This window comes from Phacochoerus africanus, chromosome 15 (genome assembly GCF_016906955.1).
Source record: "Phacochoerus africanus isolate WHEZ1 chromosome 15, ROS_Pafr_v1, whole genome shotgun sequence".
Lineage (NCBI taxonomy): Eukaryota > Metazoa > Chordata > Mammalia > Artiodactyla > Suidae > Phacochoerus > Phacochoerus africanus.
This window is the reverse complement of record NC_062558.1, coordinates 38,611,719-38,733,614: the sequence shown is the minus strand read 5'-3', so window position 1 is coordinate 38,733,614 and position 121,896 is coordinate 38,611,719. Positions and strand designations below refer to the sequence as shown.

General features: G+C 52.0%; 4 protein-coding genes across 7 annotated transcripts in view; 2 read left to right on the top strand and 2 right to left on the bottom strand.

The window, feature by feature from the left end:
* The first annotated feature begins 649 nt into the window (after positions 1 to 649).
* On the top strand, positions 650 to 32,700 carry RASAL1 (RAS protein activator like 1). 3 transcript variants are annotated; one of them, XM_047762465.1, is made up of 21 exons: positions 650 to 1,015; positions 5,531 to 5,587; positions 8,124 to 8,237; positions 8,393 to 8,454; positions 13,269 to 13,398; positions 15,444 to 15,525; positions 15,664 to 15,795; positions 17,590 to 17,678; positions 18,224 to 18,341; positions 18,486 to 18,639; positions 19,037 to 19,101; positions 19,382 to 19,494; positions 21,873 to 22,065; positions 25,838 to 25,975; positions 26,664 to 26,808; positions 28,010 to 28,182; positions 29,569 to 29,706; positions 29,789 to 29,924; positions 30,658 to 30,778; positions 31,603 to 31,682; positions 31,946 to 32,700. In XM_047762465.1, exons 1-21 carry the CDS (start codon positions 951 to 953, stop codon positions 32,083 to 32,085), a joined length of 2,445 nt encoding a protein of 814 aa, XP_047618421.1. In that variant the 5' UTR covers positions 650 to 950; the 3' UTR covers positions 32,086 to 32,700. The 3 variants fall into 3 exon arrangements, 2 of the variants coding, with proteins under 2 accessions (XP_047618421.1, XP_047618423.1); XR_007132440.1 differs by lacking the exon at positions 31,946 to 32,700 and having other exon boundaries at positions 29,532 to 29,706; positions 31,603 to 31,677; XM_047762467.1 differs by lacking the exons at positions 31,603 to 31,682; positions 31,946 to 32,700 and having other exon boundaries at positions 29,532 to 29,706; positions 30,658 to 30,830.
* Positions 32,701 to 33,677: 977 nt separating this feature from the next.
* Positions 33,678 to 72,531, bottom strand: DTX1 (deltex E3 ubiquitin ligase 1). The gene is made up of 10 exons (XM_047762468.1): positions 72,289 to 72,531; positions 70,800 to 71,790; positions 51,679 to 52,360; positions 38,126 to 38,187; positions 37,596 to 37,757; positions 37,250 to 37,311; positions 36,368 to 36,526; positions 36,112 to 36,273; positions 35,924 to 36,013; positions 33,678 to 34,971 (listed from the first exon to the last, which is right to left on the bottom strand). The coding sequence occupies exons 2-10, from the start codon at positions 71,056 to 71,058 to the stop codon at positions 34,747 to 34,749; spliced, it is 1,863 nt and encodes a 620-aa protein (XP_047618424.1). The 5' UTR covers positions 71,059 to 71,790; positions 72,289 to 72,531; the 3' UTR covers positions 33,678 to 34,746.
* Positions 72,532 to 88,536: 16,005 nt separating this feature from the next.
* On the top strand, positions 88,537 to 116,269 carry PLBD2 (phospholipase B domain containing 2). 2 transcript variants are annotated; one of them, XM_047760523.1, is made up of 12 exons: positions 88,537 to 88,874; positions 94,823 to 94,916; positions 97,239 to 97,397; positions 99,706 to 99,806; positions 100,018 to 100,232; positions 107,332 to 107,426; positions 111,952 to 112,112; positions 112,686 to 112,781; positions 113,040 to 113,111; positions 114,026 to 114,178; positions 114,784 to 114,946; positions 115,057 to 116,269. In XM_047760523.1, the coding sequence occupies exons 1-12, from the start codon at positions 88,585 to 88,587 to the stop codon at positions 115,222 to 115,224; spliced, it is 1,767 nt and encodes a 588-aa protein (XP_047616479.1). In that variant the 5' UTR covers positions 88,537 to 88,584; the 3' UTR covers positions 115,225 to 116,269. The 2 variants fall into 2 exon arrangements, with proteins under 2 accessions (XP_047616479.1, XP_047616478.1); XM_047760522.1 differs by having other exon boundaries at positions 107,329 to 107,426.
* A 3,068-nt stretch (positions 116,270 to 119,337) lies between these two features.
* The window catches only part of SDS (serine dehydratase), a 9,682-nt gene continuing 7,123 nt past the window's right edge, over positions 119,338 to 121,896 (bottom strand). Inside the window, exons 7-8 of the mRNA XM_047761761.1 lie at positions 120,753 to 120,877; positions 119,338 to 119,894 (exon numbers count right to left, since the gene is read on the bottom strand). Coding sequence (XP_047617717.1) covers positions 119,686 to 119,894; positions 120,753 to 120,877 — 334 coding nt within the window. The 3' untranslated portion in view covers positions 119,338 to 119,685. The remainder of the gene's footprint in view (positions 119,895 to 120,752; positions 120,878 to 121,896) is intronic.

Sequence of the window (121,896 nt, the reverse complement as noted above, 5' to 3'; positions counted from 1 at the left end):
TAAAACGCTTGAAACAGTGTCTGGCACACAGTAAGTGTTCCACACCTCTAGATGACTTTTATCATCGCTGTTGCGGTTATCTTCACGTCTTCCCCGCCCCCTCCGGCCGCGGCTTCCACCCCCGCAGTGCCAGCCCGTGACGTGGGATCTGCCGCTCACACAGTCTGGGTTTAATTGGAAACTCAGAGACGTAAGGGGACATACGAGGCCCCTCCCTTGATTCTGAACGAACCCCCGGGGAAGGTGCGACTCTCTAGTGACGCCACACGCGGACCTCCGATACTCCTCCGGGACAGGGCACTGAGGTCTGACCGAGAAGGCAGTGCCGGGATGGTAGGCAGGGGAGAGCCGGGGAGGTGTGAACAGGTTGGAGGGAGGACAGGCAAGGGACATACTGTGTCTTCTGAGCCCAATGCCAACTCACCAGGAGCCTGTGGCCACGCCCATCATGGCCGTGGGCCGCTCCCCACCTGGTAGTCCCTGCCTCCGCGCGCCGGGGTCTCGGCTGCCTGGGCGCTCTGGCACGCTTGGCTGGGGTGCCGGCAGGGGGCGCGCGAGGGGGCCTGGGAACCGACGAGCGGGGGACCCCGCGGGAGGTGGGATTGAGGGGAGGGCCCTGGGCGGCCCCCTCCCGCCCCCTGCCCCCCGCCCCCCGCCTGCCCACCAAGAGCGTCAATCTAGAAAGCGAGGGCTGGCGGTGTGCCCCCGCGCTCTGCCGGCTCGGTGCCTGACTCCTACCTGTAGAGTCCGGGGGGGCGCCCTTCCGCGGACACCTATTCTTCTCCTTCGGAAACCTCCCGCCCGGCTACCCACGTCTCGGACAGGCGGCCCTGGGACCCCGGGACAGGGTGCCAGGCTCGCCGCTGGTGACATGTAGACGCCCTACCAGCCGCGGTCCAAGCCTCGGATCTTGGGCGTCCTCCCGACCGGAAAGTTTGGGGCTGGGCGCCATGGCCAAGAGCAGCTCCCTGAATGTCCGCGTGGTGGAGGGCCGGGCGCTGCCCGCCAAGGATGTGTGAGTACCCCCGGGGGCAGTCGGAGATGAGGGGCGTGCCGGGCGAGGGTCGCCCATTCTGCGTGCCAGGGAAGGTCGGTGAAGTGGGCGGGAGATTCCTGTCTAGGACCGAATACTGTGGCAGATTCATCTTCATGGGGCACCAGGCCCCATGCCCACCGCTGTCCTGGTGGGAGAGAGTGCCCAGACTTAGCAGATGTCCTGCTCCGCCCCCAGGAAGGGGTGTCTTTGTTCCTCGGATGTATTAATGGGAGTCTTCCAGGGCTTCAGCCCTGGGGATTAGAAGGTGGGATTCTGTCAGAGCTCGGGGGAGGGCTGGGGGGAGGCTCTCTTTCTTAGTCCTGGCAGGTGTTGCAGCTGGGGCTTCTCTAGGCCTGGGTGGGCACCTGTTAAGAGAACCCTGGGGAGGAGCCCCAGAGGGCCTGGAATGCAGGTGGCCACAGCATTCCTTTGTATGCATCTGGTATTTAGTTTTGCAGAGTGTCACCAGGTGGCCCACCAGCCAGGGAGAAACTAACGTCCTCTTGACCCAGAGCCCTAAGCTTCCCAGCCAGCATCTCCCAGCCCAGGGTGGGCCTTCCCTGGATGCTAAGCCGCTTGAGGAGCCAGCTCCCCACTGCAGCCCCCTTCCCAGCAAGGTGCGATGGGGCTGGAGGACCCTCAGACTCTCCTTAGTACTACCATTCCTTGGCTGTGCTTCCCCAGAGCTGAGTCAGCAGTTGCCTAATCAGCAGGATGGAGGGAGGGGTCTCCTTCCTGCTTGGCCTGGAGCCCAGAGGGGCTATGAGGGTGTCAGCACCTGGAACATGTGTGGGATCCTTGGCCAGACATTGTCTATATGACCTTGAACCTGGGCTGGGTCTGGATTTCCAATCCAGGCAATGGGAGCTCTGGACAGGAGTCTCCAAGCTGCATGCAGCTGGGAGGGTGGAGAACCTCTTAGGAATTCTCCATGGCCAGGGTGAGCAGGAATGTGGATACTGAGCCTTTGCACAGGCTGGAGCTTAGCTGTGCCCTACCTAACTCCCAGCGCTGTGGGCTTCCCAGCAAGGAGTATCCCGCCTTTGATTTTATGAACCTCCTCCCTCCCAACTCTGCAGCTGTCAAGGGGGAAGCTGCTTAGAGCAGTTCTAGCTCCCCCCATCCTCATCACCCCCGCTAAACATGCACCTGAGGAAAGCAGAGAGCTTGCCTGCTATGCAAATGCAGCATCTGGACAAGCCCCCTGCCTCCCCCATTCTGAGCACCTGAGAATAAACAATTCTGGAACTGCCAAGGCAATGAGGTTAGGGGATCTGGCAGCCGCTGGGGGGCTGAGGTGGGGAACCTTCCAGAAACCGTGTTTCTATCTCCCGGTGCTCTGGCCCCTCTACCAGCCCTGGGTGAGGGCCACAAGGGAGTGGCAGGTGTTGTTCTTGGACCTGGACACAGCTCTCGGGGCTCCCTCTGTGTCTCCCGGGGAAGGAGTTGATTCATGCCTGGTTCCTGCGTCTCTTGGCCACCCTCCTCCCCCCGGTCCTGGGCCAAGGAGAGCTGTGGGGTGGGCCACACCCCAGAACCATGGTAGGGAGGAATCACTAAGCCCAGTTGGGGATCCAGCCACCCTGCCTCAGTTTCCCTTGCTGTTGGCACCCTTCTTCAGAGGGGCGCTCTAAAGCATACTGGGATCTCCGTGCCCGTGGGGACTCTTGGATGGGTGTCTCCTCTTTCCCTCTCCTAAGGAGACGGCCCAGATTCTTCCTGAAGCCTCCCCAGGTTTGGGGGGGGTCTGACATAGCTGGGGAGGAGGCCTCAGCCAATAATTTTAAAGTTATTATTACTATCATTAGCAATAGCAGCTGTGGTGCAACGGGATCAGCGGTGTTTCTTCAGTGCCAGGACGCAGGTTCAATCCCCAGCCCAGCACATGGGTTAAAGGATCTGGCATTGCCACTGCTGTGGCGTAGGTCTGCAGGATCTGATCCCTGGCCCTGGGAACTCTGTATGCTATGGGGCGGCCAAAAAAGAAAAGACAAAAACAAAAACAACAGCAGCTGTATGTCATTGAGGGTGTCCTATGGGCCAGATCCTCTGCTTAAGATTTCCTATAGTTCTACTAACATTTTCATGTTAGGAATGGGAAAACCAAGGTTCAGAGACGCAAAGTCACTTGCACAAGTTCACACAGCTGAGATTTGAACCCTGACTGCCCCCATTTGACAACCAGACTGGGCAGGCAATAGCCAAGGGGCCTGCTTTCCCACGTTTGAGTTGGAGCGGGGGCCATGGGAGAGGCCAAGGGTCTGGAGAGATCGAGGGTCTGCAGGGGGGTGGCCCCCCCCTCCCACCACCATCACCCCTACCTGATAGGAGCCTGATAAGGCCCTTGTGCGTCAGAGCCCTGGAGCTGACGTGCTTGGCTCCCATGAGGGACCCAGGGGTCAGGCCGGTGAACGGGAGGGGGCGTGGCTCCCAGCCCTTTGCTAGTGGATCCCAGCCCATGTGCCCCACATCTGCAGCTGGGGAAATGGAGGGATGGGAGCCTGCCTAAAAGAAGCTCAGGATAGAGGACCCAGAGAGAGCAATGAGATCGAGGGGGTTACCCAGCCACGAGCATCGGGGTGGGGGTAGAGCCGGATGGGAAAACTGAGACCCCCAGGGTTATTCAGCCCAACGGGTTTGGTAGAGATCCAGGTGGTAAAACTGAGGCCTGGGGAGTTATGCAGAAGGGAGTTCAGAGATGAAACCAGAGAGACACTCGGAGGCCCAGGACACGACCAGTGTAAGGTGTTCAGGGATGGAGAGCAGATGGGGGGGTGGAGGCACCCCCAGGGGAGGGAGCTAAGTGAAGGAGTCCAGAGAGGAAACTGAGGGGAGGGGAGGGCTCAGTCAGCAGACGAGATTGAGCCAGCTCCTGGTGCCCGTGTCCCCCTTCCTGGGAATCCCCAAGGCATTTGCGGATCAGTGACAAACTGAACCCAGAGGGTGGCAGAGAGAGGAGGGGGGCATGGAGGAAGGGACCCAATTGGGAAGGGATCCTGAGCTTGAGTGGAGGCAGCATGGGTTGAGAACATGTTTGCTGAGCTGCACAGACCTGGATTCGAATCCTGGCTCTGCCCAGGGGTGGAGGGATGGGATTGGAGTGGGGATACAGCTCTTCCCCCAAGGAGCTCAGAGTTTGGAAGTTGTAGGGAGCTGGGGAGACAGACACTAAACACAGAGACAAACAAGGGAGCAAGATGATTTCATGGTCAATTTTACACTGTTCACTGTCAGAAGATCAAGTGATGATCAAGGACCGCCTCTCTGAGACAGTGACTCTTGTGCTGAAGTTTGAATGACAGGAAGGAGCCAGCCACGACAGGATCAGGAACAGAGCAGGTGTCTTAGGCAGGTGGAACAGTAAGTGCAAAAAGGCCCTGAGGCTGGCCTGAGCTTGTTGGAAGACAAAGGAAGCCTGTGCAGTGGGCAGGGGGCGGGGGGGTGGGGGTGGGAAGAGATGAGGGCCTCTGGTGGATGGAATAGTAACTCTTATTATGAAGGGGGGATGGAACTGGCTTTGGTTGGCTCTTGGCTACTCAAGGGGCTGCAGCCCATCTCTCCTACTGGTTGAGTTTTGAGGTCTCGGTGTCCTGGGCTGTGTCTGCTGTGAGAGCATCTGCTGAGTCCATCCCCGCTGAAAGCTGAGCTATGGGGAGTCCCCTCCAGGGAAACTCCCAGTGAAATGCAAAGCTGGAGAGGGCAGTGCTTACCCCGAGGGCGGCATTCAGGCACCTGTGGGGAGAGCATCTTACCATGAATTATCGCATTAGCATCTTCAGCTCTCCAACCACCCTAGGAGATGCATGATAATTATCACATCTGACTTACAGAGCAGAGAAACTGAGGCCCACAGAGGGGAGGGGATGCGCCAGGGTTCCACGGTTAGGAAACTTGAAGCCAGGACAGCATGTCCTCTGGACCACAGCTTTGGGCTTCCTCAGACCCGGACTCCAAATTTTTTTGGCTTCATGCCTCTCTCTCTCCCTCTCTCTCTCTCCTCTCTCTCTTGCTCTCTCTTGCTCTTGCTCTGGCTCTGGCTCTGAATCTCTTTTTTTGACTTTTTTTTTTTTTGCTTTTTAGGGCCATACCTGTGGCATATGAAGGTTCCCAGTCTAGGGGTCAAATCAGCTGGCCTACAGCACAGCCACAGCAATGCTGGATCCTTAACCCACTGAGCAAGGCCAGGGATTGAACTCACATCCTCATGGATACTCAATGGGAACTCCTGGCTTCACGTCTCAATGTCCTCTTTCTAAGGTTGGAAGCCCGGGGGCCATTCAGGGAGGTCGGACACACAGTGGGTGGCCTGGGCAGCCATGACATCATCTGCTGGTTCCCCCAGGGTCCTGTCTCACTAGGATTTGCTGTGTGACCCTGGGCAAATCCCTCCCCTCTCTGGGCCTTAGTTGCCCCTATCTGTAAGATGAAGGCAGATTGGGACCTCCACCCAGGGCCACCCTCTCAACCCCACTCCCAAACTTCCTCCCTCCGCAGGTCTGGGAGCAGTGACCCCTACTGCATAGTGAAAGTGGACGACGAGGTGGTGGCCAGGTGAGGAGGGGAAAGGCCAGGCCTGGGGCGAAGGGAGAGGGCAGGAGCTCTTTCTGGACCTGGGCAGTCCAGGCACAAGAATTCAAGCTGAAAAGAGCACCTGGCAGTTCCCTCTGTGGTGCAGGGGGTTAAGAATCTGACTGCAGCAGCTCAGGTTGCTGCAGAGGCGCGGATTCAATCCCTGGCCCAGTAACTTCCACATGCCACAGGTGCAGCCATTAAAAGAAAAAAAGCACCTGGGGGAGGGCAGCGCTTACCCCAAGGGTAGTAGACTCTTGGGCTTCACTGTGTGTGCTTTGTGCCCTGGCCACAGGGGTGGACGGCCCAGTGGGGGCTCCCAGCTCCTCTCTCCCTCAGGCCCTACCAATGGGTCCACACCTTCCCCCTCGTCCTGACGATGTCCAGGCCATTGTCCTGGGGGCTGACTCAGCCACTGCCAGACTGTGTCTTCCACAGTGGCCTCCTGGGGGCGGGCATCTCACGCTTGGCTGGGCTGGCTGGTTCCGGGCCTGCTGGGTGCTGCGGGCACTGGTGTATGTGTGTGTGTGTGCATGTTCACCCATCTGGGTCTGCTTGTGAGTGTGTGTGTGGGGGTGTCGGAGGGCTGGTGTGAATGCCTGTGACCACTGGTGCATGTCCATGTGGGTGTGGAAGCTCACAGGCTCAAGTGTACCCGTGTGTGTGTGTATGTGTGTGTGCACACATGGGCTGCCATGGACACACATGTGTGTACCAGTGCCTGCTTATTTGGGTCCCCAGGTGCCAGTGTGAACACATATGAGAATGTGAAGAGGTTTGGTGTGTGAGTGAGTCTCGGGCGGGGGTGGAGTGGCATCGGGCTGAGCTGTGCTTGGTTGCCACCCCCGCAGGCCGAGGGACAGCGCTCAGCCCCCGCAGGCCTGAGGGGTGTGGGTAGGCGGGGGGCTGAGGCCCCGGTTCCTATGGAGACAGCAGGATTCAAGATCCTCCTGGCGCCAGTACTGGTCCAGATGGGCCAGGAGCTGGGGGCAGGGAGCCTGTATGGAGGAGGGTCAGCCTGCTGCACCCCAGGTGTCCCCCTCCATCACTGTCTCCTTGCTCATACTGACCCCTTACTGCCTTCTGTGACACCGCCCGCAAACACACAGACTGATTTTCTGTGTGACCCCAGGCTGCTGTTACTCCCTCTCTGAGCTCTGAGAAGCCTCTCAGCTCAGGTGCTGGGGCACCTAGGGCACCTTCCAGCTGGGAAGAGGTCGGGGTAGGGGAAGGGTGTTTGGAAAGAAGAATCCATCTGATGATAGGGCCCTGGGCTGGGCTGTGTGTGTGTGTGTGTTTGTGTGTGGGCACACACACGCATCCCAATGTGGGAGAAGAAAGGACTAAGGCAGTGGCAGGTGTGCACCCCAAATTTTGCAGCCATAAATTTGAGTGTGTTTTCACCAGGCAAAGTAGGTTCTTTATTTCCCTGTTGGGTAAAGGGAAGAGCATCTGCAGGGGTGTTCAGGTGAAGATGTGTGTGTCCTTTTCTGAGTCTGTCTTGGTCCCTAGCCTCCCTGGGGCTCCCCCTTGCTTACTGAGTGCTCTTGCCCCTGCTGAGTTCATGGTCTCCTGGCCCCTCATACTCTCCTGCCTCCCACCCATCATCTTCTTGTTCCTCAAACTCACCAGGTTCATGCCTGCCTCAGGGCCTTTGCACAGGCTCTTTCAGCCATCAGGAATAGTTGCCCTCATCCTCTCCCCCAGCTCTGCCTGACTAGCTCCTGCAGGAAGCCTCTCCTGCAGGATAGGATCCCTCCTATTCTTACCCTCAGACCCAAAGGGCACTCCTGAACTAACCAGTCACAGGACATCTCATAAGGGCTTGGGAGGGAGCACCTGTCTGCTGAGGGGGGCTCTGTGGGGGTGGGGACCTTGGCACCTCTTCCTCTAATTCTCCATAGCCTGCAAGGCTTGGCACATAGTCAGGGTAAGTGTTTATGGAGTAAGTGGATGGATGGATGGATGGAATTGTGTGTCTTGTCAGTTACCATGTGTTTGTGTGATTCTCTGTGTGTATGTCTGCTGTGCATCCCTATATGTATTCGAATATGTATCAGTGTGTGCTTCCATGTTCTGGGCATTTCCTTTGTCTGTGTATCTGTGTGCATGTTTCTGTTTTCTCTTTGTGTGTGTCTGCATGTGTCTGTGTAAAAACACATAGGTGTGTTTTTGAGGCTGTGCATGTATATCTGTATATGCGTGAGTGTGTCTCTTTGTGTCTCTGGCTTCTTTGGTATATTCGTGAATGTCTCTGTTGCAGTATGTATCCTTGTGGGAGTGTATGTGTGTGTGTATTGAGGTCTCTGGGTGTGTGTGTCAGGGTTTGTGTATATATTTGTGTGTATCTCAACACCTGGGTTCCTGGGTATATGTGAGTATGTGTGTGTGTGTAGCTGCGTTTGAGGAACTCTGAGTGTGTATGTGTCTGGACACCTGGTTATATGTGCGTGTGTCCCCAGGTATGTTCTGCCTGTGTGGCCCCAAAGCCCCCAGGCCCCTGTGTCCCCTTTTGCAGGACAGCAACCATCTGGCGGAGCCTGAGCCCCTTCTGGGGGGAGGAGTACACAGTGCACCTGCCCCTGGATTTCCACCATCTGGCCTTCTACGTGCTAGACGAGGATACCGTGGGGTATGTGTGCTGGGGACCTAAGCCAGACATCTGTGGGAAGGGGGGACATCCCAAAGCACAATACCTCCCACCCAGCCGTTGATGCCTGTCCCCAGCACTCCATGGGTGCGTTGGGGGTCCCTGACTTGGACCCTCACCTTCCTGCCTTTCTGCAGGCACGATGACGTCATAGGCAAGATCTCACTGAGCAGGGAGGCCATTGCAGCTGACCCCCGAGGTGGGTGAGGGGCTGGAGCCCCCAGCCGGGCAAAGGGAAGAGGGAGTGGCATTTGCAAGGGCAGAAAAAGCAGCACTGGGGAACACAGAGCCTTCGGTACAAAATTATTTTGGTTGTTGCTTTTGTTTCTAATTTAATTTAACTTAATTTTTTTTGGCTGCACCCAGAAGTTCTCGGGCCAGGGATTACAACTTAGTCACAGCAGTGACCAGAGCCACAGCAGTGACGACACTGGATCCTTAACCTGCTGCACCACCAGGGAACTCCGTTTGGTTTTAATTTTAATATGGTTCATTTATTGAGCAATCAACTTATTTACGTAATTCAATATTCCAAAGGTATAGTTAGCCTGTCCTTCTTACGCTAGCTACTCCATTCTCATTCCCAATGTGGTCAGTTTCTTGTATGTCTTTCTAAGGACATTTTAAACATATGTAAGCAAGTAACAATAGTAATAGTGGCAAACACTTATATAGTGCTTACTCTCTGCTGCACTCTTTTAAATGCTTTACCTGTACTGATTCACTTAATTATTGCAATAACCCTAAGAGATAGGTACTCTTGTTCTGTCCACTCTATAGGTGGACAAACTGAGGCAGAGGGGGTTAAATAACTTGCCTAAGAGCACAAAGTTATTAAGTGGGACCGGTGGGATTTGAACCAAGTTGTCTAGTTCCGTCGTCTGTGCTCTTAACACTATACTGTATATGTTTGTTCTCTGTGTATAGGAATGGTAGCCCATTAAACTCACTGTTCTGTGGCCCATCTTTTCTCCTCACCATGTGTCTTGGAGATCTTTCATTATTGGTGCCCCTACAGTTTCCGCATTCGTTGATCTTTGTATGACTTCATGTGCTCCATTGTCTGGATGTGCCATCATTTATTTGGCTAGTTCCATGGTTTTTTATCTTTTTCTTTTTCTTTTTTCCTTTTTAGGGCCACATCCATAGCATGTGGAAGTTCCCAAGTTGGAGCTGTAGCCACTGTCCTATGCCACAGCAACGCCAGATCTGAGCCGGGTCTGAGACCTACACCGTAGCTCATGCAAACACTGAATCATCAACCCACTGAGGGAGGCCAGGGATTGAACCTACGTCCTCATGGATACTAGTTGGATTTGTTACCGCTGAGCTCCCACCTTTCATTTTTTATTTTTTTTTTGATTTATTTATTTATTTTTCTTTTTATGGATGCACCCATGGCATATGGAGGTTCCCAGGCTAGGGGTTGAATTGGAGCTACAGCTGCCGGCCTACACCACAGCCACAGCAGTGCCAGGTCTCAGCCGCATCTGTGATCTACACCACAGCTCATGGCAGTGCTGGATCCTTAACCCACTGAGCAAGGCCAGCAATCGAACCTGTGTCCTCATGGATACTAGTCAGATTCGGTTCTGCTGAGCCACAACAGGAACTCCCACCTTTCATTTTTCAAACATGACCGAAATGTGGGGGTGAAGTTTGTGAGACATCATAGCCATGACAGAGGTCAGTGAGGGCTAGTGTGGTCAAGGAAGGCTTCCTGTAGGAAAGGGATTGAACTGGTTCTTAAAGGTGCTTTGGCAAAGATGCTAAGGCACATCTCTATGGATTTTCTTTTAAGGTCAGGCATAGGCCAGGCCAGATGGAGTATTTGGTGGGGTTGATAGCAGATGGCTCTAGGTACCAGGCCAGAGGCTGAAGTTTCTTCTGGAGGCACTAGGGAGTCACTGATAGTCCTTGAATAAGACAGTAAAGAGATTGGAGCCATATTATCAGAGGATGGAGTGACAGAAGTGATGAGATACATTTTCAGAAGACTTCTGTGCTGCTGTGTGGAAACTGGGTCACAGTGGGACAGAATAGATGTGGGAGGTCGATTCGGTGTCTGTTGCAATAATCAAGTGAGATGACATCCTGGACTTGGGGTTAATGGTGGAGATAGAGAGGTGAGATGGAATTTACAATTCCGCCAGCATGAGGACTAGATCCTCAGAAGCGCCCTCCTGCCATATATCAGTGAGGTCCTGAATTAGAATGGGATTCCTAATACATTGTTGGATGCATGTAAAGAAGGAAGAAACCCTCAGTATTATCCACCCCCCGACCCCTGCCTGCGAGTCATGAGCTAAATCCTAACGGGGAGTTGTGAGCAACAAGCAAGAGAGCAAGGAAGGATTTCCCTGAAAGTAAATGTCAATATCAAATCAACAGTCATCAAACAGACTAAATCTTGGGCTTAGGGGAAGGCAGATGTCACCAAACCTGAGAATTCCCCATTAGACTAAAACCCTTAAAAAAATCCTAGACTAGTCACTTATGATGGATCATGATAATGTGAGGAAAAAGAATGTATATATGTATGTGTGACTGGGTCACCTTGCTATACAGTAGAAAATTGACAGAACATTGTAAACCACCTATAATGGAAAAAATAAAAATCATTAAAAATATATATATATTTTAAAAAGGTCCTAGAATAAGTAACCATCACTCCTTTTCAGGGATAAGCATCCTCATGTCAAATTTCCTGTGGAGCAAGCTCAAACAAACTTGACTTCACAATCAAACATCACCACACACACAAGGAAGTGAGCCACCATGAACAAGAGTCAGCAGAAACAATGACCATATTTAGACCCACAAAGACTTTAGATTTTGTAACTATGATATATAGAATTTTTAAAAATTCAGTAAGTAGAAAAATCCCTTGCTGTGCAGCAGGTTAAGGATCTGGCATTGCTGTAGCTGTGGCGCAAGCCACAACTTTGACATGGGTTTGATCCTTGGCCTGGGAACTTCCACAGGCTGCAGGTGCAACCAAAAAAAAAATTCAGTATATAAAATGCAATCACCAGAAAGAACCATCAATAACCACAATAAATTAATACATTAAAAAAATAGACTGACTTGCACAACATTGTAAATCAACTATACTTTAATAAAAATACATACATAAATAAAAATAGACTGACTTGGAAAAGAACCAAATCAAACTTTTAGAAATAAAAAGTATAACTGTTGGCATTAAAAACTAAATGTCTGGGAGTTCCCTGGTGGCTCAGCAGGTTAAAAGTCAGGCATTGTCACTGCTGTGGCTCAGGTAGTTGTGGTGTCCAGGGTTCAATCCCTGGCCCAGGAGTCTCCTCATGCTGTGGATGTGGCCAAAGAACACACACACACAAAAAACCTAAGTGGCTGAATTTAACAGCAGAGCATTTAGAGCTGAAGTCAGAATTAGTGAACTGAGAGAGAAATAAAGAAATTATTTAAATTTTGACCCAGAGAAATGAAAAGGAAAGAATAAAAGAGAAGTTCAAGACATAGAAAATAATTGAGAAGGTCTAACATCCATTTAATTGGAGTCTGAGAAGAAGAGGGCAGAAAGAGCTGAGAAGAGGAAATGATTTTTAAAAATTGATGGAATTTTCCAGAACTCAAGGAAGGGCGTGGTTCCGTAAGTAGAAGCAGCACAGCTTGTGCTAAGCAGGATTAAAAATAAAATCTTTATCTAGACACATTGTGGGGAAACTGCAGAAAACATCAAAGACACAGTCCTTAAACTTAGAAAAGATAGATCATTCACACGAGATCAATTATTAGGCTGAAATGACTTCCCAGTGACCACGGAGGAAACTGGAAGTCAGTGAACAATATCTTTAAGGTGTTGAGAAAGGAGTTCCCGTTGTGATTCAGTGGAAATGAACCTGACTAGTATCCATGAGGACTCCAGTTTGATCCCTGGCCTCGCTCAGTGGGTTAAGGATATGATGTTGTCAACAGCTGTGGTGTAGGTCTCAGATGTGGCTTGGATCCTGAGTTGCTGTGGCTGTGGCATAGATCGGCAGCTGTTTCTTTTTAGGGCCGCACCTGTGGCATTTGCAGGTTCCCAGGCTAGCGGTCAAATCGGAGCTGTAGCTGCTGGCCTACACCACAGCCACAGCAACGTGAGATCCAAGCCTCATCTTTGACCTACACCACAGCTCACGGCAACGCTGGATCCTTAACCCACTGACCAAGGCCAGGGATCCAACCCCAAACCTCATGGTTCCTAGTCGGATTCATTTTCTCTGTGCCACGATGGGAACTCCCTGATTTGAATTTTTAAGTGAACTTCCATATGCCGGGGGTGTGGCCCTAATAAGCAAAAAATAAAGTAATAATAATAAGTGTTGAGAAAAATGAGAGGGAGAGGAAAAGAGGGAGAGTTTAAGGTTGAGATTGAGATTGATATAATTGATTCAGGCAGAGAGCCTGAATCCTATCGGAGACAAGAATGCCCAAGATTTTCTTTTTCTTTTTCTTTTCTTGGCCACCCTTCGGCATATGGAGTTCCTGGGCCCAGGATCAGATCCAAGCTGCAGTTTCAACCTACACCGTAGCTACAGCAACTCTGGATCTTTTAACCCACTGTGCCAGGCCAGGGATTGAACCTCTATCCTCACATTGCAGAGACACTGCCAACCCCATTGTGCCACAGCGGGAACTCCTGCCCAAGATTTTTTTTTAAAAGGGAGAATCTATTGGGGCTAAATGATGGAGGGCTTCATATACCAGAGTGAAGAGTGTGACAGTACATGGTTTAAGGCATTGGCCCTAGAACTCTACTGCCTGTGTTTAAATCCTAGCTCTGCTGTTTACCAGCTCTGGAGTTGTATTCAAAGCTCTTTCCTCGCTGTGCCTCATTTTCCTTCTCCGGAAGTGGGGATAATTACAGTACCTACATCAGAAGGCTAACAGAAGTCCAGGACTTAATGCTTTTTTAATGGTAATTGAATTTTTAAGTTAACACAATGCTGTCAGTGCTTAATGAATGCTAGTGCCTATGCCCTCCAGGAATTGATAGCTGGATCAACCTGAGCCGCGTGGACCCGGATGCCGAGGTGCAGGGTGAGATCTGCCTGGCTGTGCAGATGCTGGAGGATGTGCGGGGCCGTTGTCTTCGCTGTCATGTGCTCCAGGCCAGGTATGGTCATGATGAGAGGTGGGGTGGATCATGATCTGAGAATGAACAGGAATTCACTGGGTCTTCCCAGCTGCCTTGAGACCACCTCACTCCTGGGACACTTCTGGGCTCACAACCAGGATCCCTTGTAGGTAAACAGTCCGAGCTCACCAGGTTGCAAGTTTCTTGGGTTAAAGCACAAACACAATCTTTCATGGATCCCCAGTGACCAGTAAACAAAGGCCAGATACTCAGGATGACCAGACAGATGAGTATGTAGGTGTATTATCAAATCGTAAGTGATAGACACCCAATTCATACTGGCTTAAACTGATTGGCTCATATGAATGACATGTAGCTTCAGGTATGGCTGGATCCAGGTGCTCAAACAGTGACATCAGGAACTTGTAGACACAGATTCCTTGCCTGTCTTTTGTATTAACTTTATCCTCAGACAGCCTTTCCCCAGGTATGAGCAAAGATGACCCCAGCAGCCCCAGACTGGCATCCTCCCAACTTGGCAGCTCCAGTGGGAAAAGAACTTCTATCTTTCACCATTTCCAACCAGCATCCTGGGATTGATTCTCATTGGTTCAGTCTAGGACACATGCCCATCACCGAACCAATTACACTGACTCTGATTGGTCAGGCCTGAGTTGCAAGCCCATTCCTGAAGAGGGATCAACACACCTAAGTCATGTGGAATGGGAGTTGGGGCGGGGGGGTTAGGTCCTATCCCAAAGAAACATCAGAAGGAAGACAGATGCAGGATCAGCAAGGCCCACAGATGACCCTCCAGAGGCACCAGCTCCTAGGATATCCATCTTCACTTCTCTCTTTCTCAGCTCCCTCATCACTCAGTTTTCTTAAATACTTTCACTCATTTCCCCCCTCCCATCTCCTATCTTGTTTTCTGCCTTTTTTTTTTCACACCTTACCATCTCGACCCTTACTTTTAGGCTAGTCCTCACTTAGGTTGGGGGATCTCTATTTCTAGTTTGCTGTGTGACCTTGAAGCCCTTTCTTGCCCTCTCTGTGCCTCTACCACCACCTCCAGATTTCTATCCCCAGCTGGGACTCCCTGGAGTCTGGGTGGAGTAGCAGGCAGACAGAGAACAGGCAAAAGGACTTGGTATGGGGTAGGGACTCCTCATGTGCTCTGTGCCCATGGCCTCTTCCCCTGCCACAAAGCTGTGCAGGATCCTTGCAAGAGGAGAAGGACAGATTCCTGTCGCTTAGCAACTGGGTTGGCTCCTAGGAAACCAAAGAAGGCTTTGGATGCCGAGCAGGGGTGGGAGAGAAGCAGCAGGAAGAAACAAGCAGTCCCTGTGTGTGCAGGGATAGTGTCCCTGGATTTGGGGGACCTTGGGAAGGAGGGATGGGGGAGGCTACCTGGGGTGAGACTTTGGGTTGTCATGACAATCGGAGGCAGGGGTTCCCTGCCTCGTGCCTTTTCTTGGGTCTTAGGCAGGGAGTGGGCATGAGTGTTTGTTGAGTGAATGAGTGAGCTGAGCACTTACTTCTTGCTGGCTGCTATGCTAAGCCCTTGACACATAGCATCTCATTTAAACCTTGGCCATGTGAGGTTTGTCTGTAATCACCCTGGTATTCCAGATGAGGAAACGGACACTCAGGGAGGTGAAGTGACTTTTCCCAGTGTCACCCAGCCAGTGAATGGGAAAGCCAGGCTTTAAACCCTGGCATCTGGCATCTGGTCTCGTGTCCAGGGGCTCCAGGGAAACCGAGGCTCCCTTTCCTGTCCTCACTGCACCTTCACCTGCTGCTTTGTGATGTTGAACTTGACCTTTCTGTGCCTCAGTTTCCTTAACTAGAAAATAGAGGCATAGTAGTATCCTGGTACGGTAATGTGAGTCAACAATAAGATACCAGGTTTGATGGGCCTGATGAGGAATGCTCCTTCCTGGGTCCCTACAATGGGATAGTTTGTTGCCTTGGGAAACAGCAGCATTTGAATGGTCTACCTTGAACCCTTTTTCCAAGGTCCAGCTTGGGTCTTGGTCCTCAAGGTGCCTGTGTGCCCCATTCCTTACCTCATCTGTCCCCAGGGATCTGGCCCCCCGAGACATCTCCGGCACGTCTGACCCATTTGCACGTGTGTTTTGGGGCAGCCAGAGCTCAGAGACTTCGGTAAGTGGTGGGGAGATTGGGGCATCAGGAGTCTTTGGAACAGCCACTTAACCTCTCTGAACCTCAGTTTTCCCATCTGTAAAATGGGGACAACAATGGTCCCACTTGCTCTCTCTCTCCCACTCCCTCCTCCCCCAGACCATCAAGAAGACGCGCTTCCCACACTGGGACGAGGTGCTGGAGCTGCGGGAGATGCCAGGTCCCCCAGCCCCGCTGCGGGTGGAGCTCTGGGACTGGGACATGGTCGGCAAGAATGACTTCTTGGGCATGGTGAGCACCCCCTCCTGACACCCTTCATGGCTCCCTAATGCCTCCAAGGGGGGTGGGGGGATGGGCTGGGCATCCTGGGGCTTGGAAGGGTAGCTGTTAAGGCTGCCTCTTCAGGTCTCCTGGCCAGGCCTGAGTGATGGAGTCCTATTGTCCCATTGGTGTGGGAAGCTGCCCAAGGTCACAAGGTGGGCCCAGATTCTTATTCTGGGATGAGAGTACCCAGGATGACTATGTGCTAGCCCTGTGCTAAGTGCTTCTCCAGCATCATCTCATTTATGTAACTGACGGGCACTGCAAGAGGCTCATTTATGTAACTCTGATGGCCCCATTTACAGCTGGGAAAACTAAGGTTCAGAGAGCATAGGCGGCTTTCTCAAGGTCATATGACTAAGACATGGCCGAGTCAAGATTTGATTTCAGGTCTCTCTGATGCCAGAATCTAAGTTTAACTTTTACTCCTGGAAGCGCTAGGGCTCAGGGTCTTTCTTTTGGAACTCAGTCTCCCCATCTGTAAAATGGGTGTGATTTTCCTTGCTTCTCAGTAATAGTAGTGGATGTCTTCTCAGGGCTGACAGTTTTTTAAAGGAGGCAAGATTAGAGCAAATAAGAGGGAGACTCAGTTATGCACTTCTGGTGGGACTGTAAAATGGTGCAGCTGCTTTGGAAATCAGTCTGACAGCTCCTCAAATGATTAAATAGAGAATTACCACGTGACCCAGCAATTCCTAGGTGCATATCAAAGAGAAATGAAAACATGTATCCACATAAACATTTTTATGTTAATGTTCATAGCAGCATCATTCATAATAGCCAAAAGTAGAAACAGCCCAGATGTCTATCAACAGATGAATGAATAAACAAAATGTAATGTAGCCACACAATGGAATATTATTCAGCCATAAAAAGGAACAAAGTACTAACACATGCTACAACAGGGATGAATTTTGAAAACCCACAATGTTAGGTGAAAGAAGCCAGTCCAGAAAGCCCTACATATTATAGGATTTAATTTATATGAGATGTCTAATATGAACAAATCTATGAAGACAGAAAGTAGATTAGTGGTTGCCAGAGGCTGGGGGGTGGGGAGCAATTACTAATAGATACAGGGTTTTTTCAGAGGGGGAAGTTGAGAACTGATAGAAAATGGTCTGAAATTAGTGGTGATGGTTGCACAACTCTGAGTATACTAAAAACCATTGAATTACACAGTTTAAATTGGTGAATTGTAGGGGATGTGATTATATCTCTGTAAATTTGCTATCTAAAAAGAGAGGTGGGTGGGGTTTGGGGGCCTCCTGGATTATCTTTAAGCCCTCATTTTTTGGCCACACTCACGGCATGTGAAAGTTCCCCAGGCCAAGGGTACAACCAGTGCCACAGCAGTCATTTGTGCCACTGCAGTGACACCTCTGGATCCTTAATCTGCTCCACCACAAGGGAAATCCTAAGCCTTTTGAGAGATGCAAGTTTTGTCCCTAAACAGAGCTGAAAATACACTCAGCCCAGACATGCTGTCTCTAGCAGCTGCGTGACCCTGGGCAAGTCACTCTGCCTCTCTGAGCCTTAGTTTCCTGAGGTGTAAATTAAGTGTTCCCTGGAGGCCCTCGGTTCCCTGGCAGGAGCTAATAATTTGGGAATGGGCGAGGGTGTGTCACTAGGGTTGTGTTGACAGGATACAGTGGGGGAGGAAGAGTGGCCCTTGGTGGGCCATGCCACCCTTCCTTGGGTGGGAGTTCTTCCAGGACCCAGCAGGGCAGAGCTCTACTTAAGGTCTGTGTGTCCCCCCCACAGGTGGAGTTTCCCCCGCAGGTCCTGCAGCAGAACCCGCCCAATGGCTGGTTCCGCCTCCTGCCCTTTCCCAGAGCAGAGGAGGATTCTGGGTAAACGTGGGTGTGGAGGGAGGAGTCCGGGCTGGGTGCCATCTTCAGCCTGTGGGCCAGTCCTCATGAGTACCCACCTCAGCCCACACACCATCACCATGTCACTTCATTCATTTAACAAATGTTTGTTGAATGTCCCACGAGGTGCGTCTACCTGTGTCCAAATAAGTTCACGTTATTCCCATCCACCTGCGAAGATGCCAGTTCACACTTGATGTGGATGCAGAACTTCGGGGCCTCCATATCTGTCCACCCCTGTTCACACTGTTCCTGTATTCGTTTGTTTACACTGGCCACCTCTTTCTATACCAGCCAGATCTGTTTACACTGCCTGTGCTTGTCCATTCCTACTTATGCCTGTTGTTGCTATCTGTTCATACCTATTTATACTGGCCAAACCTGTTCACACCTGCCCACACCCGTCCACACCTGTCTCGTATTACAGATATCCATGCTTTCCACCTGTGTTCACACCTGCTTGTCTTGGCTATCTGCACCTGCCCATACATACTTATGTTTCTTCTCTGTGATCTGGCCCTGGCCAGGGGGAACCTGGGTGCTCTGCGGCTGAAGGTACGCCTGACCGAGGACCGTGTCCTACCCTCCCAGTACTACCAGCCACTCAGGGAGCTTCTCTTGGAGTCTGTGCTGGGGCCAGCAGAGGTGGGTGCGTGGTGGACAATTCCACAGAGGGTGTGTAGGGATCTGGATCATGGGCTCCCCCTGCCTTGAGATCTCTAGCTGAGCTCTTCTGCTTTGGAGTCCCAGGGCCCCAGGCCACTTCTCTTGCCTCTCATCTTTGCCTAGGAGGATGCCGCTAGCCCCCTGGCTGTCCTGGAGGAGCTGACCTTGGGGGACTGCCGCCAGGAGCTTGCCACCAAGCTGGTGAAGCTCTTTCTCGGCCAGGGTCTGGCTGGACCCTTTCTGGACTACCTCACACGGCGTGAGGTGGCACGGACCAGTGCGTTTACTGTGTGACCCCCAGGTGGCACTTCTCAAGGATGGGTCTGCTGAGGGTCTCTGGGAGAGAAATTGCGGGGGGGGAGGGTACTCAGGCAGAGGGCAGGGCCCACTGTATCTCTGTGTGTAGGGGGCAAGTGTCCCTGTGCTGGGTACCCCTAGCCAGCTGGAAGCATGGTCTTGGGTTCTGGCCCTGGTTTTGCTGCTCATCAGCTGTGTGACCTTAGGCCGCTCACATAACCACTCTGGGCCTTTGCACTTTGAATGGAGTTGATGTTGCAGGGCTCCTCGAAGTCTGAAGCTGGAAGAATTATGACTCCCCCACCTTGGGTGGGCAGATGAGGTGAGATGGATCCAGCACCCCAAATCTCAGCAAACACTTCCCTCTGTCCTCCCAGCCGACCCCAACACCCTCTTCCGTTCCAACTCTCTGGCATCAAAGTCAATGGAGCAGTTTATGAAGGTGAGTAGGTTGAAGGCCTGGCGGGGCCCAGCAGCAGCTTCCTCAAGGGAACTCCCCTCCCAGTGCTTCCTTGGACCCCAGAGCTTGGCTGGCCTCAGGTGGCCCTGGGTAGCCGAGCTGGGGTGCTGCTGGCTGGTGCCTGCCTCGCCCTGAGTGGCACCGCCATCCCGCCTCCCTCTGAACCTCTCCCTGCATGGTCCCCCTCCCCCCGCCCCCAGCTCATGGGCACGCCCCGGCCTGGCCCTCAGCCCCGTCCCGTGTGGTACCCTCCTGCCCCCAGCTCGTGGGCATGCCCTACCTGCATGAGCTCCTGAAGCCCGTGATTAACCGCGTCTTCGAGGAGAAGAAGTACATGGAGCTGGACCCGTGCAAGATGGACCTGGGCCGCACCAGGTGAGCAAGCCTGAGGGATGAACCTTCCACAGCCCCTTCACCTGGAGCCGTGCCAGGCTGGATCTGGGCCACTGCCACCCAACCCCTCCCTCCAGCACGGAGCCCTGCGTTGTACCTCAAAGCCTCTCCTACGAGCATCCAGCTCTTAGGCTGTGGGGTCACAGTGATTATGGGCTGGACTCTGAGACATGAGCTCCCTGTGTTCAAATCCCAGCTTTGCTATTGCTGGTGGGCAAGTTATTTCAACCCCATGAATATCTACCTGATAGATTGTCTTGAGAATTAACTGAGTTATACACACAAAGCCCAGCATTAACTAATACTCCACAAGTAATAATTCTTTCTATTATTATTATTATTATTATTATTATTATTATTTTCATTTTTGGCCTCCCCACAGCACATGGAGCTCCTGGGCCAGGGATCAGATCTGAGCTGCAGTCTTGACCTAAGCTAAAGCTGTGGCAATGCCAGAGCCCCAGGCCACTGCTGGGGCCAGGGAGAGAGCCTGCATCCCTGTGCTCCCAATATGCTACCAATCCCATTGAGCCACAGCGGGAGCTCCTAGTTATTTCTGTTATTGTTGTGGTGGTGGCTGAGACCCTTAGGGAAGGGCCTTGTATGGGTCTGTGAGCAGAGGTGGCATCTTGGTGACATGGGTTCAGGGAGCGGGGCAGCGACAGGAGTAGAGGGGCCATTTCATGCTTCCGTGGGTTCTTCCTTTCTTTCGAGGACTGTCCCTTCCAGCTGAGGTAGGCAAGCTTGTTCCTGCCCAGCCATCAGAGCTGGTTTCTGGGCAGTCTACTGGGGACCATGGTGGAGGCAGGAGAGGATCTTTCCTTTGCTCCAGGCCCTGCCTAGCATATGCAGCCAACACCTTCCAACCACCAGTGTTCCAGGCAGGCATCAAGACCCTTTTTAAAAATGAGAAAACTGGAGCTCCCATCGTGGCTCAGTGGTAATGAACCCGACTATCCATAAGGATTTGGATTTGATCCCTGGCCTCATTCAGTGGGTTAAGGATGGAGCATTGCTTGGAGCTGTGGTGTAGATCACAGATGCAGCTTGGATCTGGCATTGCTGTGACTGTGGTGAAGGCCGGCAGCTGTAGCTCCGATTCGATCCCTAGCCTGGGAACTTTCATATGCTGCTGGTGCAGCCCTAAAAAGATAAAAAAACAAACAAAACAAAATGAAAAACAACGATGAAACTGAGCCCCAGAGAGGGGAGGTCACCTGCCGGAGATTGCACAGCTGGGAAGTTGCAAAGTGGGGATTTGAACCCAGGCCCTGAGCAGAAGGGCAGAGTTCATCTGTGAAACCCCAAGGGCCGGGTTTTTCCCAGCACCCCTGCCAAGTGGGTGCCCACAGGGAGCAGGGGCTTCCAGGGATGTGGGCAGAGCAGGGTTGCAGGCAGGCTCTGGAATTGGTAGTCCTGAGTTCTAATCTCTGTTCTTCCACCTTTTTGCAAGGAGACCTCTCTGAGCCTCAGTTTCCTCCTCTGTTAAATGGGAACAATCAGGCTACTCAATTTAACATTGGGTTGCCATCAGGATTAAATGATTTAATGCCAGAGACAATTAGTTCAGGGCTTAGCTTGTTGGGTCCAAGGCACAGTGGGGCCATGAACCCCAGCCTGGCTTCCATAGAATTTGCAGTAATTCCTGTATGGGGACAGGAAGGAAGGGAACAGGATTATTGCAGATTGAAAAGTGCTATTCCATCATCCACTCAATGAAGCAATTGTTAAGCACCTACTATGTGCCAGCCCACGGGGCTGAATGAACACTGAGTTCATAGCAGGGGACAAATAGACACAAATCTCTCTTCTAGGAGGAGACAGATAATAAGCTGAAGAAAAAGGCTTATTGTAGGCAATCAGTGGAATGGAGGGAGATAAAGTGAGGGAGGGACATGGGAAGTGCCAGGAGCAGGGGAGGGGGCTTGTAATATTCCAGAGGGTGGTTACAGGCAGGGACAGCCTCACAGGGGACATGGAAGCAAAGACTTGGAGGAGTTGAGGGAGTTGTGCACAGATCTGCTGGAAGAGTGTTCCAGGTGGCGGGGGTATGGCAAGTGCAAAGGCCCTGGGGTAGGAATGTCTGGCAGGTCCAGGCTGAAAATGCACTGAACCAGGGTCCATGATGCTGAGCAGTGGGGGAGGATGGCCTCTTTAAGGGGGTGACTCCCAGCAAAGGGAACAGCAGGTACAAAATATCCAAGATGGAAATGCTTTGAGTATTTAAGTGGCTGTGAAGGAGTGGTAGGAGGGGAGGCCAGGGAGATGGGATGGGAAGGTGGGTGCTCAGTGGGGGCTGATCGGGGGTTTTGAGCAAGCAGGTGCCCAGCTCTGAGGTAGAGCCCTCTGCTTGCCCCCAGGAGAATCTCCTTCAAGGGTGCACCTTCCGAGGAGCACGTGCGGGAGGCCAGCCTGGGGCTGCTGACGGGCTACCTGGGGCCCATCGTGGATGCTATTGTGGGCTCCGTGGGGCGCTGCCCACCCACCATGCGCCTCGCCTTCAAGCAGCTGCACCAGCGTGTGGAGGAGCGTTTTCCCCAGGCAGAGCACGAGGTGGGCCAGGCGCTCCCATTGGGCAGATGGGGACACTGAGGTTGGGGCAGGGCAGTAGCTTGTCCAGAGTCATATGGACAGGCAGGGCGGAGGCAGGACAGAACCTGGGCTGCCCACGCTGAAGTACTGTGTGTCTTGACAGAAGTGGGGACAGCATTCTGGCAGGAACTGGGACCCAGGGTGATAATAATAACAACAGCTTGGAGTTCCCGCTGTAGCACAGTGGGTTAAGGATGCAGTTTGCTGTAGCCGTGGTGTAGGTTGCAGCCCTGGCTCAGATTCGATCCCTGGCCCTGGAACTTCCATATGCCATGGGTGTAGCCATAAAAAAAATTAGCAAGTAACACTATATATAGCCCTTTCTAGGGGTCAGACCTTGTTTTACATATTTATTACCTCATCTAGTCTTCATATCCACCCTGTGAGGTGGGTGCCAGTATATTATTCCATTTTATAGAGGAGGAAACTGAGGCCCAGAAAGCTGAAGTTGCAGAGCTAGAAGTGGGTGGTGAGGGGGTAGGCACCCAACCAGGCCGACTGCTGAATATATTCTCATAACCACCAAATAATAAGGTCTTGCACAAAGTGAGTACCTCTTAAATTCCAGCTCTTAGAGACAGAGAGGGAGAGAGATGCACAGCATTCAGTGGCAGACACTTAGAGTCTAAAAATTAATCTCTCATGTGCTTTTCCAACATGGATACAAAAGTTGAAAATCCAGGTGCTGTAGGGTTCAGGCAGGTGAGGTAAATGAACAAAGTAGTCAAGGCGTGGGGCAGTAGGGAGTGGTAGGGACTGTGGCCAAGTGGAGCTTCCACAGCTTGTCTTAAAGGGGCATCTCCAGACCGTCAATTATTGCCATGCAGGAATGGGAACCCAATATTGCCAGAGCTTTAGAGATTTTTGTTGTTGTTGAGCCAGCAGTCAGATTTTATGTGAGATGTCTCATTTTGATTTTGATTTTAATTTTGCTTTTTTTAGGGCCACACCCACGGCATGTGGAGGTTCCCAGGCTAGGGGGCTAATCGGAGCTACAGCTGCCGGCCTTTGCCACAGCCACAGCCATGCCAGATCCGAGCTGTGTCTGCGACCTACACCACAGCTCATGGCAATGCCGGATCCTTGATCCACTGAGTGAGGCTAGGGATCGAACCCGCAACCTCATGGTTCTAGTCGGATTCATTTCCACTGCTCCATGACGGGAACTCCGAGATGTCTCATTTTTAAAATTTCGATACTGGAGCTCCCGTCATGGCTCAGCGGTAATGAACTAGACTAGTATCTGTGAGCACGTGGATTCGATCCCTGGCCTCACTCAGTGGGTTAAGGATCTGCATTGCTGCAAGCTGTGGTGTAGGTCGCAGATGTGACTTGGATCTGGCATTGCTGGGGCTGGGGCTGGGGCTTGGGCTAGGGCTGGCAGCTGCAGCTCTGATTCAACCCTTAGCCTGGGAACTTTCATATGCTGCGAGTGCAGCCCTAAAAGACCAAAAAAAAAAAAAAAGGCACTAATTCACCTAACAACAAGGCAATATTTTGAGCCAATCATTGTCTGTTTGCAGCTGGACTGGCCCATGGGTTACCAGTTTGAGACCTCCTGGTTTAATGCTCAGTATGCCTTCTGACGTGGCTGTCATTGTCCTTGCTTACAAAGACATCACGTGAGGCTAGCTCTCATATAGTGGTGACATAATAGAAGTGCAGACTGGGGGTTCACATTGCAGGAAGATCTATAAACCTGCTAAAGGTTGGAGATGTAACAGCCCAACCCCTAGAGCTTGGGTTAGGAGGTCTTAATTATGCCCCACCTCTTCCCACTTCCTGTTGATAGACGGGGAAAGCCAAGGCCCAGAGAGGTGAGGCCCCTCGGCCAAGAGTTATGGGCTTGAGGCTAGGCCTCCCGACTCCCAGTGGGAATCTGTCTCTTCTCCCCTCACCCTTGCTGAGGAGTGAGCGCCAGGCCTCCAAACTGGGACATGGCTGACTGCCGCCCCGCTCTGCCTGGCTCTTGCCTGGGCTGTGGAAGGAGGTGCTAAGTGGGACACAGCCACGTGGCAGGGAGGAGGGGAGGGAAGAGGAGGCCAGCTCCCCAGGCAGCCTGGCTCTTGTGGGAGGAGCCAAAATCAGTGACATGCAAGTGTCCCCCAGTTCTTTGCCCCCACAGTGGGCAGAGGCCACAGGCAGGGAGAAGAGACTTCCTGGGGCCCATGAGGGTGGATGGGGTCAGGGGAGCCCAAGGGAGCCCCTTTCTCTGCCACTCTGACACCTGTTCCTCCTTCTCAAGAAAGGAGGAAGTTGGAGTTCCCATTGTGGCTCATTGGGTTAAGAATCCATCTAGTATCCATGAGGATGTGGGTTTGATTCCTGGCCTTGCTCAGTGGGTTATAGGATCCAGCGTTGCCGCAAGCCGAGGTAGAGATCACAGAGGCGGCTTGGATCCAGTGTTGCTGTGGCTGTGGTGTAGCCTGGCAGCTGCAGCTCCGATTCGACCCCTAGCTTGGGAACCTCCACATGCCGCAGGTGCGGCCCTAAAAAGACAAAAAGGAGAAGAAGAAAGAAAGGAGGAAGTTAATGAGCTGATGTCAACGGCTAAAATTACCCTGAAACTTGGCGGCCAGGGGGTGGCAATCTGGGGGGCAGTTCCAGGTTCCAGATAAGTGGAACCTCTGCCCCCACCTCTGGGCAGCTCCAGGAACCTGGGTTCCAGCAGGCCTCACTGTCAAGGCAGCAGTGCCCCAGGAAGTTGGCACGAACCCAGAGAGGGTATTGTCTTATGTGTGAATACAGCCCCTAAATAAATGCTGCAGCACATCTCTGGCTAAATACAGCTGGTGAGTGTAAGGGGTAGGTGAGGAGCCATTTGGGGGGAGCCAGCACCTGAGATAGAGACACACCCTCTCCCTGAGTCCCCTCTGCTGGAGCCAGGGGGAACCAGCCTTACTTGAAGGTGGGCCAGGCCTGGGACTCCTAGGGACAGGCACCCTACTTTACAGTTTGTAGAGGGCAGAGGCTGAGGCTGGGGCCCAGCTGAACTGGGTTCATTACCGAGCCTCAGTTTCTTCATCCAGAAGATGGGGATAATCGTATATCCTCACGTTTGAGGAGTAAATGTGATAGCTCAGGCTTAGTTTCTGATATTCAGTAGCTAGTGTCGAGTGCAGGAGAGCGTGGAGAAGAGCAGAGTTCAAATCCTGCCTGGGTTCAAATCCCAACTACCACTTAGAGCTGTGTGACCTTGGGCAAGTGACCTTCCCTCTCTGGGTCTCAGTTGCTTCCTCTGTAAAACAGAGATATAGCACCTCCTGGGGTGAGTATTAAATAAGCAAATGTATGGAGAAGTATTTGGCTTGTTGCTGTCGATTATCTGAAATCACAGATCTGGGTTTGAATCCTGCTCCCTCTACTCCTCAGCTTTGTGACTTTGGGCAAGTCACTTGACATCTTTGAGCTTCTGCTTCCTCAACTGTAAAATGGGAATTATGATGATGCCTTCTTTATAGGGCTGTGCCCTTAGCACAGTGCTTGGCCCAAAGCAGACTCTGAGGATGTTTGGCTAAGTCTCACTGAGCAGCATGGGTGTTATTGCTCCAATTTTCAGGTGGGAAAACTGAGGCCGAGAGAGGAAGAGCCTCCTTGGCAGACCAGGATGGCCTCCTGATCTGTCTCCCATTCTACTTCCCCTTGTGCCACCAAACTAGTCCTTGCTGCCTCACTTTCCCCAGCTGGGAAGTGGATTTTGAGGACCCCTCTTACCTGCTGCTCCTCTCGGCAGGATGTGAAGTACCTGGCCATAAGTGGCTTTCTCTTCCTGCGATTCTTCGCACCTGCCATCCTCACCCCGAAGCTGTTCGACCTCCGGGACCAGCACGCAGATCCCCAGACCAGCCGCTCACTGCTGCTCCTTGCCAAGGTGCTGGCAGTGGGCCCCCATTCCTGGGTGCCCTTAGCCAGAGAGAAGCATGGGGAGAAGAGCTGGGAGGCCAGACCCATGGAAAACCCAAATGAGACCCAGAGAAATCTTTTGAAATGTCGCCATTGGCTTTCCATCCTGAACGTGAAGGCATTCATTTCACTAACTTCCTCTTTGGAACAAAAACCTTCCTCTTCCAGGGAGAGGTGGGAAGCAGGCTGGTAGTCATTTATACCTTAGTATATATAAATCAGACAATCCTTTGCAAAGGGGCCATATGCTGAGATTCTGATGGGCTTGAGTATGCATGATGGGATGAAGCAGTCCTGGGTGGGATGATCTGGGTTCAGGAGAGGACAGAATAAAAGCATTAGGGGAGTTCCCTGATGGCTCAGCAGGTTGAGGACCTGGCAGTGCCACTAATGTGTCTTGGGCTGCTGCTGTGGCTTGGGTTCAGTCCCTGGCCTGGGAACTTCTGCATGCTGTGGGCGTGGCCAAAAAAAAAGCACTGGGGATCTGTGCACAGAGAGGGATAGATATTGTCCAAAGCAGGTGCGGCTATGAGTTCTCGCCTTTCGTCGAGCACTGATTTTGGAGCCAGTACACCGGGGCCCTATTTGGGGTCTGCAGAGGGCCTTTCCCCCCTGCAGTGACCCTGGCCCTGACATCCCCTGCTCCTTTGCTCCAGGCTGTGCAGAGCATCGGAAACCTGGGCCAGCAGCTGGGCCAGGGCAAGGAGCTCTGGATAGCCCCCCTTCATCCCTTCCTGCTGCAGAGTATTGCACGTGTGAGAGACTTCCTGGACCAGCTGGTGAACGTGGATGGGAAGGAGGGTGAGTTCCTGGGGCCCTGCCATGGCTGGCTTGTCCCTCCACTGGACCTTCAGCACCTGCCTTTCTTACCACCCCTCCCCCATCCCTTGCACTGAGGCTGTTGCCCTGTAAGTCAGCTAGTCAGTCAACTAACATTTCCTGTCACATACTGTGCTGGATCCCAGAGATGAACAGACTCAGATCATTCCAGCCCATGTGGAGTTGTCAACGGGGATTGTGAAATGGCATTCCCGCAATCGACAAAGACCTATGAAGTGCCTATTATGTAATAGATGCTAATCCAGGGGCTGGTGAAACAGGAGTGAACGAGATAGAAGAAACTCCTGCTGTCATGGAAGTTTTATTCTAGTGGAGACAACAGGCTGTAAACAAGACGAATTAGCAAATCATATGGTGTGTTAGGGAGTGATATATGCTAAAGAGAAAAAATAAAGGAGGGAAGGGAACATTGGGCTGAAGGCGACAGGTCAGACTTTTAGAGAGGGTGGCTAGGAATGGCCTCCCTAGGGTGATATTAAAGACCTGAAAGGGGGCAGAGAGAAAGCCGTGAGGATCCTGGGGACGTGTTCCAGGCTGGGAACAGTATGTGCAAAGGCCCTGCAATGGCGACAAAGAGTGACAGTGAGGGGGCCACTGAAGAAAAATGAATGACAGGCGGTGAAGGAGCGGTGAGAGGAGCAGATCATGTGGGGTTGCTGGAAGGATTTTGGCTTCTACTCAGAGTGAATTGGAACCACAGGGTAATTTGAAGCAGAGGATGCGGGGGGGGGGCTCAGGTCAAGAGAGAGTTGGGTCTGAGTCACAAAGGAGCAACCTGTTGAATGTGGAGCCCTGGTTGTGGCCTAGTGGAGTCTCTGTGGTGCTGGGGGAGGGGGCTGTATCTGGACTCCTGTAAGAGTTGGAAGATCCAGGACACTCCCTGGATGGACTCCGTCAGGGGTGGCTGCCTCTGCTGGCTGCCTGCAGCTCCCTCAAGTTGGAAAGCGATCGCCAAGGCCAACTTCGGGCCCCCTACTCCCTGCTGCCCCCACCCCTCACCCCAGGCCTCAGGAATACCATTCCCTATGGAGGGAGCAAGGTCCAAAATCATCTTGTCCATCCCCTGCCTCTAGAGGAGCTGAGAACCATGCTCTACCCTGAGGCCCTTGGCAGGTTGAGCCTGGGCGGGAAGGGTTCACAGCGCCCCTTCTCCATTTCCCAGAGGCTGGGGGCCCAGCCAGGGCCTTGGTCCCACCCTCAGTGACCGTTCGAGAAGGCTACCTGCTGAAGCGCAAGGACGAGCCCACCAGCCTGGCCACGCGCTTTGCCTTCAAGAAACGCTACTTCCGACTCAGTGGGGAGATGCTGTCCTACTCCAAGAGTCCTGAGTGGCAGGTGCGGCTCCCGGCCTCCGTGGAGGGGTTCCCAGGGGTAACCTCCTCCAAAGAGCTGACTCTCTGTACCCAGGGGGATACTGAGGTCTGGGGGGTGGGTAAGGACTTGCCCAAGGCCTCGTGGCAGCTTAACAAGTCCCACCTCTAAGGCCGACTCTGCTCATACCTTTGGGGCAGTGTGGGCACAGGACAGGGACAGGCAAATACCTACACAGGCCATCAAATGCCCTTCAGAACGTACACCTGTGGTGGCCCAGATGTGGATGCACATAGGGCAGGGACAATGCTTAACCCCCTTAGGTGTGCCCACCCGGATCTCTGCCCATATACTATAGAGACTCATGTAAAATTGGATCTGCTTACCCAGAGGTTCATGACTGGGAGTTCCCATTGTGGCTCAGTGGGTTAACAACCAGACATAGTGTCCATGAAGATGCGGGTTTGATCCCTGGCCTTGCTCAGTGAGTTAAGGATTTGGCGTTGACATATGGTGCAGCGTAAGTTGCAGATGCAGCTCGGATCCTGTGTTGCTGTTGCTGTGGCTGTGACGTAGGCTGGCGGCTGTGGCTCCGATTCGACCCCTGGCCTGGGAACTTCCATATGCCATAGATGCAGCCCTAAAAAGAAAAAGAAAAAACAAACAAAAAAAGAGGTACATGCCTGGCTGTATAGGTGCACATATCCAGGCATTTGTTCAGTCATTCATTCATCCATCAAGCATTTACTGCGCATCTACTAGGTACCATGCAGTGTTCTAGGCACTGGAGACACAGCAGTAAACAAGACATAAAATCCCTGCTCTCTTGGGGCTGCCATTGGGGTCCAACACAAACTGAGACACACACAAGGATCTACTCATTTCTGTGTCTGCACATCCACAAATCATAATAGCTAACATTGGAGAGGGTGCCCACGCTTATTCTTTCAATTTTATCAGCAGAGTATAGATTCTAAAGTGTAGAACTCCCTGAGTTCCAATTCTGGCTCCACCAGCTAAGTGACCTTGGGAGAGTCCTTTAGCCTCTTGTGCCTCAGTTTCCTCATCTGTAAATTGGGAGGAATAATAGACCCAGCCTCAGAAACTTGTTGTAATGATGAAATAAACTGATAACTGTATAGTGCTTAGAACCACATCCCAAATACCCTATGAGGGGTTGCTATGATGAGGATGAGGATAATGATGATGATGATGGAAACTGATGCTCAGAGAAGTTGTCACTTAGTGATGGGGCAGGAGCCTAAGTGGACACGTGCATAGCACAGATGCACAGCGTTGACCATCCCCACGCGGGTGGGCAGGGCTCGGGGTGGGGGAGGACACTCCCACAGGAAAGCTGTCCCCGGCTCCAGCCTCCAGCCACCCTGCATCGAGGGTCCTCTCTCACAGACGTGCTCCTCTATCCCTGTGTCGCACATCCGCGCGGTGGAGCGCGTGGACGAGGGCGCCTTCCAGTTGCCGCACGTGATGCAGGTGGTGACGCAGGACGGCGCGGGGGCGCTGCACACCACCTACCTCCAGTGCAAGGTGAGGCCCCGCGAGAATAGGGGAGGAGCAGAGGGATCCCTTAGGTCCTATCCCACCTCTGACCGCCCTCAACTCCCTCCAGAATGTGAACGACCTCAACCAATGGCTGTCGGCCCTGCGCAAGGCCAGCGCCCCCAACCCAGACAAGCTGGCCGCTTGCCACCCCGGTGCCTTCCGCAGCGCGCACTGGACCTGCTGCCTCCAGGCAGAGCGCTCAGGTAAGGGGGTAGGGCAGACTGAGGCTCCACCCTCTACACCTGTCAATCAGAGGGTTCCCACCCCCGCCAGGGCTGGCCCGGCAACCTCTCGCAAGTTACTCCTCTTCGCCTTAGTCTCTTAGAGTGCGAAATGGTGTTGATAATAGTGTCTGCCTTGCTGTGAGGTTTAAATGAGTTGATATATGCAAAGCAATTAGAACATTACTTGGCACGCACATATCCTTTAAGCACCCATCAAATGCCAGGTGTCTAGTGGGACACACATCAGGCTTGCTCTCAAGGAAGACAAGCCCATAAGCAGACAAGTGTAATACAGTGTTACAGGTGCCAAGATGAGGTTTTTGAGTCTCCAGAGAAGGCCTCTGACCCAGCCCCAGGGTAGGAGAGCAAGGGGGGTTTCCTGGACGAGGTGCTGCTTACATGTGACCTGAGAAGACTAAGAGTTAAGTAGTGAGGTTGGAGAAAGGGATGGAGGAAGGAAGAGTGTTTCAGACAGAACACACGTGCTGAAGGGTGGAAAAAGCCCTGTGCGGTCGGAGCCCAGAATGCGGGAAGGGTATGGGGAAGTGATGCTGCTGGTCTGTTGGACGCAGGTGGAGGCGGCGGGGCTTGAAGGAAGTACCAGGTTTGAAGAGTGATTTCAGAGGCAGGAGGGGCGGGGCTTGGCCACTGCCTGGTAATGGGGCTTCTGGACGGGGAATGGGAAGTTACTGATGATGCCATGTCCCCTCAGCTGCTGGCTGCAGTCGCACACACTCAGCGGTCACCCTGGGGGACTGGAGTGACCCCCTAGATCCCGATGCTGAAACCCAGATGGTATATCGGCAGCTGCTCCTAGGGCGGGACCGGCTCAGGTGGGTCCCTGCCCCCAGCCCACTTCACTCTGACAGCTGGGGCAGCCTCCCCCTGTGCCCTCCCCACGCTCATGTGTTCCTTCTGTGGCGTCTGATGAGCTTCCTGGGGGCCCAGGCTCCAGGGGAGGACTGGGAAGCATCCTTGGGTGGATGTTAATGAAGAACTGGATCTTGGGATCTTTTGATACCCAGGACTCCAGGGACACAGGCACAGACCTTGGATGTGTCCTTCCCCCTTCCTGGCTGGCCCCAGGGTCACTGGAACTAAGTGATGGAGATTTGTTCCAGTTCATAATGTGGGTTCTGAAGCTGGCCTCCCTAGCTTCAAATCCTGGATTGGCTGCTCACTGGCTGTGTGATCACGGGCGAGTTGCTTACCTTCTCTGTACCTCAGTTTCCTCATCTGGGGAATAAGGTTAACAATAGTATCTACCTCATGGGGTTGTCCTGAGGACCAAATGAACTATTACAGATAAAGAACTTTGTAAGTGCCTGGCCCCATAGTTAGCTTTCAGTAAAGGGTAACAGTTATTGTTATGCTGTGTAACCTTAGGCAAGTTACTTTACCTCTCTGTGTCTCAGTGATCGCGTATATAATGGAACCAACAGTAAGTACCACCTAAGTGTTTTGTGCTAATTAAATGTGTTCATATACGTAAAGGGCTTAGAATAGCATCTGCCTCTGTAAGTGTTTGCTGTGATGATGATAATAGTAGTGATTTAGTGGAAACCTGTAATGTCTCCTGCAACCGGCAGATTCTCTGGGTTAGAGAGCAGCATTGGCACTCAGGGTCCAGCCTGGGTTTTTCCCTCTTAACTTCCAGGATGACATTCCTGGAGGATTCCAACATGGATCCAGCTCCAGAGGCAGACACAGAGAAGGGCTCCTGCAGTGCCATGGAAGGTAGGGGATAAGGAGGTCCCTTTTCTTTGCCCTCTCTGATACCTCACACACCTGGCCAAGAACCCCATCCCCATCCCCCCCCCCCAACTCTCCTGTTTCCAGTCCACCAGCAGGCCAGAGGGCTGTGTGTGTGGCTCTGGTACATTTTAGGATTCTTAGGGCACTAGGCATATCTGGAGACTGAGAAAACCATAGGATCCAAATTACAGCATCCTTCCCTGGCCTGGCTGAGCCCCCTGGTAGTCCCCTTTTCTTTCTCCCAGGGGCCTGTCCTGATGCCCCAGCTCAGCAGAGAGAGGCAGCTGCCCGCCTGCTGAAGGTGCTTGCAGACCTGGATCAAGCCCACGAGGAATTCCAGCAGCAGGAGCAGGGGAAGGTGGCCCCAGGCTCCTTCAGCCCCTGAGGAGGTGCCAGAGCCAGCCTGGAAGGAGGAGGAAGGAGCCAGTGTCCTCATGGTTGTCCTGTACCTCGTTGATGCTGTGGCTTGCAGTCTCCTGGAGATATCTTAGTCTTATGTGTCCTAAGCCCAGACCCCAGGGTATGGAAGCCCTTTGGCAGGGGACCAGCCTTGCACTGAATGAATCTCACCCTCTGGGTTGAGGCAAATTGGAGTGGATGGAATGAGGAACCTGACTCACTTGGCTCAGCCTGAGGTCTCTGCTTCACCAGACTGGCTTCTACCCACACCAATAAGGCCAGCCTGGCCCTGCACTGCTGAATACAGCTGTACCTGAATTCCTCACGTCCATGTGGCCTTGTTGCCCCCTGACAGGTGCTCGGCCCTTCCTGTTTTCATGTCTGCCAATCCCTGTAAACTCACTGATCCTCCTGAACCCTGTCCTTGGCCGAGAGTCCTAACCACAAGCTTCCAGAATCAGGTGCCTTCAGGAATAACTGAAGCCGAGAGCCTGATGTACCTGATTTAGACCCTTGGAGCCTGGGAGACCTTGGCCAGCCTCTTTCCCTCTCTTTGAGCCTCAGTTTACTCTGTATAAAATGAAGAGGGAGTGAGTATAAATGTGTGGTTTTCAAAGTGGGTTCCATGGAGATAGTTCGGGAGCCAGGGAGGGGTTTCTCAGACTGTGGTCTAAGCCCACCCACAGGTTGTCTGCTAAAAATTCAGATTCCTGGGACCCATCCAGATCTCCTGAATCAGAATCTGAGGCAGTGTGGGGGCAGGAATTGAGGTTTTAAACAAGTTCCACAGATGATGTGAATGTATGTGAGATTTGAGGATCACAGGGCTGGGTGATTTTACATATTAGGGTTTGAGGTGATATTTTGTTGCAGAGTGAATCACAGAAGGTAATTTGTTTGGGAACACCCAACTGGCAGATTGGAAGGGGCTCCAAAGACTCATTTCCGCTTTTGTGTGACAAAGGGGTAGGACAGAAATGTAAGCCTGAGCAGAGAGGTGACATGGACCAGGGAAGATGCAGTGCAATCCTGAGGATGGCCAGTAGGGGTCGCCTGGAGCCCCAGCATCCACCCCACCCAGCATCCTGGGATGTTGTAGAGGCTGATTGGAGATTGGCGGCAGGTTCTGTGATATGCCGCTGTCTGTTCCTAGACTGAACATGGTCCTCCTCCCTGAGGGCAGAGGCTGGGGCTCTGACGTTCCGATGGGCCGATCACAGTGTCTTCTAGCTCCTCCGTATTTTCCTGGAGGCTCTCAGCTCCCGGCTTGAGTTCCTCAATCCTACTAATTGTACCAGGGAGCAGCTGTGTACATTGCCTGTGCCTGCACTTGAGAATAGAAGTTTCACCTCTGCCCTCTTGGGGACTAGGACTGGAAGGGTCTGCCTCTGCCACCATCACACCCTCTGCCTGCCCCAGGTCTAGAGAAATATGAGGATCCTCCATCTCCAGCTGCCCAAGGCTGACAGGGGCAGTGGTCCTGGGTCATCATTTTGTTGTAAGCTCCCCTATGGGATGGATGGAAAGTCCCCAGAAACAGAGCCACCCACACCCCTTCTTAACAGGAAAAGACCCAGCTGAGGAGGAGAAAGACCATTTATTTCTCCACCTACAATGGGACTGGTAGATTTTCAAAAGAGCAATCACTGGCGTCCCTTTAAATCTTGGCTGACTTCCACCATGGCAGCCAATCAACAGAGGCGGAGCTGGTGAGTTGCCTGGGCAACAGGCCCCTGGTTGGCCAAGACTGTCAGCTACCCCACTGCCCACTCCCAAGGAAAGGGAAATGGACTCTTTCTTGTCTGGTCTGCTCTTTAAACCTGCTGGCCTAAGCTAGGCCTCCTCATCTTGCTCCTGAAGCCAGAAGCTCCAGCCTTTGGATCTTGACATTGGGAACAATTTGGTGGAGAGGATAGGGTGGGGAGGAAAGGAAAACAATGCCTTTATCAGGGACAGACATAAGGACCAGGATAGGAGGGAACAAGAAGGAGGTGAAGGTCCCAGAAGGATGAAGAGACACAAGCACAAAGGAAGATTCTCCTAGTCTGTCTCCCTGGCCTGCCCCTTTGCAGAACCTGTGAATAATCTGAGGGCTTCCATTCCATGGGCCCACGGTTGCCCATCAATGGGTGGCAGAGATGGGGGGGAGGCTGAGCTTCCCCAGTGCCCCCTTTTATCCCCAGAGCCCCACAAGCCCCCAAGTGCTTGACCTGAGTCCTCCTGCTTGCAGACAAGCCTGTACAGATGCGATAGCCACATATAGGAATCCACGTGGAGTATCGCTGGGGGCTCTCTGTCTCTTCTCCCCCAGTCTGGGGGGTAAGTAGAGGCACGTGGGTGTGCGTGCATGTGTTGAACAGGACATGTGTGTTTGTGTGAGGGGGTGGGGCTCTGTCTTTTTGGTAGGGAGGTTGCTGTGTTTTCCGGTACACCCTTGCGACCCTCTCAGGGAGCTACAGGTTGAAGCCGGCTGGCCTGCCATCCTCCCATCATCCCAGCTGCAACCAGCCAAATCCCCAGAACGCTTCTGGCTCCCCCTGCAGGCCACTCCCCAGCCCTGATCCTAGGCCGCCAGGACACACCTGGCAGAGGGAGGCATGTGCCGGACCAGGGGCAAAGCAGGAGGGAAGGTGGGCAGCCTAGGGCCTCAGGCCTTGGCTACAGCCTCGGACACACCCTGGGCTGTGAGCTCCGCCAGCACATTGTCTAGGTAGCTAGCGTCCGGGTAGCCATGGCCCGTCAGGTTGGATCCAAACTCTGTCTTGTGGTGGATCTCGTTCCATACCACGGTGTCCGACTCGCCTGTGGTGTTGGACGTGCCGATGGTGAAGATGAGTCTCCGCTCCCAGGCGGTGATGAGCAGCCTCAGCACCTGGAAGGTGGGGTGTGGAGGGGGCGGGGCCGGCAAGGGTCACTCACAGGCAGCCCCGCCCACGACAGGAGTCCCTCCAGCCCAGCCTCCCTCTCTCCCTGAGCACACAGTGGTCCTCCCACCTCCACCCGCCCCCCCCACAGCATTCCCTGTGGCTGCCAGGCTTGGCCAGTTCCTTCCCTAGACTGACTCCCACTCTGAGCTCCCCCAGTAAAAGCACTTTCCATGTTATCGGTCTGTATTTTTGGGATGAAGGGGCTCAGCTGTGTTTGGTTTGGACCTCATGACTTTTTTTTTTTTTTTTGTCTTTTTAGGGCCGCACGCACTGCATATGGAAGTTCCCATGCTAGGGGGCTAATTGGAGCTACAGTCGCCAGGCCTACATCATAGCAACGCAGGATCCAAGCCACGTCTGTGACCTACACCACTGCTCACAGCAACGTCGGATCCTTAACCCACTGAGCGAGGTCAGGGATTGAACCCGAAACCTCATGGTTCCTAGTCGGATTCGTTTCCGCTAAGCCACGACGGGAACTCTCTCATGATGTATTAAATAGTCACTTTGTTTGGCAATATCCAAAAACCTGGCTATTTCACACGAAAATCAGAATTTCCGGCTTCTCTTGAAAAACAAAAAGTAAAAGCAGACAATCTCTAGTGTGGTGGTGAAGAGCCTAGACTGCTTGGGTTCAAATCCAGGCTCTACCATTTACTAGCTGTGTGACTTTGGGCAAGTTACTTGCCCTCTCTGAGGCTTCATTTCTTTTTCTCTGAAATGGGGTCAAGACCTTGACCTCAGCAGACTGGTAAATGAGATGAGGTGTGTGAGGTGACTGGCAAGGCTAGGCACACACACACACTGGTGGTTAGGGTCAAATGCTGGTCCGGGGACTGGGGAGAATGGGAACTACAGGCATAGCTGATGCTGGTGACGCCCCCCCCCTGTACCCACCTTCCGGCCCTTCTCGTTGTTGGGCAGATAGCAGTGGCGCGGGAAGCCTCTTGCCGTGAACTTCTTGCCTGGGTTGGGGTGCTCAGGGCCCTGTGGGGAGAGTCAGTCAGCAGAGGCTTGAACCACAGACAGTGGCGGGGGCCCCTGGAGGGTTCAGAGGAGTTGGAGTCAGGGGGCTGCAGGCTCACCTGGATGCCTGTGGGGATGTCGTAGACGATGCGGATGGTCTGGGTGTCAGCAAAGCCGGGCAGCGAGTGAGGGATGAGGTGAAACTCCATCTTCCCAGGCGGCTGAGTGCCTGTCTTCTCCCCATAGATGGCCTTGCAGGTGGGGCACTGCAGGCTGCCATCCTGAGGTGGGGGAGGGTGGCCGTGAGGTCCTCTTATGTTCTGACCTCACCTGGCCCTCCTGCTTACTCCCCATCCACTGCCCCACCTGGCCCACCTTGTTGCCATTGGAGTACATGGCCACGAGGCACAGCAGGTGGTACATGTGGCCACAGCGACCCAGGCGGCCGACGAGCTCAGGTCGCACACCCTTGTGCCGAAGCACGCCCTCGTAGCCGGAGGCCGTGACCAGCCGCTCCATGCAGATGGTGCAGTCCTAAGGCAGAGGGCATGGAGCAGAGACTGAGGGCAGGACACCCTGGGGCCAGACCCACAATCCCTCAAGGGCAGTGGACTACCCCCTCTCTGGCAGCTGTCTATCAAAAGGAGCAGACACTCTTAGGTACTGAATTCAGATATGCGACCCAGGAAGAGAAGGTGCCTCACAGTCCCCTCCAGAGGGATTAAAGGCTTACCTGTTGAAAGCAAAACTTAAACATATTTGGTGAAAAGTATGGGTAAAAACAAGATGCCAAGGAGTTCCCGTTGTGATTCAGCACATTAAGAGCCCGACTAGTATCCATGAGGATGTGGGTTCAATCCCTGGCCTCACTCAGTGGGTTGGGGATCTGGGCTTGCCGTGAGCTGTGGTGTAGGTCACAGACACAGCTTGGATCCCACGTTGCTGTGGCTGTGCTGTAGGCCGGCAACTGTAGCTCTGATTCGGTCCTTAGCTTGGGAACTTCCATATGCCCCAGGTGTGGCCCTAAAAGGAAAAAAAAAAAAAAAAAAAAAAGCCAAAACTGTTGATCATCAAAAGGTTGATACATGTGATTGTTAAAAGCATTTCTGTTTATCAAAAGACGCTGTAAAGAAATCGAGACGGCAAGCCCACAAACTGGGAGAAGAAACTGTTAACGCACAGAAGGATGAGGAATTCCTGTCCCAGGATAGGTGAGGCTGCCTGCCCTCTGCTCAGGTACCTCCCCTTGGGGCTCACCTCATCAGGTGGGTTCTTCACCTTCTGCATGTACCTTCGAACCACATCCTCAGGGTTCTTACCTGCAAGGACAGAGTGGGGGCAGGCTTGAAGGTACCCAGAGTCTAGGGTCAGGGCCAGGACAGGGTCAGGGGTCAGAGGGGTGAAGGGTTGGGGCAGCAGCTGTAAGGGCTGGCAGGAGTCACATGTCAGAGGTTGCTTGAGGTTTGATGTAATCGGAGTTTGTGGCGGATGGGGTCACAAGTCCTGAGATCATATTGGAGCTGAGTAGCCTGAGGGTTTGCAGTCAGGGGTTTAGTAGGGTTAAGTTCAGGGGTCTGGTGAGGATGGAGGGCAGGAGACGTACTCTTTTTGAGGTGCTTCTTCTTGGTCTTGCGGCACACCCCGGGCACGCCTGGCACAGGCTTAACGTCGCTCTTGCTCACGGGCGGCGGGTGCAGGATGGGCTTGGGGGCCCGTGTCAGGCAGACTGGCAGCCCGGCCGCGCAGAGCAGGATCCCGGTCATCCCTGGGGGCGCGGAGGCGGGGGACAGTTAGGGGGTGGGGTACTAATTCCAGCCTCACCTATTCTGCTCTTTTGTCATTGCGTGGACTTATGGGGTCTCTTTGCAGACTCCGTGCACCTAGTGTGCCCAGGAATCCTTAGACGGGTGGGTAGGGTGCCCTACAGGCCCCACATATTCAGCCCCACCAAAGGCTGAAGTCAAGTGGAGTGCGTTCCATGGGCCGCGCCCACCGCAGTGTTATGGCCCAATGGTAGGAGGCATGTCCTATGGGCCACGCCCACCAGTGTCGTTAGGGCGGAGTCAAGGGGCAGACAGGTGGGACTGCCACCTGTGGGCCCCGCCCCCTTTCATGCCCTGGACTGGACCTCACCTGCCAGGGCCGGGTGGACTGGCCCCGTGCCATTCAAGTTCTTCACCGGAAGCGCGGGGACCCTGAGGGGAGAAGAGAAGAGGCTGCAGAGCTCCCAAACCAGATCAGGGGATCTTAGTTTACTTTCTGGCTCTGACTCGTAGACATACTCTTAGCCCTTTGAGCCTGTCCCAGTTATCTAAAACGAGCACCAGGGAACTCCATTCCTGCTCTGATATCCTTCTAGTACGAGATGGGGTGTGACCAGGACCTCTGCCCCGGTGATAATGGAATGAACCCCTAGACAGTACTTTCCCTCCCCAACTCCACAGCCAGCCTCCTCCCAGGTGAGTGCACTTGGCTTCCAATTGCTCCTTTTTATTGGCTACTGTGCCTAAAAACCCAACCATGCCTGATTTAGCCATTCTTGCTTCTCTCAAAGTTTGTTATATGAAGCACTGATCCCCATAAAAGGTTCTGGGAAAGAAGGATTTTAGGATCAGCTAGGAAACACTTAACTGTCTCCCACTTGGAAGTTCACAACACACATAGGCATATCAAAGGTTCTGATAAGTCCTGCATAAGGAAATAGGTTTGTGATGGTAAATCCAAATTTTCCAAAGACATTTGATGATGAACATTTTCTGCCTTTGGAATGTTTACTGATACCAGTTCCTGTGACTAAAGTATTGTCCCCTCTTCAAATCAAAAGGCCCTAGGAAAATGTAGCCTGCTTCCCCTCTATGCCCTTCCCTCCAAAGAGGCCTGGCTTTTGGAATCATCCAGAGTTGCTTTCATATTTCAGCTCAACCACTAAACAGCAGTGTGACACCTGGTACTTCATTGCATCTCTCATAACCCTGTTTCCCTGTCAATAAAATGGGGATAATCTGGCACCTTCCTTATGTTTGCTGTGAAGAGTTAATGAAATTCTACATGTCAAGGGCAGAGCACAATACCTGGTACCCAATAAAGACTCCAGTACCTTTAACCATCATCACCACTTTAACCATCATTACCATCACTCTATAATCCTGGCTAATTTCACCTCTCGCACCTCAGCCCACTAAGTCACGGGGAGAGGAAACCACGTAGTGAGAAGAAGCTTGGAAGAGTCACTTAATCTTTGTGATCCTCAGTTTCCTTATTGTAAAATGGGAGTGATAATAATACCTCACCTATAAGGTTGGCGGGAGGGATGAAGAAAGCCTGCTGTGATCTGTACAGTGTGCCCGCCTGAATCTTCAGGACTTTGGGGCTTAGTTTTGTGGGTGAACTGGTGTCTTGCAGTTGATGAGCATGGAACCCCAGAAGAGAAGGCATGTCATGAAAGCCAGGGGGCTGCCTGAGGGGCCTGGGGATGTGCCAGGAGGAGGTGCAGGAAGGGATGAGGGCGGTGGCAGCTGGTCACCTGCCCCGACTGGCACACTCGGCACCAGGGAGCTGGCTGGAAAGCATCTTGAAGCAAATGGTACACTTGGCAGGCTTGCATCCTGCTGCAGTGGGTCCATACACACACACACACACACACCCCTGGGGAACACAGGCTATACATACATGCACATGTATACTTGAGAAACACACAAGGACACAAATACACATATATACATGTACATGGAGAATGCTGCAAAAACAGGGCCACACCCCTGAAAACATGCCCCCCCCCACATACACACACAGACATACACACTCCAGGGAACACATGACAGATACACACACTTACAGGCACACACACACAATCCAGGAAGCCCCCTCCCCATACACAGATACAGACCCAAACACACATACACTTGGGGAATGTGCCACATGCACACAAACACACACACACATCAGGGAATACACATGTATACAAAGATACAGACACACCTCAGCGAACACACCCCACGAACACACACAGGTTTGGAAGGATCCACGCATCTCTGTGTGGAGAACACCACACAGACATGTGCACGCACACTCCAGGGAACATGGCACACACAGATACCCACGTGCCCACACTGCGAGGACACTCACGTGGACAGGAGAAGCCCCTCCTGCAGATCGGTACCCCTCCCCCCACAGCCGCCCCTCTCCCCAGTTCTAGGTCCTCACCAGCACCCAGCAGTCTGCAGCCGGCAAAGGGACCCTCCACCTGCACGTGGAAACACAGACACACTGTGACCCACACTCCCCCACAATGACACGTAGACACTTGGCTGGAGACTTGCTCTGCACAGAGTCACATGCATGATAACACATACACATGCATGGCACACAGCCCTCTACCCTGGGCTGCCCAGCACCACAGGCTTACACCAGGTCAGCTGGAGCCCTCCTCCCAGACCCCTTGAGGGGGTGGGAGCGTCTGGAGCAGACATTGGGGTCACCAAAGTGTTCAGAGTCACTGAACATGGCACCTGAGGAGATGCAGCGCAGGGCAGGTACCATGGGGCCCCCAGGATCTGGGCAGCTGAGGTGGGGGAGAGGGGGCCGTGCCTCAGTTTTCCTATCTGCAATGGGGCTGGAGTTTTTTGAAGGTTCAATGGGTTAAAACATGTGGAGCTCACGTGTTTGGTGTATCGTTTGGCACAGGGGTGAGAGTGGAGGTGTCCTGATTTTCTCCTTCTCGTGGCTTGCCGGGACCCAAGGGGTGGGGCTGAGTATCCATCTGCCCCTTCTTGGGGTCTGTCATAATCCTCCAGGACCTTGCTGGGGGGTAGCACCCTTCCAATCTCATCCCTCCCCATCCTCTTATAGGAAAGCATGGAGGCACCTCCAGCTTCTTTTCCTGCCCTGTCCTTTGAAACACTTCTAGTGTAGACACACTGTTTAAGGTCCTCCTCATACCCAGGTCTCCCCCATCCCCCTTCCTTCCTTCCCATCTAGCTCATGAGAAAACATCCTTCCTTCTCTCCAGGGCTATCTGTAAGAAGGGTGAAAGAAAAGTATCTGGCATGTGTACCACCATTTCTTGTCTCTTCTCTGTGGCAGACATCACTAATCCAGCACAGCACTCTCTTGAGCCAAGCAGAGTCATCAGCACGGCTCTCCAGGCAGCCTCTACCAATCAACAAGGACAGCTGGATACCCTCAATCCATATAATGCCCAAAGTCTGGTCCAGCTCATGTCCCTGGTCTTGCTGAGCCTTTGGCCAGAGAGTTAGGTTGGGGGAGGGACCCCAGAGAGGGAATATTTTAGATCTCAGCAGCCCTACAATCTCTAACACCCTTTGAAAACCACAGAGCCCTGGGTTACAAAAGTCAGCCTTGCTCCTGAGATGAGGGTTGTGAATGGGCCACAGTGGTGGGGCCGTTTTTTAAGTTACCCATCAGCAAACTGGGGGACAGCCCCCAGGTGGCCCCCAGCCTCTCTCAATGTGCAGGCCCCTCGCGAGAACCCAGGGTAGCAGGGTTCCCACGATGCCGGAGCGTGGGAGCCACGCAGGCCCCCTTTTGATGTGGGATGCACTGTTTCCTCCGACTCAGCGAGAACATCCTCCTGCCCTGGACAGGAGACCGCTGCCCGCAGGCCTCCCGGAAGGGGGGCCGGCCTTCACTCTCTGCCCCACCCTCCTGGGCCCCCGCCTGGCAAAGGGTCAGAGGAATCCTTCAGGCCTTGAAACCTGCTCTGACCAGAAGCCAGGCCTGGCTGTCCCAGGACAGGGGTGGGTCCCACTGCCTTGCCCACCCCCATATCAGATTCCCTTCCTCCTCTGCCCTCAATCCCCCATGGCTCCTACCTTGCTCAGAACAAAGTCCAACCTCTTTACCCTGAGATCCATCCACCACCTATCCCTCTTGAACTCTGTTTACCCTGTGCTCACCCTCACATACTCCACCCCAGCCTCCCTGGTCTCCCTGCCGTTCTGTAAACATACCAGGCACATCCTTACCCCAGGGCCTTTGCACTGCCAATTCCCCAGATAGCCTCATGCTCTGCTCCCTCACTTAACACAGGTTTCTGCTCAAATGTCACCCTATTAGAGACCTTCCCTGCCATTTTACTCTGGAGAAGCCTCTGCCTTGGCCCTTCCCTTATTTAGTTTTTTGATCAAAGCACTAATCACAACTTGATATCAAAGTCTTTGGGGAGTTCCCTGGTGGCTTAGCGGGTTAAGGATCAGTGTTGTTGCCACTGTGGCTCGAGTCACTGCCGCGGCAGGGGTTTGATCCCTGGCCCTGGAATGTCTGCGTGCCATGGGCGTGGCCAAAAACAATGTCTTTGGCATGCCCAGGCCCTCCCTGCGTCTGAGACCTCATCTCCTACCCCCTCCATCTCTCTACTCCGCACATCTCTGCTGTGGCTCTAAATGCCGAGCCTTTTCAAGGCCTTTGTACTCGCTGTGGCCCCCCCCCACCCCCGCCAGAAGGCTTTTTCCTGAGGTCTGCAGCAATGCTGCCTAGTCAGAGAGATCTGCCTTCCCACCTCCCATCAACACCAGTCATGGCTTGTAGTAGATGTTCAAGAAACGTGTTGCATGGAGGAAGGAAGGAAGAGTGGATTTTGTGGGAACCTTCCCAGCCAATGACTCCCACACGTGGGCTTGGGCACAGCCCCCACCCCCATGCATTTCTTTTTGCCCACACCAGAAGTGAGCCTTGAAGCTGACACCCCAAAGAAGACCCTCTGCTGCCTCTGACCCCTCAGAGACTCTCTGCCAACATTCATCCTAAAGTGGGCACAGCAAGTGGGCATCCAGGGCAACAGCCCAAGCAAGCTTTCTCTAAGAAATTCCCAGAAACGCTCCACATCCAACTCAAGGCAGAGATTCCTCGGCAAGTTGGGGAACCCAAACATTTCCTGGAAACTGTCCCACTGAACGTGCCACACGGAGACGGGCCAAGATCCATAATTCCAAAAACTCTCTATGTCCCAGACTGTTCTAAAGCCTCCTTCCCTCAGCCTAACGAGTCTCTGACATCCCATCCCACAGAGAGAGAATCCGAGGTGCAGAAAGTGAAGTAACCTGTCAGTAAGCGGTAGAGCCCACCCCTGAGCCCAGGATGTCAGACTCCTGAGCCTGTGCTCTTAGCCACGCGACCCCAAACCAAGTTTGTGACTCAGAGACTGAGACAGGAGGCTGTATCTGAGAAAAAAATCTCCCCTGGATGAGTCTGGGAAAGAAGGATGGGGTGTTTGGCCCCCTTCTCTTTCCTTTGCCAAATAAGAGCAAATGGAGATGCCCTGTACCTGCTCTGGCTGGGAGGCAACGTTCAAAGGCAGGATGAGATAACGTGGGGAGATTTTCCAGGTTGCTGTTCCTCACACCATTCCCTGCCCTTTCCTGTCTGGGTATCTTTGCCACACTGTTCCCCCTGCCTGTCCCTACTGTCTATTCCCAACTCACATCTTTGCTTTGAAGACAGGTTCAAAAGTCTGTCTTCCTGACCTCTTCATGAGGCTTTTTCTGATCCACCTCAAGCAAAGACATAACCATGCCTTCTTTTAATTCACAGGGGACAGTGTTTATCTATTTTTGAGGACACAGACATTTCCTGTCTTTCCTTTGCTTTCTAGTTGTGTAGTTCCACTCCTATCTCTTCCACCAGACTGTGAGCTTCTGGAAATGTGTCTGTGCCAGCTCTGTGACCCCAGGATTGAGGATGGAACTTGGTGCAAGTGGGTTCTCAGTTAAGTACTGAATAGAGGAATTGAGCCAAATGTGAAATTGGTCTATAGCTCTCTAGTCTCTTCAAAGGGGGTCTGGTGTCCTTAGAACTGGCAGTTCTCATACCAAATGTGCTCCCCAGAGACAAAGCTGGAGCAGGGATGGCAAATACATGACACATGTACGGTTACTGCCTATGTAGCACCCACAGCAGACATCACCAATCAATCCCAGGACTCCTTTCCACTAAGCTAAAATGCAACTTGAGAATCCTCCTTAAGAGCACTCCAGGAAGTCACTTCCATGCAAACAGAGATGGCACACAAACCGAAGTCTGTTTGTCACTTATCTTGCAGAGGATGGCACTGAGGCCCCGAGAGAGGATATCACTAAGGTCACCCAGCTGGTTGGGGATCCTGGAGTTTCTGAGTCAGAGGCCAGGGCTGAGCCCACCAGGCTGATCTGTGGAGTCATCTGGAGCTGAGCCAGCCTCCTGAGCCCTCTGTGCCCGACCCTCTGTGCCCGAGAAATGGACCCTGGAGCTGGCTCAGGGGTCAGCCTGGGAGGGCTGCATCAGGGGCTGCACAAGTGGAGACTTTTGCCTGCTCCGGCCACTCCTCTTTGTCCCAGGCAACAAGGGGTGTCAGGACCACAGGGACACAGGAAGCCACACTGACACCCCCTTTAGGGCAGCTGAGTTTCCATCTGTCTACCTAGGCAGGCCTTCCTGGCCTCCTGGCCTCTCCCTCCCCTCCATGTCCCTAGCAGTCCCCAGACATGTCATATTCAGGTCCCCTGACTGGCCTCAGGCAGCCTCTTGACACCTGGCACTTACCCACGGCCTCTTGGGGAATCTCAGAAGGCTCAGGCCTCCATCATTTGGGTCCAAATGGGTGACAAGGGGGCAGAAGCGAGAGTGCCATGTCACAGAGAGAAGGAAGTTGAACAGTACTTGGGGTTCCCCCATTCCCTGGGCCTGTTCCTATCACCTGTCCCCATCCAGGACCCACTCCTCCTGTTCCTGACCCCCTGACTCCCACACAGTCCTGGGGCCAACCATATCCCCGCCCCCACCCCCACTGCAGAGCCCCAGGGCTGAGACCATCACAGCGAGCTCCAGGGGGACAGGGTGCCCCATGGGTCCAGCCGAAGCCACAAACCATCAGCCATCAACGGCTGCCACCCGGGGGCCTTGCTCACTTCCCCTTTCCTTGCTCCAGCACCCCCTGGGCCACCTGGACAAGCCACTAAGCTTCTATGGGCCTCAGTTCCCCTCAGTCAGGTGGGACCTATCACCCCGGCTGACCCCATCTACTTCTAGGGATTCAAGGGTACAAAAGTCCCCTAGAGAGAGATTTTGAGAGGTGGCTGTTATTTAGGGCCCAGGTCTATCCAGAGGCCTGGGCGCTCCATGCCTCCCTCCGCCACCCTCCTGGTTTCCCAGCTCAGTCACTGCTGGAGGGGCAGCCCAGGCAGGGCGGGGAGGGGGGGAAGGGAGGCCTGGCGGTTCCCACGGCCTGGGGCTGCCGTGTACAGACAGGAGTGTGTGGTTTGGCCTCCCAGGGAGCAGGGCAGGAAGTGCTTCAGGTCTGGGGGTTGGAAGGATGGGGGTGTTTGGTTTGACCTTGTGGTGAGGCACTGGGGGAGCCCAGCAAGGGAGGGGCGAGGCAGAGTTTCAGCCACTGCACTCCAGCCAGGCCAGGAAAAGGGGGGGAGGGGGGCAGGCCAGGGGCCCTGCGGGGACATGGTGAGGGCAAGACTTTTTATGTTGTGCTTTCAGGACTTTGCTATTTTTGAAGCATTTAAATGTAATACCTATTAAAGAGCTGGAGGAACAAAAAGGGGGATTCTTTAAAACATAAACGTAAAATCACTGCAGGAAATAAAAAGAAGAAGGAAACCACCCAGTCACACCCACCACATCAAAGCCCACCTCCCCACCTATTCTCCAGACCCAGAGTGAACCTGTGACAACAAGGTCACACCCGTCCTTATCCAGCTCACAGGCCTGCTGGCTCCCAACCATGCACAACAAAGGCCAAAGTCCTCACCTCCAGGACTGGCCCCCATCTCATCTCTGTCCCCTGCTCTCCCCATGTTCCCTGGAGCCGCTCCAGCCACACTGGCCTCCTTGAACATACCAGGCCTGCTCCTGCCTCAGGGCCTTTGCACAAGCCTTTGCACTGTCTGCAATGCTCTCCCCTCAGTTCTCCACAGGTTTTGCTTCTCAACCTCCTTCAGTCCTTGATCAAACATTATACTCTCAGCGAGGCCATTTCTGACCACATTATTCACTGCTACCACTCCCGACACTCCCTTCTTTCCTTGTTTTTCCTCTACCACAGACTTACTACTCTCTACCATATTCTAGAATTTACTTCTTTTGTTTACTGCTTATCTCTCACAAGAATGAGAGCTCCAGGGGGGCAGCAGTTGTCTTTTTTTTTTTTTTCTGTCTTTTTGCCTTTTCTAGGGCTGCTCCTGCGGCATATGGAGGTTCCCAGGCTAGGGGTCTAATCAGAGCTGTAGCCGCCAGCCTACGCCACCGCCACAGCCATGTGGGATCCAAGCCGCGTCTGTGACCCACACCCTGCTCACGGCAACGCCGGATCCTTAACCCACATACAAGGCCAGGGATCGAACCCGCAACCTCATGGTTCCTAGTCGGATTCATTAACCACTGAGCCATGACAGGAACTCTAGCAATTGTTTGTTTTGTTCACTGCTGTATCTCCAGGGCCCCAAACAGTGCCTGGTAGAGAGTTGTTGCTCAATGTATATAGATTAATTAAAAAACAAACATAGGGGAGTTCCCATTGTGGCGCAGTTGTTAACGAATCTGACTAGGAACCATGAGGTTGCGGGTTCGATCCCTGGCCTTGCTCAGTGGGTTGAGGATCCGGCATTGCCGTGAGCTGTGGTGTAGGTTGCAAATGCAGCTCGGATCCCGAGTTGCTGTGGCTCTGGTGTAGGCCAGCGGCTACAGCTCCGACTGGACCCCTAGCCTGGGAACCTCCATATGCCACGGGAGCGGCCCTAGAAAAGGCAAAAAAAGACAAAAAAAACCCCCAAAAAAACCAAAAAAACATAAGCTATAAAGAATGTAAAAAGAAGCAGCAAACTGGGGAAAGATAGTTAAAGGGTTAATACCCTATGCAGAAGGAGTGCTTGCAAATCAACGAGGAATCAATAAACAGCCGGAGAGATGGATAAACAATAGAAATAAACAAGTGACTGGGAAAGGAAGGAACCACTGATGGCCAAGAAACAGGAAGGGGTTCTCCAGCTAAGACTCAGAGGTCTGAGAACTCACCTGGCATCTCTATGGCCCTGATGAGGTTGGCAACTAGTCTGCCAGGGATGTGCAGGGAGGGGTGGGAACAAGCCCCCTCTCCCACCTCTGCGGGTAGATGTGTATGGGTGTAGACTTGAAAATGCAGGCACTTTGATATCTGGCCCCGTGTTGGCAAGGCCAGGGATCGAACCCGCAACCTCATGGTTCCTAGTCAGATTTGTTAACCACTGAGCCACGATGGGAACTCCGCAGAACCTCAGTTTCTTCATCTGAAGAATGGGAATAATAGGACCTGCCACCTTGGATTTCTGTGCGCATCAAGGGGCGATGTGTGTAAAAGCCATGAGAATGGGGCCTGGGACACTGTGGGCGCTCAGTGAATGGAAATAGTTGTCCCCTCCCTCTCCCCTCCACCACGTGGGGTGGAAACTCTGAGTCTGCCCCACAGCTGTGTTCCAAAGTGCTGGATGCTGCCCTCTCAGGAGACAGGGCGGATCTTCCCCACCCCTGTGTGTCTGTTCCCCAGGCCCCAGCTGCCAGCTGGCTTTCCACCTCATCATTGTCACAAGGGGAGTGGAAAAAAACCCTGGCCAGGGGGCACTCAGGCTCCACCTGCTGTGTGCCCTGGGGGCAAGTCAGTGCCCCTGTCTGGGCCTCTGTCCTGAGATGAGGGTGGGAGGTGAGCAGGATGACAAAGAACGAAGTCCTCCTAGTCACCCCTCCCTGGCGCACCAATCATGTATGTTGAGTTTAAATGCATGCTGAGCGGCACGCGTGAACAGGGTGATTTTAGCTCTGGCGGATGGGAAACCGAGGTGAGGGTGGGGACACTGTGGGCCTCTCTCTGCAGGGGAGAGGGAGAGTGGAGAGACGGGAGCAGGGGAGGGAGAGAGTTGCTGAGAGAGAAAGAAGAAGGCAGGAGGGTAGGAGTGAGAGATGGACAGACGGAAACATGGAAACACAGTCACAGGGAGGCAGAGAGAGACAGAGAGGCTGAGATGCAGAAAGCTGTGACAGGAGAGTCACAGGGACACTGCTCTGGCTTGAAATGTGTCCCCCTGCCCAGAACTCAAGTGTTGGAGTTCTAACCTCCCCCCTCCCCCACGCCAAGCCCCCAGACACTTTGAAGACAGGATCTTTGCAGAGATGATCAAGTTATAAACGAGGTCATGGTGGGGGAGCTAATCAGTACGGCTGGTGTCCTTGTAAAGAGGAAATTTGGACCCAGAGGTACAGAGGGTGGATGATGTGAAGACACCGGCAGAAGGTACCCACCCGTAAGCCAAGGAGAGGCCTCACAAGAAATCTGCCCTGCCCACACCTTGATCTTGGACTTCCAGCCTGCAGAGCTATGAGACCATAAATTTCTGTTTGGGCCGCCCCTGCAGCCTGTGGCACTTAGTTATGGCAGCCCAGGCACACTGCCAGACATGAACACAGAGGCAGAGAGACAGTGGGAAGGGCCATGGGGGGACTCTGATGTGGGTATATGGGGACCAGGGTGGAGATGAGGGCCCTGGCTGCCTAACTCTTCAGAGACCCCATCCCTTTTCTCTCATAGGCTGCACCGGGGCCTCGGTTGCCTTGGCAATGGGAAGCTTCAGTCTGGAGGACCAGGGTCAGCCATCCCCATGCCTCCCTCCTCCCACTCCCCTCACTCAGCAGCAGACGCCATGTGTCCTGTGCCCACCCCCCATTCTGGTTAAATTTTTTTTTTTTTTTTTGCTTTTTTAGGGCCACAGGTGTGGCATATAGAAGTTCCCAGGCTAGGAGTCCAATCAGAGCTACAGCCACAGCAATGTGCTATCCGAGCCGTGTCTGTGATCTATACCACAGCTCATGGCAATGCCAGATCCTTAACCCACTGAGTGAGGCCAGGGATTAAACCTGTGTCCTTATGGATAATAGTCAGGTTCATTACTGCTAAGCCATAACAGGAACTCCCCCTTGCCAACTCTGAACCAGGGTATTTTTACCTGGAGTTCCTTGGAGATGGGGGCTGCTGGGGGGGGCGGGGGTTGGCACATGCTTGTCTGGCTAGGGAGGGTCTGTTAGAAGGGCAGGGGTGAGACTGGGCAGGGTCTGCACGGCTGGGGAGGTTCAAGGGAGGCCTGTCAGTCACCCATGTCCCTGTTCCAGGCCAATGTCTGGTCTTGGAGAGGGTAAGAAAGAGCTCCCAGGCAGCGGAGGGGGAGTGGCATTGACTGGGGAGGGGACACATGGCTGGGGAACACAGGGTTTGGCAGGTCAGAGAAGGACATGTTGCATGATCGGCACCCCCAGGGATAACTCATTCTTCTTCCCGCGACCCTCTTGAGCTCAAGCACACTCTATAGCTCCCTATTGCTGGCGGCACCAAGCCAGGCTCCCCTCAGGCTCTGCAATCTGACTTGGGACCCCCAACATGGAAAAAATCTCGGCTCCTACTCGTGCCACCAGGGAACCTCCATCCCTGCGTGGTCTCCGGAACTTGCTGGATTCATGCCCACCTCCACCCATTTGCACTACAGCCTGGGATGTTCTTTCCTGTTCTCTCCGACACCTCCTACTCCAGCCCTCCTCACACCTCTAGCCCTTCCCTGTGCCATGTCCTTCAAGCTCCAATGAAGTGGCACATGCTGTTCCCTCTGCCTGGAACAGCCTTTCTCCGGGTCTGCTATCTACCTCCTCATCCGGGTCTGCCCAGACGACCCATTCCCTCTCAACCCTGCCACCCTGTCCCACCACCTGGCCAGCACTTCACTCTCTAGCAATTGCGTTCACTTCCAATTGCGTTCTCTAGCAATTGCTGTAGGCTGGCAGTTTGGATCCTGTCTGGTCCGGCTTTGTGCACATGCTCCCATGGTACATATTTGGAGAATTGATACTAAGCAATAAAAACTGAGTAATTCTCAGCTTGCCCTTATAACAGTGGCTTTTAAGAATTTCATCAGTGACCATTTCACCTGCCAACCCATTAAACACACATAGAAATTATGCAAAAGGTTCATGGAACAATCCTTACTGTTACTATATATAACACATGACAACTTTTTCTTTTTTTTCTTTTCTTTTTAATGCCACACCTGCAGCATATGGAAGTTTCCAGGCTAGGGGTCGAATCTGAGCTGCAGAAGCCATCCTCACCACAGGCACTGCAACACCAGATCCTAGCCGCATCTGTGACCTACACTGCAGCTTGCAGCAATGCCAGATCCTTAACCCAATGAGCGAGGATGGGGATTGAACCTGCATCCTCAAGGATACTAGTCAGGTTCTTAACCCACTGAGCCATAATGGGAACTCCTGACACATGCCAACTTATTCTGTTCTAGTCAAGCCTGTCCTATTCTATTCCATTTTGTTCCCTTTGTTCCGTTCCATTCCATTCCCAGAAAATTCTGGTTATAACCTTCTGATTTCATAATCAGCTAGTGAATTACAGCAATACAGCTCTGGAGAGAAGGTCTTCAAATTCTTACTGCAAAAGACCCTGGGACTTTCCTGCTTCTGCCCCCTCCCGCCTCTAGTCCAGCTTGCAGCTGCACGCTTCGTGTCACTCTGGGCTCCAGGGTGGGCAGCTGACAGGCTCAGTAGGTCCCTATCCTGGGGCCTGCATGCCTTCATCCAGGAGTTTCCAAAGTTGGAATGACTGGGGTTCCTTTCCTCAGGGAAATCCTGCTGGGAATGCCAATTCATAAAAGAGATTCCCCAAAGGGCTGCTCTCATTAAAATGAGAGCAGAGAGGCTGGCCCCTTGTGTGCCTGACTTTTTAGCCACCACCCTCTCCTGCCACTATCAGGTCACGCCAAGAGTCCCTGAAGCCCAGCTTGAAAATTAGAGTATTAGCCCCAAGTAATTAATGATGATCTTTCAGATGAGGAAGTATTTTGGATAAGGGGCTAATGCTTGCTTGAGCCTCCACAAAAGATGGGTATGGCCTGGGGCTGGGGTGGAAACCCTCTAACAATTCTAAGGCAACACCTCACAGACTCCTAGAATCCTACAGATCTGAATTTCAATCCCTACTCTCCACCTGGCTGGTCCTGGAAGGTACCACACCTCTCCCAGCCTCAGCATCCCCAAGGTAATAGGGGCATGGTGGTATCTGGGGGAGAGGTAACAAATGAGTTGATGCAGATCAAGGGTTTAGTAAATAATAAACATGGAGTTCCCCTTGTGGGCTCAGCAGAAGCGAACAAACTAGTATCTATGAGGATGACGATTTGATCCCTGCCGCCCCCCCTCCCCCGACCCGCCTTGACCCCCAGAGGGTTAAGGATACTGCGTTGCCGTGAGCTGTGGTGTGGGTCGCAGATGCGACTCAGATCCCTCGTTGCTGTGGCTGTGGCGTAGGCCGTCGACTACAGCTCCGAATAGACCCTTAGCCTGGGAACCTCCACATGCCACGAATGCAGCCCTAAAATAAAATAAAATAAACACGGACTATACGCCACTACAGTTGATCTTGGATGTGTTATTAACTCTCCCCCTGCTTGTTTCCCCTTCTGTGCAGTGGGGATGATGATGCTCCCCACCTCACAGGGTCCTTACACGCCTGGAGATAAGTGAGCATTAAGGTGCTAAGTTAATGTTGGCACAAAGTGAGTACTTAAGAGACGCTAGATATTACTTATGATTATTATAATTATTGTAATTCCTTCTTCCCAGCCCCGGTGGGTAGCCACCCCAGCGCCCAGGGCCCGGCTTACCCTGGCGGGATGGAGGTGCGTGCGCTCACGCTGGTGGCGCGCTGCGGCCCCGGCCGGTTGAGGTTGTTCTGCCCCGGGGTGGGCGCGCCGCTGGGGGCGCTGGGGCTCCGCGGGGGCGCGCCAGGGGGCTGCGAGGGCTCGGCGGAGCCGGCAGTGGGCGCAGCCCAGAGTGCGGCGCCGGCGAAGGTGGCGCTGGGGCGCACGGCGAGCGTGCCCACCGGCCCTCCAGGCGGCGGCGGTGCCGGCGGCGGGGGCGCCGGGGGCGCCTTGCGGCGCTGCGAGGCCAGAATGGCGTTGGAAGCGGCGCGTGTGCTGTTGACCAGCAGGCACTGCTGGCATGAGCAGGGCTGGCCCGAGCTGGCGCCCACGGGCCACGACTGCGACTTGGGGATGGACCCGACGGTGAGCGGGTAGGCGAGGTCCAGGCGGCGGCGCAGGCGGCGGCGCCGGCGCGTCTGGCGGTTCATCTGCGACATGCTGTTGAAGTAGATGAGGTAGCAGAAGCCGAGCGACGAGAGGTCGAGCCACGGGTGCTGCTTCTCGTAGGCGTTCTGGATGGTGATACAGATGTCCATGTCGTAGGCAGTCCACGCGCCGCCGTCGTTCTCCCACTCCCACACGATGCCCTTGCCAGGCGCCGACGACGGGTCGTAGAAATTGCGCCGCACGGGTCGCATGGTACCTGTGCTCACAAGGAGGGCGGGAGTCAGGACAGGAGGGCGGTTAACATCCGTGGCGAGTGCGGCACTGGGCGGGGCGGGGGGGGTGGCGCACAGGATGGAGGGGCAAGGGGCGACACAGAGGGTCAGCACAAACTGGAGGGTCAGTGTGAGCAGGGGCGAGGTTGAGGGCCAGACTCTGAGCTGGGGAGAGAGGGTGGGAGGGGAAGGCAAGGTAGCGGGGTGTCAAGACAGCACCGAGGAGTTCCCCTTGTGGCCCAGTGGGAAACGAATCCGACTAGGAACCATGAGGTTGTGGGTTCAATCCCTAGCCTTGCTCAGTGGGTTAAAGATCTGGCATTGCCGTGAGCTGTGGTGTAGGTCACAGACGTGGCTTGGATCCTAGCTGGATCCATAGGCCAGTGGCTGTAGCTCCAATTCGACTGCTAGCCTGGGAACTTTCCCATGGGTGTGGACCTAAAAAGCAAAAAAAAAAAAAAAAGAGATACCAATCAGCAAGGGGGGGCAGGGGGCTTCACAGGCCCTGAAGCAGTGGCAATCACAGGCCCTGGAGGAGGAAAAGGGCAAAGGGAACATGGGGGCTGTTCAAACAAGGGGGTGTAAGCAGAGTCAGCACCTGGGGAGCGCTGGCAGGGATCTACACAGGCCAAGATCATGCAGACACTGATGGCCTGCAGTTCTTCTTTCCTTCATTCAGTAATTCACTCATTCAATAATTCCTTCATCAATCCATCCATTCCTTGATTACTTCAAGCACAAGTTCACTTATGCATTCAGTAGGTCTTTCATTAGTTCATTCATTTATTCACACATTCATGTATTCCTCAGTTCATTCATTCAGCGATTCTTTCACTAGCTCTTTCACCCATGCCTGCTATCCATCATTTGTACCTGCATTTATTCTCCCTCAGCTCCTTTATCCACGAGTTCAACCACTGCTTCCTTGACGACCATCCTGTGTAAAAATGTGCACCCTCCCCCAACATCTCCTTACCCCCTCTCCTTCCCTGCTCCGTTTTCTCCATCTGGTATACTTTATATTTTACATATTTATCTCGTTTTCTGGTCTGTCTCCTCCCACTAGGATGTCACCGCCATAAGGCAGGACTTTGTTTTATTCACTGCCATATCCCCAGCACTTGCCCACAGTAGGTGCTCACTAGTTGTTTGCTGATTGGGTGAATGAATTCATTAGTTCAAACATTGATCCAATTGGGCTTCGGTTATTTTATTCTTTCATGCCTTTTGCTATCTTTGGATCAGTTCATTCCTTTATCCACTTATTAATTCCTTTTTTCATGCATCTGTTTATTTGTTCCTTCTTTTAACAAGCATGCGGCCTGTGTGCTTGGGAGGGGGGGCAGCTTTGTGCTGAGCAGTCATTCGAAATTAAATAACTACATCATAACCACAGCCAGGTGGGTATTTACTTGAAAAACAGGGGCTCCGAGGTTTTGCTCACAGCCTCTGCTCCATGTGTCCCACCCCTGGATGCTTCTTGACAAGAAGGCTCCGTAGACACTGGCTTTAACAGAGAAGACCAAGGTCTAGGCTACAGGACTTCTCAGTGCCTTTAGCCTGTTCTGTTCCTTGGGGCCAATATGGAGAGATTCTTTTCCAGAGTTCAGTTGGCACATTTCAGGAAGGCTGCACTCTTGACTGTTCCTCAACTGTGGAGAAGTCCTTTAAGTCTCCCTAAGTCTTAGCGGTCCCATCTCTAAAATGTAGGTGATGGTAATCTGTGAGCCACCCCACCCCTCTCACCTGGGACTGCTGGGAGGACTTGGTGAGAAGAGCCACAGAGCCCAAGGTCTGGGTAGGGCCCCAGGGCTGGGAAGCAGATAGACCTCATTTCAAGTCCTGACTGCCTGACTTTCCAGCTCTGTGTCTGTGGTCGGGTGACTCAACACTCTAAGCCTCAGTTTTCTTATCTCTGAAATGGGCACAAGTGCACCTTCCTTATGAAATTGTTAAAAAGACCCAGCAAGACAAATTCTGTCTTTACTCTGATGATTCTAATATCGTCTCCTCTGAGGGCCAGCCCTGTGTATCTGGCCGCTTCCCCAGCACCTTCCTATGCAGGTCTGACAGAATTCTCAAACTCATCTCTGCCAAAGCACAGCTGTGGTCTTCCTCTGCTCTAAACCTTCTCCTCTTAAAGGCTCCCTTGTTGCAGTTACTGGCAGCTCCATCCTTCCAGCTGCTCAAGCCCCAAGGCCCCAATCTGGGACTCATCACTGACTTCTTACCTCATGTCCCATGTCTTCAAATACATCCCACAATCCGACCACTTCTCTCTCTCCCCACCATCCTGAATCTACCTGGTCCAAGCCACTGTGTCTCTCCTGCCTGGACAATTGCAGTAGACTGGTCTTCACTCTATCCTTGCGTTCTGTAGACTGTTTCCCACATGGCAGCAGAGGGATCTCACTCCATGCAAGTCAGAGATCACATTCTTCTTCGGCTCAAAAGTCTCCCATGGTTCCCTGCTTACTTGGAGTCAAAGTCCCGGCCATGACCTACCAAGCACCACACTGTCTATAAAGCCTCTACAAAGTCTCACAGTTCTACAAAGCCCTGTCTCAATCACTCCACTCCAGCCACCCTGGCCCCTTTGCCGTTCCTCAAACATCCCAAGCAATGTCCTGCCTCAGGGCCTTTGCATTTGCTGTTCCTTCTGCCTGGAATATGACACCCAGCCACTCCCAGACGTTCTCACAGTTTCCTCCCTCATTTCTTCTAGGTCTCTATTCAAAGGCCACCTCTTTGGAAAGACCTTCCCAGACCACCCCTTCCTTTGCCCTCCCGTGGTCATCCTCTCACCGGCGCTCAGCACCCCCTGCCTGATTCATTCTTCTGCAGACCTCCTTATCACAGCAGCCCCCACGAGGTCGGGGATCTCATGCGTTTACTCACTGCTGTACCTGCCCTGCCACCGCCGCCTCCCCGCACCTAACACAGTGCCTGGCACGCAGTGGGCCCTCCCTACATGGAGGATATTTCTACTGTTAACTGGCGCAACCCCAGGGAGCCTGGTCCACCCGCCATAGTCCATCCCCCACTTTCCCCTGCCTTGCTGAGGCTGCCCGCTCCCTAGCACAGATTCTATCTGACCTTCACTCAGTTCCCCGCCCAGGGCTGAAACAGCTTGTCTCTGCTCTCTCCTCTGTTTGAACCCCAAGGGTTACAGATTACCCCGGCTCCCTTTCAACCACCCAGACCCTGAGAGCTGGGGAAGTCGGGGCATGGAGCTGTAGCTCTTAGGAGAGAGGCACAATGGGTGTGCCCCCCCATCCCCCGGGCTCCTATAAGGTTCCAGTCAATCATAGGAAAACTTCCCCTGGGCCTCCAGGGCAGCCTCATTCTCCGGTCTGCTTTATCATTTTAATTGAGTGTGCATGCATTGATTTTTTTTTTCCCCCTGACAGTACTGTTCTTCCTGGGCAGATCTGAGAGATTAGTTAGAGGGAAAATCTGAGATCCTGTTCCCTGGCTCTGTTCCTGAGTCCTGGTCTTCCCCTTTTCAGAGCCTCAGTTTCCCCACCTGTAAAAAGGGCTTGTGACAGATGAGCCTCAGGTCCTGTTTGTCTGAAGTACCGCCATTAGTCTCCCGGCAAACCTGGAAGATGTAACCCTTGGATGGGAAGGATGGGGGTGGGATCTTGCTATGTTTAACCACCTTTGGGTGCCAAGTCTTGAGCTAGGCAAGCAGGGTCATGGGTGGGGGGTGCAGAGCGAAGTGGTTGGGAGCAACAACTCAGAAGTCTCACAGGCCATGGGCAAATCCTGACTCCACATATAGCCTCACTGTCCTCACCTGTCAAAAGCGGGTATTAAGACCTACCCCAAAGAATTACCTTGGGGCAAAGTAAGATGCACACCATAGGTGCTTGGCTGGATGCTTGGCCAGAGCAAGTGCCTGAAGAATGTTAGCTAAGACACTGTTATTATATACATTACCCACATTCACCCTTTCCTAGCCCTTGGTCACCTGGAGAACTCCAATTCACTCAATAAAACCCTCTACATGCCCACCTCCTCTAGGAAGTACTCATCCATTCTGCTGCAATAGCTAAAGCACATGAAGCTTGTTATTGCATGTCTGTCCTTGCACTGTCATTCAGTTATTCATTTAGTTCTTAATCTTCCTCATCAGTTAATGACTTCAGGACAAGGACCAGGTCAGATCTATAGTTTTTGTTCCCTACATAAGGGGCAACTGAAACAGGCCACCTACTTGGCATAAGTCAGGGCTGGGAGGGAGTGGGGAAGAGAAAGGGTTGGTCTCGATGGAGAGGGAGTGCAGAATGGAGCTGGGCCCAGAGCACACAGAGGGTCCCCAGGGAAGGCTGGAGTTGGGGGACAGAGTTCCAGAGGTCAGGGTTTTGGCTGGCTCTGCAACAAAGGACTCTGGGAGCTCCTCCCAGCCAGGTCAGGGCCAGCCAGCCCAGGCATCCCTCTCTCCAGGGCTCTATTTACCAGATATCGATTTTCCTGCCTGTTTACTGGTAGTCATTAAAGGCTGTGTCCCTGGAGTCTTTTCAAATGAGATCTGAACCTGGCGAGCTGGAGTAATTAGGGCAGCTGCTGGCCTCCCTGCTGGGCCCCTCACCCTGCAGCGCCCAGTGCAGCCTGTCTGCCTGTCCGTCCACCTCCCCAGCTCACACTGGCCATGGACCAGGCTGAAGGGGGCCAGCTGGTTCCCTGGTGACCTGTCTGGGCTACGATCTTGAGATTTCCAAGGGAGCAGTGACAGAAACACTCTTTCTCCTCCCCAGTGGCCTTGGCCTAGATTTTTAGCCAGAACAATGGGTCTAAGATGGAGCTGGAGGTTCTTAAGCCCAGGAAACAGGAAGGGCCTCAGACGGGTGGCCTGGATGCACAGCCGAGCTTTCTAACAGCGACCGGCTCCGCTGGCTCCACTCCCTTTCTCCGGCCTCACGGGCACCCAGCTGCGCTGGCCACCAGGGTCCACGTCCCCATGGCAGTTAGCAACCTGTGTCAAGCACGTACTATTTCTGGGCCTGTTTCTGTGTCTGCTTTTGTTCCCTTCTCCCCCCGCCCGCCCTTGTTTCTTAGGAATGTTTGGTTGAAAAATTCCAGTCTTGTTCCAGCTGGACTGAGGGGAAAGGGGCTTTGGCCAAATGTCAGCTGGAGGATTGCAGGAGCTGGGCCCCCAGAGAGTGGGGGTGCGGGCGGCCATGGCTACTGCAGCCAGGAACCAGTTCATGCCTGGGGCAGAGACAACCAAAAAGAGATGGAGACGTGGGGGGGAGCAAGAGATAGGGAGAGAGAGGCACAGAGACAGAGAGACACACAGGCACAGAGAGACCAGGATCAAAAAGGGAAATGCTACGGCAGACACCAGAGAGTGGGGGGCAGAGAGACATAAAAAAAACCAAAATTCTGGAACCTAGAGATGGAGAATATCACAGACAGTCAGAGAGAACAAGAGAGCTGGGCCAAGTGACGGGGGGAGTAGAGAGGAGAGACAGTGGGGGTAGATGGCAGTGACAGCAATAACAAGAAAGCTAACGTTTACTGGAGTTCCCCTTGTGGCATAGAGAAAACAAATCTGACTGGGAACCATGAGGTTGCAGGTTCGATCCCTGGCCTTGCTCAGTGGGTTAAGGATCCGGCATTACCATGAGCTGTGGTGTAGGTCTCAGTCTTGGCTTGGATCTGGCATTGCTGTGGCTCTGGCGTAGGCCGGTGGCTATGGCTCTGATTAGATCCCTAGGCTGGGAACCTCCATGTGCCGCAGTGGGGCCTAAAAAGACAAAAAGACCAAAAAAAAAAAAACTAACATTTACTGAGTACCCACTATGTGCCAGAGGCTGTGTTTAGCACTGTCCTTCCAGGGAGGGATAGAATTATTCACATTTTACAGAAGACAGCTGAGGTCCCAGAGAAGTGAAATCTTTTTTTTTTTTTTTTTTGGCTTTTTAGGGCCATACCCACGGCATATGGAAGTTCCCAGGCTAGGGGGTGAATTGGAGCTATAGCCGCCGGCCTACACGACAGCCACAGAAATGCCAGAGCCACGCTGAGTCTGCAACCTACACCACAGCTCATGGCAAAGCCAGATCCTTAACTCACTGAGCGAGGCCAGGGATGGAACCCACATCCTCATGGATACCAGGTGGGGTTTGTAACCCACTGAGTCACAATGGGAACTCCCGAAGGAAGTGAAATCTTGAGAGGGTTGGGGATGGTGCTTTATTCATGGAGTAAAGGAAAGGAAAGCTTAAACTGGTTCTAAGGGGTTTTTTTTGTTTGTTTGTTTTTTGTCTTTTCTAGGGCCACTCCTGAGACATGTGGAGGTTCCCAGGCTAGGGGTCTAACTGGAGCTGTAGCCACTGGCCTACACCAGAGCCACAGCAATGCTGGATCCGAGCCGCATCTGCAACCTACACCACAGCTCATGGCGGCGCCAGATCCTTAACCCACTGAGTGAGGCCAGGGATCGAACCTGCAACCTCATGGTTCCTAGTTGGATTCGTTAACCACTCAGCCATGATGGGAACTCCCGATTCTAAGGGGTTTAACTCAGACAAGTGGTAGCCCAGCCTAGGATACCCCCAGCGATGGGGAACTCACTACCTCAGCTGTTTAGCCATGAAGAGGTTTCTGCCTGGAGAACTTGGTCCTGATTTGACCCCTCTGCTTGTGTGTGGGTGTCTCTGCCCCCAGCTCTCAGCCTTGAGGAGAAGCAGACTCTATAGAGACGGGGAAGGCTCTGAGCCCTTCTGTCTGCCCCTCTAGTCTCCAAAGGGCTCCTTTCTGGACTGGGCCAGCCCTAAATCCCGACAATGAACTGCTCCCTCTGGGGGTGGCTTCCTGGAGGGAAGTGACCTCAGTTTGGGGGCACCCAGATCCTCCCGGGAAGGGGGGCCTGTGGGAGGCAGTCATGGGATGTCCTGTCAGGTTGCGGGAGTCCCGCTATAGGCTGAGGCCGGTGACCGGAGCTCGGGCAATGGGTGAAGCCTGATTTGAACACCGACTGGATGCCAGGCCTGCTGAGGTAGTTTACTGACTCCTCTCCACCAACCTAGAAGCCTTTAGAACCATCATTCACACTCAGAGAACACATTTTGTGGCCCAAGCTCACGTTAACTCATTTAATCCTCACGTGGCCGTGTGAGGTATGGATATTATTTTATTATTTTATTTTTTTAGGGCTGCACCCGTGGCATATGGAGGTTCCCAGGCTAGGGGTCGACTCAGAGCTCCAGCTGCTAGCCTACGCCACAGCCACGCCAGGTCCTTGACCCACTGAGAGAGGCCAGTGAGACCCTGAATTCTCATGGACAGTATGTAGGTTTCTTAACCCACTGAGCCACAACAGGAACTCCCTTGTGCACTACTATTTGGCAGATGGGGAAACCGAGGCTCTTTGGGAAGACTTGGAGGTCCACCTGGGGGCGGTGGCCTGGCTGGGATTCACACTGCAGTCTGTGAGCCCAGAGTGCCCCCCTCAACACTTCCCTGTGATCAATAATCCCGCAGTGTTGTTTCCCTCCAAATGCTCCCAGGGGACTTGTCAACTGAGCTGCGGCCCATTAGCGGTTTCTGCACGTTTGAATCTGGCCCAGGGTCCCCAGGGTCGGCTGGCAGCCAGGCAGGGGAGGGGAGGGGGTCTCCAGCCTGGCCTGGGGAAGGCTGAAGGGCTGCATGGCACTCGAAGAGGCTGCCACTTTCAAATCAGTTGCAAAATGTCCCTGCTCTGGAGGCTGCCAGCACCTGCAAGCTGGCTATCCCTACATGATGGGCTGTGGGTGTGGCTTCTGGGTCATCTGGCTTTCAACACACTTGGTTTCAGACCCTCTGGCACAGCAGCAGGAGCTGAGAGAGGGAAATGCAGTGGGTAGGAAGGAGTGAGAGCCCTCTCCTGGAGCCCTGAGTGGTGCTGGGCAACGGCCTCTGACCCAAACCTCTGCTTCCTCGTTTGTGAAACAGACATCATCATCATATCATCATGGTAAACACCCACAGAGTGCCTCCTATGTGCCAGGTACTGTTCTAAGTGTTTCACATGTTCATTCTTTTTTTTTTTTCTTTGTTAGGGCCGCACCCATGGCATATGGAAGTTCCTAGGCTAGGGGTCGAATCGGAGCTACAGCTGCTGGCTTATGCCACAGCCACAGCAATGCCAGATCCGAGCCACACCTGCAACCGACATCACAGCTCATGGCAATGTTGGATCCTTAACCCACTGAGTGAGGCATCCTCAAGGACACTATGTCAGGTCCTTAACCCACTAAGCCACAACAGCAACTCCACACATGTTAATTCTTAATCTACACAACATTCTATAGAACAGGTACCATTATTATTGTTGCCTTGTACAAATACCAAAGAGAGAGTGAAGTGACTTACCCCAGATCACATAGCTACTAAGTTAAGCCGGGATTCAGTCCAGCCAGATTTGAACTTCTCTCCACTTCCGCTGCCACCACCCCTACTGCAGCAACCTCTGTCCTGTGTCCCAGTTTCCACCCTTCGACCCTGTCATGCATTCTCACAGACTCAAGTCTGACCACATCCCTCCTCCGCTCAACACCCCTCAATGGCTCCCTAGTGCCCTTAGGAATGAACGGTCTAAGTGCGTTAACTCATCTTCCAGGCCCATCACAAGCCTCACACTCCTACGGCACCAAACTTCTAGCTATTCTCTGAACATGTCACATGTGCTTATGCCTCTGCATATTTGCACAGGCTGTTCCCTCTGGCATGTCCTTCCACCCACACCACCCCATTTTCCTCCCTGCTGAAGTCCTACACACTTATGGTTCAGCTCAAGCACTGTCCCCTGAAAATCTCTGCTGTCTTCAGGGAGAATCACTCCCTCCTTGGGACTCACATAGCACACCTTGCACTTGCAGGAGTGCCGGTAAAGCACGTAGCTCACTAAAGGTTGAGGCATCTGTTTCTTCTAGCCCGGAAGCCTCTCAAAGGCTGGACTGGCTTCAGCCACCTTAGCATCTCTCCACTGCCAGGAGCACAGGGAGGTAGGCACTTGGAAAATGCCAGCTGAATGGATGAATGAATGAATGAACCTACCCGAATACTGCAAATGACGAGGCTGGAGAATGCAAGTTGAGAGTAACTGATTTTGTTTGGGTCCCCATGACGTTTATAATTGTCATGACCAGGCATTTAATAATGAGGTGGACCCTCTCAAGACTGGATTTTGAAAATCCCTAAATAGGAGTTCCTGTTGTGGCTCAGTGGATTAAGCATCTGATTAGTATCCATGAGGACGTGGGTTCAATCCCTGGCCTTGCTTAGCAGGTTAAAGGATCTGGCGTTGCCATGAGCTGTGGTGTAGGTCGCAGAGGTGACTCAGATCCTGCACTGCTGTGGCTGTGGGGTAGCCCAGCGGCTACAGCTCCGATTCGATCTCTAGCCTGGGAACTTCCATATGCCTCAGGTGTGGCCTTAAAAAAAAAAAAAAAATCCCCAAATATCCAAGATGCAGCCACCAGGATTGGCGCTCTTGGCAACAGTTGGCAAAAGCTGAGTCACGGTCACCTTGTTCGTGTTTTCAAGTATTTATTGAGCACCTACCATGTACTAGAGAACAACAGCCGAAAACCGTCACCTTCCCAGGCACTGCATACCTTTCTCTTGGCTGCCCAGGCCCTGTAAATATCTGAATTTCCAGCATGTTTCTGGAGGGGGATATTGAACCCCGGAAGGAGAAAGGGACTTGGCCCAAATCACCTGCACTTAGAGGGAGATCTTGACCCCAGGCCCCAACACTTATTTTCACAGTACCAGGTGACTAACAACTTAGCGTGAATGAACCTTTGTTCCCTGGAAGAGAGGAACCGGAGAGGGCTCCATAATGGTGCAAATTCGGCTGAACTCTATGCTTCCCCTGGCATGCTCTGCTTGCAGTCGAAGGGACAGGGGACAAAAGCTCCATGACGATGGGGCCCAGCCTGTCATCGGCAGAAGAGGTGGCTACGCTGCAGCTGCTGGCAAGACTGTCCTGGCCGCCAGCACTGCCTCCTTTGATTGCCTCCTCCTTTGTTCTGCACTTCAGGGCGTTCAGCGCCAGGGCCTGGCGCCAGACTCCCTCCCATAGCCCATCACCCGCCTGCCACGACTGCACGGGGAAGGTGGAGGTGGCAGCCTGGAGCAGCTCCAGAGGGATGCTGGGAGGAGCCCAGAGAGGGAGAGGCACTTAGCCAGGGTGGCAGAGCAAAGATGCAGCTACACAGGGCCCAGGGGAGACTCAGCCTCCAGCCTGGCTGCTCCTGTGGCGCCAAGATCAGGAACAGCCCTACATCCTGGACCTCCTCAGTGTCTGGGCTCCTGTACCATGCCCATCAGCCCTACCAGCATGGAACAGCCTTGAGAGTAGCGGTTTGTATCTGTCCTGCTCATCGCTGCATCCCTAGTGTCTAAGACAGTGTATGGCACGTAGTAGGTGCTCATTAAATTCCTGCTGAATGAACAAAGTAATACTGACCACAGTCCCAAGAGGCATGTTATTATAGAGGATGAAACTGAGGCTCATGGAGGGAGCATGGTTCACCCAAAGTCACAAGCCAGCACCGCCTCCCCCCCCCCCGCCCCCGCCACGGTGACCAGAGAGCTGCGAGGAAGAGAATCTGGAGACTGGGCCTCACCAACCAGGGTCCCTGAGGCAGCCTGTTCCAGATTTGGGGCCCCATGTTCTCAGGTGAGATCAGCCAAGGGCAGCTGGGGGCTGGCGGGGGTGCCTGTGTTAACTGTGAGGCTGGGGGGTCTCACGGGGGGTGGTGACTATCTTGGGACCTGGAGGCAGTCCTGGTGGTTGGCTGCCACTGGGTGTGATGCAGGAATGAGAGGAAGGAGGGAGGCCCAGGGGGACAAAGATGTGGGGGGAGGGAGGCCTGGAGGGGCCCTGGGCACCCTCTATACCCTGAGAACTTCACACTCAAGAGGGTCCTAGGGATCCCATAGCCTACAGCCTGAATAGGCAGCTCCACTGTGACCAGTCCTGCCCCATCACCTCCCCATCCTGGGCCTTCCTCATTACCCTCCCATCGCCTCCTCTTTAGAACCCCCTCATGCCACCCCCTTCACTCCTTTTCACCTTCTTCCCCACTCTCCATCGCAGCCCCCACCGTGCCCCCATTGCTCCCCCATGACAGCTGCTGTTATCCTCCCCGTCACGGTCCCCTTTATCACACCCCCCACTCCACCTCTACCACGAAGAGCTCTAATCACAGCCCTTATCACCTCTCTGTCCTCTCCCCCACCATGGCTCTCATCACCTTCCCTATCACCTCCCCAACTCCAACACCCATCACAGCTTCCATCACCTCCCTCATCTTTAGGTCAGAATCTACAGCTCCCTTGGACCAGTGACGATGGGGGTTTGGGAGAGAGCAGGAAAGGATGGAGAGAGGAGCAGGTAGGGGCAGGGTACAGGAGAGGAGAGAGAAGAGGCCATGAGGAGGATTTGACCGAGGATTCCCCCCACCCCACCCCTGTCCTCCCTGCAGGCATGAGTGGTCCAGCCGTGGGTGTCGCTGTCCAAGGTGCTGGGGCAGCCGGGCCTTGCGCAGGTGCTGCAGACCACCTGGATCTGAATCTCTGATCCATCTCTTCCTAGCTTGGGCAGAGGTCCCCCTCCCCCGCCCTGAGCCTCAGCTTTGCTATGTATTAAATGGGCTGATGCCTGCTGGCTAGGACGACGGAGCCCAGACAGATTGTCAGGAAGTGCCTGCGTCAGCCTCTGCCCAGCCTGCTCCAGCTCTGGCCTCTGAGGGCCCATGATTAACGAGGCTGGTCCTGCAGTGTGGCTCTGGGTCCTCTGGGGCCTAGCCGCTAAAGGGTGACAGCTGGCAGCCCAGCCATGGCCGGTGAGACTCAAGAGGCCTCCCTTCCTCTCTTACTTCCCCTTCTAGCGCTGCCTCCCTTTTTCACTCTAGCCTGTAGCCTCCTCTGGGACCTTGCTGGTGCTATTTCTTCCAGCCAGAAGTGTTTCTCAAACCATATAGGCTCTTGAAGGACTCCTCTTCTAGGAAGTCCTCCCTCTCAGAGGCTCCAGGCACACACTACCCACCTTAGCTGGCTGAGGGCAACCTGAACCTCTCCTATAAGATCTTTAAATGTTTTTCCTACTTGAACATGAGTACTATGTGCAAAATAATATTCTCCATGCTTTTAACTACATTATCTCATTCAGTCAATCCTCACGATAACCATCTCAGGTAGGGACTATTCTTTTCTTTTCTTTCTTTCTTCCTTCCTTCCTTCCTTCCTTCCTTTCTTTCTTTCTTTTTTTTTTTTGCTTTTTAGGGCCACACCCACAGCATATGGAGGTTCGCAGGCTAGGCGTCCAATCAGAGCTGTAGCCGCTGGCCTATACCGCAACCACAGCAACATGGGATCTGAGTTGTGTCTGCAACCTACACCACAGCTCACGGCAATGCCAGATCCTTAACCCACTAAGCAAGGCAGGGATTGAACCCGCAACCTCATGATTACTAGTCAGATTCATTTCCTCTGAGCCACAATGGGAACTCCAGGTAGGGACTATTCTTATTCCCATTTTACAGAGCAGGAATCTGAGACTCAGAAAGGTTAACGGGCTTGCCCTTGGTCACACAACGAACAAAGGGCCAAGCTGGAATTTAGATCTGTATCTGTGCCAGACCGTTTGCCATTCCCATGATATGCATCTGCCTTGGCCCCCACTAGATCCTGAAATCCATTTGGTAGGGGTCCTGTCCTTCTTTCCCAGTTTTTAGGGAACAAGCCCAGGGCCTGGTACTGAGAGCACCAATGACTGTCAAATAAAAGTAATGAATTTATGGCACCAGAAGAGGCTTCAGGTACCAGACAAGCAGCCAGAGGCTCAAAGATGGATCTGTAAGGGTGGGGATGCAGGTGGTGACAGATGGTTGGGGGGACACCCATGGATGGATTAGTTGGACCTGCCGCCACCAGGGAACGAACCCCTCTGGTCCCAAATACACATCATCCTTCTTGCCCCTGGTGTCAAGTTCAGCCCCAGGGGCCCTCCAGGTTGTCTGGGAGAGGGCCCCAAGGGGTCCCTTAATCAGGGAGCTGGGCCCTGGAGGCCTCCGGTGGGGGGTGGGCGGAGACTGTACTTGCTTTGGTACAGAACCTGGCAACAAGCCCCAGGAGAGCTTTCAAGGGAGAGGGGGAGGGGACTTTCTCAGCTGGCATGTTGAACGTCACCTTATTTTCTATCCTTAGATGCCTGGGGTCCAGAGGACTGATGGGCTATGTGACCTTGAGCAAGTCACTCACTCTCTCTGGGCCTCTGTCTCTCCATCGATACAATGAGCTGCCTAGGAGTCTCAGTTCTGGCAGTGTTTTCACTGGCGATGGCTGCTCCGCCCTCTGGGTGGCCCCACCTGCTCTCCAACAGCCTAAGTGTGTCTTCAGCTGAAGGGAAGGGGAGCCCCAGCTACCCAGAGAAGGGATGCTGTAGGCTTGGAAGATCTGAAACCAGTCACCACTTGTCCCTCCAGCCTGACAGCTTGGAAGTGCCAGGCACAGGACTCTGTGGGGACAGTAGTTGGGGATAATTCCCAGCTGGGCCTCTCTAAGCCTTAATTGTCCCATCAACAGAATGGGCATATGGCTGCCATAAATGGCCCCAGCAGCAGAGGGAGAAGAGAATGGGCATCACCAGTCAGTCTGAAAGGTGGCCTTCCCCCCGCCCCACCCCCAGCCACGTGAGCTCAGGAAGGAATCTGGAAATTGCCTGGGTCACATCTCTATCCAGCTGTTGGCACTGGGTGGAAAATCCAGGGTCCGCGTGAGGCCCTCAGTGGCTGCCATCCCAACAGCAGGGGGGGAACGACTCTCCTGGAACCGTGACCTCTCACGGGGGCAGGAAACAGCTCCCAAATCTTTCTCCCACTGCTAGTGGGAGCCAACACCCTCTTCCAAGACCCCTGGGTCCAACTTCACCACTAGCTGCTCTGCCCATCTGGGCAAACACCTAAGGCTTGGTTTTCCGGTGTATGAAATCCTGGGTTGGTTGGCTCAAGACAAAGGAAGACCAGGCAAGCTTTAGGGCAACAGCACCGTGTGTTCCACCAGGTGGAAAGAATAACACCCATAGGGCAGCACGCGTGCCTGTGAAGGAAGCCCCCACCTGACTTCTTGCCCACCTCTGGCTCTCCCCTCCAGTCCTCTGCCTGGGACACCCCTGCGAGTGATCTAACATCACGTGGCCCAGGGTCACAGCATTCCCCTCCACGTGGGCTCCAGTCCTGTAGGGCTTCAAAGGGAACCTCACCCCCTGTCGAGAGTGATGAAAACAGCCCAGCAGGGGAGAGGTGAGGGGGCCACCGGCTGAACAAACAGCAGCCCCCGGGGGGGACCAGGCCTGGCCCTTCCCTTGTGGTCCAAGCCTGACACCTGGGTTTTCTTCCGCTGGCTGCGTGACAGGCATGTAGACAGGCCCTTTGTGTGTCAGCGGTGTACATGCAGGCTGCTGCTGTGTGCACTTTGGCACACACAACAAGGCGAGTATTTGAGTAGCCCCCAGGCTGTGAGTGTGGTGTGGCACCAGTGCTGTCCTACCCCGTGGGTAGGTTAAGAACATGTTAAGGCCCAGGGTGGTGAACTGCAGCCCGCAGGTCAAATCCACCCACTGTCTGCTTTTGCACAGCTCATGAGCTGAGTGGTTTTTACATTCTCAAAGAGCTGGGGCAAAAAAAAAAAAAAAAAAAAGACGATTTCATGACCTGTGAAAATATGAAATTCAAATTTCAGTGGCTAGAACTAGTTCTGTTAGAACACACACACATTTGCATACTGTCTATGGCTGCTTTCAACCTACAGCAGCAGAGTCAAGCTATAGTGGCAGTTAGAGGAGAGACTGTAGGGCCCACAAAGGCTAAAATATTTACTGTCTGCCCTTATCAGGGAGCCTGTGCCTTCAATGTCAGGGTGCTGGTGTGTGCTGCTACCTCTTGCAAAAACTTAAAGTTCTGGAGTTTCCGTTGTGGTGCAGCAGAAACGAATCCAACTAGGAACCATGAGGTTGCAGGTTTGATCCTTGGCCTTGCTCAGTGGGTTAGGGATCTGGCATTGCTGTGAGCTGCGGGGTAGGCTGGCAGCTGTAGCTCCGATTAGACCCCTAGCCTGGGAACTTCCATATGCCATGAGTATGGCCCTAAAAAGAAAAATAAAAGACAAAAAAAACCCTTAAAGCTCAGCTTCAATGAACTTTTCAAGAATTTTATAATTAGAAACTTTAAGGAGAGGCTGTGTTTATTTCGGTACAAATATGTGAGCTTTGGGTTTTGCAACTTTATATTGTGTGCGTGTGTGTGTGTGTGTGTGTGTGTGTGTGTGTGTGTGTACCACAATCTTCTACTCACCTCTCACACATCTGTAGTGTTCAGCACATGCTAGGCAAATGGTGGGTACTTAGTTAAGATCTGTGGGATAAAATCACATGTGTGGTTCTTTCCATCATCTCAACAATTCTGTTAGCAAAGCAATACTCTTGCCCATTTCATAAATGTGGAAACTGAAGCCCGGATAGGTGTGTCCAACAATACCTGCTCGAGGCTCTTGCCTGGACCATTCACAGTGAGGACAAGATTGACACTGTTTTGCCCGTGGGAAACGTGGGCAAGCATATTATAACATGTCTGCTGGGAGACATCATGCCCCCGCCAGCAGTTTTCTGGGCATCCTAGGTCCCCTGCTGGCTCCACAGGTTTCCCGGCCTTCCTCCCTCGCTAGGGGTCTTGGCAGGCTCCCAAGAGCCTGTGGAAGGATGAGTGGATTTTTCCTTTTTCCGGCAAACTGGGGGCAGGTGTGGAGTGAGCGGCTCCCGGAGGGGGCGGCCAGAAAATGACTGAAACTGAACTGGGGGATCCAGTGAGGCTGAACCTTAAAAGGGGGTGCCATGGAGAGTAAGGGGCCTGCTGAAAGGGGGGAAAGGAGGGAGTTTGGGGAGTTAAGAATGCAAGCGAAGGTGCTGGGAATAGAAAAGGAGCCTTGAGCCGGGGTGGGGGGATCAAAGGCCAAGTGGCCAAGTTGGCAGCCTTGGGTGGGCCTATCCTTGCTTCTCAGGACCACGAGTCAGGTCCTGGACAATGTCCCCACCCAGCACTAGCCCGAACCTACATAATGCCAAACATGAAGCCATGGAAAAAAACCAGCTCCTGCTGCCACACCCCTGCCCTCCACCAGAGGCGGTCCTGGGATAAACTGGAGAGAATGGGGCAGGGGACACCTGGTGATTCTCCACTGGGGACTCTGCCTCTTCTGGAAGAATGGGCACTAGGACTCAACAGTCACTTCTACTCTCAGGATAAAATTCAAAGCCCTCCTCACAGCTGCCCAGGGCTGTACATCTTGTCCCCGCTCCAACCTCATCTTGTACCAGCTTCTCTGCATCCCCTGCACTCCAAATGCAACAGATCTGAATGTACTCTGCTCTTCCCACCACAGGGCCTTTGCACTGGCTGTATCCACTGCTGGGAACACTGCTACCCTCACTCATTCTTCAGATTTCTATTCAAACCTGACTTCCTCAGATTAGCCTTTTGTGACCACCCCCAGATCAGGTTTATTTCATGTTCTCAGACCTGCAACTTATTATCTGTGTAATTAATTAGGTGTTTGCTTGCTCTCTGACTACCCTGGAATCTCCAGCATAGGTCCTCCACCAAAAGACCTCTACTGAGGACCCTGGCTGTCTTGCTTCTTGCAGTATTCTAGTGCTTAGCACAGGAGCTGACACGCAGCAGGAGATCTGTAAATCCATGATGGCATCAATGAATGATTGGCATCACTAGTGACTGTCGCCATTACTTGGAGTTTTGGAACCAGATGTACTGAAAAGTAACATTGATGCACCACTTGTTATGAATGCACCTGTGGTTCCATGCTTGGTGACCACTCTGTAGGCACCAGGCAATGTTCTAGAGCAGAGCTGGAAGCTAGAACTTTCTGCAACAATGGCAGTGTTCTGGATCCATGCTGTCCCATACAGTAGCCATGAGATGCATGGACCTACCAAGCACTTGAAATGTGGCTAGTGAGACCAAGGCACTATATTTAATTTTATTTAACTTTAATTAATGTAAATTTAAATAGCACCATGGCTACCATATCGGACAACACAGCTCTACAGAGAAGGAAAGTGTCCTACTGTCCCCAGGGTTGTTACATGCAGTTCTGTCATCTAGAGAGTCACAATAACTTCCTCAAACCTCAATCAGCTGGTCCTTGGGAGTGAACATGCCAAGGATTCTCTGGCAGATCCCATGAGGCAAGACCTTGTCCTCCCCCACTGTCCACCAAGCTTGTCATAGACCACCAGGCAACAATGACTCAGGGAGCACTCCACGGTGATGGCGAACAAGAATGCTGAGAGTGGGACCTGACCATTTTGATCACCATCATCACCTATCACCCGACACCAGGACTGCCACCAACCTCATTCTCTCCATTGTTACCAGCCCATCACCAACACCCCCGAGAACACCACCAACACAACCATCAACACCACTCCCACCAGTTCCACAATCAGTGCTACCACTGACATTGCCACCAACGCTTTCTCCTCCATCATTACCACCGCCGCCAGCACCAACACCACCAACCCCCTCCCCCCATCATTAGAACCACCATCGCATCACCCCAACACTACCAACACTTAGAACCAGAATAAGATACCAGTCAAGAGTTTCAGCTCTGGAAATCAATTGTCTGGGCTTAAATCCCAGCTCTGATTTTTCTTTTTTTTTTTAGGGCTGCAGGTGTGGCATATGAAAGAGGTCAGATTGGACCTGCATCTGTGAACTATGCCACAGCTCACAGCAATCCCGGATCTTTAAACTACCGAGCAAGGCCAGGGATCGAACCTGCATCCTCATGGATACCAGTCGGGTTAGTAACTAGCTGAGCCACAAAGGGAACTCCTCCTTCAGCCTCTTTGAGATTCAGTTTCTTCATCTGTAAAATGGGTCGACAACCACAACTACCACCACTACTATGAACAGTAAGACTGGCTGTAATGATGGGAAAAAATCAAATGGGGAAGTGCATGGAGAGCCCTTTCACTGTGATGATTTGAGTGCTAATGCTCTTCTAGGCTCTGTGCTCAGTGAGCACAATTTTATTCAATCTTCACACAGCTGTGAGAGTCATCAACCCATCCATTTTGCAGATGAGGAAACTGAGACTCAGAGAGGTGATATAACTTTCCAAGAGCCCTATACCTAATATAAGAGGCTGGATCAGAACACAAGTCTTAAATTGGACTAAGCCAGACTGTCCCTTTTTCTGGGGGTTGGGGGCAGACCAGCAGATTGGCTTTCTGCAGATCTGGGCTCCCTCCTCAGGGATGCTGGGGGCATTTCAGCATCCCACTGAAAGGTGGTGTGGTGATAGTGATGGTGGTAGTGGGGTGGGGAGGGTAGCGAGTCCACTCACCTGTGTCCTGGCGAAACTGGTGCATGGACTGCAGGTCGATGATGTAGGGCACCAGCTGGGCGTCCACCTGCCCCAGGACCACGGAACCCCGGGCATCCTCCTTAAGCACGTTCTCGATGTGGTGGCACACAGTGGCAGTGTAGGGCCGCCAGCGGCTGTGCTCATTCAGCCACTCCCACACCACCACCCGGGCCACATTCTGCGGTGGGAAGCCCAGCCCGTTCACCGGCACCATCACGCCCTGGCCTGGCCGTGACATGGCCGCTGTTGCCTCAGGGGCCAGGACCCTGCTATATTCCTGGCCCAGCTCCTTTTGGGCCTGGGAGCCGGTGGGGAAGTTCCTCTCTCCCCAGGGAGGGCAGCAAGGACTGTCTGGCCTCCTTTCTAACTCCTGGCCCTCTCTGAGGCCCAGAGGCCTCAGTTAAAGGCGTGTGGGATGGTGTTCCAGGCTCCAAGGACCCCTTGGCAGCAGAGCTGTCTCAGATAAAGGTGCTTCTCTGGATGAGCAAGTGTCTTTCTTCTGATGGGGAAAACGGCGCTCTCAATTCCTTGGTGTCCCCAGCTCAGATCAGGGAGTGAGGCAGACGCCACTACTTTAGGTCCGGGCTCTCTCCTGCTGGTCTCCCGTTCTTCCTGGCCGCGCAGGGCCTGTCACCCAGGAGGCCCGGCCCCAGCCTGCTGTTCTCTGCAGCGCCCGGCCAGCCCTCTGCGCTCCCAACTGCGTCCCAGACCCCGAGCCTGGCTCCAGTTGGGCTGCTTGCCTTGCCTCGGGTCCGCCCCCCCCGACGGCTTCTGTTGAAGGGGGGCGTCCCCGTCCCCCTTGTTCCGGATCCACAGCGTCCTGGAAGGCCTGAGTGGCTGAAGAACGCACGGGAGAGGGGGGAGGCGCGTATCCCCAGCCTGGCGGCCCGGGCAGCGGCTCCGGAGCTGGGCTAGGGGACGAGGGGGGCGGGGGCCCGTGGGCACGCCCCACCCCACTCGTGCTCGCGACCTGCCAGGAGACAAGAAGGGGAGAGGGCCCTTTAAGAATAGAGCGCGGCACCCCCTCCCCCCTTCCTGGGAGAGCAATCGGCTGAGAACAATGGGGAACCGATGGGGGGGTGAGCAAGGGGGGCTAAAGGGGGTCGCGTGGTCTCGGTCCCTAAGGGCAGGCCTGAAGGGAGGGATGGGGCTGCGGGCGAAATTTTCCGAGCTTCCTCGCCTGCGGCGCCCCCTCCTCAGCTCCCTGAGCGCTCCCCTCCCCCGGGGCCCGCACACCCAGCAGAGGGATGCAGGGTGCGCGGGGATATGCGAGGATGCGCGGCGCTGCAGGCGCGGCCCAGGGCCCCTCGGGGGTCGCGTCACCGAGGAGGCGAAGCCGGGAGCTGGATGGTCAATGCCTTCCACCCTGGGGGTAACAGTCCCCCTTCTCCAGCCCAGACCTCCCCAAAGCGCGCGCGGGCCTCCCAAAGGAGCGGGGGTGGGGTCCCCAAGCACCCCGCGCTCTCACCGCTTCTCCTCTGCTCTGCCTTCTTCTCCGGCTCAAGCTCCAGCCCGGCCGCCTCCTGGGCTCCCCCCGGAGTGGGAGGGAGCCGCGGTCCCGCCTCCGCGCCCTTTCTCTCCCAGGCCGCGCACCAGGGCGCTGGGCTTTCGGCGGCGTGCGGACCTACTACCCTGCCGACCGACGGACGCGTGTGCCTGCTGCCGGACGCCACGCCGGGATCCCGCGGGTGGGAGGCGGCCGCGGCCGCGCTCAGGGGAGGGAAGGGGGAGGGGGCGGAGAAGGAGGAAGGGGAGGAGACAGACCGCGGCCTTAAACGCTGACACGCGAGTCCCCAGGGCGCCCCATATCCTGGGCTAGGCCCCCCTGGGACCCCAGGAGGCCTCCTGACCCCAGCATGGTGCGAAGTATGGACTGGGGTGTCCATGGAGTGCCAGCTTGAATCTTAGTCATGGGTTACATTCCAGTTGTCCAGTCCAGGGCCTGTACACAATAGATGCTCAATAAATGCTTGAACAAATGACTAAGATCCAGAGATTGTTTAAAGAAAGATTTTGGAGGAGGGTAAGGGTAGGCCCACCGCCATATCATTCAGGGATGCTGCAAACAACAGGTGCTCAATAAATGCCAGAAGGGGTTTGGCTGGATGAAAAGGGAGGCAGGTGGTGGCAGTAGCTCAAGTGTTAATGGGATGGCCAGCCCTCCTGTCCCTGGCAAGCTGGATGCAACCGAGAACCACATAACATCTGGCAAGGAGATGGACCACCCGGAGCCTGTGGGTGTTTAGATTAGGGAGGATGAAGGATGTGTCCGGGAACTCCAGCCTGGGCGGCAGATGGGGGTCAGCGGCCTGTTGGGAGCCTGTCCAGCACGGCCCACGCTCCTCTTCCTCTCCAGGGCAGATGGTGATGAACTGGACAAAGTCAGGGCAGACTGCTCAGGGGAGATTTCCCAGAACCTAACTCAATTCCCCAGCTAACTGGAGTGACTGCCTCTTCTCCAGGCCCCTGTTTTCTCCTGCAGCCCAGTGCCCAAGGGCCTCTCCAGATTGGGCTGTGATTCTGTTTGCTTGTGCCTGCTGCAGACTAAAGAGAGCGGCTCTGTCGGAGGGCAGGGCCAGCTCTGCAGTGCTATTGCTCCAACAGGATGGTTGAGCTCTGGGCATTTAGCCTAGGATTTCCAGGGGTCCATGAAGCCCCGCCCTCCCCTTACAGACAAACTTACATGTGTGTACTTTTTTTTTTTAGCAGGGCTCTGGCTTTCAGCAGATTCTTCTCCATGGAGGTTGTGACCCCAAAGATTCAGAGTTGATGCTGTAACACCCTTATGTTACAGACAAGGATCTGAGGATTCCGGGATGGAGAAGAAACTGGCTCAAAGTTACATGGAAATTTAGCAGCGAGTTGGAAAGAACCCATGACTCCAGACTGTAGAATGCTATTTAAGGTCTGACTAAATGTCACCTCCTCCAGGAAGCCTTCCCTGAACTTGTCCCATCTTCCTCTGTGTTCCTTTGCACATACCTTGATGTGACACCCTATATCACAATGAGCCACTTCAGTGGAATTTGTCCCTGCTAGAATGAGCCATCCATGAGATCGGAGACTGTGTCTTACTCATCTTTGTGTGGTGTGGCTGGTGTTTATTACATAATCGCTATCGTTTATTGAGTGCCTATTATGTGCCAAGGCACTTTTGTAATGCTCACTCCATTTCACAGTTGTCCCACAAGGTAGGTAATATTGTCCTCATTTTACATATGGAAAAAAATCTCCTGGAACTCAAAGAGGCTTGCCCAAGTTCCCACAGAGAGTGAGTGGTAGTGCTGAGATTTGAATCCCAAACCCTTTTGCACCTCCCACTTTACCAGTGGTGTTTGTTCAGTCGTTAATGAATAGCATCCCGCTGAGGATCTGGAGCAGCAGGGCCCTAATGGCCCCCTCTCCACTGGGCTCTGGAGCATCTGGAAGTACAAAGCCCTGCTCCCAGGGCTTCCTGGGAGAAAAGGATTCTAAGGAGGTGAAAGGAATCTTTGAGGAGCTCCCAAACCCCTGGGGAAATGGCTCAGACACCAGTAGAGAAGCCAGTAGAACAAAAGCAATCCATCATGAACTCTTTTTAAAATTTACTGTATGCCTGCATGACATGCCTAGCAGAGGAATCCCAGGATTTTCTCTTCTGTGTGTTTCTGTCTTGCTTCCTTGCGGCCATGATACCAGCTGAGGTCGTCAGTACAATTACTTCCAACTGATGAGATGGGAGAAGACGATTCTGCTACTTTTCTAGATCTTTGAGTTACACATCCAACCTGGGCCTGACTATGCTTCTTTAACCTGTATATGAGGGAACTTCCATATGTGTGGGTGCAGCCCTAAAAAGCAAAAACAAAGAAACATTGTTGGTGGGCATGTGAATTGGTGCAACCATGTTGGGAAATAGTCTGGCTTTATCTCCTAAAGCTGAGCAGATACATATCCTATGACTCAGCAATTTTCTCTTTTTTTTGCTTTTTTTTTTTTTTTTTTTGCTTTTTTAGGGCCACACCTGTGGCATATGGATGTCCCCAAGCTAGGGGTCTAATTGGAGCTACAGCTCCCAGCCTACACCACAGCCATAGCAACACGCTGGATCCGAGCCGCATCTGCGACCTACACCACAGCTCATGACAATGCCAGATCCTTAACCCACTGAGCAAGGTCAGGGATTGAACCCTCAACCTCGTGGTTCCTAGTTGGATTCACTTCCATTGTGCCACGATGGGAACTCCTAACCTAGAAATTCAAATCCAAAGTACCCACTGTGGAAAAATTCTTGCCCATTTACACCAAGAACTACATGGAAGACTATTCACGGGGGTGCTGGCCACAGTAGCCCAAATTGGGAAACACCCACGTCCCCATCTATGGGAGAGCAGATGAATAAATTCCCATGATAAAATATTACTTGGCAGTCAACATAAAGGAACTATGGCCACATGTTGCAATGTGGGTGGATCTCAGAGAGAGAATATCCAATGAAATATGTTCCATTACATGCACACAATATCCTTTCGATTAAGTTCAAAGCAACTAGGGAGTTCTCTTGTGGCACAGCAGGTTAAGGATCTGTGGCATTGTCACTGCAGCGGCTTGGTTCACTGCTGTGGTGTGGGTTCAATCCCTGGCCCAGAACTTCTGCATGCTGCAGGTGTGGCCAAAAAATAAAAACAACTAAAAGTATACACGCATATGCAGTAATAAACTATAAAAAGCAAACAAGGAGGAATAAATTTAGGATTCAAGACGAGGATTAAGTGAGGACATCATGCTGGGGCAGAGGGAACTATGTGGTTAGAGGTGGATTATTGTCAAGGCTGTAGCTTTTGTTTTGAGTAGTGGTTTCACAGGTGTTTATTGCATTACTAAATTTAATAATTAAATGCTGATGAGTAGGGCTATGGATTAAGGATTATGATTAACGCTCCCCCCTTATTTTTTGTGAACCCAGTTTAAAGGAAAAAAGCAAGCAAGTAGGGGAGGGGCTAGAGCATGCTGCTGATGGGGCAGGGGCAGGGTTTAAATTTTCGATCTGTCAAGGAAGGCGTCACTGGGGTGACATCTGAGCCAAGACTTGAAAGAGGGAGGTAGTGAACCACAGGTTAGATCTAGGGAAGGGCGGTGTCCTTGGCAGAGGGCAAAGCAAGTGCAAAGGCCCTGAGGTGGGAGTGTGTTTGGCATGCTCCAGGAATGACAGCGGGGTCCATGGGCTGGAGGGAGGGAATGTGGGCACATGTTGTGCATGGAGTGGGGAATAAAGCAGGCTTTGGGGAGAGGGCAGAGAAAATGGTCCAGGGTTGCCCAAAGAGCCCAGATCCTGGATCTGCTCTTCTCAGCTGTTCAATTTTTTTTTTTTTCTGGGATTTCACAAGACACATGTTTCCTTAAGGTAGTCTAACTGGCTTCTTCCTTGAGGTGATTTAACTGGGTTTCTATTACTTTCTCACTCTTTAACCAGTGAGTCCTACTTGGTTAAAACACTGAGCCAGTCTGGCCCAGAAAATCCTGGTGTGGGTTTCTTCAGGAGAGGTTCTTTCTTTTCTTTTCTTTTTTTGGTGGTGCCCACACATGTGAAAGTTCCCAGGCCAAGGACTGAACCTGCACCACAGCAGTGACCTGAGCCACAGCAGTAGCAACGCCAGGTCCTTAACCTGCTGTGCTACAGGGGAACTTCAGGAGAGGTTTCTTAAGAGATCAGGGTAAATGGGATTTCTTCTGCAATGCAGTAGAAAAACCACTCAGAGGGACATATGTGAAGACCCAGACCAGCATCAGACATGTGGCATGGAATGGTCATTAGTCCATTCATCGAGTGCTTTCTAAGCATCAGAGTTTATTAAAACTTTTTCCATCCTCTGGGTATTACTACAGACCTTAGAGATGGAGTGACTGGGCCCCCGGGGAGGTTATGACACACACAGCTGGCAGCTGAGTGGGAAAATCCTGTGGATAGGAGGCCTCTGACCCAATTCCATTGCTTTGTCCTCTTCTTTGGGTAACCCGGGGGCGGGTGAGTTCTTGCCACTTCTTCCTCTTCTCCAGCCCCAGGGCAATCTGGAGGCCAGCAGGCAGCCAGGTGGGGTGGGCGCACCCCATCCGGGACTCGCGAAGTCTCCAGCACAGAGGGAAGGGACCCAGAGATAGAATGGGGCTCAGAGTTGGATGTGGCGGGCACGTGGCAGGGGTGCGGTGCAGCTCTGGAAATTAGGCAGAGCTGGTCCGTCTGGGGAAGGCGAGGCGGAGAGAGGAGCTCCAACTTTCTCCAGGATCCTAGGGCATTTTTTTTCCTCCTCTGGAAACCGCCAACTCGATCCCCAAAGGGAAACGGCGGGGAGGGCTGCGAAATGAAATTGGAGTGGGTGCATAGCTCCCCCTGGTGGCCTATGTTGGGACCAGCGCTCTAATACTGGAGGGATTGCCAGGTAATACATTTAAATTTTTTTTTTTTTATTGTGGTCAAAACGCCTAACTTAAAGTTTATCATTTTAACCACTTCTAAGCGGACAGCTCGGTCGTGCTAAGCATATTCAAACTGTCGTGCAGCCGATCTCCAGAACGTTTTCGTCTCGTAGAACTGCAGTCCTGTGAAACTCCCCATTCCTCCCGTTCCTCCCCTTCCCCCAGAGCCCCTGGCAACGTCAGCATTCTACTATCTCTACGAATTTGGCTATGCTAGATACGCATAACAATGGACTTCTGCAGTATTTGTCTTTCTGTGACTGGCTTATTTTACTGAGGCATAATTACCTCAGGTTTCTTTCATGTTGTAGCACGAGTCAGTCGCCTTCCTTTTTAAGGCTGAGTCATATTCCATTGTTCCCAAAGGCCACATTTTGTTTGCTTGCACCTCTTGGCTATTATGAATAGTGCCTCTATGAAGATGGATGTACAAATAACTGAAATCTAGCTTCCAGTTCTTTCCAGAAGTGGAACCGCTGGATTATATGTGCTGCTTTGAGTGTCCTTCCCACCCCACCCCCCATTCATGTGTGGAATCCTGAAGCCCACATTGTGACTCTGTTTGGAGAAACGGCTTTTAGGAGGTCTTATAAAAAGAGGAAGAGACAGTTCTCTCTCTTTTCCCCATCTTCATTCAGAGGTCATGTGGGGGCACAATGAGAAAATGGTCCTCCACAAACCAGGAGAACTCTCACTGGAACCTGACCAAACTGGGACCGTGATCTTGGACTTCTGGCCTCTAGAACTGTGGGAAAATACATTTCTATCGTTTTGAGCCCCCCAGTCTATGGTATTTTGTTATGACAGCCAAAGGAGCCTAGGCTGACTGGTACAGTTTGGTAAATCTACTTTCAGTTTTTGAGATACCACCTAATTGTTTTCTCCCACAGCTACATCATTTTACACTCCCACCAACAGGGTAAAAATGTTCTAAATTCTCTGCATCTTCACCAATATTTGTTATTTACTTTTTTTTTTCTTTTGGCTTTTTAGGGCTGCACCTGTGTCATATGGAGGTTCCCAGGCTAGGGGCCGAATCAGAGCTACAGCTGCCAGCCTACACCACAGGCACAGCAATGCGGGATCTGAGCCACATCTATAACCTACATCACAGCTCACGGCAATGCTAGATCCTTAATCCACTGAGTGAGGTCTGGGATTGAACCCGAATCCTCTTGGATACAAGTCAGGTTCTTAACCGGCTGAGCCACAATGGGAACTCCTCGATTTTTTTTTTTTTTTGATAGTAGCTTTCCTCATGGATGTTTCAGGTAATTTTTCTCTCAAACATTCAGTGACGGCTTACTGTATATCCAGCCCTGAGCTAAGCAGGTCACATGTTTGCTGTCATTTAATCCCCATGTTAGCAAATAAAAGTGTTGCATCATCCACATTTGCAGATAAGGAAACCGAGGCACAGAGGCCAGAGGATACAAGTAACTAACTTGTCAGTAATACATCAAAGGGCTCCAACTTGGGTGGGTGTCTCTTTACAGCCCAGGATCTTGATAGAAATCCTATTAGTCTTGGTGATGATGGTGGTGGTGATGACAGTTAGTGGTCACAGAACAATATCCCGCACCAGGCTTTTACTTATATATTTAACCTTCACCTTTACATTTATATTTAACCCTTTTACATATATATTCCTTCACCTTTTACATACATATTTAACCCATTTAAGCTTTATAGCAAAGCTATGAGATATAATATTACTATCCCCATTTAACAGATGAGGAAACTAAGGCACAGAACACTCAAGTTGCAGGCTCAAGGTCAAATGGCCACGAGCAACAGGCAGGATTTGAAGCCAGTGTCCTATTCTGCCTTTCTATGGGCACACACAGCTTCAAGCAAATCCTGTTTATGAAAATCCAAATCCTGGAGTTCCTGCTGTGGCACAACAGGATTGGCAGCAGCTTGGGACAGTTGGGACAGAGGTTCGATCCCTGGCCAGCACAGTGGGTTAAGGATCTGGCCTTGCTGCAGATCTGGGGCTTGGATCTGATCCCTGGCCCGAGAACTCCACAGGCCTTGGGGCAGCCAAAAAAGGAAAATAAATAAATAAAATAAAAACAAATCCTTACAAAGTAAAAGTGAGGGAGAGACTATTTGCTGTTTGCTGGAGTAAAAGCATCCCCACTGTAACTCTCCGTGGTGTGTATGTGATGCTGTTCAGATTGCAAAGGATTCTCACAGCTCAGTGGAATTAATTGTTTTGTTTTGTTTTTTGTCTTTTTGCCATTTCTTGGGCTGCTCCTGCGGCATATGGAGGTTCCCAGGCTAGGGCTCTAATTGGAGCTGTAGCCGCTGGCCTACACCAGAGCCGCGTCTGTGACCTACACCACAGCTCATGGCAACACTGGATCCTTAACCCTCAGTGGGATTAATCTTCATGCCACCTTTGTTGAAAAGGGATTGGTTTGGAGTAGGAGAGGGCCCAAGACTGACATGATATCATCTCCAGTTTCTGGGAGCTGGTACTCCAACCCTGGGCTCCCAAGAAAAGCTCAGGCATTTGTATCAAAAAAGCCAAATTTGACTCTGGCTTCCTTTTTTTTTGTTTGTTTGTTTAAGCTTAAATTTTAAAATCATTTTGGGCCTATACAGAAGTTGCAAAGAATGCAATGAATTCTTGTATAGCCTTCACCCAGATTCTTCAAATGTTAACATTTTACCATATTTGCTTTCTCTTGCTCCCCACACCTCTCTCTCTTCAACTGATTGGATGAGGCCCACCGTCACTAGGGAAAGTCTTTGCTTTACTCAAAGTCTACTAATTTAAATGCTAATCACATGGAGTTCCTGTCATGGCTCAGAGGTTAACGAATCTGACTAGGAACCATGAGGTTGTGGGTTCGATCCCTGGCCTCGCTCAGTGGGTTAAGGATCCAGCATTGCTCTGAGCTGTGTTGTAGGTTAGCTGTGGTGTAGGTTGAAGATGTGGCTCAGATCCCGAGTTGCTGTTGCTGTGGCTGTGGTTGTGGCATAGGCCAGCGGCTACAGCTCCAATTAGACCCCTGGTCTGGGAACCTCCATATGCCATGGGTGTGGCCCTAGAAAAGGCAAAAAGACAACAAATAAATAAAGAAACAAATGCTAATCACATCTAAAAAACCTTCACAACAACATCTTGACTGGTTTATGACAAACATCTGGGCACTATAGCCTAGCCAAGGGAACACATAAAATTACCCAACCTAGGAGTTCCCATTGTGACTCAGCAGGTGAATAAACTGACATAGTGTCTGTGAGGATATGGATTCAGTCCCTGGCCTCACTCAGTGGGTAAAGGATCCGACATTGCAGCAAGTTGTGGTGTATGTCACTGACGTGGCTTGGATCCTGCATTGCTGTGGCTGTGGTATAGGATGGCAGCTGCAGCTCCCATTAGACCCCTAGCCCAGGAACTTCCATAACTTCCATGCTGTAAAAAGAAAAAAAAAATTACCCAACCCAGTTATCAAGGCTATTTCATGCTTCTGCTTTTCTGTCCTAGACATGTTGATATTTCAGCCTTAGCACTGTCACCTCAAGGTTACAAAATGGCTGCTGAAGCTCCAGAAATCACAATCTCAGACACAATAGTGTCAGAGCAGGAGGGGAGAGATAAGATTAGAAAAGTCTTTCCCTTGCCCACCTCTCTCTTAATGGACAGTCTGGGAATAGACTGGAAGACAGTCTTCCCAGAATCCCTTAGCAGACTTTCCTCTATGTTTAATTGGCCAGAATGAGGTCACATGTCCATCTCTAGACCAAATACTGACAAGGGAGGCACGGGATGCCAGAACTGGCTCAGACCAATCAAGACTCATCTCCTCGATTGTGGAAGATTTGGGGGAGCAAGGAAAAATGGAGAAATGACTGCTGGATAGGCAACCAAGAGCACTGCCGCAGACTTGATGCAGCTTAAATGTGGAGGAATCAACCAATGGATGACTGACACTTTTTTTTTTTTTTTTTGTCTGTTTAGGGCTGGACCCAAGGAATATGAAGGTTTCCAGGCAAGGGGTCGAATCGGAGCTGTAGTTGTCAGCCTACACCACAGCCACAGCAATGTAGGATCTGAGCCATGTCTGCAACCTACACCACAGCTCAAGGCAACATGGGATTTTTTTTTTTTTTGTCTTTTTGCTATTTCTTTGGGCCGCTCCTGCGGCATATGGAGGTTCCCAGGCTAGGGGTCGAATCGGAGCTGTAGCCCTCGGCCTACGCCAGAGCCACAGCAACGCGGGATCCAAGCCATGTCTACACCACAGCTCACGGCAACGCCGGATCGTTAACCCACTGAGCAAGGGCAGGGACCGAACCCGCAACCTCATGGTTCCTAGTCGGATTCGTTAACCACTGCGCCACGACGGGAACTCCAACATGGGATCCTTAGCCCACTGAGTGAGGCTAGGGATTGAACCTGCATCCTCATGATTACTGGTGAGCCACAACGGGAACTCCATGGATGGTGGACACTTGGTAGAGGCAAGAGTCCCAGAAAGGAAGGTAAGTGTGTAGAGAGTTGGCTTGGGTCTCCTTTGCAGGTTAGCTCTCCGGGCTTGCCCGGTGCCATGGACATTTCACAGACCACCTGGGGGACCCCACCAGGTCAGGTAGAAAGGGCAGCCCTGATGCAGAGGAAGAAGTGACCACCACCAACCATTGTCCTCTTGGCTATGACAATCTGGCTCTGTCCCATGGCCTCCCAGCCTGGGCTCTGGCCAACCCTCTGACACCTGGACAGCCATCTGCTGTTCTAGAAGCTGAGTCTGCAGGGGGAGACTGGAGATTTCTCCAGCAAGGAGGAGGCGGAGGGAGAGATTGGGGAGGAGGAGCTCTTGACCCCAGTGCTAACAGCCAGAAAGAGAGGTCAAGGGCATGCTGAAATGGGCTGGAAAATTCAATCCTCATAGGACACTTTCCAAGCCTTTTCATGTTTATTATCTTGTTTAAGTATCCCCACAGGCAAGGGAGAATGGGATTTTTCTCAGGGTAGGGATGGGGCTCTGGAGGGCCAGAAAGTCCAAAAGCCTTGCCCAGGGCCACAAGATGAGCTTTCCTAGTACTGCTGTAAGGAATTACCCCAAACATGGTGGCTTTAAACAATACCCCTGGAGTTCCCGCTGTGGTGTAGTGGTTGACGAATCCTACTAGGAACCATGAGGTTGCGGGTTCGATCCCTGTCTCACTCAGTGGGTTAAGGATACAGCGTTGCCATGAGCTGTGGTGTAGGTTGCAGACATGGCTCAGATCCCACGTTGCTGTGGCTCTGAAATAGGCCGGTGGTTCAGCTCCGATTCAACCCCTAGCTTGGGAACCCCCGTATGCCATGGGAGTGGCCCTAGAAAAGGCAAAAAGACAAACAAAACAAAATGAAACAAACAAACAAACAAAAACAATACACCTTTATTATCTTACAGTTCTGAGGTCAGAAATCCTGAAGTCAAGGTCGGCAAGGCCTGCATTCATTTTGGAGGCTCCTGGGGACAGTCTGTTTCTTTGCCTTTCCAGCTGCTAGAGGCCACCTGCACCCTTGGCTCATGGTCCCTTCTTCCATCTTCAAAGCCAGCAGCGCAGCATCTTCCAATCACACTGCCTTCCCTCAGTGTGAGCTCCGGCCTCCCTCTTCTCAGGATCTCTGTGATTACGCTGGGCCCACCCCCTGGAGAATCCAGGACACTCTTCCCATGTTAAGATTCAATGTGATCACGTCTGCTGGGGCCCCCAAACTGCTGCCACTGGGGCGTGCAAGGCACAGGCAGGATCTGTCTGGGACAGCAGCCACAGTGAAACTGCTGAGAAGGGCAAAGGGACAAGGTAGGGGCTCTGAAGGTCTCAGCTGGATAGCTGTGAGAGGCTGAATCAGAGGCATCCACGTCCTGATCCCCACACCTGACAAACAAGTTATCCCCATGGCCAAAGGGTCTGTTATGTTACTTTTCTGTGCCTCTGTTTTTCTCATCTGTAAAATGGGAGTGATGATAATAGACACCTGTCCCCTAGGTTGTGGAGTACAAGGATTCAATGATTTAATGAATGCTGAGTTCTCAGAACAATATCTGGTTATGGTAACTTCAAAACATGTTAGCTTGCTTTTTTTTTTTTCTTTCATTCATTTTTCTTTTTTTTGGCTGTACCCACGGTATGTGGAAGTTCCCGGGCCAGGGATCAAATGCATACCACAGCAGGGACTTGAGCCACAGCAGTGACAATGCCAGATCCTTAACCAGCTGAGCCACCAGGGAATTCCTGCTTTGTTTGTTTGTTTGTCTGTTTGCTTTTGTCTTTTTAGGGTCCCACCCTCGGCATATGGAGGTTCGCAGGAGAGGGGTCTAATCAGAGCTGTAGCCACCGGCCTACACCACAGCCACAGCAACACCAGATCCGAGCTGCAACTGTGACCTACACCACAGCTCATGGCAACGCTGGATCCTTAACCCACTGAGTGAGTCAGGGATCGAACCCTCAACCTCACGGTTCCTGGTCAGATTTGTTTCCACTGCGCCACAACAGGAACTCCTGTTTGTTTGTTTTTAATGGAAGGCATGATAGCCCATCATTTACTCTCTACTGGTTTGCTTTGCTGTCTCCTAACCTTGGGGTCTGATGGTGTCAGGGTTTTTGACACGAGCCACCGCAACAGACAAGCTTGGAATTGCAGTGGCTAAACGCAATGACCTCCTCATTCATTTGAAGGCTGAAGAGGGTGGGTAGCCCTCCTCCACTCAGAGCTTGTGGCCTCCAGGGTCCAGGCGGTGGGGGAGAGATGAACCGCTCTTCTCATCTTTTGACAACAGCCCTCAACTGCTCAACCCGGAAGACACATGTCAGTTTCACCCCAGTCCTTTGGCTGGAACGAGGCAGGCACAGTCACAAATGGGATGGTCAGTGCCACCTGGGGGAAGATGGCATCTCGAGAGGGACAGAGGAGGCACCTGATGCAGCCTGAGGGTCAGGGAGCCTTCAGCGAGGGAGAAACCACCAACCCTGCAACAGAAGCCTGTCTATGATAATAATCCTGGGTATGGCCCTAGGATTAATCTCGCAGGAGACACAGGTTTCAACACTCAGGGTGGGAAACTGTCTGGGTTTAGTCTGGAGAAAGAAGGATGGGTAAAAGTGGGGTGATTCATTGAGGATCTGGAAGAGACCCCCTAAACCAAGGTTCTTAACCAGGGGCTGACCGACCCTTTGAACTTGGATGGAAAAAAACCCAATATCTTTATTCTCATTAACCCTTAACCAAAATATAACACCTCCTTCCACTATGAATGTAGGCAACAACCCCCAGTGGTACTGGTAGTGGTACTGGTAGTGGGTGAGGCTGTGCCAGTCAGTAGAAATTGTTCAGTGTTATGTTTAGCCTGTTGGAGCCATCTCAAAAAATGGGTCACCTTGACTTATCAGTACTTGGAAATCATGGCCCTAATTAGACTGGAGTCTTCATTTTAATCTGTGACCAGGGGCTGGGCTAATTGGTGGGGGCCCTGGAAGCTGTAGCTGAGAGGTTTCTGTATCTGCCAGGCTCTCAGGTGGCACTGCAATGCCTCAAGTTGAGGGTCTTTCTCAGGGGCTCAAATCATTATATCTGGAGGGAGGATCACCTGGCCCAGGTTGGGGTTGGGGAGCTGCAGCTCGGGTTCAGGGCTCAGCTGAGAGTATCCTGGAGGTTTCTTATCACTTGAGGGAAATCTTTTTGTTTTTGATGATCTGTGGTCGTTGGAATTTTTCCTCCATGCCAGCTGAGATCCACAATCTAGCTCCCAAAGCTGGATTTTCAGGAGTCCATATAGTTAAGGAGTTAAACACTTAGAATTTGGAGGCAGAGAGGCCTACTTACGTGTTGCTGGCCCTTTGGCCAGGGATCTGACTTCCCTGGGCCTCAGTTTCCTTATTTGTAAAATGAGGAAAATGGTACCAACCCAGAAGGCAGTTTGTTTGTTTGTTTTTCTTTTTAGTGCCACACCTGTGACATATGGAAGTCCCAGGCTAGGGGTTGAATCGGAGCTGCAGCTGCCAATCTATGCCACAGCTTGCGATGACAACAGATTCTTAACCCACTGAGTGAGGCCAGGGATCGAACATGCATCCTCATGGATATTAGTCAAGTTCTTAACCCACTGAGCCACAATGGGAACTCCCAGTTTTTTTCTTTTCTGGTTTTTGGCCACACCTGTGGCATGCCGAAGTTCCCCAAGGTCAGGGAATAAACCCATGCCACAGTAGTGACAATGCCAGATACTCAACCTCCTGAACCACCAGGGAACTCCCAGAAGGCAATTTTGAACCTTGAAGGCAACAAGGCATATTTGCCTCCTTTCTTGGACAGAGGTTAAGTAGTTGCTGAGTACATAGAGGCCACTCTCACCTGGGCCAGCAGGTTCCTCCTCTCCCCTCCTCCCTGGGCTTTTATACTGCGACACTGGTGGGTCCTGTCCTTCCAGCCATCCAGCCTTTTTGTTGTTGTTGTTGTTGTTGTTGCTATTTCTTGGGCCGCTCCCGTGGCATATGGAGGTTCCCAGGCTAGGGGTCTAATCGGAGCTGCAGCCACCGGCCTACGCCAGAGCCACAGCAATGCGGGATCCGAGCCGCGTCTGCAACCTACACCACAGCTCACGGCACTGCCGGATCGTTAACCCACTGAGCAAGGTCAGGGACCGAACCCGCAACTTCATGGTTCCTAGTCAGATTCGTTAACCACTGCACCAGGACGGGAACTCCCAGCCTTTTTTTTGTTTTTTGTCTTTTGTCTTTTGAGGGCTGCACTAGCGGCATATGGAGGTTCCCAGGCTAGGGGTCTAATCAGAGCTACAGCTGCCAGCCTACACCACAGCCACAGCAATGCCAGATCTGAGCCGCATCTGCAACCTACACCACAGCTCATGGCAATGCCAGATCCTTAACTCACAGAGCAAGGCCAGGGATCAAACCCGCAACCTCATGGTTCCGGAACTCCTCATCCAGCCTTTTAAATCAAGATGAGCAGTGAGGCATGCACTGCCCATTCTTGGGGACATTTTTGACTCCATGTCATTCTGAAATAGCAGGCTGGGCAGTGCCCGGAGAATAAGCTTCGCTAATGGAGTTTCTGTCTTGGCGTTGGGCCTGTCTGGACTGTTCACTGCAGGAGACTTGGAGGACACAGATCAGGGAAGGGGAAGAAAGACTTGGAGCCTCTAGTTGCTGCAGGAGCCCTGCAAAGGCAGGTGGAAGAGAGTGAGACTCTCTGGCATAGTGCAGAATCTCCTCCCAGGGGCTCCTGGGGTGTGAACTTGGGGATGAATCCTGGCCAAGACCCAAGACCTGGCAGTGACCTCAGCCGAGAGAGGAGCTCAACTTTCCCCTCTGTCAGAGGGAGATGAAACTCTGTGGGCAAGAATCAAAGGAGATGATCTGAAGGAGGCACTCCATGCCAGGCACTGGGGACACGGAAATGATCAGGATGCTCAGAGCTGAGCCCAGCTTGTCCTTTGCAGAGTAAAGAATGAAGTGGGATGGGGTACAGTATTTAGTCTAGCACCATTTCCCAGGAGCCCTTGAGAAAAAGTACAAGGAGTTCCCGCTGTGGCTGAGGATGCCACAGTGAGGAGGCAGGTTTGATCCCTGGTCTTGCTTAGTGGGTTAAGGATCCAGTGTTGCTGCAAGCTGGGCACAGCCCCCCAAAATGCTGCAGTGAATACACTTATGCATAGATATTTTTTCTGCATAAATGTTTAGAAGTGGGATTGCTGGGTCAGAAGGGAAATGCATATGATTTTTTTTTAAGATATTGCCCATTTTCTCTAAGTTTTGCATGCCTAGCAGCCATGTATGTGTTCCCGTTTCTCCAGGCTCATCAAAAAATATGTTGTTCAGGAGTTTCCTAGTGGCTCAGTGGGTTAAGGATCTGGCATTGTCACTGTAGCGGCTCAGGTCACCATTGTGACAAGGGCTTAATCCCTGGTCCAGGAACTTCCACATGCTGCAGTTGGAGCCAAACAAACAAACAAAAAATTGCCCAGCTTTTTATTTTTTCTAATTTGGTAGGCGAGAAATGATATTTCAGTGTAGTTTTCTTTCAACTTTTTTTTGAGAAACAGTACAATTTCCGTGCAGCCTTACCTAGTTTCTCTCAGTGATAAAACCATATGTAACCAGAGTACAATTATCGAAATCAGGAAATTAATACTTTAAGCTAAATTATAGACCTTTTTTAGATCTCACCAGTTTTTCCATGAACTCATTGTTTTCAGTGTATATTTCTGTGATACTTTATCTTCAATATAGCTATAATTTGCATTTCTCTTGTGATGAATGAAGTGAGCATTTTCCATGTTTAAAGATCATTTTAATATCTTTTTTTCATGAATTGTCAGTTCATATATTTTCTTCCATTTTTGTATTGGTTTTCACATTTTCCCCTCAAATTTAAAGTTATTCATATATTAGTAAGACTACTTCTTTATTCACCATACATGTTATAAATATTTTCTCCCAGGTTGTCAGTAGGTTTTTTGACTTGGCTTATGGTGTTTACAACATGCAAGAGTTAAAGAAAATTTTATGTAGTCAAATGTACTCATCTTTCCTTACCTCTGAATTTTGAGTCATATAGAGGCCCTTTTTCCACACACAAGCTAGGGAGGAATTCACCCATTTTTTAATACACCTCTAGTAATTACTGTTTCACTTTTTACATTTAGACACGCATTATTTAGGAATTTATTCTTGGGTGTTGTGTGATGAACGGATCCTGTTCAAAAGAAGAGAAAAACAGAAGAAGCATTTGGGGGACTTTCGGAAAAATTTGAATAAAGATCCTGTTTTAGGCAAGTAAATGGCAAATTTCCTGAGCATTATAGTGGTATTGTGGTTATGAAGGATAATATCTTTTCTTTTATGAGATCATCTGCAGTATTTAGGATTGATACATCACAGTGTCTACAATTAACTCTCAAATAGTTGAGCAAAATTTTATATATGTATGTATGTACAAAGAGAAAATAAAATGTGACAACATATTAGCAATTGATGGTAGGCATGTGAATATTTACTAGACTACTGGCAATTGATGGCAGGAAAATGGGTATTTACTATTCTTGCAACTTTTCTTGAAGTTCAAAAATTTGAAAAAAGTGTTGGAATGAAGCGTGCTACCGCCAAGGTTTGAGCAGGTGGGCCAGGGCACCCGGCCCCTTTAAGATGCCCCGCCCCTTAAGTCCCGCCCGGGCCCCGCCCCGCCGGAAAGGCTCTTCCCAAAACACGCCCCGCCCTGCCGCCCGCCCTCCGCAGCGGAGGGCAGTCACGTGAGTCAGGCTGTGGCGCCCAGCTCCGCGCTGTCATGGTGGCACCGACGTATGGCTCCCCGGGCGGCCGCCTGGCCCGGGCGCTGACGCGGGCGCTGGCGCTGGCCCTGGTGCTGGCCCTACTGGTCGGGCTGTTCCTGAGCGGCCTGACCAGCGCGATCCCGACCCCAAAGGGCTACCGGGGAAGCGGCAGTCCGGTCCCACCCGCCTCCCGCAGCCGCTCGGTGCTCCTGGACACTGAGACGGGCCAGCTGCGCCTGGTGGATGGCCGCCACCCTGACGCCGTGGCCTGGGCCAACCTTACCAACGCCATCCACGAGAACGGGTAAGAGTTGGCCCGACCTCGCGCGGCCCAGCGTGGGGAGGGAGTTGTGTGGGCTCTGGGCCTCTTGCAGGTGACAGTGTCCCAACCTGGTCTCCCAGGGGGTCAGTTTCCCGCCTCTGAGGCTGCAGCACCGTGCTTGGGTGAGGCTGTTGCAGCATCCCTCAACTCCTGAGGACCCGTCCTTTGCCATCAGCCAGGAATGACAATATCTCAGTTTCCTTAGTGATACAGTAACTCCTATCCCCGCGGAGGCCAGCACTCTCAACCCCTGCCTCATCCCCACAGACCAGAAGGGTGGTAATAGCTCTCCAGGAGAAACTCACACTTCCTTGGTTGTAGCTTACCCCATAGGTGCCAGCCACCCTGCCTCCTTTGCAGAATCAGAGCAAGAGGACTGAACTTGGATTCCAGGCCAGTCTAAAAACAGAGGGCCCCTAAATTCACAGAGCCTTGGTCCAGGGGAAAATTGTCTGGCCAGACAGATACTTCGTATGGAGCCAAGTACTCCATCCTTGGCAGTCACGATCACTATCCTGATCACTGGGGTCCAGGCTGTCATTCTGATGTATGATTCTTACCGAACTCCTCTGTTTGCCTGGGCTTTCATTTGCCTATCTATGGCTTGGATGTTGAGGATGTGCTCTGGCTGGGAGCTTGGGTGGTGCCCTCTCAGGCCTTGTACCAGGACTTGTGCCCATTCACTCACCTGGTGTGCTTGGCCATGGGTACACAGACCTGACAGGGGTCCCCATTCAGTGGGGGAGACGGTGCCAGGGGGGAAAATCGTGGGAGTGGGGAAAAATCTTAGAGCCTTGTCAGTAAGACCCAGGTCCTGGATCCAGGTTGTGTTGGGGATCTTAGGGAGCCCTGTGCTCCCCCACCCCTCCATCTTAGGCTCATCTCAGTGCTTAGAACATACTGCCTCCTCCAGCAGGCATAGCTCCTCCCGCTGCTTCCTCATCCATTTTGCCAGCATCATTAATTCCGGCAGGTGTTGGGGAGACACAAGACACTGAGGACACTCCATTCTGGTGCTTTGTGGTACTTGGGAGGGTATTAGGGAGATGTATAGACTAGAGATTGTGGGGAAAGGACTTGCTGCAGACACAGGAGCTAGGTGGGGCTAATCTGGGAGGGCTCCCAGGGAGAGAAAGCCACAAAGTGGGCTGATGTCTATGGAGTGAACTAAAACTCTGTGGCGATGTGACTCTGGAATCTGATGACCCAGTTTCTGCTGACTCATTTATGGTTTTGGCCCCGTTTAGGAGAGCCATGACCGTCTCTGCCTGGATGCCAGTCAGGGAAGGAGGCACAGCAGGAAGGCCCAGCATGGGGAAGGGGCTTTGGCCCCAGCAGGCCCTGAGTGGGCTGCATTGCTCTCAATTATGGCAAACCGAGAAGTGGGGGGAAGGCTCCCTTGATTGTGCTGGATGGAAAGTTCTTCCAGGCCCCAGTCTGGTGCTGTGTGACCCTGGGCAAATCACTTCACCTCTCTGAGCCTGTTTCCTCCCTGGAAGGTGGGGCTCAATGGGAAATTCAGGGGGATCACAGGAAACACCTCCGTTTATTTATTAAAAGGTGGAGGGAATGAAAGAAAGGAGCGGGTGTCCTCTGCCTCCATTTCGCAGTTGGGGAAACAGGCCTGAGATGTGAACCCTGGTCTCTTCCACACTTCTTTCTCTCACCTCACCGTTCTGGCATCTTCTCTGTCCAGTCTGCCCCTTTCCTTCAGTGTTGGACAGTGCTTGAGTCAATGATGTAGGGAAACCTGTGTGGGAAACCCCCATTTTATAAGCAGGGAAACCGAGGTCCTTAACGATACCCTCTTGAGAAGTGAGATGTAAGAGAGGCATCTGGGGAGTCCCCATTGTGTCTCAGTACGTTAAGTACCCGACTAGGATACAGGTTCGATCTCTGGCCTCGACTGGTGGGTTAAGGATCTGACATTGCCATGAGCTGTGGTGTAGGTTGCAGACGCGGCTCGGATCTGGTGTTGCTGTGGCTGTGGTGTAGGCTGGCAGCTGTAGCTCTGATTCAACCCCTAGCCTGGGAAGGGATCAAATGCCGCATGTGTGGCCCGAAAATGGAAGAAAATGAAACAGGAAAACAAAAGAGAACAGCATCTGGGTTGTTCTGGCCCCCAAGCAGCAGAACCTCTGATCTGCAGGTGACTGTCTCATTTTTTGGAGGGTGGAAATCATGGTTTGACTCTTTTGTTCTATTCACCTAGAATTGGGATCCCTCCTCCTCTCTGACCCCAGGATGTCACCAGATCCTGGGACTGGCAGGATAACTTCCATGTCCCTTTCCCCCAATCTCTCTTCTTTCATTTGTGTTGTATTTGACTCTGGACTGACGCTCCCCATGTAGCCTGAAACATGAAGGGTTTGACGCTTGGGAATCAGAGATGCCCCCAGAGCAGTGCCTCTGCTGGCCTGGCTCTGACTGTGGTCCTGGGGATGCCGAACCCTCCAACCTTACCTTCTCCTCCTTCTCTGACCTGATCCCCCTGCCCTACAACCAGCTGTGTGACCTAAATTGCCTTCCAGCGGGGAGAGGAAATAAATACCAATAAGAGGGAATTAACCTATTAGGAAGCTGGGAAACAACCCCAGTCTAGCACCCAACAAGCAGAAACCTAGCGCAGTAAAATGGATTAATACCACCCAGCTGTTTCTTTGAAAAGTCACAGAAAATAAACTTGTACCATCACGTATGGGAAAGGAGTGATAGCCGCAGATAAGGTGGTACAGCCCACATGATAGAGGGTGTCCAGGGTTCACTGCACACTGAAGGGGCAATGGGGACAAAGGGAGGTTTGTGACCCCCCTGCTCATCTCACATGAATGGTTCGCCTTTTCATTAGACCCTGAAGTCACCTCAGAGGAATTAGCTGCCCCTGACATAAAATCCCAGTGTGGCCCCTAGACTGACCAGAAAAAAGAAAAAAAAAAGAAAGAAGACTGGACAAACAAGATTCAGTGCAGCTGACTTTTTATTTTTGTCAAGCAAGTGCATTAAAAACAAACCAGAACAATATTTATCGATCTCTGCCCATTTTATCTAATAGATGATCAGCTATTTTAAAACCAAACAAGCCAGAAGGACATGATCTCTAAATCAAGAACAGTCTAATGGAGGCATTTTGCTTTAGAAACACTCTTCTCAGTGATTTTTGTTTGTTTGTTTGTTTTTTAGAGTCGCACCCCTGGTATATGGAAGTTCCCAGGCCAGCGGGTCAAATCAGAGGTGTAGCTGCCGGCCTACGCCACAGCCACAGCAACAGAGGATCTGAGCCCTGTCTGCGACCTACACCACAGTTCATGGCAACACTGGATCCTTAACCCAATGAGCGAGGGCAGGGATTGAATCTGCGCCCTCATGGATACTAGTCAGATTTGTTTCCTCCAAGCCACGACAGGAACTCCCACTCAGTGATGTTTTTGTTTGTTTGTATGTGTTGTTGTTGTTTCATTTTGGCCAGGGAGTAGGGTAGAGTTTCTCAGAGTTGCCAGCCAGCACAGCAGTAAGGGATTCCCAAAGCCATTGGCTGATGTCCAGGTCTTCCCATTTCACAGGTGGGGCAGCTGAGGCTGGAAGAGTAAGGAGGTGTGGTATGAGGCAAGGTTTCTGGCTTCTTATCAGGGAGATCTAGGTTCAGATCTCTGTCTGGACACTTACTACAGGTGGCCATTGGCAGCTGCCTCATCTCTGTGACAGCTTTGCAGAGTCCTTGAAAAAACTTTGATTAGGGCTCAGGGCCCGAGGCAGCAGAGGGAGCCCTGGAGAGCAGCCTCAGGGGCTCCAGCACTGAAATCCCCTCATGAATGGGAAGGGTAGGCAGAAACCCACCTAGGACTTAGGCCAAGTGAATAAACCCCATCCAAACCGAATCATCCCATGGAGTTCCCTGGTGGCCTAGCAGTTAAGGATCTGGCATTTTATCACTGCTGTGGCTTGAGTCACTGCTGTGGCTCAGGTTCGATCTCTGGCCTGGGAACTTCCTCATGTTGCTGGCATGGCAAAAAAAAAAAAAAAGTGGGCGAATCACCTCAGCTGCCCTTTAGAATTGCAGGAGACTTTCTCTTGGACAAGGGCAGTGAGTGACTAATCCTGTATCTGCGGTACTGCGGCCTGGCTGGGGATGGGGTGTATGTGGGGGGGGAATTGTCACTCTCACATGTCCTTTTCATTTCTGTCCAGCTTGAAGGAGTCATGTGGCTCTTTTACATTTTTGGAATTATTATACAAGTACTTTAATTTTTCATGGAAAAATTGGAGCAGTTTGGAAAGGTGAGAAGGGATATGGAAGATAAACGGAGCCCCCATTCTTTCTTTCCATATATAACCACTGTTAGCTCTTTTTTTTTTTTTTTTTCCTTTTCTTTTCTTTTCTGCCACCGAGGCTGAAGTAAGGGACCCATCCTGTGACTGGTGCTCATAGCACCCTCTGCACATGCGGGTGAAGGTCCTTGTTCACAGCAGCATTTCTGACCAGAGCTGAGGAAAATCGGGCCCTCCTGAGACATCCAGAAGGGCCTGACAGTAATCTGCCCGTATATGCAGTGGGTTTCTAGAACCATATGGCTGACTGCCATGTGCTAATGAGATGTCAGACCCAGACGGCATGTGGAGGTTCCGAGGCTAGGGGTCTTATTGGAGCTGTAGCCGCTGGCCTATGCCGGAGCCACAGCAACTCAGGATCTGAGCCGCATCTGTGGCCTACACCACGGCTTGGGGCAACGCTGGATCCTTGGCCCGCTGGACGAGGCCGGGGATCGAACCAGCAACCTCATGGTTACTGGTCAGATTCATTAACCGCTGCGCCACAGTGGGAACTCCAACCCAGTTTTAGAAAGAACAGCGTTATTACAAAAATTCCCATTTTCCTCAAATTTCCATTTTCTTCTCCCAAAACACTGAATGATTTTCTCCCTACCTGTGAATTTCAATTCTGTTCTCCTTTTGTGGCTAACTTACATACCTTATTATCGGGGGAGAAAACAGAATCTTAAGGTTGGAGTTTTAATGAAATCCAACAAAATGAAGCCTACGTGACCCACCTAGCACAAAAGGAGGTAAGGCAAGGAACTGGGGTGAGGGAGATCATATACCATACACAGTGAGGTGGAAAAGCCAGGTAAATTCTAGTCCTCCAGTGCAGCTCCCTCAAGCCCTGTACGACCCACTGTCCTCAGAGGTTAGGTTCTCAATCTCCAGGGATGTCATGTTGGGCACATGGGCCCTCTACTGGTACCTGTCCTGGAGGCTGACCCAGGAGGGAGCTTTCCCAGGATGAACTCACAGCCAAAGCCCCATGTGACCTCCTCCAGCTCAGCTTCTTGCTTCTCGAGCACATGAAACAGCACAGAACCTCCTCGGATCCCCTGTGGATGAATTCCAGAAGCATGAACTTCAGCACTATGGACTCCAGGACTCTTGGCCCCCATGCTGCAGACATCTAGGGCATTGGAAACAGGAAACATGTTATTTTATCAAGGATAAAGACAAGAACCACAGAAACCTCTTCCTAATGAAATCCATCAAATATAATCCCTTGATCTAGACAGAGAGCCTGGTACAATACATTCGAAGTGGTTTCTGGGATTAAGTCCTGGTTCTAGTGGAATATAACCTTGAACAGGGACTAAACTTGCCAATCTGTTGTTTTTTACCTGCCTGATAATGACAGTGAAATTAAATGAGATCAAAGGCAAAAAAAAAAAAAAAAAAAAAAAGAGTTCCCGTCGTGGCTCGGTGGTTAACGAATCTGACTAGGAACCATGAGGTTGCGTGTTCGATCCCTGGCCTTGCTCAGTGTGTGAAGGATCCGGCGTTGCCGGGTGGTTTTCTGTGGTTTAAAACTGCAGATGGTTGCCTGCTCAGCTGAGGATCCATTTCATGCTTGGCCCCTCACTGACCAGGTGTGCCCTCTCCTCCCTCCTCAGGTGGGCCTTTCTGGAGCTGCACACGAATGGCCACTACAATGACAGCCTGCAGGCCTACGCAGCAGGCGTGGCGGAGGCCGCCGTGTCCGAGGAGGTAAGGCCAGATGGGGAAACCTGGGGTGCCCTGTGCCCATCAAGTGTGCTCCCCAGGGAACTTTGGAGGGTTCTGAGATATGTGAAGAGTGGGCTCACATGTATCTGTTAAAAATTTATAGTCTTATTTGATATATAGGAAAAATATGACACATTCCAAGTTATGAAGCATAAGAATACAATGAACACCCAAACTAAACGCTAGCTTGTTGCTAATACCATTGAAGCCCCCATTCTCAACTCCATGCCCTTACCTCCCCTACCCTAGAGACCCCCACCCCCTCTATGTGGTGTCTGTCATTCCCTGTCATTCATTCATTCATTTATGTTGAGATAGAATTCACAAGCCAGAGAGTTCCCTGGTGGTTCAGTGGGTTAAGGATCTGGCATTGTCACTGTTGTGGCACGGATTTGATCCCTGACCTGGAAACTTCTGCATGCTGCAGACATAGCCAATATGTGTGTGTGTGTGTGTGTGTGTGTGTGTGTGTGTGTATTTGAAATTCATATATATATATTTGAAATTCAGTGCTTCTTAGTATAGTCATAAGGTTACACAACCATCACTACCATCTAATTCCAGAACATTCCAGAACATTCTTACCACCCTGGAAAGAAACCCCATACCTACTAGCAAACTTTCCTTTGCCCTCCTTCTACCCAGCCCCTGGCAACTGCTAATCTACTTTCTGTCTCTACGGATTTGCTTATTCTGGACATTTCCTATAAAAGGAATCATACAGTATGTGGCTTCTTTAGCTTAACATGTTTTTAGGGTCCCTCCATGTTTTATTTTTAATTTATTTTTTGCTTTTTAGGACTGCACCCGCGGCACATGGAGGTTCCCAGGCTAGGGGCTGAATAGGAGCTACAGCTGCCGGCCTACACCACAGCCACAGCAACTCTGAATCTGAGTGATGTCTGCAACTTACACCATGGTAACACCGAATCCTTAACCCACTGATTGAGGCCAGGGATCGAACCCACAACCTCCTAGTTAGATTTGTTTCCCCTGCACCACAACAGGAGCTCTTCCCTCTATGGTTTAGCGTGTGGTAGTTCTTTATTCCTTTTTATGGCTAAATTGTATTGCATTGTAGGAATAGACTATTTTATTTCATCAGTGGGTAGATTTTGAGTTACTTCCACTCCCTTCCTTTGGTTGAAGTAGTAAAACTACATAGGATGAAGCCTTAAGCAGCATATCATTTTGCTTTACCTTCTTTGGGGCTTTTTAAAAGTGGCCCTCACCAATTGCAGAAGGCAGACAGCATCAGGAGTTGGGGAGGCTGTGGTTGTGCCAGCCATGCTCCCATGCCATGGTGCAGGTGTGACATCCACATTGGAAAATAATTTGGTGTTAACTTGCAGAGTTGAACACACACATGCCCTGGGACCCAGCAGCCCCACTTCTTAGGTGTGTCCCTTAGAGGTGACCCGAGGACGTGCATGGAGGGTTCAAAGCAGCCCTGAGGTGGGAACACTGCAAACACCACCAGCAGATGTACCAGTAGCCTGCACAGCGCAGGACTGTAGAGCAGTGACTGTGAACAAGCAGTGTGGTGGGTCTGAGATGTGTGACACTGAGGGGGAAGAGCATGTCACAGGAGACAGCATACAGTGTGACAGCCTTTTATAAACTCACTCTCCTCCTTTGTCCACCCAGTTGAGACTCCCCCCGGGACCTTGATGTTTGGGGTCAGACAGGGCGTCAGGCTGGCACCGTTTTGGGTGCTGGGTAGGACCCTGAGGCAAGTCCAGAAGTGACTGTTCTGTGAGGAGCCCCAGATGTGGGCAGGGTGCTTTGCTGGTGTTATCTCACTGAGCTTGCACAACAGCCCCCAGGGGAGGCTGTCTGTCAGCTGGGTGATGGGATGACTGGACTCAAGTGGCCCCCCTCCCCCGCACCCCCAGCAGATCGGCCCAGGCTTGTTCATGTGACATTGATGGAGGTGGGGGCTGGGGGGTGGTGGGAAGGCTCTTGAGGGCTGCTGGAACTCACTCAGGATTCTCTTATCAAGGTCACTCAGTTTAGGACATAACAGGTGCTCAAAAAACCCTGGTAGTTTGAAAACATATATAGATTGGGGGGGGGGGTCCCTCCAGTAATAGACAAGGTGTGATCTAGGACAGACTTTGAATGCCAAAGACTTTCAGAGGAAGGAGGCATCCAGAAGTGTGGCTTCACCAGGGCCCCTGGGCTCTTTGGAGACCTGGGTGGGAGTGATTTCTCTGAGCCTGAATGGGGAGCCCATGGGGTCCTCAGGGATGAGAGCAGCCCCGCTGCCCCACCCCTGTCCTCGCCTACCTCGCCCCCCTGCAGCTCATCTACATGCACTGGATGAACACGGTGGTTAATTACTGCGGCCCCTTCGAGTATGAAGTCAGTTACTGCGAGAGGCTCAAGAACTTCCTGGAGGCCAACCTGGAGTGGATGCAGGAGGAGATGGAGTTGAACAAGGACTCTGCTTATTGGCACCAGGTGGGTGTGGCCCCCATGCCCAGAGGGGTGGGGTGGCAGCTTGGGTCAGCTTCGGGGACCCGCCACCACTGTGACTGCTACTGTTTCCAGCTGGCCCATCTATCTGCCTCTTGATCCTTCTAGCCAGTCCTTTGTCTCTCCCTCCCTCCATTCACCCATCTACCTACCCCTCCTATCATCCATCTACCCATCCATCCAACCTTCCCTCCCTCCCTCTCTCCCTCTGTGTCCATCCTTCCCTTTCTCCCTTCCACCCATCCACTCACCCACCCATCCACCCATCCATCCATCCATCCATCCATCCATCCATCCATCCATCCATCCACCTCTCCATCCATCCCTCCATCCACTCATCCATCCATCCATCTATCCATCCACCTATCCCTCCATCCCTCCATCCATCCATCTATCCATCCATCCATCCATCCATCCATCCATCCATCCATCCATCCATCCATCTATCCACCTATCCATCCACTCATCCATCCATCCATCCATCCATCTATCCACCTATCCATCCACTCATCCATCCATCCATCCATCCATCCACCTATCCATCCACCTATCCATTCATCCATCCATCCATCCATCCATGCGTCTAGTTTGTCAGCTTATTCATCCACCTACCCACAAGCCTATACATCTTTCATGCTCTTCCTCTCATTTATCCATCTGTCACCTACCTGCTCATCTTAGCCCAGTTGTCAGATCTTCTATCCACCCACCCTGTTGATACACCTTATTTGGTTGCCTATCTCTCTGTTCATCATCTCCCTGTCTGTCCATCTACCCTCCATCCACATGCCCAGCCATCTCTCAGAGACCACCTTCCCTGCTTCATTCCTCATCTTCCTTCTGGCCAGAATCTAGGCACCTCTCAGTCAGCGTGTCCCTCTGTTGGTCCATCTCCTCTGCTCTGTCTCTGCTCTCATAAATCTCCCAAGGGGCTCTCCAGCTCTCTGGGGATAATGGCTGTACTCCTTACTGTGGCCTCAACACCCTCCTGCATCTTCTCCTTCCCCTGCCTCACTCCTACTGACTTTGATCTGTGCTTTAGCCTCCCTGGCCTCCTCCCCCTTCCTTGAACAAGATGTGTCACCTCTGGCCTCAGGGCTTTTGAATGTGCTGTTCCTTCTGCCATCTTCCCTCACCTCCCAGGCCCTTCCCTGCACTTCTTCTTCTTCTTTTTTTTTGTCTTTTTGTCTTTTTATATTTTTCTAGGGCTGCACCTGCAGCATATGGAAGTTCCCAGGCTAGGGGTCTAATTGGAGCTGTAGCTGCAGGCCTACACCACAGCCACAGCAACTTGGGATCCAAGCCGCATCTGCAACCTACACCACAGCTCTCAGCAACGCCAGGTCCTTAACCCACTGAGCAAGGCCAGGGATCGAACCTGCAACCTCATGGTTCCTAATCGGATTCGTTAACCACTAAGCCACGACTGTAACTTCCCCTGCACTTCTTTATAGCACATGTGAGGCATTCAGAGACTATCTTCAACTGGACTCGGGCCTCATGAGGCCAGAGCAGGGACCGCATCTTCTTTGTCTGCTGCAATGTCCCCAGTGTCTAGCCCAGGGACTGGCATATAGTAGATGCTTCGTAAGTAGAATTTTGTTGAGTGCTTACAGATGAAGGAATGAATCCATTTTGAACCGTCCATCTACTCATGCACCTGCCTGAATGCATCCTTCCTTCCATCCTCCCATCTAAAGAGATGATGCCTTTCTCTCCGTCCGTCTCTTGTTTCACTCTGTGGCCCCATCGTTTATCACTCCTGCCTGTCCATCCATCCACCACCTATCCTTTTGTCTATCCATCTTACAGATGCTCACTAAGTACCTGGTGTATGCCCAGCACAGGCCAAGGCTTTGTGTGGGACACAGTGGTATATACATGTGTATGTTACAGAACAGTGACAGTGGGGAGAAGTCAGCTGCTTGAGACAGATGCCCTGAGCCAGCAGCATAGCCAGGAACTAAGCTCAGAACAGGGAGTAGTCAACAGTGGGCCAGGGCAGGCTGGGAGGCTTCCTGGAAGAGGTGGCTTTGAGCTGGGCAATTAAGTGGGGATGATCAGGGGTTGGTACAGGGTGGAGACATATAGTTAAGTGATGGCAGGAAGGTGCTTGGCATAGAGGGCTGGGTGGTGGTTGGCGGGGGGGTCAGGGCTATCTGGAGCCTGGAGGGTGCACCTGAGCCTCTCTTGCTGGAACCCCTCCCATTGCAGGAGAAGGTGTGAGCCTAGGGGAGAGGCCTTACCCTCCCTCTGCCCCCTGCCCTCTGCCTCCTCCCCTTCCCCTCCCTAGGTGCGGCTGACCCTCCTGCAGCTGAAAGGCCTAGAGGACAGCTATGGAGGCAGTGTGACCTTTCCAACTGGGAAGTTCACCATCAAACCCTTGGGGTTCCTGTAAGTGCCGCCCCCAGTGTGGACAGGGTAGGGGAAAGGCCTTATAGTCAGACAGACCTGGGTTCCAGTACCAGCTCTGCCCCTTCCTGGCTCCATGGCCTTGGACTGGTCACCTGACTTCCCAGTGCCTCGGCTTCCTCCTCTGTGAAATGGGTAGGTAACAGCACTCCCAGCGGGCGTGGTAACCCTTTGGCACCCTGGCCCTCCTCAGCCTGTTGCAGATCTCTGGGGACCTCGAAGACTTAGAGCTGGCCCTGAATAAAACCAAGACCAAGCATGCCATGGGCTCTGGCTCCTGCTCTGCCCTCATCAAGCTGCTGCCTGGCCACAGTGACCTCCTGGTTGCCCACAACACCTGGCACTCCTACCAGTACATGCTGCGCATCATAAAGAAGTACTGGTTCCAGTTCAGAGAAGGGCCTCACGGTGGGTAGGTGTGAATGGATCTGTGTGTGTTCATGTGTGTGTGGGTACACGGTAGGGGCAGTACGAGGAGGTGTGGGTCTTGGCCCTGTACACACTGGGGTCACCATAAGGCCCCTCAAAGAGCTCATCTTATTTTCTTTTGGCCACATCTTGGCATATGGCAGTTCCCAGGCCAGGGATTGAACCCATGATGCAGCCACAACCAGAGCTACAGCAGTGACAACACCAGCTCCTTAACCTTCTAAGCTGTGCGGAAGCACTGAGCTCATCTTATTTTTAACATGTTTACTTCCTTTTAATTTTTATCTTACAAGGTGTATCAGTAAGCTACTGCTGCATAACAAATCACCCCACGTTTGAAACGGCAAAGGCTTGAAACACAGCCGTTTATTTTTGCTCTGTGGTTGTTTTGTTATTCTGGGTTAAGCCTGCTGATCTTGACCAGGATCAATGATGCTTCTTTAGTCAGCTGCTGTGAGCTGGCTGACGCAGGATGGCCTCATCTGCAAATCTGGGGGTTGGCTGTCAGCTGGAATGATGCGACCTCTGGCCTCCACGGTCTTTCAGCTTCCCACAGGCTAGCTCAAGCTTGTTTATGTGACATCTGGCCAGGGAAGCATGGAAGCCTTCAACCTCTTGAGGGCTGGTTGAAACTGGCACAACATTCTGTTGCTCAAGCAAGTCAAGTGACCAGTTCAGATTCAAGAGGTGGGGAAACAGACCCCACCATATGACGTGAGGAACAGCAGAGCCACATGGTGGATGTTGTGGACACAAGCATGGGGAGAATTACAGCCATTCTTGCAGACAATCAGCTACACAGGAATGCACAAATACATTCTTCCTGTCAAATGGGAAGACTTTGCCACTGAGGCCAAAGTCCCCCATCATGCCCCGCCCCCTGTCATTCCTGGCCCCAGTGTCAGCCCCAGAGGTAGCCACTGCCAGATGTTTGCAGTGCCTCCTCAGCCAAAATGAAAAACTTAATGTTGCCAGGAGGTGATAAGAGAGTAGGGAAATGTGTACCCTCACTCACTGCTAATGGGGTACAAGCTGGCATGGGGCCTAAAGAGGAGCCTAGCCAGCGTCTAACAAAATTTAAAATCTGTCATGCCTGTGATCCAGCAACCCTCTGGCCCATATCTGTCCCTAGAGAAACATTTCTCTTTCTGCACAAGGATGTCAACTGCAGTAGTGGTTTGGCCACAACCTGGTGCCCATTAATTTAAAGCAGAGAGTTCCCTGGTGACGTAGTGGTTAAAGACCTGGTGTTGTCACTGCTGTGTCTTGGGAAAACTCCTGTGTCTTGGGTTCAGTCCCTGGCCTGGGAATTTCCACATGCCGTGAGTGTGGCAAAGAAAGAAAGTGAACTTTGAAATTGACATTGATACGGAAAAGTATGCACATCGTAAGCGTACAGATGAATTTTTTGCATTGAACGCATACCAATGTATAGCACCCAGACTGAGAAACAGTATTCCCAGCCCCCAGAAGCTTCCCTCTTATCCCTTCACAGGCGTTATCCCCATCCCATAGTGACTTCTCATGACTTAGACTAGATTTACTGGATTTGAAATGCTTTACAGATGGAATCGGGCTTCTTTCACTCAGTCTCACGTCTGTGGGTTTTACCCATGTTGTCATCAGTAGCTGTGGTGCTCTCATTCCCATTGCTATATAGCCACTAGCATCTTAATATCTTTTAAATACCTATATAAATCAGGAGTGCTCTTGTGGTGCAAAGTGTTAAGGATTTGATATTTTCACTACAGTGGCTAGGGTCGTGCTGTGGCATGGGTTTGCTCCCTGGCCCAAAGCCTACATAAGTCATATGCATGTGTTATGGAAAATTGGAAAACACAGCAACACACACACACACACAGGAAAGTCGCTGGAAAATCCCACAACACACACGCGTTCATTTCTGTAAACATTTGGGTTTTTTTTTTCCCCTAGACTTTAAAAAATATACCTCAATTTTCCATTGGTTTTAACTTACTTACTTACTTATTTGTTTATTTATTTTCTTTTTGCCTTTTTCCAGGGCCGCACCCATGGCATATGGAGGTTCCCAGCCTAGGGGTCTAATTGGAGCTGTAGCCACCGGCCTACGCCACAGCCACAGCAACGCAGGATCCAAGCCACATCTGTGACCTACACCACAGCTCACTGCAACACCGGATCCTTAACCCATTGAGCAAGGCCAGGGATCGAACCTGCAACCTCATGGTTCCTAGTCAGATTCATTAACCACTGAGCCACGACGGGAACTCCTGGTTTTAACTTATTTTTTACTACATTAGTAATGCATGGATACATTCTCCCTGTCACAAATTCCAGCAATAGAGAGGAAGAAATACATCTCCTTTGATCCCCTCCTCCCAAGTACCAGACCTCTCCTAAGAGGAGAGCACTGATGCCATTTTGGTTTGGATCCATCTAGATATTTTTATTTATTTTATTTTTATTTATTTATTTATTTTTTTGTCTTTTTAGGGCCACACCCGTGGCATATGGAGGTTCCCAGGCTAGGAGTCCAATTGGAACTACAGCTGCCAGCCTATACCACAGCCACAGCAACATGGGATCTGAGCTGCGTCTGCGACCTACACCACAGCTCAGGGCAACGCCGGATCATTAACCCACCGAGCAAGGCCAGGGATCGAACCCGCAACCTCATGATTCCTAGTCGGATTCGTTTCCGCTGCACCACGACGGGAACTCTTAGATGTTTTTAGATGTATTTATACATCTGTATATATGGACCTTTTTAAAATTAATAGACTTTGTTTCTTAGAAAAATCCTAGGTTCACGAATAGAATACGCAGTGCAGAGAGTTCCCGTATATCTCCCCCTGCCCACTTCCCCCTGTTATTAACATCTTGCGTTAGTGTGGTTCATTAGTTACAATTCATCAACCAATATGGATTCGTTATTAACTGAAGTCCATGGTTTACATTCAAGTTCACTGTTTGTATGGTAGAGGCTTATGGATTTTTGACAAATGCACAGTGACATATATTCACCTTTGCAGTAGTCTCCAGAATAATTGCACAGCCCTGAAAAGTTTGCTTTCTGGGTTTTTGAAAAAACATGAGATCATAGTTCCTTGCTCATGATTGTTTGCAACTTGCTCCTTTTGCCCCACAGCTGGCCTTGAAGAATTTTCGATATTGCCATGTTCAGTCCATCTTTTAACAGCTGGATATTAAATTTTAACTAGTCCCCAGTTGAGGATTTGGGCCATTTCCAGATCTTTGCTGTTTCGAATGGTGCTACGGCAATCAGGTGGGCCACCAGAGGTGTTTCCTGGTGGAAACACTGGGTTAAAAGATGAGTGGGGAGCTTCCGTTGTGGCTCAGTGGTAATGAACCTGACTAGTACACATGAGGATACGAGTTCAATCCCTGGCCTTGTTCAGTAGGTTAAGGATCTGGCATTGCCATGAGTTGTGGTGTAGGTCACAGATGTGGCTCGGATCTTGCTGTTGCTGTGACTGTGGCAGAGGCTGGCAGTTGCAGCTCTGATTTGACCCCTAGGCTGGGAACTTCCATATGCTGCATGTGTGGCCCTAAAAAATCAATTAAAAAAAAAGAAAGAAAGAAAGAAAGAGAGAGATGAGCACAATTACAGTTTTGTCAAATTGCCTCTAAAAATGGTTGAGCCAGTTTATACTTCCACCACCATTCTGCGGATGTGTTGACTTTCCCCACAGCCTTGTCAGCACTGGGTATTATGGTTCATTTCAATTTTTTTGCCATTCTGCTGGGTGATAAGTGATGGCCCAGATGAAGTTCGAAGTTCATTCTGGTTGTTTTTTTTTTTTTTTTTTGGTATTAACTTTATTGGTGAATAGGTTAAGTACACATTTAGAGTATATCATTTGATGGGTTTGGACAAACAAATGTAGTCATGTGAACACCATTCAGTAAAGATATAGAACATTTCCATCACTCTAGAAAGCTCCCTGTGACCTATGCAGTTTGTCTCCACCCCTCTCCCCAGCCAGTACTCATCTGATTTTTTTTTTCCCATTAGGTTAGTTTTGCCTGTTCTAGAGCTTTATATAAACTTACACTAATTTTTTTAAATTTATACTTGTAGCTTCCTTTTTTTTTTTTTTTCGTTCTTGGCTGTGCCTGCACCATGTATGAGTTCCCAGGTCAAGGACCCAACCCATGCCACAGCAGCAACCTGAGCCACTGCAGTGACAAGGTCGGATCCTTTAACTCACTGCACCACAAAGGAACTGCTACCTTCTGTAGTTTTATTTTTATTTCATTAAGGTGAAATTCACATGACACCTCGTATGAATTCCCATTGTGGCTCAGCAGGCTAAGAACCTGACATAGTGTCCGTGAGGATGCACGTTTGATCCCTGGCCTTGCTCAGTGGATTAAGGATCTGGTGTTGCCACGTGCTGCAGTGTAGGCTGCAGATGTGTCTCAGATCCCACCTTGCTGTGGCTGTGGTGTAGGCCAACAGCTGCAGCTCTGATTTGACACCTAGCCTGGGACCTTCCATATGGCAATGGTGCAGCCATAAAAAGGAAACAAAACAAAACAAAATTATTTTAATGTGCACAATTCAGTGGCATTTAGAACATTCACAGTGTTGTACAGAGTTCTCTTGTGGTGCAGTGAGTTAAGGATCTGGCCTTGTGACTGCAGCAGCTTTGGTTGCTGTTGTGGCGCAGGTTTAATCCCTGGCCTGGGAACTAATTCATGCCTTGGCTGTGGCCAAAAACAAAACAAAACAACACCAAACAAAAAATACAGTGTTGTGCAGCTGTCACCTGTCTACTTATAAATCATTTTCATCACAAAAACAGGAAACTGTACCCATGGAGCAATCACTTCTCTTTCTTCCCCCTTCCCAGCCCCTGGCAACCACTAATCTACTTTCTGTTTCTGTGGAGTTTCCTGTTCTGGACATCCCATAACAATGGAGGCATTCAATAATAGGTTTCTTCTAACTGGCTTCTTTCACTCAGCATTGTGTTTTAGGGTTACTCTATGCTGTAGCAGGTGTCATCACCTCATCCCTTTTTATGGCTGCCTAATATTCCACTGTATTGAGCTACTCCAGTTTGTTTATCCGTTCACCTATTGATGGATTTTTGGATTATTTCTTTTTGTCTACTGCACAAACTCTTAGTGATTCAAACAAATTGCTTAAGTAATACACGTTCACTGAGAAATTTAGAAAACACAGTGGAGCACAAAGAAGGAATAAAAATCACTTGTAACCCGCCCTGCCCCCAGCCCCTGCAGAACCACCACTGGTGTTGGTTATTTTCCCTTCCAGTTTTGGCTGTTCAGTTATGACTTTGCCCCTTTTATCTAGTCATTAGTTATTCAGAAATAGCTTCTTTGGCCCATCCCCTCCAGGGGCCCGCATCCCTACCCTAGAACCCTTTGTACCTAAAGCCCATCCCATGACAAGTGCTGGTCTGGTACATGGTACCCTTGATTGTAGGCCTGCTAGGTACCCACTGTTGTACTAGAAAGTCTGTCCTCCATGATCTTGTAAATGAAATCCTTATAACTGCCCCGTGCAGGGTGAAGGATTATTATTCCCAGTTTCAAAAAGGCTAAGTAACTTGCCATAAACCAAGTAGTTGATAAGGGGCTAACCTGAGATTCTGCGCAGGTCTCCTCCCTCCAGAGCCCGCACTCTCGTCTGGTCCAGCCATCTTGCTTCTAGGTATGCACCCAAAGGAAATGCAATCTCGAGGAGGTGTCTGCCCTCCTGTGTTCACGGTAGTATTTTCAGACCTGAGATAGGGAAACAACTAAGTATCCATTGACAGATGAATGGATGAAGAAAATGTGGTACACACACACACACACACACACACACATATTCACACAATGAAATATTACTTAGCTGGAAAAAAAAGATCCTGCCACTGACAACAACATGGATGAACCTGAGGACATTATGCTAAGTGAAATAAGTCAGAGAAAGACAAATACTGATCTCACTTATATGTGGAATGGAAAAAAGTTGAATTCAATATAAGCAGAGAAGTAGAATGGTGGTTGCCAGGGGCTGAGGGGAGGTGGGAAATGGGGAGATGTTGGTGGGAGTACAAACTTCCAATTAGAAGACGAATAAGTTCTAGAGTCTAGAGCACAGCATGATGGAGTTCCCGTCGTGACGCAGTGGTTAACGAATCCAACTAGGAACCATGAGGTTGCAGGTTCGATCCCTGGCCTTGCTCAGTGGGTTAAGGATCAGGTGTTACCATGAGCTGTGGCGTAGGTCGCAGACTCTGCTCGGATCTGGCGTTCCTGTGGCTGTGGCATAGGCCAGCGGCTATAGCTCCAATTAGACCCCTAGCCTGAAAACCTCCATATGCCACGAGTGCGGCCCTGGAAAAAGACAAAAAGACTAAAAACAAACAAACAAACGAACAAAAAAAACAAAGCACAGCATGATGGCGGTTCCCCAGTGGCCTAGCAGTTAAGTATCTGGCATTATCACTGCTGGGGTGCATGTTTGATTCCTGGCCTGGGAACTTCCACATACTGTGGGTGTGGCCAAAAATAAAATAAGGTAAATAAATAAAGGAGGAGTTCCCATTATGGCTCAGCAGGTTAAGAACCCGACTAGTATCCATGAGGACACAGGTTCCATCCTTGTCCTCGATTAGTGGGTTAAATAAAGATCTGGTGTTGCTGCAAGCTGGAGTGGCTCATTTCTGGCGTTGCCGTGGCTGGGGTGTAGGCCTGAAGCTGTAGCTCTGATTGCCCCTGAGCCTGGGAATTTCCATATGCCATAGGTGGAGCCCTAAAAAGAAAAGAAAAAATAATAATAAAAAAATAAAGGACAGCCAAAAAAGGACTAGTAAACAAAGAAAACTCATGGGTACTAGTTGGGTTCATATTTTCCTACTAGGTTTTTTTTTAACACACACACCCCCATCAGATGGCCTGGTTTCTAACTCAGAAAGTGGTGTCGAGGCTTCTTCTGAAACCTGCTGCTCCACCTGGAGCATCCCAAGCCTCATTGGGTGGGGGTGCAGAGGCCCCCATACGGGCTTGTCTGACCAGCCCCCCGCCCCACACTGGGCTCATTCTCCCCCGACAGAAGACCCCATCCCGGCTCCTGGCAACAGAGTGATCTTCTCTTCCTACCCTGGTACCATTTTCTCCTGTGATGACTTCTACATCCTGGGCAGCGGACTGGTGAGTCATCCTCTGCTGTCACCTTTCTCCCTGGGGTAGCTTCTCAGCCAGCAGCTCAGGACCAGCAGGGAGACACAGCCCTCACCACCACCCCGGGGCAAGGCCATCTGCCAGCAGGGGGCGCCTGTAAAATGGAGTCCCCGGCCCCTCGGCCTCCAAACCTGCAGCCAGCCTGGGACTCTGATAACGCAACTCCTTAGAAATTGCTTGCTGGTTTTGGGGCCCTTTGAAAATACCCTTGACCTCAGTGACCTCGTCTTGTGTTTATGTATTTAGGACAAGCCGTCCCTCTCCCCACCATGACTTGCTCATTCTTCTGCTTTTCCTTTTGCTTGCCACAAAACCCCTCTAAACCTGGCCAGGTTTTCTGAATAAATGTTGTTTACAATGTGTTGTTTTTATCGGTTTTCCTGGCTGAGCTCCAAACTCGTTTAGAAATCTGTTCCTGGCACCCGCTCACCAGGGCGGCAGGCCTCGCAGTCGCCAGGGCAACACTGGAGAGGAGAAAAAAGCATCACTTAAAAAAAAAATCCTAGATACAGAAGATGCCAGTTCCTGGGGAGGGGAAAGGAGGGGCCCTTTTTTTTCTACGACTTTTTGAAAGGAGCGTGGGATTTAGTCCCTTAAATGTGGGCAGAAGCATGAGGGGCCAGGCGGTGGGTGAGGGGACCCCCTTGCTGCTGTCTGGTGTGGGGAAAGCAGGAGTGAAGCCCGGAGATAGACAGTCTAAATGGTTTCATCCAGTTACCTGGAAAGTGTTTCATCAGGAAATTTACCTTCCATTCGAGTTCTTCTTTTTCTTTTTTTTTCCTTTTTTTTTTGCTTTTTAGGGCTGCTCCTGCAGCATATGGAAGTTCCCAGGCCAGGGGTCGAATTGGAGCTGTAGCTGCTGGCCTGTGCCACAGCCACCTTAACCCACTGAGTGAGGCCTGGGATCCACGTCCTCGTGGGTACTAGTTGGGTTCATAATTGCTGAGCCACAACGAGAACTCCCATCGAGGTTATTCTTAATTGTTTTTGTGCTCTAGATTCCTTTGGCAGTCAAGGGAGCTTCAGACCCCTTCTCAAAATAATGCTTTTATATGCATAAGCCAGCATCTGTTGGATTATAAAGGAAACCAGTTACATTGACATGACTTTATCAAAATATTAGATAAGTAAACCTTTTAATATAACATACAAGCATACCTTGTTTCATTGCACTTTGTGGATATTGTGATTTTTTACAAATTGAAAGTTTATAGCAATCCTGCATCAGGCAAGTCTTTCAGTGCCATTTAATTAATTAATTAATTAATCTGGGCCACACCTGCAGCATATGGCAGTTCCCAGGCTAGGGTTCGAATTGGAGCTGCAGCTGCCAGCCTATGCCACAGCCACAGCAATGCCAGATCTAAGCCATGTCTGTCACCTACACCACAGCTCGAGGCAATGCCAGATTCTTAACCCACTGGGCGAGGCCAGGGATCGAACCCACGTCCTCATGGATACTAGTTGGGTTCATTACCACTGAGCTACCACGGGAACTCCTTAGCACTGCTTTTCCAACAGCATTTTCTCATTTCAGGTCTCTGCGTCACATTTTGGTAATTCTTGTGGTATTTTAAACTTTTTCACTATTATATTCTTTACGGTGATCTGTGACTAGTAGTGATCTTTGATGTGATGATTGTAATCAGTTTTTTGTTTCTTTCTTTTTCTTTTTTGTCTTTTTAGGGCCACACCCGCAGCATATGGAAGCTCCCAAGCTAGGGGTTGATTTGGAGCTGCAGCTGCCGTCCTACGCCACAGCCACAGCAACCTGGGATTCCCGACCTACTGAGCGAGGCCAGGGATCGAACTTGCATCCTCATGGATACTAGTTGGATTCATTTTCACTGAGCCACAACGGGACCTCCCTGTTTTTTTTTTTTTTTTTTTTGTCTTTTTGCTATTTCTTGGGCCGCTCCCGCGGCATATGGAGGTTCCCAGGCTAGGGGTCGAATCAGAGCTGTAGCCACTGGCCTACGCCAGAGCCACAGCAACGTGGGATCCGAGCCGCGTCTGCAACCTACACCACAGCTCACAGCAACGCCGGATCGTTAACCCACTGAGCAAGGGCAGGGACCGAACCTGCAACCTCATGGTTCCTAGTCAGATTCGTTAACCACTTCGCCACGATGGGAACTCCCCCTGTTTTGTATTTTTAAATTAAGCTAGGTACATTTTTTCTTGACATAATGCTATTGCACACTTAATAGCCTACAGTATAGTGGAAACAACTTTCATGTGCACTGGGAAACCAGAAAATCAATGTGACTGCCTTTCTTGAGATACCTGCTTTATCGTGGTGGTCTGGAATGGAACCTGTGTTATCTCTGGGGTCTGCCTGTATGTGCTGCTTATTAGCACGTTAAATAACAAACTCTGTTCACAGGTAGGCTGCCTGCCGTAATTTAGAAGTATGAGGAGGGAGTTCCCATTGTGGTGCAGTGGTTAACGAATGAGGATGTGGGTTCGATCCCTGGCCTCGCTCAGTGGGTTAAGGATCTGGCGTTGCCATGAACTGTGGTGTAGGTCGGAGATGCGGCTCCGATCTGGTGTTGCTGTGGCTGTGGTGTAGGCTGGCAGCTGTAGCTCCGATTGGACCCCCTAGTCTGGGATCTTCCGTGTATGTATTTTTTTTTTTTTGTCTTTTGTCTTTTGTTGTTGTTGTTGTTGTTGCTATTTCTTGGGCCGCTCCCGCGGCATATGGAGGTTCCCAGGCTAGGGGTCGAATTGGAGCTGTAGCCACTGGCCTACACCAGAGCCACAGCAACTCGGGATCCGAGCCGCGTCTGCGACCTACACCACAGCTCACGGCACTGCCGGATCGTTAACCCACTGAGCAAGGGCAGGGACCGAACCCGCAACCTCATGGTTCCTAGTGGGATTCATTAACCACTGCGCCACGACGGGAACTCCCCGGTGTATATATTTTAATGACCACACCAATGGCATATGGAAGTTCCTGGTCGAGATTGAATCTGAGCCGTAGCTGCGGCCATGCTGGATCCCTTAACTCACTGAGCTGGGCCAGAGATAGAACCTGTGCCTCCACAGCAACCTGAGCTGCTGTGGTCAGATTCTTAAGCCACTGCACCACAGCGGGAACTCCTTTTTTTTTTTTTTTTTTTTTAAATGAACGCTATTTTGAGATTTGTGCAGCCCAGTCATATGATGGAAAATATCTGTGATTTTTGTTGGTCACAGTCTCAGGTACCACTAGCAACACTGTGGTGTGTCACCTGCATCCACAGTGGAAGGAGGTGCTGCATTTTGGTGTGACATTAGTGGAAATAAAGATGTAATGTTTCTCCCACCCAAGTCTGCAGACTCCCTGAGTCCTGCTCCAGGCTGAGAACCTCCCCCCAGCTCAGAGAGAGGAAACTGCTCCTCCAGGGCTTTTGAGGTCCTGTAGGTCTGAGTCTTGGCAATGAATGACTTAGAACATGAAAAGCAGCTGGCTGAGGGATGAGGAGGGTACAGAGTGGAGGGAGTGGGAGAAGCTATTCCCACCTGGGTATTGCTATTGAGAGGCTTGCTTTGCAGCTTCCTCCCACCCATCCTCCCTCCCTTCCTCTCTTCCTTTTTTTTTTTTTTTTTTGTCTTTTTAAGGCTCCCCTTGCAGCATATGAAAGTTCTCAGGGGTCAAATCGGAACTGCAGCTGCTGGCCACAGGCACAGCCATAGCCACAGTAGATCGATTCAAGCCGCATCTGTGACCTAAACCACAGCTTGTGGCAACGCCGGATCCTTAACTCACTGAGCGAGGCCAGGGATTGAACCTGCATCCTCATGGATACCTGTCGGGTTCTTAACCCACTGAGCCACAATGGGAGCTCCACGGATTCCTTTCTGAAACATCGCATTTATGGCTAATGCTGTCTGTTAGTTGTTTTCCAGCTCTGTATGACAAAGGAAGAGGCGTGCTAACGTCCTGCTCTAGGGGAACAAGCACCAGTTTAGGAAGTTAAAGTGGAAATTTGGGGATTGAGTCTTGGCCTGTCCACCTCCCAGCCTTTTTGCAAGTCTCTTAGCTTCTTCGGGCCTCAGTTTACCTTTCAGGAAGAAGGGCCTTACTAGCCTTGCTGTGTTTTCCCTAAGAGGGTTATAAGAGTTCATGGAGTTAGTGGTAGCCACCCTGCTTGCCCTGCAGAACTGCCGAGAAGGGGTATAAAGGGATACTGTCTATCTGGGGAAAGAGTTGACTGATTTGGTAGGGGAGTGGGTTCACGGGAGCGGCCCCTTGGGCTCTTTTAGGGACTGTTCCCCCAAGGCAAAGCGGGAAGCATGATCTTGATCATGAACCCCCCTCAATACTCGTCCAAAGAACCAGTGAGGACCATGCACCTAAGTTGGGACATGAGGTTTTAAAAACTAAATAGTCGGCAGTTTTTGTCAATGTGTGAACCATGATTGGTACAGTGCTGCCACTTGGTGGCAGCATGCCCTGGTTGTAAGTAAGGGAGCCTTTCCATGTGGCACCCCCTTGACTCTCCCACAGGTGACCCTGGAGACCACCATTGGTAATAAGAACCCGGCCCTGTGGAAGTACGTGCAGCCCAAGGGTTGTGTGCTGGAGTGGGTACGCAACATCGTGGCCAACCGCCTGGCCTTAGATGGGGACTCCTGGGCTGATATCTTCAAGAGGTTCAACAGTGGCACGTGAGTGGCCACCCACCCTCCCCACTAATACTCAGACCCCGGGGGACCTGATGGGGCAGCAGGGTCACACACCCCACATCTTCTGCAGAGGCCTCTCCTTTTTGTGTACATGGGGAAACTGAGGCACAGGGAAGGAAGGGAGTTGCCTTTCTCTTGCAGGCTCCTCCACCCAGGGAAAGGCTCCCAGAGGGAGGACAGGAAGAAACTTGGAACTTGAGAGCTCTGGGGACAGTGGGGGGGGGGGCATCCAAGGAAGTACTCATGAGTGGATGGGGCCGCATGAGCCAGAGACACTGGAACTGGATAGGACAGGGTTGTAGTATGTTAGGCAGAAGAATTGACCTCTGTTCCAGTAAGCACTAGGGAGCCATGGACTCCTCTGGAGCAGGCCAGCAGCATGACGAGAGAGGAGTCTGAGGATGTCTGGTCTAGCTGCAGTGTGCAGGTGACAGTCGAACAGCAAGATGCCCCCAGACCATCCCAGCCCCATGGTTCCTGGCTTCGTGCAGCCCTGGGAGGGGAGAGGCTGGGGCAGTGGCCCCAGGGTCTATTCAGCCCACTGTCCTTGGGCAGGTACAACAACCAGTGGATGATCGTGGACTACAAGGCCTTCTTCCCCGGTGGGCCCAGCCCCGGGCGGAGGGTGCTCACCGTTCTGGAGCAGATCCCGTGAGTACCCGGAAAGGGGCAGGCGCTGCAGCAGAGGGAACTGCCTGGGCGGAGGCCTGGAGGCAGCCGAAATGTGTGTGGGAAGGGAAAACCTCAGGAAGGCCAGGCTGGAGGAGAGGGCAGCCCCTGACTGGGGCTAAAGATTTGTGACATAATCAACCCCCAGGCAGTGGGGAGCCACTGGGGGTCCTTAAGCGGGGCAGTGCCCCCAGGAGCCCCTTTTTACACCACACCTGTCCTGTCTCTTCCCGCCCACAGGGGCATGGTGGTGGTGGCTGACAAGACCTCGGAGCTCTACCAGAAGACCTACTGGGCCAGCTACAACATCCCGTATGTCCCCGCTTCTCGCTCTTGCCCCACACTTTGCTCAGCTCTCTGTGCTCTTGTCCTTCCCAGGCGAGTCTTTAAATCCACCGAGTGGGGAGTTCCCACTGTGGCTTGAACCCACCAGTATCCATGAGGATGTGGGTTCGATCCCTGGCCTTGTTCAGTGGGTTAAGGATCCAGCATTGCTGTGAGCTGTGGTGTAGGTCGTAGACACAGCTCAGGTCCCAGGTGGCTGTGGCTGTGGCTGTGGCGTAGGCTGGCAGCTGTAACTAATTCAGCCCCTAGCCTGGGAACTTCCATATGCTGTGGGAGTGTCCCTAAAAAGAGTAAAAAAAAAAAAAAAAAAACACAGAGCAAAGAAAACCACAGTCCACCCTCTTCTTTGACAGGAAAGCCCTGACAGTTGGGGGTAAAGCTGTGGGCTGTGTCCATATGGTCTCCCAGTCTGTACCCACCACAGGGTGGTGGGGGGTGGCCAGCTCAGGTGCTGACTCCCACCATGGCTCCCCAGCTGGAGCCACTTCAACCTGGCTGCACAGCCATCACCTCTCGACCCTCTTTACCAGGGTTATCTCACCTGATCTGGACAACCTTTGTGTGTGGTCACCACAGCATCATTCCCATTTCACAGATGATGAAACTGAGGCCCTGAGAAAGTGTCCACCTTTTCCAAAGTTCCATTGGTGGTCAACTGTGAAGCCAGGCTTTGAACTTGTGTCTTTTGGGCCCCAGAGCCCTAGCTCGGCACCCTGCCCAGCCCTCCCCCACAGCACAAACAAAAGACACAATTATTGTTCTCCCGACTGGCATGGTGCTAAGGTCCTAGCATGACTGCCGTCTTCACCTCCCTGGCCACACACAGCCAGGTGAAGTCACTGGGGGTCATGAGTGACCATCCTTGTCCCTGAACCTGGCAGGTCCTTTGAGTCCGTGTTCAACACCAGCGGGCTGCCGGCCCTGGTGGCCCACTACGGGGACTGGTTCTCCTACAACGGGAGCCCCCGGGCCCAGATCTTCCAGCGGAACCAGTCACTGGTGCATGATCTGGACTCCATGATCCGGCTTATGAGGTGCGCAGGGGGGGACTGTGAGCCCAGAGTCACGTGGAGCTTTATTGTAACTCACTGCAAACTCCTAGCAAGCCCAGGGGGCAGCGGGGAGGTGGTGCTAATGTTAGCAGCTGGCACAGCAGTACCAAGGCAGCACTCGGCTGAGCCTTCTTGGCGTCCTTGTGTTACAGGTGAGAATGCCCAACAGCTGTGGAGGGACCGCCCTGTGCTTGGGACTGGGAAACGGGCACTGAATCTGCTCCCCGGTCCCCTATCCTCGGGAACACCCTGTCCCGTCAGGGATGCAGAAGTCCATTCTGTACTCACTGATGCGGGCATGTGACTGGGGATGTCTAAGCTCAGCAGATGTCATAAAGGGGCAAAACGGGGTCTCCAGCCTGGCTGGGGACAGGGCCCAGAGGGATTCCTGGAGGGAGGGATGGTGGAGCGGAGGTCTGAGTGGTGAGTGTGGAGGGACTGGGGGAAGCGGGGTGGGTGACGGAAGCTGGTTGGGTTTGGGGAGCCGGGCCCATTGAAAGTGGGTGGTGGGGTCAGGCGGCTGCCCCCACCAGAAATCTGGCCTCCTCTCCTGGCAGGACTGATGTTTCCTCCCTTTCCACATCCAGATACAACGACTTCCTGCACGACCCCCTGTCACTGTGCAAAGCTTGCAAGCCCCAGGCCAACGGCGAGAACGCCATCTCGGCCCGATCCGACCTCAACCCAGCCAATGGCTCCTACCCCTTCCAGGCCCTGCAGCAGCGCTCCCACGGGGGCATCGACGTGAAGGTGCCAGGCCTGGGGCCGTGGGTGGGGTCCAAGTTAGGGGCGCTGCAAGGCCTCCCAGGTCAGGACAACTTCATGACCTGCCTCTCCTCCTGTCCCCTGCCCCACCCCAGGTGACCAGCATGGCCCTGGCCAGGGTGTTTGGCCTCCTGGCGGCCAGTGGACCCACGTGGGACCAGCTGCCTCCATTCCAGTGGAGCACCTCTCCCTTCAGCCACCTGCTGCACATGGGCCAGCCTGACCTCTGGAAGTTCTCTCCTATCGAGGTCTCATGGGACTGAGGCTCCAGCTCTGCTCTGCTGCCTTCTGTCCTTGCTGACCCCAGCAGGGACCGCCCAACTGACTGCCACCCTGACCTCCTGCCTGCCCCCCCACACCCCAATTGGGCGATGCCCTCTGCTAGGGCCAGATCAGGGACCCAGATCAGCTAGGTTCAGGCTTGCCTTGGTGGCCTCCTGCGTGGCGCCCAGAACCCCAAGGAGGGAGCCAAATCTGACACTCCCAAGTTGGTCCCCTCTCCTCTGCCTCTCTGTCCCTGCTTCTCGCTCTCTCTTCCAACCCCTGGGCCCCTTCCACATGCTGGCTAGAGGCTGGAGAGGGGTCCTGGGATCAGGTTCTGGGCCCCACTGGGGCCAGCAGGAGAGGCCTGTCCCAGTGCCTCCCTCCCAGTGTCATTCCTGGAGCTTGTGGGGTTTCAGTCCCCGAGGCCTGGGTGCTGCCTCCGGTTGGTGTTGGCCTTGCTCTTCCCAGCCCTCAGCCCCTTTGCCCCCTCAGGAAGCAGCTCCCGTTTCTTCTCCTGGCTGGCTTCCTTGAGCACAGAAACTTGAAAACAAAAACCAAAGTTTCTGGCCACTTGTGGCTGAAGGGGCCCAAGTGTCCTCTCTCCAGGGGCAGGCAGGAGTGTCAGCCCCCATGCTCCAGCCTCATGCCCCTGCCCCCCACCAGGGCCTGCCTCTGGCCTCAGGGCAGTGCAAGCAGGTCCCCTGCTGTGAGAACCAAATCGCAGGCTGTGCTGCCATTAAACAAGAGAGGCCATGGCCCTTGTGCTGTGCTTCATGGGTCAGTGGGAAATGCTGGGTTGGCATCCTTTCTCTTCTCAGATGTGAGTTCTGCACCATGCATCTTCCTGTCCACTTTCTATCTGTCCATCTACCCATTAATTCATCTGCCAACCCACCTACCCCCTTGTCCATCTGCACCGTCATCCATCCATCCATCCATCCAACCATTTTCCAATCATCCATCCATCCAGCCATCATCCATCTAGTGACCCATCTTACCCATTCATATCTGTCTGACCACCCATATATCCATGTGTTTATTGAACACCTGCCTTGTTCTGTGTCCAGTTCTGGGGCCCTGTTAACCACCAAGACCTTCCCAAGTCCTACCTAGGTGGTATAGATCAGCAGCACAGAGTCCCTCCCCATCTGATCTTACACAGAGCCTACACTAGAGACAAGAGTCACTCAATGTGGAGTTCCCGTCGTGGCACAGTGGTTAACGAATCCGACTAGGAACCATGAGGTTGTGGGTTCGGTCCCTGCCCTTTCTCAGTGGGTTAACGATCCGGCGTTGCCGTGAGCTGTGGTGTAGGTTGCAGACGCGGCTCGGATCCCGCGTTGCTGTGGCTCTGGTGTAGGCCGGTGGCTACAGCTCCGATTCAACCCCTAGCCTGGGAACCTCCATATGCCGAGGGAGCGGCCCAAGAAATAGCAACAACAACAACAACAACAACAAAAAAGACAAAAGAGGGAGTTCCCGTCGTGGTGCAGTGGTTAACGAATCTGACTAGGAACCATGAGGTTGTGGGTTCGGTCCCTGCCCTTGCTCAGTGGGTTAACGATCTGGCGTTGCTGTGAGCTGTGGTGTAGGTTGCAGACGCGGCTCGGATTCTGAGTTGCTGTGGCTCTGGCGTAGGCCTGTGGCTACAGCTCCGATTCGACCCCTAGCCTGGGAACCTCCATATGCCGCAAAAGCGGCCCAAAGAAATAGCAAAAAAAAAAAGAAAAAGACAAAAAAAAAAGAGTCACTCAATGTGAGGTGCTTGGGGAGAAAAAAGCATACAGCCCTGGAGTCAGAGACGGGGACTCAAACCCTGTCTCCATCTCTTACTAGCTCTGGGACTTCTCTGAGCTAGTAAGCAATGTGAGCAGCATGTCACATGCAGTGTGTGTGTGGGGGGAGAGGGGTGAGGACTCACTGCAATAGTAGCTGTGATGTAACCCACATGAGGCCTCACACACTCAGCATTCGTTCATTAGCAGGAATTTATTGGAACACTTAGAACATGCCAGGCACTGTTACAAGGTCCTGGGGATACCTTATAACAACAGGTACCAAAAAAAAAAAAAAAAAATCCCTGCTCTTGTGATGTTTACACTGGGGAGGGAGATAGTAAAAATAAGTGAACATACAGTGTGTAAGATGCTGATAAATGCTCTGGAGAAACTCAAGCAAGGTTGAGGGCTGGGGTTTGCTATTTCTCTCGATAGCTTTACAACTCCTATTATCTGGGACTCGATAACCCACTTGTGGTTCTAAAAATTTAACTTTTACGCTGGTACATTTCCCAGCTCCTTTGAGAGTATTGTCTTTCCTGAGGTCCCTTGAGCTCCCGACAGCCCTCTTGGCGGGGGAGGGGGGTGCCCAGGATAGCCACGTGTCATTTACAGATTAGGGTGCAGACTTGGAGAAGGGAAGTGATGTGCCTGAAATCTCAAGACTTGGGCCCACCAGAGCCAGGATTGGGCCTGGGTCTGCAGACTGCCGTGGGATAAAGCCCTCCTGCTTTCCTTGTGCTGGTGCAAACTCTGGCAGGACAGTGGTCATCCCCACCTGCTGTGCGCTAGTCTCTGGATCGCCCCAACCACTCCTGAGGTCCAGTCTTCTGTGGGACCCATTTGGCAGATGAGCCATTAGAGGCTCAGGCTGGTGGAACTCAATCAGGGCCAGTCACTCTGTAGGAAGGGGCAACTCTGGTCAATTCCCTCGAATGATTCTGGTCCCTCTTTCTGCTTTTCAGGAATTAAGGGTGGGCATGAAGCTAAGATGACTGAACAAAGAATGGGGTGGGGGGTCATGCAGATGGTCCCCCACTGGCGCTTCCCCTGATCCAGTAAATGTAGGACCCACCTTCACAGGGACAGACAGGCCGCTTCCCCTCAGCACTTGTACACTGGGAGTTTCCCACAATCCTCAGCCTCAAAATGGCAGCCACAGGCTCATCCTGGGCTTCTGCCCTCCCATGCAAGGCAAGGGTCTGGCCTACAGTGGCTCCTCATCTATTGGGCAGAGGTGTCTGCCTTGCTTCTTTTGGGGGAGGTGTTCATGCCTGACGGGGGTAAAGCTGGAAGCAGTCCTATTCTGGGCAGGTTTCCCTGAACTGAGTGTTATTTCTGACCCTCTTTTATCCCCTGGGAACAATTCTGGGCCAAGGGGCAGGTGTTTTCCCAGCCATGCCAGCCCCTTCTTGATGTTCTGTCTCCTGGGTTTTTAAAGCACATGAGCTCTTGTTCCTCCTGGCTAGAAATCAGCATGTCGGTCTGTGCCTGGGGTGGGTTTTCCAGGAAATCTCAGTCCCTGCTCTCTGCTGAGGTGAGTAGGGGGTTTGCAAGACTATGTGGATTCTGTGTGGTGTCCCAAGGGTTTAGAGTGGTTCTCAAATTTGACTTTGAACTGGGGGATCCACGTGTCCCAGGGGCTGCTATAGGTGGTGCAGGGACATTGAGTGGTTGCATCCCCAGCTCCACACCTGCCCCGCCCCCGCCAGGACCAAGGTGGCCCCAGCAGTTCCTCTTTTATCTGGTTTATAGGCTGGCATCAGTGTGCACTGTCCTTGTTTTTGTTTTGGGGTGTTTTTTTGGCGGCACCTGCAGCATGTGGAAATTCCGGGGCCAGGGACTGAACCTACTGTGCTACGAGGGAACTCCAAGTGTGTACTGTCCTTGGACGAGAGGGTTTTGTGTTTGAGAGGGCTTGCATGACATTGACCAAAGATGGGTGTCCAGTGTCATTTTATACACCCCTAGGGATGGGGGGGCTCACCACTCCACTCTCAACGCTTCTGTGATAAAATTCTTTTATCAGGAGGGACTTCCCATCAGAAGGAGGTCAGCTGGTTCTACCTCCCATGGAGGCAGCCCTCATCCCACCCTGAGCCCCTCTTGTTCAGCACCATTCGCCTCACTTGCCCCCTGCCATGCAAGGACACCCCCTCCTGGCACATACACCCAGCAGGAGTTGGGGTCCTGGCTTCCATGTGGGGCCCCAGGGCTACCAGGGGTGGGGGATGGAGGCTGGAGGTGCTCACTGTTGAGAGCTAGGGGTGACAGCAGACTTGGTGGGATGAAAGGAAAACCTCACCCATGATGGAAAAACTCAAAGGAGCTTCATTTCAATAAATAGACGTTTTTCTTCAATGAAAACGTTTACACATTAGAAAAGGGGATACCCAGTGTTGTCCCTCCCGCCCTGGGGACCTGGTGAGTTCCATGTGGGTGGCTGTCACTCTATCCAGGGTGGATAGGGTGGCCAGAGAGCTGTCACCTGGATACCAGAGTCCTGTTCACAGCCTTGCTGGCTGCTGACCTTCAGGCACCTGTACAGCTGACCCATCATGAGAACAGGAAGGTTACTGGCTGGCCTGGGCCAGGAGGCTCCCAGCAGATACAAGAAGAGTATTTACAGTGAGGCTCTGGATAAAACTCCAGCCCTTCCAGAGGAGGGGGTGTGGTGGGTCCTCAATGGAGAGGCCCGCTCTTCATGCCCAGCTGTTTCTTGAGGGCTGGCAGCTGGGCCAGGCTGATGTTGCTGCCCCCGCAGACGATGACCACAAGGGAGGACAGCGGGGTGCAGAGTTTCCCCTCTCCCTGCAGCTTCTGAACCACCTGGCTGTAGACGGCGGCCAGGGCTGCCCCACAGGCAGGCTCTACCAGGATCTTCTCATCATCTGCCAGAGGAAGGGGATGGTGAGGGTGGAGCCAGAGTCCCACAGGGTGCAAGGGAACCTTTGGGCCATTGGTAGAGCATGAGCCAATCAGCGCTCAGCCTTAGCCTAACTCTGGCCCTGGACCAACCCCACCCCTCATCATTACCCTACATTGAACGGCCAAGGCCTGAGCCAAGACTGAGTTTCATCATCTGTGCTAGCACTGATAAAACCACTGTAATTTCCTGAACACAGTGTTACGGATTCTGAGCAAGAGTGCCAGGACATTAACCAAACTAAGTGTGGGTACAGGAGGACTAAGTGGCAACATAAATGTATATGGGAGTGACCTCTGTCTTAGGATAAACCCAGGAAGAGTCCAACTTAGTTAGAGACCTACCTCCAAATCCAACACTAAGGCTTGTAGTTTTCTTCTTTACCCCGGCTACCAGGAAGCTCAAAACCAATATTTTAAATACTCAGTTATTGTTCCCTGCTGTTATGATTATCAGGTTTTTTTCTTTTTAATTTTTATTTATTTATTTATTTTAGGGCTGCATCTGGGGCGTATGGAACGTCCCAGACTAGGGTCAAATTGGAGCTACAGCTGCCAGCCTACGCCTCAGCCACAGCAACCAGGATTTGAGCCGCATCTGAAACCTACACCGCTGTTCGAGGCAACGCCAGAGATCAAACCCGCATCCTCATGATTCTAGTCGGGTTTGCTTCCACTAAGCCATGACGGGAACTCTCAGACTTTTTCTTCATTTGTCCCTTTGGTCTTTCTATTTTTTCCATTGCCTTGTATTCCTTTTTCATTAATGGGAAGTTCTAGGGAGGGGACAGACACTGGTCCTCTTAAAAGGACTTGGCACTTACCCACAAACTTCTCAAGAGCGGCTACAGCCTCCTGGTCTGAGACCACTTCAGAGAAAACAGGCTGTTCCTGGAACACCTTCATGGCCTGAGCTGTCACGGTGGTCACGCCCAGCGCTTTGGCAACACTGAGAGGCAAGGGATGAGGGGGAGGCAAAAACAGAGAACGGAGAGAGGAGGGAGGCCGAGGGTCGGGATGGGCAGGGAGAGTGAGAAAGAGACACAAAGATGGATGTGAGAGGAAGGAGGCAACTAGAGTCCCTGGGCTGGGGGACCTGGCGTAGCCTCTGAATCTGTAAAGCACTGAAAAGTTCCAGGGGCTTGCTGAACAGAATGGAGTCTTCCAATAGGGCACAGATTGTTTGAAGGAAGGGAAAAGAGCATCATTTTCTGTTCAACATGGCAACTTGGGTGCAACCGCCTGAGAGAAATGTCTTGTGGGTCTCTGATGGGACTCCCAGGCTTTGCTCCTGGTTGTCACCTTCCCCTGCTTAACTCTGCTAAACTTAGCACTTCTCTCCCTGCCCTACCCCTGCCTTGTCCTTTTTCGAGGCTCAGGATTAAGGTCACCTCCTCTAAGGGGAGCACCCAGTTCCATGGCCCCCTGGGAATTCTCTGCCCCCATAACACAAACATAGCGATGGCTTTGAGAAAGCATGTCGCAAGCACTGTCTCAACCTCACAACAATTTCTGATGTTCATTGGTTTGATTTCATAGAAGGGGAAACCGAAGCAGAGAGTGCAGGCACTTCCCCAAGTTTGCGTGCCTGGGGTGGGGGGTAGGGTGCCAAGGCTGCAAGCAGGACCCATAACCCCAGGATGTGACTCAGTGTGTTGGCATTCTCCGCAGCCTCTCTGGCATGATTACGGCTTCTGTCCCCAGCTTGTCTCCCCTACTCACCCATAAGCAATTTGAGGACCTGGACCACCTTAGCCCTTAGCCCAGCATGTGGCTCATAGTAGCCACTCAACAATTATTTCAGTTCCCTACAGTGCGGGATCAGAGGCCAACAGGGTAGCTGTGGGTGCTGAGCTTAAAAAATCCAGAGGAAATTCTTACCTGGACTTAGTTCTTCCTATCAGTGCCAAAGACCTGTCTACTTCATTACCTGTTCTAGCTGCACACATGGATGCCCAATAAGACATT

Bases quoted from the DNA above. Each gene is read 5' to 3' on its own strand.
- RASAL1 (XM_047762465.1), top strand. From the start codon at position 951: ATGGCCAAGAGCAGCTCCCTGAATGTCCGCGTGGTGGAGGGCCGGGCG. The intron at 8,455-13,268 runs GTGGGTGAGGGG...TATGCCCTCCAG, and splicing joins CATTGCAGCTGACCCCCGAG to GAATTGATAGCTGGATCAAC. The intron at 19,495-21,872 runs GTGAGCAAGCCT...GCTTGCCCCCAG, and splicing joins ATGGACCTGGGCCGCACCAG to GAGAATCTCCTTCAAGGGTG.
- PLBD2 (XM_047760522.1), top strand. From the start codon at position 88,585: ATGGTGGCACCGACGTATGGCTCCCCGGGCGGCCGCCTGGCCCGGGCG. The intron at 94,917-97,238 runs GTAAGGCCAGAT...GCCCCCCTGCAG, and splicing joins AGGCCGCCGTGTCCGAGGAG to CTCATCTACATGCACTGGAT. The intron at 112,113-112,685 runs GTGAGTGGCCAC...GTCCTTGGGCAG, and splicing joins AAGAGGTTCAACAGTGGCAC to GTACAACAACCAGTGGATGA.
- DTX1 (XM_047762468.1), bottom strand. From the start codon at position 71,058: ATGTCACGGCCAGGCCAGGGCGTGATGGTGCCGGTGAACGGGCTGGGC. The intron at 52,361-70,799 runs GTGAGTGGACTC...TTGTGAGCACAG, and splicing joins CCAGTTTCGCCAGGACACAG to GTACCATGCGACCCGTGCGG. The intron at 36,527-37,249 runs GTGAGCCCCAAG...CCTCTGCCTTAG, and splicing joins TGAAGAACCCACCTGATGAG to GACTGCACCATCTGCATGGA.